Here is a 144,179-nt window from a genome sequence, read left to right as displayed (position 1 = left end):
AGAGGTAAAAGGAGCCAAATTCTGCCTTTTTGGTAATGTCACTTTTTGTCTCTGCAATTTTTTATGTCATTCATGTGTCTTTTTATGACTTTGTTTCTCTCTTTTATATTACGGGTATGTATGGGAAAATAAAAAACAAAAGGCAAGATGATGGCAATGCAGAGTACCATTACCTTTTCCCTTGGCTGTATGATCCTGTGGCATCATTCTTTGAACAGTGTGATGTATTTCTTGTCACATGCCAAAATCCAGCTCAGAATTAGTACAGTAAAATATTGTTACTTAGTATCTTCTTCCATAGGCTTTTGAGATTTTTTTCTTTGACAGTTTTTAGGGTGGAGATGAACTCAGATTTATTATTAACTGTCTACTGAAAAATAAAATGTGCAAAGAGGGGGCGTATTATTTATTTCTATATGCATATTCACCTCATTACATAAAATCCAGCAAATATCTATAAATAGGAATTACTCATCTCTCCTGTATCTATTTTATAACCAGCTCTTTATTTCATTTTTTTATTAGTAGCCTCTCATCTTCTGCCTGAATATCTTGATTTTCCTTTCTTTTTGGTTGTTATTACTCTTGACAAATGACAGACACCTTTGAGACTAAAGCACTTTATATGACACATGGGAAGAGAAAATAGGAATTAGCAAAGCAAGGTATCTAAGATCCCTACTGTACACAGAGGTGTTACCATCAAATGGTAGAATAGTGATGAAGGGTGACATTCTTCTTGGTCATTTTCGTTTGTAAGAGGCTTTTGGAAAAACAAGAACATAAAAATGCCAGAGTCCTTAGGCTACAGAGGTAGAAATTCAACGCAATTTAAATTTCCTTGCATCATCCAGCTGCTATTTGCTACATGGAGTTACCTGTGTTCTTTGTTAAAAACTGATACAGAGACACCTGTAAATTCTAAACATTTAAGTGTTGATTCATTCAATAATTGATTCTACACATTAGACCACTGGCTTATAAAAGTGATATCAGATTGTTTCTGATAAAGTATTGATTACTTCCTTGGCATACTCAATAAATTGAACATTAGATACCTGTTCATCCAGGCATTGTAAGCGACAAATAGTGTGCAATTAAACTGAAAAAAAAAAGAACTTAGGATTCACTTGCCAAGCCTTTGTCTCCTGTAACGTAACTTATAAGAAAAGAGAAAATTCTGTAATTTTTTTTTTTGTTTTTTATAATCCTAGTGGAAGTAACTACTCTAGGAAAAACAGACAGTAAAGCCTTGATATTTCGTCACTGAGATAAAGCTACATATGGCAGTAACTGTTCTTCTGTAGAATACTGAGAGGTCAGTGTGACTCAGTAGCAAACAGGAATCTCAGAAAAAAACATTTTATTTTATGTACTGAGTACAATATTTTCTTTAATGTTTTCTGCCCAATAAAATGAAAATACAGAAAGAAAATTTCAAACTACTGCATTTTTGTATATTCAAATGAGTGAAGAATAACAACAAATAGACAACCTTTCCACTTGCTTTAAATTGGGGAATTTACACTGCACTCTACTTGGTCTTTATTTTAAGAATAAGTATTTTCCAGCACCACTAGGTGTCATCATATCTATTATTAATTCCTGTATGATAGATCTTCCCAATACCTAGCAAAGCTGATGACTTAATCAGCTTCATAAAAATATCAGTTTAAAAAGAAATGAAAGAGGTACAAATATAAGATGTTATGACATGGGGAAATTAATCCCTGAAAGCTCCATTACGCAGCAGATAAAGAATTCTATAGAATCAGAGAGTTGTAAGTTTAAAACTAGATCTCTTGCTCCATTAACTTCAGTATAGACTTTCCTTTTGAATACAGAGGTCCCTCCTTTTCATCTGATATCTCCCATTAGTGCGTATTACATTAATCAGATTCACTAAAGTATATAGGCATATAGCAAGAACAAGCTCTGCATTTTTAATTATAAAGCTGTGACCTAAAAAACCAAACCCTCAGGACTGTTAATCCTGGAAGTAGCTTCTCATAGCAGGCATACACCCTTTGCTCCAAACACCTGAAATATACCTGTTGGTTCACATACAGCTGTTCTTGCCCAAGCATTTGCCTCCAAGCTCTGCCCTCTAGCATTCCAGTGATAAAACAGGGCTGTGCCCAAGTGCTCTGATAATGTCAAGCTACTAAGTGTGTTTAGCACCTAACACTAACAGGACTTGGTTCCTCAGCCATATGAAGAAATAATTTTGTGATGGTTTTTGTTTAGAGAAAAGTGGTTGTGAGGAAGTACTTCTGCTTTTTGTGTGATACAGGACATATCAAGCACATGCTCAAAAGCTGATTCAGGACATCGCAGGTCATTCTCCAACTACAGTAATTTGCAATGCACTGATTTCACTGTCAGAAATATTCCTTAGCCATCTGACTTTATGCCAGGAGAGCTCAGAATAACTTCCATCCTTTGTATGGGTGACGGCACAGAATTCAAACCCTGTAAGGGAGTGTAGAAATGAGTTAAACATCTCTAATTGCTTATAATATCCATTTAATCCTGGTCTCCAGGCTCTGTGCCTCAGAACTATCTAGGTATTTTTACCAGCTGTTAACGGAAAATCTAGAAACTATCTTGATGATGTTCTCCCCCAGACATACGGAATAATGTACCTTCTCACTCAAAACCACCTCATTACATTTTCACTGAAAAATCCTTCTCTGTGAGGTCTGCTCAGTTTCATTGGGGCCTTTTGCCAGAATGTCTTGGCTAATTATGTAAATTTGCCTTAGAGGAGAACAGAGACCTCAGAAACTACAAAATCTGGGACTGTTTACTAAAATTCAACAGTTTAAAGGTGGCCACTATGAAAGTGAAATAGTAAAATATTGAACTTATTGAGAACCATAGGACTTTCCCCACTCCTCACATAGTTACAGTAGTTTAACATACTTGTCTCTCTTCTACAATGTCTACCTTTAAGTGAATTTAACTAAGTGCACTACTTATGTTATCTTAAGTTTCTGTTTTCAAAAGCTGAAGCTGTCTAAACTCCTAGCATGAGGCACTTAAAAGGTGACATTTCACTAATGACTGCTCTGATAAAATGACAGAGATTGATAGAGTGTTTTTTAAAGATGTCCCCATGAGAAGCATCTCATACAAAACAAAAACGACACTGAAACTTTTAAAAACTAATTCTGCGTTGTGTGAGTGCTTTTGTTTGTAAAAAAGAACTCAAAAAAAAAGCACTTTAAGGTAATTTTTCAAATGCAGGGCATGCATTTTTTGTTTAGAAATGCTATCCAAGTGTTTTTTAAGCAACAATTTTACAATCACTAAAAACTCACTGAAAACTGCTTTTAGTTGCCCTGCATACCAGAAACACGTATTCATACATGATGGACCAAGCTTCATGTTGTCAGTTCAATAGAGTACTGAATGAGGAACTGTCTGTGCAGAAACCTTTAAACCTCACTACAAGCACATTCATACAGCACACCCCTCTCTTGTTGTGCATTAGGAAGGTAGAGCCTTACTTCTAATTTTTTTTTTTTTTATTTTTTTCTTAATTGCATTGTCTTGTTATATATACTAGTAACCTCGAGGTTTCATTTGCGCAGGGATTGCATTTAGGCTTTGCTCTTCTGCAGAAAATATAAGGACCAGGGAGTTTCGTTAAATTCTCCCCATTGCCCACCTTCCTCAGTCTGGCAGGCACAGTTACCAAAGGCTGACACTCTGCAGTCTGCATTTCAGAGCCATGCATCTACATTTCAGACATCCCATTATAGCAGAGTTTCTCTGGAGCCTGAGACCAAACAGATGAAGAGATTGGTCTATCCTTTCTTTATGTAGAGAGCAGAAGTGGTTTTGAGGACCTGTGAAGAGCCCAGCCCAGCCCAGCCTTGTTCAGTAGTTCTGGAGTGCACTCACACAATACAGTGAAAAAATTGTCTGACCTTTAGAATTCAATGTGATTTTAATTTCCAATCACAAATGCAAGCAAGTGCATATTCAACAAGAATGCTTTGCACCTTTAGCTACAGGTAAGTGTGCTTCATGGGTGGCTAGTAGCTCTCATCTAAACAGAGCACGAAACCTGTCATTACGTATGTATGGTCCAAGTGTACAGTCCCATTTTGACACCATCCTTTGCTCTGCACAGAAATCAATTTGTCACTGAATGCTACTTGACTTTCATCACAGAAAAAACATATTTTAGAATAATCTTTTATACCATTTGAGAAGTAAACGTGCACCCCTCCAGATTTAACAGTAAAAATAAAATTAATCAGGATATAAGTGCTGATGGGAAAATTGCTATTTACCAGCAGAAAATAATTAAGTCTAACAGCCCCATCATTATTTCAGAAGAAATTATCTTCAGAAGAAATAATGGAAAAGAAGGCATTTTATTCTCCCTTGACTTAGACATGGCTTTCAGGTCTCTGTTGGTCGAGTTTCTCTTTTAGAAACAAAAGTGTGTGAGTATAAGGAGAAATTCCACCTTTACTGATTCCCCTGCATCTACTCTGTTCTTGAAAAATAATTAAAACCAGAAATAGAAGAGAGTACTTGAGATGGGAATTGCCATCTATTGAGTATGTGGTCATTAGATTAGTTGTACAGTTCTGTACGGTTTTATACAGTTCATAAAAATCTATTTCATTTACACGATTTAGTGTGGAGGAGACATATTAAAGTGTGGCTTAGAGAGATGTTAATCATTGCTGCTATCTGTTTCTTAAATTGTCATCCCATCAGGTGCAAAGCAGGCTTAAAAAAAAGCGATATTTTTTTCTTATGGGTATATCAATGCATTAAACTCTTCTTGATGAGAAGCATTGCCAAATCAATAAGACATTTTATCCACATTTTCATGGTGGTCCCTTGAGCCTCCAGTTTCCATTCTAGCTATTAATTGAGTTAAATGACAGCAGATATTATAAAAAACATTTCTAACTCTCAGACCTTCTGCTAGTCCTATATTGATGCATTTCTGACACTCCAGATATTATTCAGGTTCTCAGCTTGACCTTTTTCTGCTTTATTTCTTTTGGACACTATCATACCCTATTTATCTACTTATTTATTTATTTATTTATTTATTTATCTCCCCTGTTCTGTGAAGCAACCATTGCAATGGTAGAGATTTCTTAGGGCCAATACCTATATCTGCAACTGAAGGCATCAGAAGTCTTTTTTTCTTTTGTAATTTCAGCATGCATTTCCAATTATGTAAGATTTCCTAGGATTTACCTTTATCTTATTATGAGATATCAATGTTGTGATGTACATCAATGTGACTGTCTATCACTTGAAAGCTCATCTTTTGAATCTCCTTGTCAGCTAGGCTTTGTGATGACATATCCAGGATCTCTGCGTCCCCATGCATCACTGATTTCACGTACCTTCCTTCCAGGCTTCCTAGCCCTGGGCATGTAAACTTGTTCTCTGGTCCTGCCGATGAGCCTAGCTTTCAGACTAATCTTCCTCTAAAGGATATAAATACACTTGAACACTAGTTTATAAGAAATAAATTAAACGCAAAAGCCGAAAGATTTACTGTCTGCTACCTATCATTCTACTCAGATTAATATAGTTCAGTCAGTGCTAAATGCCAAAGAAATAAAATTATGGAATCCAGGAGCAACAGTCACTCAGACAGCTCTGAATGCAGAGCGGGGAGGTCACTAGGTTTGGCCTCCAGGTTTTGAAGTGCACTTGCTAGGTACAAAGGCTGCAGGCAGCAGACGCTTCAGCCAACTCCAGGTTCCTGGTTGAGGTGAGAGCACTGTGATATCTCTGAGCTCATGAGTCAGTCCTTCTCTCGTGGTCCTCTGACAGACAAGTGGCTTTAGATTATAGCAACAAAAACCTGAATGTTTCAAGCTATCCAGCTGATGCACTGTTTCAAGATGCTAGATTCTCAGTTTTCTCAGTAATTTTGATGTTTTTCTACAAATCCCCATCCCCAAGAACTTTCTGATGATGATTCAGTTTCTTTTCAGCAATAAGGAAAAAAGGCTGCACAGTCTTCCTCTGTGGTGTAAACGTGACAACACTTGAGCAGAAACACCAAAAAAAAGAGAAATGCAAAAATAAATCTAGGTGCCCTATCATTTAAAGTCAGAATCAGTGTTTGGCTTCTTTTTCCCCACCCCCCAGTGCTTGGGTTTGGTGATCTTATTAAACTATATACTTTATTCTTCATTGTGCTAAACTGAGACACCCAGCCCTAGCTTCTAACAAAACGTAACACAGTGGCATGAACTCTTTAAATGACTGCTGTCTTCAGTTTGTTAAATTTGAGCATTTTACTAATATTTGAAAACTGAAAGATGTTAAGAATTGGTTTTGGTTTTGAATCCCAATTGTAATAATACGTAGATGTTATGACCATTAGTATTACTCCTAGCCACTACTATCACTGGTATCACTACTACAAATATTACTATTCCAATGACAATACACACGATCCAGAGAATTTAAAGTTTAGAGGAAACTTATCATTACATTTAGAGTAAAGACGAAATTTCAATGCAAAAATTTAAGCAATATTAAGGAAAGTTTAATCATGTAAGAGCACATTCATAAAACCTTCCTATTTTACCTGGTAAATTACTATTGGGATGTTGATTTCTTTGTCGTTCCTGTTTCTTATACCTCTTAGTTCACAAAGAAGAAAATTCAGTTCCTTTCGAAGTCTCCATGCTGTGAGTTTGTAGATGCTATGGTAAACTCCGTGTCTTTAACAAGGAGGCTGATTTTTTTTAGTGAAGTGCAAAACAGGATTCAGCATTACCTGTAATGGCACAACTACTGCTTCCATAACTGAGGAGCCCTAAAAGGTCTCACCATAAGCTTCAATGGAGTCTTGTGAAAGACTTTGTGCTCTATCCTAGCAATATGCCGTACTACTTCTTTTTTTTTTTTTTTTTTCCCCACTGTGCACTTGCTTCCTCCACCTCCCTCCACTCCATCCTTTTTCATTTGTCCCTAGGCTTAGCCTTTCCATGCTTCCTTAACTTCAGGTTTTTACTTTTGTTTATCTTTGATTTATTCTTTGTGACTTTTCCCCTTAACTATCCATATTCTCTAGGGGTCCTCTGAGGGCATAATTCAGAACTTCATGATCAGAATGACTAGAGTGACCTTCTATACCATTAGATTCATTACAAACTTTGTCAATAGCAGCTCTTATGTTTTTGCTAAAGATTCAGCTGTATAAATAATGATATGACTCCAGGATTTCTGAAAGCTAAGACCATTAAATCAACAGTAACATCACCAAATATCTACATATTAACATAGGAAATTGCCCTGAAACACAGAATTAGTCTGATAATATGGGTAGGAATAACAGTCCTAAACCTACCTAAATATTTATGTTTTAAAATTCCTTCTTAAAAATTCTGAAATTAACCAAAATAATTAGTGTTTGGGTTTTTTTTAAACAAACAAACAAACAAACAAACAAACAACCCCCCCCAAAACACACAAAAAAATGAGTTTAGCTTCTCTTTATCTGCCTTTAAGTGACCTTCTTGAGCAAACAGGAGGTTTAATAATTGCTGTTTCAAGAAGTGAAAACTGACATTATCATGAAATTATTCAACTCCAGGATTGGGAAATAGGAAGAAAAGCACCAAACAGAAGCAGAAACTATGGAAAAATTACAAAATGGGTTTTACATTAAATTTTCCTCTGACTGATGGATAAGTTCTTGTATGTGACATACCCACTGTAGTAAAAATAGTTGGAAAGAGACCAACTCCATTGTTGGGGCAGTGGACAAATGTTAACATGGCACTCTTCCCAGGCTGATATTTGCTGCCTCTCACGACTGTACATGCCTTTGTTATCAGTTTTGTTCAGTGCTGGCTGCATCAGAAAGACATACCCCCAAAATGCTAACTCATGAATGATTGTTTCCACATTTAAACCTGCCAAACTGTGTTGTAAAACAAGTTAAAACCTATTTTTTGGGGGAAATTTTCAGTGCTGCTGCTCCTGCTAATGCTGGTTAGTCTAGAAATAACTTTGGGGCAGCCTGGCTCTTTAGTTTCACCTGCCACAAAGTACCACAGTACCCCAAAAAAATTATTATAATATAAATATAAAAGTGAAGTGTTTTGCTTGATTTTAGATAAATTAAACTTGGAATAATTTGTCTACAACTGTTTTCTTGTCTCTCTGTATTACTTGCTTTTTGACATTATAAGGAAGTTGGTATAGACATCTCTAACAAGTTTGTCTCTCATTTTCCATCCTAACATGTTCACTTGACTTTTTCATATAACAAGCAGTAGCTCATTATTTCTTTGTAGTCTGACTCTGGATACTCACAGTAGAGCTGTTCTTTTGTCCTAAGAAATGGTGTACCAATTTGAGTTGAAAAATGTTGGAGATTCTAATTTTCCTCACTTATGATCTCCAGTGAAGATGCTGACATTCTGCTGAAATGTTGCACCAGTCCTGGAAGCGAAGGCTAGGTTACAGATATTTCCAAAGTATAAGCAGCAGATACTTCAATGAGGACAAGCAAGCTCAGCTATTCATAAACTGTCTAAAGCAGCTGGGTTAGAAGAAAGACTGGCCATGCCGCTTCAGGATGTAGGGTATGATTTATTTTTCTTCACCTCACAGACACCCAGGTTTGGAAGAAGGAATCTCATAGGATTCTTTCCTCTACCCTTAAATCCCTTTCCTGTTCTTAGGCAATGCTTTTCTGAATCATGCTAACTCAAACTGTGTATCACTGAACTTTAGATTGGTCTTGCTGCTAGGATATGCTCTACAGGGAAAAAGATTCAGATTTGCTGTGAACAGACTGGGTTTTGCTAATGTTTCCTCTATGCCAAATGGGTTAGCACTATTACCACTGGCTTTGTACTACATCCACACTCTGAGGTCTGCAGGAGCTCTTCCTCAGGGATGGTTGTAGCAGATGCACTCTCTGCTCTCCTTGCCCCCATCCCCCCCCAAAAAATAAAAAACAAAGACACAACAGACATTTCTAGGCTGATGGATCACTATGGTCATGCACATAACCCTTGGTTGACAGACTTGGCCCTTGACCAATGAAACACTTTGTTCAAAAGAAGTTTCTGGACCACTACCATAAATGACCACATCTCAAGTTCAACCAGGGTACAATGGAGCCTGCTGGAGACTCTCTTTGAGCTGGTGTTTCTTGGAGCAGTGGGTCTACAGTTGAAGACTCTCCTCCTTAGACTGGCCATCTAAGGAACATTCCTCAAGGATTGAGACACCTTACCAACCTGGTAAGTGTGGTAGCCTTGAGAGGTCTCAATTTGTACCAGAGTGGGAAGATGTGCATTTTGATTAATCACTCTAGACTTTTGGGATCTGATCCCCCTGAGTTTGAGTCAGCTGTGTAGCAGTTAACTTCGAACCAGTATCCAAACCTGTGTTTTATAATGTTATCAGAGTACTAAATAACTCTGGATAAACCCCATTTGTAGTTGATTTTCTGCTAAACAATTCTGATTAGAATAAAGCTTATTTGGAGCTTGCTGCCTGCCTCAGTTGACATTTGGGGTGCCTCCATGACAATGGTGTCACATAATATTCAGCCAATGGCACTTGGGTTACAAGGCCAGATACCCTGCTTCAAGCTTATATATTGCCATGTGTATCTGGCTCAGTTGGTGCTCCATTGTACAGATCTTTCCACTTCAGCATATTGTACTCAGCTACCTTCACCAATTTATTCTCTTTACAGCCAAATGATCCAGGCACATGTCATCTCATACACTGAAAGCAGCCTGATAGGACTGTATTTTCCCTTCAGCCCAGCCACTGCAAGAAGATATTCTGCTGCAGGCCATAGTCCTAAAACACAATTATCTTCCCATTTCTGAGAGTAGATCACAAGAACTCCATAGAGATGCTATTATAGTAACCTCTGCCCAGCCTACAGCGTAGTTTCCTCCTTGCATTTGTGTTTTCTTTTCGCATTTGATGACAGGTTAATCACCCACAGGCCCAGCTTATCCTGACCTCAATCTTTTCTTTGCTCTACAGACACCCTCCATGCTCATCTTCTGCTATTCTAGAGGCACAGCACACCAGGCTGTCCTGCATATCTCCTCCCCTGAATGCAGGATCCTTTTCACTTTGCAACATCTCCTGTGCTTCCAGGGCTGTTTCTGGACTGATGACCTGTAAGCATGGTTGCTGACCGCTTCAATGGGTTAGCCTGACCCTAATCAAGCCCGAGGAAGCTGTAGAAGTCAAGTGATCATAAAAGAAACATGGCACCAGAGACAGATTAACCAGAGCATGCATTTTTATAACATTTATTAAACAACATTCTGCCTGCTGTTGTTATACTTGTCATATCTTCTAATCTGAGGAATTCTACAGTCTCCTTTCCACTAAACAAAAATTATTAACTCTAAATCCAGGTCTGAGGTGTGCATGGACATTATGAGGTTGATTTAGGGCAGCCATGAACTGTTATCAGAAATTTAATAACACTTATTAAAAATAATTTCTAGCATGTAATTAAATAAAAATTGAAGAACAAACAGTAAGAAAACCTATATTATCACATTTATATCTTATTTCCATTTGTATTAGTAGCAAGATTTTAGACTTTATACTGAATTAAGCATTTTCTGCTATATAATAAATAGAATACATGTGTTCAAGTATCTTGTCTATGGACTTACTTTTGTTTTTTTTTCTTTTATTTTTTCCTGTACTGCTCTCTTATCTGTGTATGTGGAAAAACAAGTAGCACAGGAAAATATAAAAATTAGGTGCCTTTGTTAAAAAACAGAGAATTTTGCTCTCTGATGTAAATTATATTTGATATAGCCCTTAAGTTAAGGTTTGTACTGCTTCAGTTGCTCTTCTTTTAAGTATGAAGCTGTTTTTAGAAAGTGATTCATACAGGGACATTCAATATTTCTTTATCTCATATAATATGTACAAAAAATGAAGAGTCCACTTGTTTCTGTTATGACTATTTACATGTGCTTATCAATTATGCATTATTGCATACCACAGGGCATTTATTCACTTAAAAAAACCACCACCACCACAAAAACTTAGAGCTATATCAAATACGTCAGAATAATGGTCTTTTTTCAGCACTACACATTGTCCTTATGCTGTACCGGGGAGTGTCTGGTTGATAAGGAAACTGTCCTTGGAGAATTCTCCAGAAATTTGTTGTGTTGTAAAGAAACTTTCTCCTTTTTCAACATAATAAATATTATGCTTCCTTTCCCTTTCCTGGCAAAAAGGAATAGAAACTTTGATGTTCTGAGTATCTTCCTTTGCTGATGTCTTTAGAATAGTCAGCTGACCCTTGGAATCACATGGGCTGGACATGGGAATTAGTTACTTGGCCAGGCCCTCCCCACTTTGTAAGGGTATGTAGAAGGTGAGAGCATTTGCGTCATTAAGGTCATCCAATCAGGAACTTTTTCAATGTAAAAGGTTATAAAAAATAAAGGGGAAAACAACAGAGCACACAGAGACACAAATAGTAGACAAGGTATAGCATAAACAATGCCAAGGACCAGAAGTCTCCAGATGATAATTGCTGTGCCACCAAGAAATTTCAGGTACAACTTTGGAGAGGTCCAGCCTGGACCTTGTACTGACATGAAAGGGGAAACAAGAGGAAGATTAGTATTTGGGTTATTCAAGAGGAGCATGAGGGACTACGCAAACTTCTGAAGGAACATTTAGGGGAAGGGGATGGCGAGGAACATAGAGGAAATTAAACAGAAAGGCATATAAAAGGTCCTGTTCACATGTAAATTGGGACTGGTGAGTACACTTGCCTGACCAAGGCCTGCATCTGATCACCATGGTCTATCCTGTCTTCTCAATAGATCTTTAGTTATCTCTGCATAATATCACTCTGTCTTGTGTATGAGGGCTGTAAGAACTGAGCGCCAGGTACTGGTGAGACCCAGATGAGTGGATTTCGTGCCAGCCACTGGAGTCAAACCAGGGGTATATGTGCCCTGTAGCCCATGGTGTCATCTACTCGAGCAAGTGGAGGTTTCAACTCCAGTCACTGGGATGGACTGCAGAGTGTCCCAGGCACACCTACTGGTGGGACAAGTGTGAGCAAAGTGAGTGAGAAGCTCAGTAACAACAGCTGGAGCAGGACTGTGAGTCACAGTTTGTGTAACCACTGCTGGATGCTGGGGGTTGCCAGAGTCTTTGCAACTTCCCCAAACCTGGTGTGCATGGGACTGTGCCTGTGTAACTTATGAGCAAACTTCAAGCTGGACCAATTGGTGAGCAGGACAGCATAGGGCGAGTAAGAGCACTTAGAACCTAGAAAGGATTATCAGGCAGACAGAGAGGCTGTGCTGATACTTGGGGGAAATTTAAACGTGCATGTACTTGGGAGCCTATAGAGTGCTGTGTGTGTGCACTAGTGACCTTCAGTCCTGACCAGCTGGAGAAGAGGACTTGGCTGTACGTATATCTCTCTATATATGTCTATATGATTATGTTTTATTTGAGACCTGGGGATATTACATGCGGGTGCTGTTGAAGGCAACACCTTGTCTGTGGCTTCTCAGCTGCTGGCCCTGTGCCACTGGTTGAACCTGAAAACAGGTTCAAATGGGAAAGCAACAGCCACATCTATTGCCTTGGTACAGAAATCCCCAAGGTGGGTTCCAGTGACAAGGCAGGAGGCAGCCCTGGCCTCAGAGTACATCAGAAGAAGCATCCCCTTAAGATCCCATGCCACGTTTCTTGTGCTTTGAGAGAGGAAATTAGCTATATGTAGCAGTTGCAGACGGGGTAAATGCTTTTAGATCATTCTAATCCTTCTCTAAAGACACTTTAACTCTTTTTGTGGCTTATACACTTAGTACAGGACAAATTATAATTTCCATTAGGTATTATGAAGAAAATAATCTATGTGATGTGACTAACTAATTAAAAGAATATTCCAGTCATTCTGTGAGGAATGATGGACAGAAATGCTTCACTTTTTATGGGAACATGAGGCAGTATAATACAAGGAAAGTACCTATTATATATTAGAAAAGAAGAATTTTATGTATATGAAGCAGTGGCAGAGAGATCTCCCTCTGATTTTTTCTGACCATCTCTGAGAAATGCAAAATTGTGTGCTAATACACCAGCATATACTATCTGCTCCCAATATACATTTTAAGAAACTCAGCATAAACTCGGAAACTCAGTGGGGCTACTTCAGAATTACCAAAGTGCAACTATGTGCAGAAATAAGCACACAATTACCACATTAGGTAGCCATCCTGTCTCTGGCACTATCTCTGCCTCAGGTGTGGGTTTCTTTTACTTAATGTGCAATGATTCCCTTTTAATTACTTTGTGCACTATACCAGCCTGTTTGTTTTTCTGTTTCCTTTCCAATAAATAATCAAAAGGAGAAATTAATGAATGACTGGTCAATGCTGAAGTCATATCTAGTTAATGCACTCCATTAATATTAACTCGGGGGTGCTAAGCCCACTGATAAAACTTTTGTATCTATTTCAACACTGGGGAAGTCTAATGAGAATGATAATAAAGAGAAAAGCTATACTATTTCCATGGTCAGTCATGCAGCAGCAACAAACAATATCAAGTTGCCTTCATGTTGGGACTGTAAATAGGTTGATCCTTCTTATTACTGTCATTGTACACACCTCCACACTTAGACTCTCTTATCACTGATTCATATATGAGAAAATTTCAAAGAGCTCAGTCTGGGATGCAGCCTGCTACATCAGCAACGTTTCTTGTAAACAGCATTCTGAAATGAAATTATATATATGTATTTTTTAGAAAGAAAAACCTCTTTAGTTCCCAAGAATTATTAAAAGGATTTTTTATTTTTTTATTTTTTAATTTGAAAGAGAGAAGTGGACTTTACAGGTTTCATTTAGTTCCAAGTACCTCAGGTAGAAGATTTTTGGTAACTTTTTTCAATGGGAACCAAAGAGAAATTGCTAGAAAGGAAATATAGTAGCTGGAAAGAAAAATGAGAGATAATACTGAAAGCGTTTTAGCAAGATGAAGTGTGGTCACTTCAAATTGAGGTTAAAAGACTGAAAGAATAGGACAAAAAGCTAGAAAGAACAAACCCTGTACAAACACCTGTTTTCAAATTTTACAGACCATGTAATGAACGTGCTTAAATGAGCAGGTACCATTGCTTGCTTAGGCTGGTCTGTCTGATCTGGAATATACTCTTTTGAGGCAGAGTGTGGCAAAAAATTGTCACCTGGGGGGAAAAAAAAATAAAGAGAAAAAAAGAAGTTTTTTTCTGTTTCTCTGCTTAGGGAAATGGTCTTTCGTTCCACTTCAAAGCAGAAATACTTCCAATGTAATGAAGTTGTGCTGTTCTGAATCTGTTGCCCTATTTGTTTAAAAGAAAGGGTGGTATCTATGAAACAAATTACCATAGACCCTTGCTTTTTGGGGGAGGACTGTTGCGGGTTTTTGTTTGTCTGCTTGTTTTGCCGTGAGTTTTTTGTTGTTTTTGTTTTGTTCATTTGTTTTCTTTTTGTTGTTGTTGTTATTATATTGCCTCAAGGCTGTAATTTAGTAATATCTTAATCTTATTTCATTTTCAAATTTTTCTTTATCTTACCTATGTATATGCAAACTATGTCTTTGTCAGATGCCTGAATCCATATCGTGTGTTCTGCCTGATGACTAAGGTGTTTTCAGTAATGAATAATGCTTAGTTGTTGGCTAATTATTCTCTTGTTTATTTTTGTGACTTCTGAATGTTTTTTGTTCATTTAATTCCCTACCAAATAAAAAGGGGCAATGGGTGAATTAGACATTTCTTTTGAGTTTAAATAGTCTTAAATTCTCTTGGAATTAAAGTATCTTAAATTCTTGTTGTTTGTGTTTTTTCCCCTTTGTTATAATTTTTAGGAACTGATCCTGTTTGTATTTTTCTTTCAGACTGATTTTTGGGATGACAAACACTTCACATTTGCAAAACAACATGCAGCCACTACTTTAGGGGAGGACATAATTCAATTCCCGACAGAATAATCTGCGGTAGGGGCAAGTTAAATACTTTAGAATGTATCACAGTAAAAGAGAAGCAGGAAAAAAATTTCTGCATTGTGTTCTTGGTCTGTGAAGATCGTATCCTCTGTGCAGCTCAAAGTCACTGAGACTTCAGGGTTTTTAACAGGTCAATATTCTCCTTTTAAACAATAAAATCATTAATCATAAAAAGTAATGGGAAAAAAAGTCTCTTTAAAAAATAAAACCACTCTCCCTCTTATTTTTCTTATTATGAATTATGAAACATCTTGATGCTTAATTAAAGTAGATTTCATCACATGGAGGAGATGCAAGGGTAACTCTGTGTCAAGTTCAGTAATATTATTTCAGTTTTTAAAACTGTTCTTGATAAATAATTACATTAACGTCTGCATGTGCATGACTAAGTGCTGTTGCTGACTGTAAGAAGGATAGACCAAGCCTTGACTGCTGTATGAAAGCACCACTACTAAAGAGTAGCTGGAAGAATGCAGTCAGATGTGCAGTAAAGCAGCTATTAAACACAAAGTTCACCCCTCTTAACTTTAGTTAGGTATCTTAACTACACCAGTTATTTCACCTTGTTTTATACTCATTAGAAAATGGCAGATCTGTTCAAGAGAGAGATTATCATACCCAATGGAGACACCTTATTTTTTTACCTTATTACTACAGATACAGCTAAATAGCTAGCCTGGATGACCTGACTGAACTTTAGATGTTGAAGTTAAGACCCATTTTAAATCATAAATAGGTCAGTGGAAGACTTTTGTTTTTCCCTTCAAATAGTGCAATTGAAAAGCTATAATGTCATTTTGATAAAAGCCAAGTCTATGGCATGGCTATTAATATGGTGTCAACAAAAATACTCCTGGAAACAAAAGAAACATGTTTATTGTATGCACCTTGCAGTAGATACAGCTTTATGAAATCCAGAAAACCGTAACTAGAACAAATGGTCTGTGTGTTGGGCAAAAATGTGTCAGATAATAAAATCTATATAAAGACCCCAGTGACAGAATATACATAAAAATGAACAAGATATGGCCTATTCTTTGTACTTATATTTGAAAACAGAACAATAATAGTTTCTGAAAAATAGTGCAGCATTATGTAATGAAAGAGTCTGTCATGGAAGAATATGCAACATTAAACATATTTAGGAGTGTAGATTTTCTTCACTTTCACTTTTCCTGAAACTGGAACACTAGCTTCTGAAAACTCAAGTTTTCTTTAACAAAGTTTCTTTGCATATCACAAGACTTTCTACATTGCTATTCTTTCTACTCTTGTCCCACTTTTCCCACTGTACAGGACACTCTCTTTCTCTGCTGTTTCTCTTTCTCTGCTGGCATACCACTTATGCAACATAACAATGAAAGGAAAAGGTGAAATAAACTTTTTTCTTTTTAATTTTTTTTTTTTCCTCCAAAGTTCAACTGTGATTCAGCCTTGCTTCACAGGCAAGCTAAAAAAAACTGGTTTCTGTGCTTAGAATTGATATCCACATTTTCCTTTGCTACTTTGCTAGCTTTTTCTACAGCAATTGGAGTAATAAGGATAAAAAACCAAACCTAAGCAGTATTTATGGCTCTGAACAGCAACCTGAACACCATAAGGACAATTTTTATCATCTATCAGTGCATATCATTTATCACCTATGGAGGATGATAGTATTGGAAACTGCAGAAAGGTAAACAGAGAAATTATATTTACTGTAATAGCTCCTCAGTAAGGTAGATATCTGACTGGCCTGCAAAGTTGTCACATAACAACTTGTGTTGGCATTTCAGATCATATTTTATTCTGAAGAACATCATACTTATGGTATCCAATGAAGAGTTCCATGGAAAAGTTCATCGAGATTTGCCAAGGATGAATGTAAGCACTTCAGTTTGTTACTTGCTTCTATGAACTCTTCTTTCACAATACTTTAATATTCATGCCTCAAAGACCAATGCTGGGAATATCCCAGTGTACAAATTTCTTCTAAATGTTTGCAATTTTGAGCCTCCAAAATCAGAGTCATGGATTTGTTAGTGTTTTCAACCTGTTTAATCTCAACACCAAGGCTCCTCCGTGACTAGGTCTGATCAAATCAGCCATGAATGGTTGAAACAGTGTGCATTTCTTCACTAGTTTATCTCTACACTCTGCAAGCTTTGATAATGTTTTCACCCAAAAAATAAGAACACAGAAAAGACTCATCTTAGAATTGCTTTTGCTACTTTTATTTATTTATTTTTAATTACATGTGTATGGTGTGTGCTAGTTTATTTTTTTGTGCCATTTCCATAAAAAAGCTGACATGAGAGCCTTTACTGTTGTAATTTTCTGCTACAGATGGTCTTCCAGTGTCCATACTTAGCATACTGCAGACTACAAAACAAGATATAGTCTGTTTTGAATCCCTTTTAATTAACTATACCTCTGCAACAACTTTTCAGAGTGTATCTAGAGCTGATGTTCTGTTACATTTCTTTTCATTGATGCTTTAACTGTCCTGAGATACCAACTGTCTTAGGTAATTGCAACTCTCATTATTTTAGTAATCTTTTCTCCTCACATGCACAACAAGATAGGGTGTATGTGTGTGCATGCACATGTGCATGTGTGCTTATGTGTCTCTAATTCCTTGTGTTTCTAACTCTTTGTAAGAGCTTGTGTATCCTTTAGCAGCCTTGCTCGAGCTGAGGTTTTGTTTCTTAGCCAGAAACATCAAGATAGTTGTGTCCACCTTGTAGACCTTAGATAATCCTTCTCTCACATCATTTATATCTGTGAAAAACCTTAGCTGCTCTTCTCACATTGATTCAGATCTGCACCTACCTGTGTGCTCAGTCAAACTAACACAACTGATGTGTCCTTGTACTCTTCTAAATATATGATGAATAACAATGGATTCAGAGCTTCATATATCAAGAGATGTTTCTGATGATCTATGCTAAAAGGTGACGCTTATGCATCCATGAAATGTGTCTCCTTCCCAGTTTCCTGAGTGTCAGGTGCCAGGCACATCACAGACAATAAGAGAGTTTTCACATAGGTAGAATTCACACTCATTAGTGGGCTGTCAGAGAAGATCAATGAAGCTGGTGAGGGGTCTGGAGCACAAGACTTATGAGAAGCAGCTGAAGGAACTGGGATTTTGAAGCCTGGAGAAAAAGAGGCTAGTGGGAGATCTTGTTGCTCTCTACATCTGCCTGAAAGGAGTTTGTAGTGAGGTAGGTACTGATCTCTTTTCCCAAGTAATAAGTGATAGGACGAAAGAAAATGGCCTAAAGTTGCACCGGGGAGGTTTCGATTGGATATTGGGAAAAATTTATTCATGGAAAGGGTTGTCAGACATTGGAACAGGCTGTCCAGGGAAGTGGTGGAGTCACCATCCCTGGAGGCATTTAAAAGACTTGTAGATGAGGTTCTCAGGAACATAGTTCAGTGGAGTTGATTCTTCTCAAAAAGCTAGAAAACAGGGATAGTAATTGCTGCTAGCCCCATTTGGAAATCCCAGTCTGAATGATTCTATCTTCCATTAATTCCACAGGACAGTGGGAGTCTTCTGCATCCAAATATTAGATGTCTGATCTCAATTTCTTAGTGAGCAGCTTTCTTTTTTTCTGTATTTGTTTGCATTTTACTGCACTTGTTTTTCTTAATTAATTCAATTAATTAATTTTGCATGTTGGAATAGTTTAACAAATTTGGTAAATTATGATTTAGAAGTTTTTAATTATTCGGACTAGTCACTTCAATAGAAAAGGAAAAACAATGTAATGAGAAATATACTATGTTATTTGTAAGGGTATAATTTAATTTTCTTTTCTGGGATGACTGGTTGCAATTCCTCTTCATATATAAAGAAAGCTCACAAACTATTACTAATGTTTTTTTGAAAACACTATCTTGAAATTTAATATTGTAATATGTAATCCCTACAGCTGTGGATGTACATCAGCTATTATTTTAAGGTAATGCCCATTAAGATCAATGTCAACTAACCACAGTTCATTGTTTGAATATTGATCAAGCATATTTAATTTACCATTAGTGTTAACAGAATGATGTATTAGTCAACTAAGATAACATTGACTGAGAATCTTAATTAGGTATTTAATTCATTAGCCAGATTTAAGACAAATCTAACCGTTGGTTTCAGTACTTTCCTTTTGTCTAGAATATCTGATTTTAATTCAATTAAAGATATCCGCTTACGCAACAGTATAAACTGCTTTTTTTTCAACTCACACTGATGTTCTCTGTGTTTTGGTTTATCTCCTGGAATTTAGTATTTCCATCAAAGTTTTTCTAAACCTTGTATACAAGTTTTCTCAAGCTGAATAAGGCCACTTCAATGAGCTATTGCATAGCTGTGGAAAAGTCTTTTCCAAAGCAGTCAGGAAATCATTCCCAAGATCACCAGTCACTCACTGCTGCAAGAGAAAGACAACTTTGATTGAAAAATAAACTTACGATCCCCAAATATTTGTGCAGAGCCTATCAGAGAGTTTGCAAAATGAGCTGAAAACCTTCTTTGTGCCTTATTTTCTAATCAAGCTTCTTGTTCATTTAGTCTGCAGCCTTAGTTCTTAACTCTAATATCCCTTGCCGCCTTTGCTCAAATAACCATATCCGTTTACCCTCCACATCCCTGTTCTGACACTTTTGCCATGGACTGAACTAATGCTTTCTTTTTGTATGGGGTGGCAAAGGATGGTAGACTCCAACTTTGTAGTATTTAGATATGAATGAAAAAGAGAGACAAAAACCAACCAACCAAAGAGAAGACAGATCATCAGAAGCTGAACTCTAAACACAGTGTTTTCTATTACACAACTAGAAACAAAGAAGGAGAAGAAAATATCCTGTTTCAACTGTATTGAAGCACATAATTTTTTTGCCTTGATTTTCTGTAATATAAGAAAAACCTTAAACAGTAAGCAAAATGTTTCAACTCTGTTTCTATTCAATGTTTAGTCAATATGGAATATAACTTATTTTCAACATTTGCTTCTGAGAACTTTAATATTCAGTGGTTTCATTGCAAAATGGAATAAAATAATTCTGTCATATCATGAAATCAAAGTTTCATACTGCTGCATCTAGGAATACTCACAGCTGAAAAGAAATGAAAGACTCTTTTCAAATGGAGAACAACACTGCATTTTAATTTAAGTCTGTTTTATATAAGAGTTTATTTATGGTCCAGTTAATAAAAAATGGATCAGATTAAACCATGAGAAAAATATATTGCATATATTTGAAAAGGGCAAACTCTTTTATTTAATTCAGCTAACCACTGCTGGAATAGCTACTGATTTACAGAGTTGTGAATCCAGAATAGCTAGGTTAACTGTATCTCATTTAACAGTTTTTCTGTAGCTAAATTTCAGGGGTAAATGCTTAATTTCTATATGATTTATTGTTAAATAACCTGTTACTTGAGTAGAGGCTTTCTGAATAGTAAAACATGAAAGCTTTAAATTAAAGATTACTTAAGATAGGAAACTTTTTTCTAAATAGTTTTTATTGAGGTTTTAATGAGGTACTGGATTCACTGTAAAAGTTTCTGCTCTTCTGAAGTGAATAAGCACAGTTGTTTAACTTCCAGATGAGATGGAATGGGTGTATGAATGTTACAATATTGTTACTGATCTCCTTGTTCTAAAGGTAATGCTATTGTAAAGGTTTGTCAGGGACCAGTCATGTTATACTCATTTCATTTCCTGTACCTTTCTCTGAGCATATACTTTTTGACACTGTCACATGTGAGATGCTAAGTTGGGTGAAACTTTGATTTAATGCAATACAACAGTTCTTTCATTCTCATGAAAGTAAATTGTGTTATAAATTATCAAGAGTAAGAAATGGTGAGGCATTGAAGAACATACAGAAACTATATAGAGAGGGTTGAAGTTTCTCAAAAGATCACAAACTTTGGTAATGAATACTAATGACTATAACCATTTCAACCATCTGCCATCCAGAAAATGCTAACAGGATATTTTTGGTTCCAAATATTGCTTTAGAAGAAGTGTGCTAGAAGATGAGTTTGTGACCTTTTTGAGTTCTCAGTAACACATAGCTTTAAAAACAATCCATGGACCTCTCTAAGCACCTGTTGAATACCTCCATGAACGCCTTGAAACTCTTTGTAGTCTTTTGGCATGCTTTAAGAACTGTACATGTACAAGTAGAAACACTGTTTTAAACTTTCCTTTATTTCTACATGTGTACTAAGTTGTGACTAAATTGATAAAAAATATGAGTAGTTGTTTACTTCTGAAAACATCACAAGGGTAAAACCAGAACTTGGTGTTCTCAGACTCAAAAACAAAGAAAAAGACCAAGTTAACACAAGCAGTTGACCAGAAAACATTTGGATATCAAAATCCTATATTAAATTCTGAAAGCTGTGTTAAACTAGAAGTTTGAAAAGCTCCCATTTGAACACAGGGACATTTCAGCTGGTATCAGTACTGCCAACTACAGTAAATCTGTTTCAGTTATTCCATCAGAAATATTAACAGTTTCTGTGCAAGATATATTTAAGTTATAGTTCTTCTAGCAATGAAACCTAAAGCTATCATTGACAAAAACAACATTAGAAAAAAAGGAAGAACATTTAAGGAAGAAATGGAACCCAGATAACTTGAAAAGCTGTGCAAGATCTAAAAGAAAATATTTTTAGTTGAAACCAACCCCTCCCTTGCTTTAATAGTTTAAACACACAGAGTAACAAATTATTCAATGATACTCAAGAGAAACGTAAGAACATTCTAACAGCCAAGAGAAGACTCTGTAGCTTGCAAATGCAGAAGAGTGTGTTTAGTACTGAAGAAAATCTGGATAACCTAGTTAACAATAACAAAATTTGGTTTTGGACAAAATATGTAGAAAAATTGTTTCAGCAAGTGATTCTGTCTATGTATAGAGGCTAATCTAAATATGTCAAAGGATTAATTAGGAAAACAGGAGAAAGTGCCGGGAACAGGCCACATACAAAGTTATGGCCTAAAATTTGCAATCTCTGTATCCAAGGCTAACATAAAATCTCAAAAAAACCTCATTGCAAGTGAAGTTACTGCATTGATAAGGAATGGCACAATTGCTAATTAACAATGAGTCATTAAACCATATCAGAAGTGGAAATCATTTATGTTATTGAGATGAGATCGTATATAAAATTATTCAGTGCTGGTATGACATTGGAAAACAAAAAAGAAGCAATCACCTTCTGACTGACAGGTGGATTATGAAGACTACCTAATGAAGGCAAAGAAACTTCAGGGAACTATCAGGAAAGTGCATGAAGCTCTTAAGCTATTTCCATTTTCTAATGTACAGAAAAGTTGGAAAGTTTTTGTAAAATATGTTTTCTAACTTATGCATTTAGTGATAAACATAAAAGATATGGCTTACCTGTTTACATAATTTCTGAAAACCCACAAAAATATTTCAGTATGTCAAAATAAATGACCACTGACTTTAATAATAAAACAATTATGGAAAATAAACACAGAAGAAACCCCAAAAGAATATGGCATCTATTTTAAGAGACAGGCACAAAAGGATTTCTATGGTGGATTGAAACAGAATTGTCTTAGTGACTGAGAGAGCATATTTAAACTTTCCACTGATGCTCTCCAGACAGACACACAGGATGAAACTCCCACTCAGCATGACTTGAAAATAATCAGATCATAGGTCTGTGTGGAAGAAACATATTTTCTGCTTTAAGACTGTGGCAAAATTGTCACTGCTGGTTGTGTGTTGGAAGAAGCTGCATATCAAAAAATGTCTAATCTGGTACCTGTGGCTCTGCGGGTGGATCTACACGACCAAGACCATAGACAGGAAGAGTCAGAAGTGGGGTGACCATGCTCCAGAGGACAAACATGATGACAGTTTTTTGTAGGGCTCATTACTCACGTGTGAGTTGTGGGGCTGAGAAGCCAGGAAGCATCAGCTCCACTGTGCCATTTATGTGCTGTCTGCCAGCACTGATTGTAGAGGTGGAGGGCAGTGGGAGCTCTAAGATTTTCTTAGAGCTGCTACCTCCAGTACAGTAATATCTGTGACAAATGACTGATGAGAATTCATCTTGTGACAGAACACATCAGAAGACAAAGAAATCTAAGCATTAGCTAAATCGGAGGCCCGAGTATCATCCTCAAGAAAGCAATCCCAGTAATACACATCATTCCCAAAGGACAGGCTGAAAGAGCAGGAAGAAAAGATCTCCAAATGTCACTCCCTAAGTTTGAATTTAGAACTCATTAAAGAAAGCAGTACCCATTGCTACAGATCCCTTAGAGATTCTTTTCAAGGTTTTCCTCAGTATGCAATCTCTAAAAAACGGTGATTTTTCAATATCCATATTACAGCATCCCTGGAGCCCTTGTGCTTTGTCCTGGAGCTTTGATGATTCTGGTCCAAAAATGAAACTTCATTAATCGATAGGAAGCAGTGCTGTCGAGAAATTTTTTGTTGACTATTCATATTCTCAAAGCGCAAATAAACAATACTACTGTACCAGTACTTTTCTTAGGTGTGTATTATGTGTTTTATATGCCTGTGACAGTTGTGCTCGTAAGTTTTACAAACGAATGTGGCTTTTAAATGTTAAACAATAGGTTTTCATTGCCTTTACCTGGATCTGGAGCATATACAAGACATATACATATACATATACATAGAAATGTATATATATACATATACATGAAATATACATATACATATACATATACAAGAAATGTTTCAAATACATCCATATTGCAATTTAATCTGTATAATTTCATTTCTTCAGGTTAATTTGATATGGATAGATTTATAAAAAAATTCTGCTTAGAGCAAAAACTCTTCAGCACCAGGTATTCCAAGACAAAAATCTGAAGTAAAGCTGAAAGAAAAGATTTTACATTGCTTGATATGTGTACAAAATAAAGTTGTGCTCTAAATATTTTCTGGATAATGTAATAGATGGTGAGAAATAGGACCTTTAAGCATTAAGAATGCACTTCTGGATTAAAACATCCTTTCAGTTTAAAATAAATATATTTTCATAAGGCTTTATTTTTTTATTATGCATGAATATATATATATATATATATATAGATTAATGATGATGGTGCAAACTCTTTACTTTTTGCTCAGAGAAGAAATTTGATAAGTCAGTGGTCTCATTCAAGTACTCACAAGAAGAACAATTTTAGCCTGAATAAAAGGCAATTACTTTTTACAAATGTATTTTTCCTTCAGAAAACTAGTCTTACTGAGTATTGCTGAGAATTCTTAGCCCTTTTTATTTAGATAGATAAGTAGATTGTATTTTTAGGACCCTGGTTACATCTGTGTCCACATGAATACGCAGTAATTGCAAACAACTTCTTACCTCAAAGGGCTTATTTAAGTAACCCTTCAAGACTACATGGTTGGAAATGTGGCACTCATTCCAAACTGTTTCGAGGGACTGGAAATGAAAACCAATGCTGCCAAGCACTGGCCTGCCAGTGTTGTCAAGCTGCCAGGAATTATTTCAAAGGAAGATATCAGGAAATTTATACAATGGAAATTAAGCTGTTCCTATAGTACAGATGCTTGTGAAAATGGAGGCACAGAAGGCCCCAACTGCTTGCATCCATGTTTTGGAAAAGCTGTACAAAGTTTTGAACCTAGAGAGGTCATAGTTTCTAGCTGGTTATGTAAAAGCAAACACATTACAGGAAAGGGACAAGAGAAAAAGATGCCAGTTAAAGTATTGTTTAGGGCAGTCAGTCCCTGTTTGAAAGTTGGGATCTCAGTTGCAGGGTGTATCCTACTAAATTTCTATTGTCACCCAAATGTGCAGTCACTGATTATATCTTCCCATGAGCCTTTAATTAATTGCCATGTTTGCTGTACTATAGATTTCAGTAAAAAAGATTAAGTAACTTGGGAAAAGTCTAACCAATTCTTTCTGAAGAACGTCCATAGAATAATGGCCAATTCATAAGTACTTTAAAAAAAGGACTTAAACAGCTTGATGAGCCTCTATGGTAACTTGGGGAGTCCTAATAACAAAATCTTACAACTTTTTTTCTTTTTTTCTTTTGTAAATCCCAGAAAGTTTTGTACAAAACTGAGGCATCATCCAACTTTTCAGAGGCAATTTTGGTCCATTGAAAATACTAAAAGTTTAGGCTACAGATTTTTTATCATTTTCTCAGTCTTGTGCATTGATTACTATTTCAGAGCAACAGTTGTGTCTTCTGTCTGGGGAACAACATCTTTCACAAGCTGGTTTTCAGCTGCAGTACATACCACAAAGTCTCTGTCTCTACTTTCTTTGGTTCCAGTGATTTTTGCATACACTGGGGACGTGTTTTTAAAATAAATCCCCAAAGAAATAATTAAATACATTATGTGTTCTGTAGAAATGTTTTTAATCATCAGTGTAATGACAGATAACATCTAGGAGGTAATGGAGTCCTTCTCTTATGACTAAAAAATTGTTTGTCATCACATTATTTTCTACCACTTTCCCTTTCATGGCAAATAATTTTAGTGATAAGCCTGCAGTAGACTCCCTTTTATCATGATAACCATTTATTGTTAACATTCATTCTATAATTCTGTGGGAACTAAAGAAAAGAGAAATAGCAGTAGTCAATAACAAGCTTCTATAATTTAAGAATAAAAAAAACCCCATATACAAAAAACATTTCTGTATGACTACATGCTCTAGTGGCTATTATGTTAAAATACAAGCCTTCAAAGACATAATTAGCTGACATGCATGAGGCATTTTAGAATACACTTCCAGGACAGCTGTGGCACTAATTTGTTCTAAACTAACACTAATGTAAATCAGAAATAACTCCTTTAGCATCTAGGAAATTATGCTAACATGATAGGACTGCAATTGAAATCAGAATCTGACAAATTCATGAAGTGCAGCTATCTCAAAACTACTTGCAAAGGCTGCAGAAGCCAAAATTAAACTTCTAAAAAAAAATAATCCAGACATGAGTCCATATTCTATCCCTAAATCATCTCACTGTGCCTTGCTATTGCTATGTGTTTTGTTGTGTATATTATTGAAAGACCTGGGTAATACAGCAGAAAGACAAAAACTAGGGAGAAATCTAGATTATGATTATTTTTTTCTTTGTAAATATAAAGAGTAATTTAGTCTTCTGATTAAGTTACAACTGAGAGAAAAAAGCCTCTTTAAAGTACTGCTAGTTTAACATTCAATACATGGATGAAGTCAGACTTGTAGATGCAGAACTGAATTTTACATTTTAATGTCATGTCTAATAATTATAATCTCTTAGTAATGTTGTACAATAGACAACAAAATCCAGGCAATATTCTGTAGAGCATAAGTGTATAGCTCTATCTGTCTCTGTGTGTGTCCTGTGTCTTCTCTAGTGAACCCAGTTGACAAAATATACATTTATTCTTGTACACTAGGTTATTATCGCATTTTGTCTCACAGAAGACAAGAAGAGCAAGAATTCAAGTAAAGGGAGTAGAAGGCCATCATGAATGAATAAGGAACTCCAGTCAAAACTCAGGTGGAAGAAGGATGTTTATGTAATGTGAAAAAAGAGAAAGACCGTCTAGGAGGAATATAAGATGGCTGTTGAAGTATGCAGCGATGCCATGAGGAAGCTTCCACTTGGGAGCAAATCTGCCCAGGAATGTCAAGGACAACGAGAAGGGCTTCTTCAAGTACATGAGCAGCAAAAGGAATTTTACGGAAAATGTATGTCTGCTGCTGCATGAGGTGATTGCCCTGGTGGTGGATGATTCAGAGAAGGCAGAGTTACTGAATCCCTTCTATGCTTGCATCTTTACTGCTAAGATCACACCTCAAGTATCCCAGACCCTGGAGATAAGAGAGGAAGTCTGGAGAAAGGAAGACTTTCCCTTGGTTGAGGAAGATCAGGTAAAAGATCGTTTACACAGACTGGACATCCACGAATCCATGGGACCCAATGAGATGCACCCACAAGTGCTGAGAAAGTTGGCAGATGTTATTGCTAAGCTGCTCTCCATCATCTTTGAAAGGTTGTGGGGAACAGGAGTGGTGCCTGAGGACTGGAAGAAAGCCAGTGTCACTTCAGTCTTCAAAAAGTTCAAGAAGGATGGCCCAGGACACTACAGTCCAGTCAGCCTCACCTCCATCCCTGGAAAGCTGATGGAACAACTGATTCCAGACATCATCTCCAAGCATGTGGAGGGAAAGAAGGTGATCAGGAGTAGTCAGCAGAGATTCACCAAAGGGAAGTAATGTTTGACCAACCTTATAGCCCTCTATGATGGTATAACTGGCTGGATAGATGAGGAGAGAACAGTGGATGTTTTCTACCTTGACTTCAGCAAGGCTTTTGACACCATTACTCACAACATCCTCATAGGTAAACTCAAGAAGTGTAGGCTGGATGAATGCATGGTGAGATGGATTGACAACTGGCTGGATGGCAGAGCTCAGAGAGTTGTGATCAGAGTCTGACTGGAGGCCTGCAGTTGGTGGGGTTCCCCAAGGGTCAGTACTGGGTCCAGTCTTGTTCAAGCTGTTCATCAGTGACCTGGATGAAGAAACTGAGTGTACTCTCAGAAAGTTTGCTCACGATACGAAACTGGGACAAGTGCTTAATACAGCAGAAGATTGTGCTGCCCTTTGGTGAGACCTGGATAGGCTGGAGAACTAGGAAGAGAAGAACTTGACAAAATTCAACTAGGGCAAGTGTAGGGTCCTGTACTTGGGGAGGAATAACCGCAAGCACCAGTACAGGTTAGGGGTTGACCTGCTGGGAAGCAGCACTGCAGAGAAGGACCTGGGAGTCCTGGTGGACAACAGGTTGACTATGAACCAGCAATGTGACCTTGTGGCCAAGAAGGCCAATGGTATGCTGGGGTACACCAGGAAGAGTGTGACCAGCAGGTCGAGGAAGGTTATCGTCCCCCTCTACTCTGCCCTGGTGAGGCTGCATCTGGATTTCTGTGTCCAAACCTGGGCTCCACAGTTTAAGAAAGAAAAGGAATTATTGAAGGGAGTCCAGTGGAGGGCTAAAAAGATGATTAGGGGTCTGGAGCATCTTTCTTCCGAGGAAAGGCTAAGAGAGATGGGCATGTTCAGCCTGGAGAAGAGGTGGCTGAGAAGGGATCTTATAAATGCTTATAAATATCTTAAGGGTGGGTGTCAAGAGGATGGGATCAGGCTCTTTTCCGTGGTGTCCAGCAACAAGATGAGGGGCAACAGGCACAGACTGAAGCACAGGACGTCCCATCTGAATATGAGGAGAAACTTATTTACTTTGAGGGTGCAGGGCACTGGAACAGGCTGCCCAGGGAGGTTTTGGAGTCTCCTTCTCTGGAGACATTCAAAACCCATCTGGACGCATTCCTGTGTGATCTGGTCTAGGTGAACCTTCTTTAGCAGGTGGGTTGGACTAGACGATCTCCAGAGGTCCCTTCCAACACTAACCATTCTGTGATTCTGTTTTTCTGTGCATTAAGGATTGAATTAAAGTTTTAGAGTTATCCACTTAATCTCTTTCTAACTTTCTATTCAAGTAGTTTCTCTAATTAAATGAGTGTACAACTGCATTCAGAATTGAAGTGTTTGCAAATAGGCTTACATATATAAAAGAAAGAAGGGTACGATTGATTCTAGAACCAAGCTTCTTGCAAGTGAATATTGCAGCATGCTAGCATGTGTTTGAGCATGTTCTTAATGGCTCATATATATTTGAAGAGGTTATTTCAGCTTGTAGTTAGAAACACTTAGGAGAATTATTTTAACAGAACTGAGAAAAAGTTTTTTGTATTATATTGAAACTGGTATGAGAAAAATATCTTCTTATTTACTTTAAATTTAAGAATTGTAAGTAAGAAATTATAGCTTTGGTTTGGGGAAAAAAAGTAGCTGTATTTCTTCAAGCTGTTTTCCCCTATTACAGTTTCTTGAGCTGACTATTGCAAAAATGATTTCATTATCACATTAAAAATATTGGAAATATTTACAGTTGCAAAATGAACAATTAAGATTTTTTTAGAAAGAAGTAGAGGAAAAAGAATCTTTGCAATATAGCGTAGGAGGAGATGGGAGAGCATGGAGACCAATCACAAATTTTGAGTGTAATTTATTTGATCTTTTGTACTAACTCTAGAAGCAAAGGTATTTAAGTGCTCAACAAGAACAGAATTACTTGAATAAACCAACTTATTGGACATTTTGTAACAAAGTCCAGAAACACTGTTAATCAAAAGGAAAATGTTTTCTTGACAAGTTTTTTTTCCTACATTGATTCCCATGACAGCAAAAATGCATTGTATCACACAATATACATTAAACTGTTACTCCTACAGTAAGTTTGAAAACTTAAATGAAAAACTTATCTTATTAATCTTATGTTCATTTCATTAAAGATTTTTTTGTGCAACGTCAGGTTGTTGAGGTACAGCAAATTGACACAGAAGAGCTCTACTGTTTGGTCAGGTGGTATCAGTAATTTCAAAACTTCTTGAGAGCATGATTTTTTTTTCAGTTATTATACAAGACTGAAAAAAATAGTATGTTTTAGTAAATCCTCACGTTTAACAATACAGTTTTATTGAAGTAATTGAGTCACTGACTTCAGTGTAGCTATCTTAATTTACGCCAGATGAAGGTTTCAGGCAAATGCTATGCTTCACCACTGGATAAGCGAAGCATAGGAGAGAATATTCAACTAAAATAACCTAGAGAATTGACCTGCTGTTCTTTAGGCACTGAACTGTGATCTAATAATGACAATTTGTGTCTATCGTTCTGCTCAGAAAAGATTTTTTCTTCCCCCAGGACAATAAAGATGTATGCTTCTTCAATGTTAAACAAATATTACAAAGTAAGTTAATAAAACACAGTTTTCAGAGGTTTTGCTGTAATGCTCTGATTTTCTTTCCTTTAATTGTGATAGCTGGGAAACTCAATTATATCACTGATTTATGTGGAAGGAGGCAGGTGACCCAGGAAAAGTCTTGAGATGCTTTTTGATCTAGCAGGGATAGTGTTAGAAAATCCGAGGCTGACTTGGAGTTGGATCTGCCAAGGCATGTGAAGGGCAAGAACAGAGAATTCTATAAGTACACAGCTAACTAAATGGTCAAAAGATGACTAGGGAAAATGTAGTTCCACTGCTGAATGGGGCAGGATGATTGTGACAAAAGCCATGGAATGTCTGAGGTACTCAATTCCTTCCTTGGATCAGTCTTTGCCAGGAAAACCCCAGGCTCCTGAGACCAGACAGAAAGGCTGAAATGGGGCAGACTTTCCCTGGTGAAGGAGGAACAGTTTAGGGAGCACTAAACATGTGAGAGATACTTAAAGCCATGGGGCCGGTTGACTTGCACTCATGAGTGCTGCAGAAGCAATTAAGGTCACTGCAAGATTATCTTTTAACAGTCATGATGACCGGGAGTTTTGTGGACATTGGGAGAAAGCAAATATCACTCCTATCTTCAAAAAGCCTAAGAAGGAAGATCTGGGGAAATAAGAGACAGTTAGCCCCACCTCACGTCACTGCCCTGGGAAAGCGATGGAGAAAATCCTCCTGGAAAACATTTCTAAGGAAATGAATGACAAGAAGCTGACTGGTAAGAGTCGACATTACTTTATCAAAGGGAAATTATGTCTGAATAACCTGATGATCTTCTACAATGGCACGATTAGCTTGGTGGATGAGTGGTGATATTTTTTGCCTCTGCTTTAGTAAAGAATTGGACAGTGTCTCTAATAAAGTCCTCTTAGAAAATCTGGAAGAGTAAGGGTTAGATAAACAGACAAAGAAGTGGATTAAAAACTGGCCAAACAATCAGGTCTATAGGGTTGAGATAAGTGTCATAAGGTCCATTTGGAAGCCAGTCACTAGTGATAGACCCCAGGGGTCAACTATCTTAATTAACTAATTAATGCTGTTTTTCTTACTGACCTGAACACAGGGACAGAGTGTATCCACAGCAGGTTCACAGCTGACACAAAACTGGAAGAAGTGTGATGATACTGGAAGAAGCATGGTACAATGAAGGGCCATGCTGCCATTCAGAGGAATCTGGACTGGCTGGAGAAATGGGCTGAGAGGAACCTCATGCATTTCCACATGAAGAAATACAAAGTTCTTTCCCTGGGGTGAAATAACCCCATGCATCAGTACATGCTGGGGGCTGACCAACTGGAAAACAGCTTTGCCAAGAAAAACCTGGGGATCCTGGTGGACAAGGTGACTACAAGCCTGCATTGTGGCCTTGTGGCAAAAATGGCCAACAATATCCTGGGTTGCATTAGAAAGAACATTGCTAGCACGTCAAGTAAAGTGATCCCTCCTCTCTGCTCAGCACTGATGACACCATGCCTGGAGTGTTGGGTCCAGCACTGAGTTGTCCCATACAAGAAAGACATGGACTTGCTGTAATGAGTCCAGAACAGGGCAACAAAGATGGTTAAGGGACTAGAGCATCTTTAATATGAAGAGAAGCTGAGAGCTGGGACTGTTTGACCTTGAGCAGAGGTGGCTCAGGGGATCTTATAAATGTATCTTATGGGATGGTTGAAAAAAGAGGAATCCAGGCTTTTCTCAATAGTGCCTGGTGTCAGGACAAGAGGCAAAGAGCAGAAATTAAAACACCGGAAATTCCATCTGAACTCAAGAAAACACTATTTTACTGTGAGTTTGGTAAAACATTGGTATGTTGTGCAGAGATGTTGTAGAGTCTTCATCCTTGGAGATATTTAAAGCCTGACTGGACACTGTCTTGGACAACCTTCACTAAGTGATTCTGCTTGAACAGGGCCTTGAACTAGATCTCAAAGGGTCCCAACCAACTACTATGGTTTTACAACTCTTAACACACTGATGTAACCCAGAAAGCGACAGGCCTAGTATGATAGTACAGGTCTTGAGAAGTGAAGAAATGGACTGCAACACAGAGCAATAGGAAGAACACCGTATTCCCAAACCTTGTTGATAAATAGCAGACAAATATTTGGCATTTTTTTAAGCAAAAATACATCAGTCTAGACTCTAAGAAGGATTTCTTAATTGTTTCCTCAACAAAGATACTAATTATGAAAACAACAAAAAAATGAATCACTGTCATGACATCTTGTTTTTAAACAGATAAGTTAATTTATTAGCCTTTTTTTTTTTTTTTTTTTTTTTTACAGCAAGTGTAGTAGATGTGCGAACTGGATTTCTTAAAGACAAAAGAATAATAAATATTTTAACTAGAATAGCCACACTGAATTAGATTTGAATTAGATTAGTTCATTATCACTTTCTTGAGAAAAAGTAGCAGATCTTCTTCTGATTTTTATTATTTAAAAGACATTTTAAATTTGGAGTAGAAGATTGTAAATATTCACAGTAACGGCTTAAATTTTGCATATTATAGATAACTACATAGCAATCCATTTTGACTCTGGCTAAACTAATTTCTTTTTGTGCCCATATTAACTGGATCTCTAACTGCAGAATGGCAAGAATATTGATGAATTTAATGCAGTCAAAGTGTTCCTTGTTCATGGGTCATGAAACAGGCAATAGAAAAAGGACAACAGTTATTTTATGTCTTCTGCCGGATGAAAACATCCAGGTGATGACTGATGACATAGAGGTACCTATTCAATGTGGCAGCTAAGATCTATTCAGTAAAAAACTGATATGAATTGCCATGCCCTCTGTCTGGAAAATCAGAACATGGATGAGGTTTCAGGAAGAAAAAGCCTGAAGCATACAGAATAGTCTAAAATATAAACTATTTTTTTTTGCTGCTGAAGATCTTGAACTGATGGTACCAATGTTTTCTATAGGATCTACAAAAGATGGTGTCAAATAGAACATACTCTTCAAAATGTTGCTTTATCTGAATTCCTTGTGATTTCTCATAAAAACACAGGTAGAATATGGCTCTGTGAGCCAGTAGAAACTGCCTGCTTGGCATATTGATTACAGTAAATATACACTCTTCTTAAAGAAGTTTAAAAATATTTTTTTTTAAAAATATTTAATTATACTTAGTTTCTCCTCAAATGGTTCATTTGTTTGATGTAAGCTCTTAATTTCTCTTCATAATTTTACTGCTATCAGGTCTGTTTCTGCAGAAGGCTCTGCTGCTAAGCCTAAGCACAGCCATCGACATAATTTTGACTTTTCTTGTCTCCTGATTTAGGTATTTTGCTAGTGGCCAGTGTAGGATTCCTAATGAGTATCTAGTTTTACTTCCTTAGATTGGGTCATTCTCAGAGCATTTCAATAACTGCTTCCCTACCTGAAATTTTTTCCATGTATTTTTTTAATATACATATATTTATATTTTTTAAATATATATATGTTTAAAGTGTTTTAATTTGGAAAGTCTACAGAGAACAAGAAGACCGTTTCTTCTTCCCATGATATTTCTCAGCATCTAATTGACCAATTTGTTTTAATTTTATTTTGAAACAGGATTTGCAACTTTATACTAGTTAAGTCTGCACTTGAGAACCACACAGTAGTGTATTTTGAATTCTCAGAACATGTGTAAAAGAATACTTAGTTCTATTTTGACTTTTTTATTATTTTGTCAGACAGATTTAAACTGTGCATATGTGTACAATTTCTTACCCTTTTCTCTTGTGGTAATTTAATGTTGAGCCCATATATGTGCTGAAAGGAATCGTGTAATGAAACTAAGCAATAAAATTATTGCAATGAACAGCCTTAAAGACTGAAGAAGAGAAATAATACCTTATTTCAAATGTATGTACATACCATTTTTGCATTGGTACTTATTTTCCTACCTATTTTGAATGTGAGTAAAATCACATTTCCTTAGGAAGTATACATACAGAGCTTCAATGGCAGGTACACGGGGAAATCATTACATAGCAATTGAAGATACAAAGCTAAAATGGCAGCAGTTTACAATATTTCATTGCATATATTTCAACTAACCTATTGTTTATAGCTAGAAGCAAATAGATCATGACAGAGATGTTACTTTTACCAGAAGCACAGTCAATAAATATTTTTTCTTTCTTTTTCTCTCTCTTTTTTTTTTTTTTTTCCCTTTTATTTTTTAAAGGCATATAGTGCCCATAAAAGCTTTTGGATTGACAGCCCTGGAGACTGAAAATCTTAATTTATCCACAGAACAGGTACATGCAGATGAGGCAATAATCCTTCCATATACCTCAGCCTTGACCAGGAGTGACTAGCTGGAGGGTGGCGCTTCATTTCCATTCAATCCTTGGCCTTTGTGCTTACTCCACCAATGAGGAGAGTGATTAGTAGCAGTTGAGGGGTGGCTTTTGTGAAGGAGATGCCTGCCTACTATGATCAGTATTGGCACCAGACAGAAAATAGAACCCATTTCCAGACATCCAAAGAGTCAGCACAAATGTAACAGTAAATTTCTTTTTTTTTTTTTTTTTACACCTACTACCTGAAAGCTCACAAGCTTGCTAATTGTCTGTGCAAATACAACAAACTAAGTTAAATGCACCTTACAATAAACTGATTCTGACCTTTCTCTGTGCTTAATCCAAAATCCTCTGAGAAATTTTGTTGATGCTAATTGATGTTCAGGGATCACCTCTATAGCACAGAAACAAGAAAAAGGAAAAAGAGGCTTCTATCCTTTGTGTCTTCTTTATTAAAAAATAAATGAAGTTCTTGTAATCAACTTATGTGAAAATATCATGATTATTCTTTTGAGTCAGGAGTTTGGTCTGACATGGGTACAGAATGGCAGTTTGTGTCTTTCTCTGTGGAAAGAGAAATAGCAAATATAGGGAACCCATGGTCAGTTCTGCATCTGTACTCAGCTCTGCTCACGTGGTACCTTTGACTAGTAATAGACTTTCCTCTCTGGTGCCTCAGTGCTGGTATGTGAACTGTATCAATCCAGTATACGAAAGGAGTGTCCAGTTTCTGACATAACATGCCGAATAGGTGAAGAGAAGTGCTTACTAAACATCCTCTAGAGGTTTGTAAGCAGAAGGTAGGGATTACGTAAAATCCCTCATGTAAACAGATAGCCCGAAACTGCAGCAGCACCACGTGGAAATGCTCTTGGGTAATCCCGTTCAGGAGGGAGTGTGCAGAAGGATCAGGAAACACCAACACTTCTTGTCTAGAGTCACAAGTATAGCACTACAAAGTAAGAGTCTTTCCAGTCCCTCATCAGGCTGAAGGGATGAACAAATGCAAGCTGCGGCTTGCCAGGGCATTTTGTCTCAAAGTTTTAGCGAGGACAATTATATGAGACAGAATGAATGCAGCCTCTAATATTTACTAGAAATATGTCTCTGTCTTTAGATTTATTTGAGAGATGGTTATACATGTATTATGTGTTATTCATATTATTCATTGCAATTCATACAGTGAGATATTCTTGAACAGAAGAGAAAATAGAAGTAAAAGCTCATAAATCAGACTAGATATTTTGCAGAAAAGACATATATCACTTTCATTTTCCATGAAGCAATCCTACATCAGGTCAGACTAAAGGTACATGTCACCCAGTAATCTGTTTCTGACAGTGGACAGGAACACATGGCCAGAGAAAGAGATAAATCAGGCATGCAGTTCCCCAGGATATCTCACAGCACATATGCACCTTCTGGAATTCCAGGGCTAGATAGAGTGGTTTTGTGGGTTTTTTAAGCTTGGGTAGATTTTTCTTCCACATATTTTTCCTGTTGCTTTCTGAACTCATGTGACAGGAATTCTGATGAACAATCATTACTTATTTGCCTTCTCTGTGCCTACAGTTTTATAGACCTGTATCATATCCCTGTTAGCATCTCTTTTCTGTAAGGAAGATTCTTCACTTTGATTGTTTCTTCTATGGAAACTCTTCATGTTGCTTTTTTATGTACTTTTCAAAACTGCTCTATATCCCTTTCGTGGCAGACACAAAATACCTCTTGAGACACCCCTGTTGTAACCAGAGCTGCACACAGTGTTGAAGGACTGGCTGCACTGTCGATTTGTACAAAGAAACAAAGATGTCTTCAGGTTTGTTCTCTCTTCCTTTCCTAGAAGTTTTTAGCACATTTTGCTTATGGAATTGCTACAGAGCACTAAGCTGTCATTTTCACAGAACTATCAGTTATAACCCCATTACTGGGTAGGAACAGGCAGCTTATAGGCATTCATGTTTTATGTAAAATTAGGATTTTTTTTCCCCTTGAGTGTATCATTCTACATTTATCTCCACTGAATCACATTTAACTTTTTACCACTCAATCAGTCACATGACATCAGTTGTTTGTTAAAATGATTTTTTTTTTAAATGGAAAAATTGTAGCTCATCTTTTGTAGTTTAGTTAAAGGGGGGGGAGAAAAAGCCCAGTATTGTGAAAGAGCATGCCATTGTCTGAGCAAGGAGGGAGGGGATAGTGGAGTTGACTCTTCTTTCTCTGGGGACATACTCTATCTGTGCGGTTTCAGGCTGGCTGTGTTCATCCCAAAGAATGAATGAAGTCTGCTGTCATGAGAAAGCCATAGACCCTAATTAAAATAACTTTCAGTTTAATTAAAATAATCACATAGCACTGTGGTGGCTTTAGTGAGGTAAGCAGTCCTTTTACTCATATAAAGGATGGCAACACTAGCACATCATGTTGCAAAAATTCCTCAGATACCACCAGAAGAAACATATGCTTGCTGACAGCTTGGTGGACCCTCACACAGTCTCCTATACATAAACACAAGAATGAAACCTTGTGATGTTATTAAAGGGAAAAAGTGGGTAGATATTTCATGAGGTTGCATAGACAGAGCTAGAATGGAAATAAGAGCTGACCCAGACAGAGAGGAGACAGACAGTACCTCAATGGAGACAAACCTGTTCCTAACATAACACCTAAAGCTCTCCTTTTAGGAGATTTAAGGAAATAAATGTAATATGAAAGAAATCAGGCCATTCACTCTCCCTGAACACCATGCACTTGTGGATCTAAGTAATCAATCAGTGCAGCATTCTACCCCTAACAAAAGCTTGAACCACGAGCAAAATTAGAGGTCCTTTAAATGTAGCTATTAATAGCAACACTAACTGAAGTGACTTACTGCTGAGGCAAGCTAGCTGAACAACTTTGCGGCTCAGAAAATGACAGCTTCTCAGTGCCTACAATTGCCTTAGGAAATGCACTGACACAGTCCATGGAAATGTTCATTAACTCAGACATATGTTCATTAGGTCAGTTCGGTCTTTCCAGATATTCTTGATTACTCTTTTCCCCATAGCAGACTTACAAAACCAGGGAGGGAAAGGGATACACCAGATGTAGGGCAAGATTATCTGGCCCATTAAATCTGTGATAAAATATATCAAAACAGGCACTTCAATTAACAGGGGAGCTTGTTGACAGTGAGAAATGTTTCTTCTTCACAACGTAATGTAGAGTTTGCCAAGGGTCTTATCCCGTATGTTGCAGTGCTCACCCTGATAACTTGGCAGGGTTTTGGATCCCTACCTAATCCACGTTACAAAAATGCTCTGTACTTATTTCAGTGATTTGCAACTGCAACCAAAATACAAAATAGCAAAATTTGTCAAATCATGCAAAATATTTAGAAGATATTAAGGAACTTTAGAGGGACCTAGAAAAGTGGCAAAATGCTGGAAAGTTACATTGGTTTAATTTAAAAGTGGCCATAATCTTAATGAACTAAAGACACATTTTATGAGTCATCAGGCCTCTGTTACTCAAAGTGGTTTAGACTATTTTCTGAATGTTCTTGGTAGGCCTGGTTATAATAGAGACAGTGTTGTTTTTGTTTGTTTTTTTGTTTTGTTTTGTTTTGTTTGTTTGTTTGTTTTTGTTTTTGTTTTTGTTTGTTTGGTTTGGTTTGGTTTGTTTTTTTTTTGAGAAATCAAAGATAACAGAGAGCTGGAGGAAATAGCATTAGGTTGAGAGGTCAAGTTTATTTTGCTGAAACATGGGAAACCTCTCCTGAAGTGCTGAAACATCTCTATCATCATGAGATTAAATTTCATTTTACTTTCTGTCAATTTTTTTCATTAAGAATGTTCTCAACGTATATCTGAGTAGAATGCCATGTCGACAGCTATAGAAATAAAATAATGAATAAAATTGTACCTTAGATCAATGTTTTGGCTTTCATGATTTTGATATACAAATTTAAATGTTCACATTTTAAATGTCTGTACTGAAAATACAGTGAGACAAATTTATAGGAAATGTCTTCATTTTTCATGAATGAGCATTTCCTACTAGAATTAAAAAAATAGTCAAAAATTCTCTGTTTTTTATAGAGCGAAGTTTGTTCTTAAGCCCTATACAAAGTTACTTAATGTTGGTCCTTCTTTTAAACTATGTATTTACATAACTGAAATTTGCTAACACGAAGTCAATTATTTACCTCCTCCTCTCCTCTCCTCTCCTCTCCTCTCCTCTCCTCTCCTCTCCTCTCCTCTCCTCTCCTCTCCTCTCCTCTCCTCTCCTCTCCTCTCCTCTCCTCTCCTCTCCTCTCCTCTCCTCTCCTCTCCTCTCCTCTCCTCTCCTCTCCTCTCCTCTCCTCTCCTCTCCTCTCCTCTCCTCTCCTCTCCTCTCCTCTCCTCTCCTCTCCTCTCCTCTCCTCTTAAAAAACTTACTCAAAAATCAGTTGGTGGAAAAGTATTTTACTTAGTTGATCAGATGACTAGATGCTTTTACCTAAGTACTTTCGTAAATAATAGTATTAAGCAATCCATATGTAGAGAAACCAAAATAAAGAATTTACTACCAATTATAGCTCATTATACCTACAAATTTTAAGTGGGTTTGGGGGGGGGGGGGGCGGGAAAAAGAGGATAGTAATAGTAGAATTTAGGTTGTGGGTTTGTTCTTTTTTTTTTTTAATTGTAATTAACATTAAGATAGCATTTATATATATGTGTGTGTGTGTATGTGTGCATGTATTTTTATCCACTTCCTCTCTAGTCAACGTACTGGACCATCTGGAAAGTTACAGTGGCAATAACAGTCCAACATTAGCCACACAGGCTTCACACAAGTAGCAAACTTCAGTAGGAGGAGGCAAAGTTTCTGGAATTCAGTGTGGGCATGCTTGCTTTCTGACTGGCCCTGAGTCACATTACTGTACTCTGTCCGTTCAGCTACATCTCGTTCTTCTACCCTAGGGGGATTGATCTCCTGCCAACTTCCTCACTCCCTGACCTCATTCTATCAAATGAAATAGGAAAAGGTAATGTTAGAAATGTATTGAAAAGTGAACAGACTCACCAGGATTGTTTTGCAGAAAGTGGTCAGGAAGCAGAGCACAAATTGGGCAACCAATCTGTAGGGGCAGTGGTGTGGGTTGCTAAACTGTTAAGGGTGGACAGCACTGCAACACTGTTGTCCTTGACTGGCTTTCATAGGATGTCATTTAACCTTTCAGTACCTTGAGTTCTCCATCAGAAAATTAAGAAAAGTACCATTTTATGGGTATAATCCTAAGCTTAATTAAGATATGCAAAGTATTTTTTGTGACTCTTCAGAGAACAGCTTTAATGGTGCAAAACAACATCAGGGGCTGAAATAGTAAATCCTTTAATGACAGAGTGTCTGTGATCTTCCACAAGGTGGTTGAAAGAAGTGTCATGAACAAATGTATTGAGAACACTACTGGCAACAGAAATTATAACAGTGTATTAGGCTGTCAGTTTGAGTTAGGTATTCCTGCTGATGACTTTCAAATAAAAGATCATTTCAGTGCCTTGATATGGTTTAAAGTATTTAAATTTTGAATTATAAAAAGCATAATTTTAACCTGCACTTAATTTAGGTTACAAATGGAACTACACACAGGGCTAAGCCATCTTTTATGGGTCACAAAATTAAAAAAATCCAAATAATTGTCAACTGTAGTTCTATATTTTCCTTGTATCACTGACATAAGAGACTTCATTACAGCACCACATTAGTCAACTTTAGACAACTTGAAGATTACTTCATTGTTTCCTGCCTCCAAAATGCAAGAGTTTCTGATGCTTATGTGGCACATATATACGGGTTGTTCAAAAATTGTCTAAAAATGTGTTAGGTCACAGTTCTGCTGAAGTCAGTGAAGGTGATTCTCTTCCCACCATAAGAGTCATAGCTGAAGTTAATGCTTTCAAATGCTATATTTACAGAATTTTGCATTTAATAATAACAAATTTTTCCTTGGCTTGCTAATTTAGAATGCTTTCTTTTTATGTTGCCTGAGAAAAATTTGGAATCACTAGTATTTGAAGACTTGTCCTTAGATTACTTCAAAAGTAAACTACCCTGGTTTCTTGAGCCAAACAACCCTTTGTTCTATGCAAATGAATACATGTTAATATTTTTATTTCTATTTTACAGTAAAAATTGTTATATTGTTCATATATCCTCACATTTATGTATAACTTTGCTAAGAATGTGAAATCTCCATTTTAAGTGGGCTACTTCTAAATTACTTAGTAAAACTGGCTCTAAGGGAGGAAGAGAAAGCAGGTTGTATTTCACATGTATCTAATCAGAAAATATAGATACAGAGAAAACTTTTCTGTAAGGAGATGTATGAATTATTTTTTATTAGGTTTCACAGAGGTGTGGGAAATTGTGGAAAACAGAAGTGAAAACAACCCAAGCAAACCAAAACAAACATGTGTTGAAGTTTACATTATCTGTATGTCAGTTGGCAAGGTGTTCAACAATTATTACATTATTGCTACTTAACAACTGACAATCTGGTGAGGGAGAACATCATTTTATGTGACAAGAACTATAAGAAAATTTACCAGAAAATTTAAAGAAAATCTGAGAATTTTAAAGATACAGTTTTGTTCCTTTCATTTTAAAAATAACAATCATGACTTATATTACAACTGTGTTTTAGCTGTATTTAGTACCTTTTGAAAAATTATTAATAAAACATGTTGAGCTGATAGGGAGATTAAAAGGAGAGTCAGATACTTTACAAGCCTCATAACTGATAAATTTTTAATTACATCTTTCTGAAATGCAGGAAATTCTCTACTCACACACAGTTTGTGTGATCATATGGAAATGAATGAAACTTTAAAAAATTAAGACATAGATTCATGTTAATATATTTTATCTTCCTTAGTTTAAAAATGTTACATTATGAACATACCTTCATTTAGTGTTTTGCCACTGCTTCACTTTAGACTGTACATGCCTTTACAGGTAATTAAAAACAACAGTTGTCCAAATGAGCTAAACAAAATGTAGCATTTTACCAGTGTGTTTAACTACATGTGCAAGCACATGACATGAACTTTTTTGGTTAATACCTAAAATGTAATTGCTTGAGACAATTTTTTTTTTTTTTTTTTATTTTAAGAAATGCAGTTGGAATTGAAGTGCTTTCTGGTAAAAAAAAATAATAAAATTCTTCATCCAATACCTACATTAAACCTGCAAAATGATATTACCATTTCATTCCAATTTTAGGAACTCTGATAGACAGTTCAAGGACCTTAACTGATTATATTTTGGGTAACTGAAGAAATTATCATTATAGCACACAAAAATATATTTAAAATTCCTGTTTTTTTACAACTCATTCTTTAGTTTGTTGTAAAATTATAATTCTCAGAATAATATTTTTTCTTTCTTGCATAGGGCTATTGAGCTTAAGATTTGTTCATTTTTCTACTGTATAACTATGTACATTATTTCTCTACCATTTAAGATGAAAAATGACTTTATCATGTGATCCATTTACTAAAGATTTTCAGCAAGTTTTCAGGGCTTCAGATGGCCTCGTTGGCATTATCGATGTAGACATAATTTAATTGTCTTTTATAAATTGTTTAGAGTCAGACAAATACATTTACAAGCTTGAGTCTATTCCATTCAGAACAGTGGATCACAAGTACTGCATTGAGAAAGATGTTTTTGCTGACTGGAAATTTGCAGAACTGCAGAAGATGCATTTGAAGTAGCATGACATTTTTATCACATCAGATGAAAGATTCCAGGGATTTTTCATTGATTTTGCCTTAATTTGCATTGATTTTCTCAGATATTTTGTTTTATTTTCTAATGGAAGAGTTGGCCTATTCATTGATTTTTTTTTCATTCATTTTTTTTTTTTTTAAATCCCCATCTATTTTTTAATAGTCTAGAATAAAACAAGATGAAACATAAGCTATTTCTCTTGGCCTCAGAGCTTTCCAAATCAGAACTATACTTGAATTTGTGGTGATTCTTTTATTTCTCTGAAAATGTATTACAAGATGTGCCAGCTTTGCAACATAGTTGTTCAAATCAAACAAAAATATCATAGAAATTCTGGTACATGATCATACACATTGTCAATTTATGCAAGTCTCCTACCTCTGGAAATCCTAAACCCTTCAGAAGAAACTTCATGAATACTCAAGGTGAAGTGGGTGAAATGGTGAAATGGGAAGTATCCTTCTCACAAAGGAATTGTGACAGGTCATGAATGACACTCCATTATGCATGACACTTAAATCTTTTCTGTAACTCTTTTTTAGTGGATCACTAAAATTTAATTTTTTATTTTATTTTTTTTTTTTTTGGCAACTCCAGAAATGTCTCTTGGAAAACTTGACTATGGATTTGATTGCTTTCAAGACACAGTTTTGGAAACCAAGTTTTTAATTATTATTATTTTTTTCTTTCCTGAGGGGGAATAAAGATTGCAGTACAATTTCAAGCAACACTTCCAGTATAAAAGAAAACATTCTAATATTCTGATTATCTGTTTTATGAAAACAGGGTTTTCAGTGATCAAATTCAGGTTCTTCTTTACTTGTTTTTACTGCAGTTTCTTAATGTTCTCATATATAAAAACAAAGAAGTTTTGTTTCTGTTCTCTGAAGCTTTCTGCACTTGGCATGATTCTGCTCAATCATGTAGTTTCTTGTTCTCTTTTTTCTCACCTAATGGTGTCTCTCTGTAGGTTTACTTTCCATGTTTCTAATAATTTCTTTCTGCCTATGTCTAATCTTGTATTAGTAAATGAGGTAGAGGAATATTCCATTCAATAAAATCTGAATTGTCCACTTCTGACTACCATCCATATCTGTAATGTCTCAGTTATTTGTTCCTTGTACATCTCCATCTTCCTGTACCTCTTCTTCCTACCTACATTACTGAACAGATATATCTTTGTATACACCTGCTGTTTTCCTTCCCCTGTTCATTTTATCTTTAATATTGCTTCTATTCAGAAGCAAATTGTACCAAAATTGGAACTATTACACTTTTATTTTAGCAACATTTTCCAACAAAACATTTGGAAGAAAATAAATTTTACTTGATTTTTAAGGATTGAACAAAAATAACATCAAAGTGTTTCATGACAAAAAAAAAGTCAGGTAAAAATGCAGCATTTGATAGGGTACTATGGAAATAAAGAAGCTAAAATAACCTCCAACAAACCACTCAAAATTTAAAAACCCCTTTTGTGCCCATTCTATGCTCTACCTGAGGGCTCCTAAAGCTACTGTGTGGCACTTTGTGCCATTGAGAATTGTGTGTGCTCTTTTGAACAGGTAGAACGGTAGGATGTTGTTAGTGGAGCAACGGGTCCAGGAGAAGAAAAGGGCTTATTTTACCAGTTTTACCATTGGTTTAATGTCTAATCCTTGCCCAAAACTCCACCCTCTGTTCTCCTTTTCCACTGGCTTGGATCCTTGGATCAGACAGCTTGTTTACTTTTCCCCCCCACCCCCATATTACTTAGGATTGTGATTCTTGATTTCACTGGAGAGTTCTGCAGAGTGCGGTAAAAGAATACCAGAAACGACAGAATGATACACCCTGCAAGTCTGTCTCTGACAGTGGCAATAGCAGACGGTGTTTAGAACGAGCACACAAACTTGGTCCCTTTCTGTGCTTCACTGACCCTCATGCTCCACAGCATCTTTGATCATTTGACTAGGGACATTGCAAAGACTTCTACTTCTTTCAGTACCTATTTGTGGAGCTTTTGTTCATGATTTGTCTCATCTCCTCTCCTGCAGATACTGTTTGGTGCTGTGACTCCTGTGACAGGAATTTCTGGAAGTTACATGCCTCCTATATGAAAAAGTTCTGTATTTTGTTTGAAATTGATTATTTACTGTTCTACTGTAATTGAAGTATTGGAAGTATTGATGAAAGCAACCTCTGGATAAACCTTATTCACCACATTCCTGATTTTGCAAATCTTGATTAGATGTCCCTTCATTCTTCTTTCCAGATGGAAGATACTCAATGCTTCTTTTCTTCTCTCCTGGTAAAGGAAGTTTTTCCCCATTCTTGATCATTGTATTTGCCCTTGTCTACATTTTCTTTATCTCTACTGTGCCTTTCCTGAGATGGCAGCAACAAAAGTGCACACACAGTGCCTGTATCTTGTAAAGATTTCACACAATGGCAAAAGGATATTTTCTGTCTGTTTTTCAACAGTGCTACAAATATAATTAGCAAAAACATATGAAAAATATATGTGACTTTTATACCGGCGCTTTCAGGTTGAGGGTCTTGGTCCAAACAAGAGAGTCATCTTGATGAAGTTCTTGGTCCCCTGAACTGAAAGGGCCTCATTGCAATTCCCTTAGCAGAGATGTGGTGCAGAATTTAAAATCCCAGGGCAGACTGAGTTGAAACTGCAGCATGCTTAGACATTTTCAGAACTAGATATCTGAGAAACAATATCAACAAAGACACAGTACGAAGTAGAGATCTGTGAGTGCCAAGGGCCATGTTCGTCCTCTGTGAACACTGAGACCACACTGCTCACTATGTTTAGGTATGGCTACTTGTCCTGCAGTCACGTTCTCCAAAGGCTGCTTAGCAGATTTTTTTCAACAAGGCCTTATCAGCTCTAAAGCTACATTTTAAAAAAAGTTTAAATTTTATTCTTAAATGAACATGCACCTGCAGAGGCTCGAAAGTGGTAAATCCCCAGATCATAGGTGACATGTGAATTTCAATTCCCTGCTTATTTTGTCATTCACTCAAATGCAAATGGAACCACAACCACAAAGATGCAAAACTTTAGCAGCTTCAAACAGTATGGGTGACAAATTAAAATATTTTTTCTTAAAAAAAAGAGCATTTTTTTTGTTTTCAAGATCAGTATAATTAAACTGTTTCTAGTTTAACATATTGCTGCTCACTGCAAGTCTTCACCATCTTCAGATGGTGATTGGTTTTAGATTTCTTTTATATTCTTTTTCCTGTTACTGGGAAAAAATAAATCAGAAAAACATAAGTCTTATGAAGCACAAACAGTCAAAGATGCGTTTTGAGTCTTTTGTATTTTTGTTACTTTTGAAGTAATAGCTGATCATTTTGAGAAATTTCTTTTTCTTAAAAAACATTAATTTCAAGAATGATGAGGGCCTTTAAAATATAACATTTAAAAGTGCTTAAGGATCTGAACTGTATTGTGTTGGTACATTACTTGCTTTCAGTTTTCCATTTTGGAAGACGGAATATCAAGATAAAGGATATTAAAATTAGATTCTAGTATTAGCATATTTTGCAGATAACTTCTGAAGAAAAAGACATCCACATCAATGCTTCTCTCTTACAAAAAAACCCCTGTTTATCATCTCCCATTATCCAGATAGAGTTGGTTGGAATTACCTCTACTCTTAGAGAAATCAAAAAGAACCTCATATTTGTGTAGAAAGAAGATTTTTGAAAAAATTAGACTTTACACAGACATCAGGGCCATCTGTCATTGGACATTGTTTAGTTGTTACGTAGTTGCATAGGGTGGTTCATCAGAGATTTGCACTGGCAGGGGATAAACCTAATAAAAATTAAATGTGTGGAACTTAATTTTACTTTCCATTTAAATGGTCTTTATTATCTAAGAAGGCAAAAGGTGGTTTTTCCTTGTAGATTGTTTCCCTTTACAAATCTGGGACAAATTCTTCACTCAGATGCTGCCACAAAGCAAACTTTTCATCAGATCCTTAAACTAATGGAACACCAAGTGTCTCAGTAGTAGCAGCATCAGGAGAGCAGGAGCTGCCCCACAAATTTTTCTGTGCTAGATGAATCTGTGGGATGCCTGTTCTACAGGATTGGTCTCACAAGAAACATTTTTTTAGCTACATAAGAGTAGAAATCTGGACCTTCATGACAAAAAGCTAGGGAGATATCCAGCTCAGGCAAACAAGCAAAAATTTTCAAGCTAATTTTGTCTAAGTGTAACTCTTTACTGGAGTGAATGAGATTATATTGGTCACCTTTTTTTTTTTTTTTCCCCCAAAAAAACATTATTTTAACTAAAATGATTATACGGTTATTAATCTAGAACTCAAGTTGAATAATGCAAGATTATCACACAAAATGATTTTAAAAATACTGAAAATAAAAAAAAAAAAAAGATTTTTTTTTTTCCTATATGTGAATATGCAGGCAAAAAGATTAAGCAAGTTACAGAAATATGGAACCGAAATACAGATTTATTATGGGACATGAACCAGGAGATGTCATATTAGAGGATGAAATCTTAAACTTGATCTTCCAAGAATTTGTTTTAGATTTATGTTTGGAAAATTACTTTCCTTAGGGGCAAAAGAAAATATATGTGTCTTAATTCCCCTATAAATTTCTTTTGATTTTTTTCTCCTTTTCTAAAAAGGAAAAATAAATGAGATCTCACATGAGAATAAAGAGTGTATTCTATATTAGAAACCAAGGAAATGATATGTAGTGACAACATATTCTAAATACATTTTGGCTCAAGAAGTCCATTTATACTAATGAGAATATAACAGCCAGGTTTTTAGAGTTGTGTTTAAAATGTTGGACTAAATGCTGAACTCTGTGAAAATAAAACAAGACTTTTTGGGTATTTTTTCAGAAACCTGCCAATACGCTTTCATTTTCTTAGCAATACAGAGCATCTATATAAAGTGGTATGCATAATTATGCTGGAATATACTCTCTCTTAATCGCAGAACACTGCATTTAGACCTTTACCTTAGGGAGTATTAAGTGACAGATGTACTGCAGTAGCTATTTTACATGAAACCTTGTAGACTGGAGATTACAGAATGTTTCATTGTCTTTTTGAGTGCTTTTCCTTTATTAACTTCTATCTGATCTTATGTTCTTCCTCTTTTGGGGAAGGATGTGGCAGGGGGAGTGCTGTACAGATGTGCTACCATAGCAACTGCTACCAGTTACCAGACTGAAAATCAGTGATGAAGTCCAAACCTGACTTTTTGACTCTGTTACCTGAGGCTGACTGCTTCCAAGGATTTCTCATATTATTCTCAGTCTTTTCTAGTAGTTTTCTTCATTGCATTCTCCAGAGGCTTAATAGATGACCTAAAGGAAGGCCACCTGCCACAGCTCAAACGTTCTTCCCTTAACAGTCCAGTTGTATTCATGTGTAAGGAAAGAGCAGTACCTGTGTCTCAAAGTGCTTTGTTAATAATTTTGCAGCAGTTTTACCTGATATGATACCAAACAAGGTTATCACTCTCAGAGGTGACAATATTTTGCTTGTTTTCTGTCTTAGCAGTTTTTTGTACTGCATGGTCAAATTTCATGCTGTGAAAATTCTGTATAGTTTCTGTTTTCTAAGGTAAAGGATAAAAGGGTTTGGTAAAGTTTCAATTAATGAAAAAATATCCTGTAAAACACTGCTTGAGAGCTGAATATAGAGAATCTCCTTAAATTTTCACAGGTAAGTAGAAAATAAATGAGGTCATATCTCCAGGTGTACTTGGTAAAATATAGGTGCTTATACATGAGAATATATATGCATTGCTTATGAGAGAGAGATGAGTTCTACAATTATCTTACAAGTTTTAAAAAAGGTAACTAGGCAACCTTTTAATCAAAGATAGCAAAGAAACAGAGCTCTCATGTGTTTTCACACTGAAGAATGGGGTATCTAAATGGGCTTTCTTTTTGCCACAGTCAAAACGCTCTAACAGTAACCTGATCTTCATTAACCTGGAAGGTTATCACTCTAAATGAACCACAAATAAGATACTGTTGGATATATCAAGCCAGCCTGTGGCCTGACAGATACTATTTTACTGTGTATTTGTTTCTGAGAATTAAAAGTAAATAGTAAATTTACCACTCAGATTTCCATAATCAATTTTGAACAACATTGTAAATTATCACAAAAATAAAGGAACAATGAGAAGTCAGTCTGACATAGCTTCAGTCAGAAATGTATTTAATGTAGATACCTGTGTCCTTAACTAGCCTGTGGTTATGAGAGTACACATGCAGCCTTCAAGTAACAGCTGAAAGCCCAAAAACTGTAGTGTTCATGTGTGTGCATTTTACAGACGTAAGTAGGTATTTCTTGCTTCAGTGGGATTTGCTTTTTTTCCTGAGAATATCCAGACATCTAGTTTCAGCTCAGAAATAAAGTGTATGGACACTCCTGTTACCTGGGCTCCATGGAGGTCTGGGATGTCTTTTTTCACAGGAAGCCTTCCTGCTGCATCAGCTTTACTGTTTCATTGCTGCAGTACAGACTAGCCACTGAGTTAGAGCTGCCAAGGTTGCTAAGTATTAGAATATTAATTCTTTTATGTCTAGCTTTGCATGGAATCTTCCGTGTTTACTGAGAATGTCACAAAGGTTCACATACTTAGTACATTTCCACTGAGGATCTAGAAGCCTGTCATGTACATCAAGTTTTTAATTTTTTTTTTTTTTTTTATTACAAGGTCTTTTGAAAGGAATGAACCTGAAGTGATAGAATAGAGGTTTAATTTTCATTGGAACCAAGTCTGGTTGATATATTTGTTCTAAGTTACTTAAGTGAAAAGAGCTGCTCTAGTGTGACTAGAGATTTCTCTTTAAGGGTTAGTCATAAGCTAGGCCAGTTCTTCATAATTTCCTTGCCAGAGTGGGTATCACTAGAGCATGCCTTATGCCATTTTCTAACATGGTCCATAAGGAACTGTTCCACTTTTCAAAAGTTAAATTTAAATTGTAATGAGAGCTAATACTGCCCAAAATCTGCCCTGGTCTTGGGAACAGAAAGACAGAAGTTCTTCATGCCACCTTGAAAGCTATCACTGCTTCACGTGTTCTTGAAGTGTTGCCCAATTGCTTGTTGTTTTCATTTGCTAATTTTGTCAGCACTTCCAGTATGGAAACATTACAAAGAGAAAAGTTGCTCGGTCATGTAGAAACTGGTAGAAAATGCTGTTATCTCCTTCAACAGGAAAACCTGACTTTGACTTGACACAGATGTTAAGCAATACATTAATGTGAAATCAGTCCTGTGGAGATCAGGGGGGTTGAAGATCTAAATGACATGCTCAATTGCAAATAAGCAGGAAGCAGAACTGAGGAATGAAGGTTAAAGTTAGTGTTTGGAGAAGCATTTGAGAGGATGAATGCTTGAATTTCTGAATGATTTTTCATTTCATGGATACTTTAACAGATGCACTTTGTTCAATAGAGAGCAATCCTCTGAATATCAGCAATAATACTAAAATATTCCATTATGGCTGGTATATTTATACTGAATACATGAATTATTAATGCCAGTATTTCTTCTGTAGTCTTCTACAGCAGCAGTTGAGTATTTCCAAACTAATGCGATCCTTGGATATATCAAGCAATTTTTTCCCACGGAACTAGGGAAGTTTTTAAGGGCATTGTACCAAACACCAGTGTAGAGTGTACATCTGGTACTCCAGAAAGATAAATTCCTACAGGAACCAATGCAGAAAAAGACTCCTAGAAGGATTGTGATGATAATTAATCTTCTTTACAGATACTAAAGATATTTGACTGAATTCACCCAACTGAAAGCTCCCTATAAATACCTCAGGCAAACAAACATCAGAGGAAAAGAGCGATAGAAGCTAAAGGACTATGCTGGAGCAAGAATACTTACTCTTAACTGGTACTGAATACATTTACAGTGTGGTATCTAAACATCCAGTTAATGAAATTCTTGAATTATAGATTTATTTTTCAGACAACATAGTAAGGGCAAGGAAGTCACCCACTTTTGGTATGGTTTTGGATGACCTTTTATTAAGGGAATTATATGAAGTAATGACTTGGAATACCTAAGGTTGACACTCTGTGGTTCAAGCTTTCCCTTCAAGGCCGATTCTTGTGAAGACATTGTATACATTGAAAGCAACGTCTTGCCTTAATTTTCTTATTCTGAAAAAAAAAAAAAAAAAATATTCCTGTCTTCTTTGTACAAAGGAATCCAGTGACTTGTGCAATTGTGCATCTCAACAGAATAAGTGCTGTTTGCAGAGGAAATCTGAACACACATTTCTAGACATGATGAAGGATCTCAGCACTGGATGTTGGGGATAAGGAGGTTTCCAGACCAGGAGGAAATTGCTGCTAATGCTAGTTTGTAATGAAGGAGCATCTGCCCTGGTAACAGTGCTGCAGCTACTCTTCCTGCAGCTCTCTGTTCCTTCATTGCAAACTCAGAGAATCATAGAATATCTCAAGTTGGAAGGGACCCTTAAGGATCATGGAGTCCTCGCAGGACTACCTAAGACTAAATCATATAACTAAGAGCATCATCCAGAATCTCTTTAAAGTCACTTCTTGCTCCAATAAATCTAAACGGGCAATTAAATAATATGATGCCCTTGTAATTGTCCCTAGCCACTTCCTATCTTCCCTATCTTTTCTCCTGTCATAGAGACAATTCTGTATTTTAAAAGCCCAACTGACTTCATTTTCCTTGCAAAACTTCAAGAGACAGAGAAATTTGTTTCTACTTGGCCACGAGTAAACATATTTCTGGCTCCAATATTCAGTATCTCCTCAGCAATACTACCATATTTTTCAATTGCTTCTGCTGTTCAGTGACTTCCATTTCCATATGAGTGAACTACTTCTTTAAGTCTTTGTATTTTTCCTTGCTAACAGATTTAATTGCTCTGTATCTGTCAATAATGTTTTTACAGATATTTACAGGGATTATATCTAATTTAATCAGTTCATTTAAGAGCTGCAGTGGAAATGTCATGAGTGCTATTTAGCACCATGAAATTGTTGAAAAGTTGGAGTATGTGCTGGTTGTTCTTACTAAAAATATTCAAGAACTGAAATTAGGTGTCCCCTGGAATCACAATGAAGAAATAGACATCATTGAGGTCCATTGCATGCAGGGGAGGGTGTTCATCACTTCATATCCAGTGTGGATTTCCTGTGATTGAACTGATAAAAATACAGCAAAACAAGTTGTGTTTTGCAGATCTTTCAATTTAGATAGTTCTAGAAAGAACAGAAAGAGTAAATGCCTGTTCATACCCTACATCACATGATAGTGCTCTTGTAAAGAATTATAGAAGTGTAAGTGATTTGCACACTCTCCACTGGGCAAAGTTCTCTGTTTGAGGAAGAACAGAAGCCTCATGAAAGGCAGAGGCATAAGTATTACATTGAAAATACAGAGAGTGGGAAAAGAGAATGGGGAATAAAGCAGATATAAAAAAATCACAGAAGGTGAAACAGGGAAATTAAATTTTGTAAGGATTAGCTAAGTGAATACCTACCTTCCGGCTACTGGAAAGGAACATTTCTCTTTCCACTTTGAGACCGATAATGGATTATTAAAGCTGGCATAATATTTTTCATTTATATTTCAGTTTAACTGCACTGCAGGCAATCCTCATGTGGAGAAATAATTTCTTCTCAAAGCCCAGGAGGTTAAAAATAATTACATTAATAGTAATTGAATTATGCCTTATTATTGGTATAATATAAGAATTATATTTGGAAAAGTACTAGTGATGATATGTAATGTTTTGATTCTACTTAAAGTAATGCATACTTCAATTATATGTCGACTGAAATTAGTACTAAACCTAATGAAAACTATACATGCTTGTGCATGTGCTCTCTTTAAAGCCACTGTGAGTCTTGCAATCCATTGAGCATGTCATTAGCACTTGTGCTACAGACTAACATTGCCATTTTGAACCAAAATTACATTTATGCCATACAATAGTCACCTTTCACATGAATGTGATGACACAGATGCCCTGAACTTCTATGCATAATATCATTATAGAAATTTGACACAAAATTTTGGCACTGAATATCTTGACCTAAATTACTACTTCATTCACATCTAGATATGCTATTGAAATGTCCAAGATCTGTTGAAAGCTGTAGTGCAGAAAACAAGTAAAAATAAATAAATAAATACATACATAAATAAATAGATAGATAGATAGATAAATTGGCATGTCTACAATCTGGAGCTCATGAACATAATTATACTCTAATTATGAGTATGATTCATGAACTCTTGAGCATAATTAATACAAAAATAAATGGTGATGGGGATGTCTTTTGTGAAATAGATTAAAGACCACAGAGTTAAGTCATCTGAACTATAATTCTGCTGAAATCAGTTTAATTTTATGGTAAAAGAAATAAAGACAATGTACAAACAAACCCATTTTCAATTGTATCATTATTACTAAAAATAAGATGTGGAAAAAGAGGAGGGAACAAAGTAGTGAAGCTGATTGGCATAACATGTCCAGGTTACTTTGTGACTAGTTTGAAATGCATTATTTGTGCATCAAATAATAAATTAAAAGTTAAAAAATGACAAGAAATTTTGCATAACTGACTCATGAAAATATGAGCCACATTTCTCCTTTATTGTAGACACATTAAAAATACAAGTATTATTAAAACCTGAATATTTTCTAGATATAATTCTGTTGTTCATATTTATTATAAAAATGAGATAAGGTACCAAACCTCTTCTATATACAGCCTTGACAGTGATGCCAGATATGCACTTGTGTATAACAGCACAGTTTTAAAATCCAGTCTGCACGTACATGGATAGGCAGTACTTCTACTGTTCACCATGATTTTTTTTGTATTTCTGCTTTGTTTATCTTCTAGGGGAACATATCATTAAATGATCATGTTTTAATAAAAATCTTCATTTAACATAAACATTAATTTTGCAGATACCATCTGATTTTAATGGATGTGATTCTGCTCCCACTAAAGTCAATGGGACTTATAACGTTAACTATGATGAGAACAATGATGTGCCTCATGTGTTTTGTCCATTTTTTCCTGGTATTTCATGTATAAATTTGGGGGGCTGGGGAAGAGGCAGAAAAGCAGAGCACCCTTTCTTTGGTGATTTCAATGAAATAAGGTTAGGGTAGTATCCATTTTTCTCTTGAGAAAAAATAAATTATATATATATATATATAAAAAATACTGTTCTCTCTTTAGACAGTGATTACTGTAACCCAGAAAACATGACCTCATTATATACTTCACATAATCACAAAGAATACTGATAGCTTTCTTATTCTATATTCAGCTTTATTTTCTCTTTCTTATTGCAATTTATAAAGGTAAACTTTTGAAAAGTTTTGTATGTCAAGACAATAACAAGCTTGGCCTAAGCTCTAGCATGGCTATAATGCAGCTGGGTTGCCAAGATTCAGCCATAGCTATACAAAGAACCAGAATGGCAAAAGAGAAACAGAGAAAAATTTGAAAGGCCTCTTGTTCTAAAAGCCGCATTTATTACAACTAATAGAGCAGTGAAGGTGATAGCCTTGGCCTGATAAAAGGAATAGTGTAATAATTATCTATTCACGTTCAAGAATCACAGTCCTGCAATTTATTTTGAGACCAACACCAAAACAGGCCACTACATGATGCAGTGCTTGAGAGTTGCTCCCATCCTCCTTCTTAGTGCTGAAGTGTTCTGGTAATTGAAAGGTCAGCATTAGAAACATTTTAAGAAACATTTCTTGTAAAGTGGAGGAAATATTCTCCTAAAACATGAAAAAATCTTTTCTCTGGGGTTCACCTCATTGGCTACAGTGTGTTCACAGAATCACAGAATGTTAGGGATTGGAAGGGACGTTGAAAGATCATCTACTCCGATCCCCCTGCCAGAGCAGGAACACCTAGATGAGATTGCACAGGAATGTGTCCAGACGGGTTTTGAATGTCTCCAGAGAAGGAGACTCCACAACCTACCTGGGCAGCCTGTTCCAGTGCTCCGTCACTGCGTTTTAAACTGTATTTGCCCTCCTTATTCTGCATAACCTTTCTGAAGAAAATATTTGAGGTATGGCTAGAATAGACATGAATGTGTTAACTTATGTTTCAGACTGAGAGAGGAATAGATTTTTTTACTGACTTGCCAAAGTGAAATACTGCAAAACAGTTAGTTTCACTGAAACTTTGTTTACAGTTTTGGGGGCTTCTTCCTGTTGAAAGCTTATTTGTAATCTTCATGCAGCATTTTGCTCAACATCAAACTGTATTTTAAACATCTGCAGAAGAATGAAAGAAAATGGATTACTGAAAGACTGAGGTATGTTATTACTGGTCCTCAGTCTGGGACCCAGATTCAATTCCCTCCTCTGCCTGAAGCAATTTACACGCATGTTTCCCACTTCCCAGAAAAGTGCCCTCACTATCAAGGTATTGAACCTTTTTAGGTTGGATCTGTCAAACTCTCCTTTTAAATCTAATCCAACTCTCACAGAAGAATCCTGCTTTTTGATTAATGCACAGGGGCTTTACCACCTACATTAAGCAAGTTAAGACAGTGCTACAGTGGAAGACAAGATTCTCATTTCCTCTTCCACTCCCTTACTGTACAATCCCAGTGAGCATCTTAGTATCTGGTGAGAATGGTGAGGGGACATCAAACCAGCTTCCTAGATCCAAAGGCTTGTTTCATACAGCAACAAGTTATCACCAGGGTAGTGGGATTTAGCTCTCAGTTGCAGCATTAATAGCTATTTTAGTGTCAAGAGCTATTTAGGAATAATGTATGTAGAGAATCGCATTGTGAGAAGCTTCTTGGAATGCTGGTTTAGGGCACTAATTTTTAACCTGATATACCAATTAATGCTTCTGTATTCTGTATAAATTACAAAATGATTAAGAGTAGGAAATACAGTTGGAGAGGATTAAACCCAGGTCAATGATGTTCAGATCTACTAAACACTTCAGTAGCTACTTACAGAGGATGCTGTCATGATCAATCATACGTCCCCACTTCTTCCAAAACTATGTAGTGACAGTTATGAATTTGTGCATAGCTAGAGTGATATTAATGAAATTGTTCTTAAGATTGATTTAATTATTAGCCAGCTCCATGTAGGTACCTACAGATTAAATGAGTCCTGGCAAACATTAGAGTTCACTTAAAGTTGATATTTGGTAAGGTTCAGAATATGTGCTTTTGACTTCCTTTATCTTTTTGTATGGAAATTGCTTTCCAAGGATCCTGCCTTTATTTGAATACAAACATGAGCATAAGTAACTCAGACCATAAAACAAGAAAATTTTGGGGGCTTGTAATGACCACTCATTAATTGTCAATGTATTATTTTAAAGGGTCTTTCCATATATTTTGATAGCTTTAACTCATTCTTTATATCAGAGAAAAATGGATATAATTATTATATTAGTACTTGAGAAATGCTTGATTTTGAAACCATTGAACTATTGTAAAGCAACCATAGAAAAATATTAGAATAAAATGTGACAAATGCCTTGCTAGAAGCATTCAAAAGCCCTCTTCTCTTGTTAATATTCTCTTTATGATTAATGATTTATCATGTTTCATTGACAGAATAAGGAGGCTTTGCATATTTTCTGAGATGCAGTTTGAACTTAAGGTTTCCAATTCAAAAAAAAAAAAAAAAGAGTATCATTTAGTTTAAGTCTAAAAGGATTTGCTGTTAAACTAGAAAAGCACAATTTATTCTGAGCATAACAAAATATAATTCACATAATTTTACATTTTTTGTTTTCTTGTGATTTCTTTATAATTTACAGTATTATTCAATGCAAAATAATTAAGTGAAAAACTTTAAAACCAGGAATGCTTACTGACTCAGAAAAATATGAATCAACTTATTTTTATAATCTCTCATGTAGCATGGGAATGATCTTCAAATTATACATGTAATTACTTAGGTTTGTTGAGCAGATGTGGAAACAATTATATGTTTAAGTGCTTTGTGAACAAGGTTCCATATCTTGTTAAATTCATATACTTAAGTGGACAACCATGTATTCAAGTAAGTAGCTTGATAGTGTGTTAAAGTGTGAATGTAGTATGGTTATTGATATATAAAACATTTTTCTTTCAGTTATCAGCTGTGGTGAATCATAAAGTGAGTAGTTGCACAGTTGGCTGCATAATTTCCTCTTTCACACATGGAATAAATTTACCTCAAAAATATCTTCTCTGGCTATTAAATAGTGATAATATAAACAGATGAGATAATGGATTTGTTTTCAGGAAAAGCAGGAAATGAGACAGAGCTACAGAAGCAGCAGAAACAAGAATGAAATTGTACAGCAGCTCACACCATCAAAGTAATGTTTATGATACTCAAGAGGAAATCAACAACAAAACCCATTTCAAATAAAATAAAGGAAGTGACTTTCACTTCTCTATTGCCCGTTTCTTCAAGAAAGTACCTGTAGGTGTTCTTTTCAGCTTGCCTGCAAGGCAGATGAAAGTCTTTTCAGATTAATTACTGCTCAGTTCTGACAGGCTTGGGAGCTAGTTTCCATTCCAGAGTTCCAGACCCTCCTGGTTTTTACCATTTTTTTTTTTTTAATGATGGTTTTCCTTCATTTTTGTCTGATCTCTGACTCACCACTGTGGAACGAAAAGAAAGCTTTCTTTGTGCACTGCCCAGACTGCCACAAATGTTACCCTGATGGTAGCACACGATTATTTTTTTCTTAAGCATTTGTTTCACTGTTTGTAGCAGACCCTCTACTCTAAGGAGAAAGCCTGAGATCTTTCCCAAAGCACCTTGACGTGCAGTGAAATATTGGTATTTGAATTAGAGGCTAATCAGGAGCAGCAGAGAAAGTGACGTGTTTCAGCTCTGTCTTTTTTGTAGCCAATTACTCCAGGCTCCTAGTGTTCATGTCTTCCATGTACTTTCTTTAATTAGCACTTTATTAATTTGGCTTCAGAGAGCCGGTTCTGGAGAAAACTTTCCTGAAGCTGCCAAATGGTCACAAGCAGGAGGTGATTAAATTTAGTCTTAAGCAATAAGCATCTGCATGCATTCTTTGAATCTCAGTGTGTTTTAAAAGCTGTGCTCCCAATAATTTGTGCCCAGAGGGATGTTATGCTGCCAGTAAATGCATCTGAAAACTGTCTCACATTATTACCACTGTCTATATGCTATTAATTTAGATCTATTTTAGATCTATTTTAATAATAGGATTCTTGACTCCTCATTAAGCTCAAGTTGATTTATGTTAATGGCAAAGGAAATATGATATGCGGGGGCCCAATTTTGGGTAGATTGGACAGGTTAAAAAAGCAGCAATTTCTATACAGTGCAATCCTTTTTTATTGCTTTCATTATGGGTAGGTCTGTTGTCTTCATTTTATAGCTGTTAACCCATGATATTGTCTTCAGCAATGATTATTAAGGAGGACTGCACTAGTCAAAACAGCAAAAGAACTGAATAAACACAGATGATTTATTAAAGTACAGACCACTTTTTCTCTCTTTATTGAGAAGTGGTAAATTCTGCAAATGCAATTGTAAATCCTAGAGGTTTTGTTATAGTGCAAGCAGTAGTAATGTCAGGAAAATTTTTTGTTTAATTAAAAGCTAGATGGCTGGTCAGGCTCTTTGGCCCATCAGATGCCCATTGCGTGGTGAGCCTCAGAGAGTAGGCAGGGAGCAGGCAGTAAAGGCTGTCTGAGGGCAAATGGAGGTAAAGCTTGAGAGGGGACACTTCTTATTTAAATAGTATGGGTTTTATTCCACTTCTCAGTGACCGATATCAAGAAGTAGGTGAATTTTCTGCTTTTGTTTTGTTTTGTTTTGTTTTGTTTGTTTGTTTGTTTGTTTTAAAAAAACTCTGTTAGCAGGTCTATCCACAGACAAGGAAGAACTACTCTTGAGAGGAAGAATCTGTATTTCAGGGTCTCTGGGTGGCACCTGCTGCCAGGCATTCCCCTTGCTAATATCTTTCCACATTTTTCCTCACTGGAGTTGTAGTCTGGGGGATGCATATCAGGACCACAATATTCTAGCTGCTGGGACTTCCTTTTGACAATTTAATGAAATTTTTGAATGCTACTACAGAAGTTACTGAACATATACTTTCCTGTTTAATAGCAGTGCTGTTCATGGACAAGTGACTCATGGCTTTGCTAGCTCATAAGCATGAGTTCTGGTAGAAGATGTAGAAAAGATGATTATTTATTTAAAAAGCCTTTGTGTTGGTTCATAGTTATACTATATCTCAACTAATTTAAACAAATGAAAATATTAAAGCAATGCAAGGGCATTTATTTTTAACCACTTTGTTTTTAATAATTTTATTTTTTTCTTATACCGTAGCTAAAAGATTTTTTTTTGTTGTGGCTAATAAGAATCCATAAATGAATTAAGAACTTGATTCACTACTGTACATAAATAGTATTCATGAATTTGGTAGACTAATTTCTGTTTTTAAAGAAGGATGTTCAACATAGAGGTCAGCAACCTGTTCTGACATACAACTTAAACATTCATTTATATCTCTGCAGAGGGAGTACAAAATGCAATGTAAGGCTATCCTGAGGGCACAGTCCTGGGTTTCTTTGCACATGCATCTCAAATATAAAGGAAGTGATTAATGAATAATTCTATCTTAACACCAGCCAACAACATTTTGCTCTTTATAGACAATTCCTTAGAAAAAATAGAGAAGCAATACCTAATGGTGAATATAGCTAGAAAATACTGTTCAATCAGCTGGTATCATACCTTTGAAAATTTTGGTTTTTGTAATTCTACACCAAGCATAACAGAAATCCCAAATACCCATTTTTAAAATCAGTCAAGATCAGTTTTACAACAATCTTATAACTGTTTATTTACTTTTTCTGCTATCAGTCACATATTTTGAATTAATTCAGTGACTTGTGATACCACAGTCATGCATTTTCAACTGGTAGGTGGCAGAACTTTCTGAGAAATGAGCAAGGATTAACATCTAGCTTCATTCATCAGCAACACCAACAGCACTAAGAGTAGCTGAGGTTTGACAGGATTGCTTTAGCTAACAAAAGCTCAAGCTCTTACTAGTGCTGTCATGTCTCATAAGCAAGACTGCTGCACTGTGCATGACTGTATCCACAAAAAAACTTGTGAAAAGCAGAAAATTATAATTTCTGCACCTTCTCTGGTGTTTTTAAAGTTGTACAACTTTTAAATCTCTTTTGAATTGCAACTGGTTGGTTTAGAATTGGCACTAATGTGAGGGCTTCTCCCAGACCCAGAAAAGGAAAACACTATAAAGTTGCATCTAAGAGTGTATTGGGGAGAAAAGTTAAGAATGCGTTGTAAGAGGCAAGCACAAAACTCCAGACTCCAGCATTCAGTGAGTACAAAAGGGAGTATGTCAGGTAAAACACAGGTTTTAACATACACTTTCTTGTGCAGCCCTAGATGAGACCTGGGACAAATTCATGCTATGAAAAATTAAGGTGAAATTGTCTTCTCATGCTGTATGGACACATTTTTACTGCCAAACCAATATGTATTACATTAAAAAAAAAAAAAAATAAAAATCTGTGAACATAAACAGTGAAAGAAATCAACAAATATGTATTTCCAATGTATGAAACAGCTGAATTCTGATTGTTACACAAACACATTTTTTGTTCAGTAACAACTTTATTCAGTTCAGTGTTTTCAGTGTTTGTCATTATACTGTGTATTCAGCATGAAAAACAGCTCTCTATCTAATCATCTGTTTATCTATCTTCTGTCTTGCTCTAATTTTAATTTCAAAATTCTTTCAGTAGATTAACTTGTGCCTCTTCTGTAAGATAAACAGAAAATATTTTCTTGATTAGTGATATAAATCTACTTTTAGGGCTAAAGAGGGCTAAACAGTATAGAAGACCAAAAATATCTCCTGCACAAAAGGAGAACAACTTTTTCAGTTCAAAATTATGGGCAATATTTATTGTTCAAATTGTAATTGTGTGCTGGAATTTCACCAAGACACTTGCCATGAAGGACAACGCATAGACAGCTTATCCATGAATCAAGGGTAGTATACATCATTAAATAGGAAAGAATATAATAGTTTTAGTTGTTAGTATGAGTGACTACGTATTTGCAAATATTTAGCTTTTCAAACCTAGAATTTCAGTGTATTAATATTTGTGAGTACCAGGGAGAAAAAAAAAAGATCTTATATGAGTTAGAAAATACTTATGACTGTAGCTGCTAGTTGGTCAGAATAGTTATTTAAAGGTTTTTTCTTTCTGATTTGAGCGATTCTGGATTTTGTTTTGATTTTGTTCTGTCAGACTTTTTTAAAATGGGAGATTATGTAAATTACACGACCTTAAAATACGTTAACTGCTCTTTCATCAGCCAGTGAAAATCCTTCATTAGTAGTATATGATATTATACAGTCTTTTTACACTTCATTGACTTCCTAAAATAATTTTCTGTTCATTTCTGAAGTTAAAGGTGATCTAGATTGTACAACCACTTCGTCATTTTTAAGTAGCAGCATTAAGTACTTCCACAAGACAAAGAGTTCAAAATATCTCACAAATAACACTTGATTAAAGTGCAAAGCAAGAATTCTAGAAAACTATGTATTTCACTCATTTGATAAAGATTTTTTCTGTTTGACACAAAAATTTAATAGGAATTATTTTGTATTTATTATATATACACATTTTTATGTAGTTATAATATTTTTCCTATCCAAACGGGAGGATGAGCAGATGAGAACAAGTGAAGAAGGGGCTTACAGTATTTGCATGCATTAAGTTTAGCTGCGTCTGAGAGTTTGAAGTCATTTACTGGTTTTATGAGTTTATGGAATAGATCCACTAACAAGAAAGAGAATCATTATATGTAGGCTCATTTAAATGAAAGACTAATATTTAACCTTATTTAAATGTTTGAATGTTTAAGGTCTTTGCTTTCTTCCTTTTTCTGGTTATATTCTTATTTTTATATTTTTTCTTTTATTTAATTGGTCTCCAATTCTGATTATAGAATTTGATTGCCTCTTCAACAATTCTTTCTTTGGCGATCTCAGTGTGCTTCATTTAACAAACGTCTCAAAGTTCATCACATTGTTGCTCACTAGGAAACAAGAAACAAAAATAATGAGAGCAGCTAAGTGCAGCCAGCAAGTACAAAAGGTAAAACATCAACATCATCTGGAAGTGAGGCACCTCAGGGCAGCCCAAAAGAATCCACATCTTCACTTTCAAGTAACACCATTACATACATGAAAATTAAAAGAAAGAAAATTCCCTAAACTGATAATGGCACCAAAGTGGTATGACTAAAGTGGAAAGAAGTGGCAATGACCAGACATTTCAGGTGACATGGTTAGAGTAGCAAACTAAAAATATGAAATTCATCAAATATATGCAACGCAACAAGATCATAATTTTGCAGGAAAGATAAAAGAAATATGATATATACATATTAAAAAATACACCTGTCAAAAGAACTGTAAGGTAACCCAATCTTGTTTGTATGCTATTTTCCTTGAATCTTGCAGAAAACAATGCTATCTGTATGATACTGTGTTAAAGATTTCCTTTTTGCTGGAATGTTCTCTGAAATGCGGTGATGCAGAAACAGAATAACTTTTTGTGTCATGTTCTGGAAGGGCAAGGAAAAAAATAAAGAGGAAGCAGGTAATTAAGATTATCTTGCTGAGGAGCATAAAGCATGTTGTACAATTGCATACTACTAGAAATTTAATACCTAGAGACTAGCTAGATTTGTCCACTGATGTTTCAAGGACTACCCTTTTTTACATGTAACATTAAAAAACTTGCCTGCTTGTTCCATGGTCTAGCATGACTTTAGGATCTGTACAATTGTTTGAGAATGTCTTTCCTATAATAATACATTTGCAAAAGGATCTGTAAAATTTTTATTTCCTCTTTTTCTTCTTTCTCCTTTTCTTCCTCTTCTTTCCTTTTTTTTTTTCTTCTCTCTTTTTAATTTATACAAAATTACCTCTTGATTTAACATTTCTTAAGATGGGATTAGTGCTGTATGGGAACTCTGTACTACCCACCACAAGGCTGCTGTGGCAGTGCCTTTAGTCTCCTATCCCAAATGCTCATCTTCCTGTGGTCTTGCAGTCATGGAGCCTGAACCACAGGTATGCTGGGTTTTCTGTGGAAAGGGATTACCTTGGCTATTCACATTGTCCTTCCTCTGTCTCTGTTCATTTACCTTGTAGCTTTCAGTCTATAACTCTGTACTAAGATGTCTTCACCCTTCTCATCACAGCTTTTAGTTTACAACTGCAGAGCCTAGTAGTAAATATTCAACAAATATTACCCTATATCAGACATACACAAAGCTTAACGATCAATCAGCGTGCAACCACATCTGGTCAAGCATATTCCAATAGCATCTTACACAGGTAGACCTAGTGGAAAGTTTGAGTGGGTTCTGGTGAAAAATGCATAGCTACTAAGTAAAAAGTGTGGGGAAGTTACCTGCTGGAATGGTGTCATGAAGGCAACTCAAAATGATTCCAAGCAAGTGATAAGCTTAAACTAACTTTAATTTACAACTGAAACTGAAACCAAACAACAGAAACCAATGAGAAGCAAGAGTCATCCAAACTCAGTCAACACTCCGATAACATTTAACAAACTGCAGGTTTGATATTCCAGTCTATATACAGCTCTATGTTTTGTGGACAAAGATGTGTCTTTAAAACTATACTTCTACATTTCTATGCTTGTAATCACTAACAGACATTCTGAAAAAACTGGTTACAAACTACCGGTTTTGCTTGAGTAAAAACTCAGATGTGTTTTTGTTGTTGTTGTTGTTCATTTGTTTGTTTATTTGTTTGGGGTTTTTGTTTTGTTTTGTTTTTTGTTTTGTTTTGTTTTACTGAGACGCTACCCATTTCCTGGTTTGATATCAGGTAAAAGATATTTGTAAAAGCTATTTTTTTGATGCTTAATATTAATATTCTTGACATGAACAGTTTTTGATATTTTTTTAAGAAATACATTTAAATATAGATAGCTGAGAGGTGACAATAGTCCATCTTGTATTTACTCTGTGTTTGATCTTAGAAGTATATGCTTTCCTTTCTTTGATAGACACAATTATTTCAAGTCACAAACATGAAATTATTTTATGTTTTCAATTGCCTAACATTTGTAATACAGCTCCCATTCAATCTAAGTCTCAAAGATCTTTGTCAGAAATAGAGGAAAGTAAGTATCTCCTTCAAAGGCTCTGTCCTCTGAAGATAGTGACACAGTTGCTTATAAAGCATATGGCTGGGCAGGTATAAGTAAAGACCTAGATAAACCTTTGATCCTCCTGCACAGTGGGAGGACAGGTACATCCTGTTCTACCAAGCTTAAGCATCTTCTAAAGGTTTGCAGAACCCTGTGGTGTAGTTATACTCAACTCTGTGGCTTTGTGAGGTCTATGTCCCCAAAAACACGCACAATTATCAGGGTTATGAATGATTATTGCTGAAATTATCTTCTGGTGGGGAGCTTTGTTGTCTCATAAATAAACTCATACTTTGCCAGGCAAATAGGGTGACTGACTGGACATTTTCCCAAAATATATAACTCTTTCCTTCTGGCTTTGTTAACTGAAGGATGGATCAGTGAGCCTTGAGAAATTAGACAGGTCTTTCCTCCATCTGAGAGAAGCTGGAGGGTAGCAAAGCTGTGCCCATAGTCAGAAATATGATGTGCTGCTTTCTTAGTAAGAAACATAGATTGCTGAATAACAATATTATCAACCAGTTCATAAACAACTGGCAGTCTCGAGTCCCTGGAAGCAACAACCAAATGAATATAATTATATTGGGACCTAGAATGTGATATAGATACTTTTAACCAAATTCAGAAACAAAATTCAGGTTTGAGGCCCAAATTCAGGTTTTCTGCCACTGCAGGAAAACTTCCTGTGCTGAGCAAGTCCATAACAACATACTCAGTGTGATAAGATTTAGTCTTAACCAAGAGTAGCTTCTTCACTAAATTGTTTCTGTGGCAGAATGAATTTTACACATATCTTCAGAAACATCTAATCAGAAACAAACTGACTTCTTTCCTTTACCAAGGAAAAGCAACTGAACTACTGATGACAGAGCAGAAACCAGGGCTCTGTCAAAAGACAGGTAGTTAGTCATACAACCCATTTAAAAAAAAAAAGGTGGTCTTTGCTTACTTATGGGAAAGGTCCAGAATAGTCAGACACAGGACATAAGGTCTGTTTAAATATTGATCACAGATATTGAGGAAAAGCTCAATCAATGGACCAACAACCAGAAATGTAAGGCTGAGAGAGGAACTGAAGGTTATGTTTATTCCAGAGACTGTTTTTTTTTTTTTTTTTGGTAAAATGATGCATAGCTGAAGGTTGTTTATAGCTCACATAATATTTGGCTCAGGCTATAAAACGAGCAAAATTAGAGTGATAGTGTTAAAAGTCTTTAAAAGAAGCTGTCTGGTACAGGCTTTGCTTTTTTTTTTTTTTTTTAATCTAAGGCATGGAGAAATTTATTGTGTTCTATTTTAGGTCCAGACCGAGAACTTGAAGAACGTGCTTGTACAATCTGTGATACCACAGCTTCTGGAGTACAGATTTGTACATTGTGTATGGGAAGAAAATGGTACAATGTGGCTCAGGAGTGCAAAAACATAAAGCGCGAAGCCCAGGTGAAACATCTGTATCCTCAGCCTCTGAACACATGAAGTAAGAGAGGACAAGAACTTCAGAAGTACAGGAAAACTAAGTTGTGCAAAGCTACTGCAGTATAGATGTTATTCTACCAGCATGCTAGTGCTAAGTTTGCTTTTTCACAAGGAGGGAGTTACTACAAGAGATGGGTCCATGACACTGCTGTTTACAGACATGTATTGTTAAAAATCTCCTGGTAAATCAGGATTTAATTTGTTCAGGGTTAGCCTGGTTATTCCTCATCGAAACAGGGGCCCATTAGGTTAGGGTTATCAATGGTGACATCTAAAAGCACACCAACACATAAAAGTTCCATCTGCAGAAGGTAAATCAATGGTTTATATGTGCTAAATTGTTCCATTTTATCTGCTTTTTCAGGGTTGCATTTATGGGTCACAGTAGCTGGAGACCAGCTGTGTGATCAAAATATTGTAGCCTTGTCTCACAGCAGATTCTCACTTCTCTATCTGAGGTTTCCTGGATGGAGATTTATTAGAATGGGAGCTGTTGTGTATGTTATTGCGAACAGTTCCCAGGGGAATTAATAAGGTTATGGACTGAGTAAAACATAAAACTCTTCATTGCATTTTATTCTAGTAGTTTTTTGGGGAAAAGGGATTTGGATCAAAAGAAAATGATTTTTTTTTTTTTGTTAGCCTGTGTTTTCAAATTAACACATTGCAAAATTTGGACTTAAAAGCTATTATAAGGTAATAAAGATTTTTTTTCCTCAGATAGTTAAAACTGTAAACTACTCTTCATTCTTATAAAATTATTTCAGATCTGGAGTTTTTAAGACGAGAACTGTCTCTGACTGTGTTTTTAATGTTCCTGGCACAATGCGAATATCTACACTACTAGTATGAGACGTAAATAAGTTAAGTTTATGATTGTGGAAAACTTCGCAATTGCAGTTTTAACTAAGTTTTTAAAAGATCTAAACTACGGGAAAAAAATAAAGCACTATTTATTTTTGAAACCTTATTTGCAAAGCAGTGGTATTATAATAAAAAAAAAATAGGGATATAGTTTGTATAATCACAAGTATGTAACTGTCAAATCCTATTCCACAGAGAGCATGCGATGAAATGGTATCCATCTGATACCTAATGATAATCCTATACAAATATCCTGGCATGTTCTCTGTAGCATATTTATGATCTTGTTGTGTCTGGTCCAAGTTTCTTGACATTCTGAGTATGCCTCTGGGGAAATATGACATCTTGCAGTAATGTACGCAGTGCATGTCAAAAAACAATGCCAATCTGCTTCTGCTACTCTGAGTTTTAAAAGTGGAAAGAGCAGGCTGCTCATTTTTTTAACATATGCAGGATGGTGATGTTTACAATACCAGCTGGAAAAGCAAGTACTTGTACAAAACAGTGCATGGAGACAACAGAAGAGGAGGAAATTACAAAACAAAAACAAAAACATAACTAAGATTTTATATACTAAGCAAGCGCTGAAAATAGCAGCAAGGAGATCTTGGGCTTTGGTGGTACCACCAAACCTTACAGGCAAACCCAAAATGCCTCTGAAATACTTGGGGTTGTGGAACATATAAAGAGCTTTTTATTGCTTTTTACTGTTCCAGATTTTCCCATTTAGTAAAGGCCTCCCTGCTCAAAAGAAAGAAACACACGAAACACCAAACCCTAAGAAAAAATGAAAATATTAATAAGAAATAAAATAATTACTGGGAAAATATGTAGAATAGAATGTGACCTGATTAGCTTCATGGAGTTTCTTTATCTACGATTATGAAATAAGTTGTTGGAAAAGGCAAATATAATCTTGTTATGTCTTTGAAAACTTAGCTCTAGAGGACTTGATTTCAGCTAAGAATTGTCTCTAGATTGCTTGTCATATAAATTAGGTAATGAAAAAATCTGTCCTAATGAGATTACATTGCTTACAATATTTCAACAGGCTCATGTAGAGCTAGCTTATGTATTTCTATACTTCACAAGAACTACTATCCTTATATTATTTTAAGAATATTTATAAAGAAGCCAAGAGAACATTGCCATGATATTTTGTGAATAAAATGATACTTAGATGCACATGATTTCTAGCACTTGTGCAGTATTTGGTTAACAAAAGAAGTCTGTGCAAAACTTTCTTTCAGAGCATCTTCTCAGGTGTGGACATGTAAGTGGACATGTAAGTTGCATCCTAAGTGATATTTGTGTTCGTTTTGCAAGTCTAATTTTTTGCCATGCGTTTCTTAATTTTTGTTTTGTATTCACTTAAAATCAAGCAAATATGAACACCTGGATTAATTTCATAATGCTAACCATTTGAGTTGCATAGAAATCTCGAGAAGAATAATAGTTTAAATTTGTGTATATACTGTACTGTACTGTAGCAACAATATTCTATCAAAATGGTCAGTACCAGATACAGCTTTAGGATTCAAGTCATCTTTTCAAAAGGAGAGTAAGATGGATAATCTACATAGAACTGAAATAGTTGAAAATATCTTTTACGTGTTTTTCTTTTTTTTTTTTAATTGGTTTGTTAAACTGAACTCTACACAGTGACATTCCACATTTATGTGGAATATTTAGACAAATATTGACTGCATTTCAAGTTTGTGTTTCACATTTTATATTCTATAAACAGAATATTTAGACGTGAATATTGGATACAAAATAAGAACAATGGAACAAGATTTAAAGACAGGGAATCTGTACAAATCCATCAGTGATGCAGAAAATGACCAACTTGAGAAACAGATGGGTGAGTGGTTGATTCTAGAATTAAAAAAATAAAAACAAAGGATATCACTGAACAAATAACTTGAAAACCTATAGAATAAAATAATCAGTGCATTAGACAAATGAAAATATTAACAGTAAACCAAAATGAGATATTTGGAAGAGAAAAAAAGGTTAATATTAAAAAAAAAAGTATTTTCAAAGAACTTTAAAAGTTCATTTACATTGTTTCTGTCTGAAAGCATAAAAGGACATTAGTTATTTTATACTCACAGGCTTCTCTTTGAGATGTGTAGGGAATGAAATTTACAACATACTATTTGAATAGAAGTGGCTGCACTGGGGAGGTCTACAGGGGAGAATTTAGATGTTCCAGATTATAATGGGCAGGATATTGTAGTAACAGGACGGAGTTCTGTGGATTTTATGTTTCTAAGCAAACAACAAAGGTGTATCATACAGAAATAAGTTTTCAGGGTTATGCAACACCTACTAACAATGATGCCTCATGGAATATTTATTGCATTTTTTTCACTATATTATGCAAATAAGACATTAGCCCCCTGGAGCCACTTGAGGTAAAACAATATTGATCAAGCATTCAATCCTCACACTCCTCAGTGTCATTTCTTTTTCAGGGATAAAGAAGTATTGTAGTTTAAGGTCCACAACTTCCTTTCATATTAATATTTTCACTAGAACTTTTTGGAAATATTTATTCCATTTTTTTTTTCTACTTCTTCCTGTCTTTGTTGTCAGGATTTTTGCAGAAATATTTGGAGGATCAGATAGCAAAATCATGTTTTCTCTAATCATATGCAAAAACATAACGAGATCTTGATTAAATAGGATATTTCACTGATGACAGGATATTTCACTGTCAGAGGGAAATACAAAGATCTTTCTAAGGATTTAATATAGACTCTTGCACATTGTATTGAAAATCAATTAAAGTTCAATAATTGACTGATAGTTCTATAGAATGTTTGTAAAATATGAGGTAAAATAAGACAATCCTTTTGACGTATAATGATAAACAAAAATGAATCAAAAATATTGTGTCCTGTTTTCAACTGGGATAGAGTTAATTTTCTTCCTAGTAGTTGTGTTTAGGATTTAATATGAGAAGAATGTTGATAATACAGTGATGCTTTGCTTGTTGCTACATAGTCAAGTAATTTTTCAGCCTTTCATGCTCTACCAGGTACACAAGAAGCTGGGAGGGAGTAAAGCCGGGACAGTTGATCGAAGCTGGTCAAAGGGCTATTCCTTATCTTATGATGCTCAGTATAGACACTGGAGTTGACTGGAGGGCAAATAACACTGCTCAGGAATGAATGGTTGATTGGTTCTGTGGACAGTGAGCAATGGCATTAGTGCATCCTTTGCTTTGTATATTCTGTTGTATGTTTTTCCTTCCTTTGCTGTCCTACTCAAATGTTATTTTCTCAAACCATAAGTTGTGGGGAGCTTTTTGCTATTCTGTCCCCCATCCCACTTGGGACGACATGAGGGAGTGGCTCTGTAGGCCTAGTTGCGAGCTGGAGTTAAACTATGACATATTATCAACAATAAATTATGAATTATATAATGAAAATCAGATGCAGAAGACTTCTGAATATTAATCAAAGGCTTCTGGGAAATTAATATAGTTAAACAATGAAGAATGAGTTGCTGTTTTTTTTTAAGAAAGATGCAGAGGATAGACTCTGTTCTTGTTCTTTACTTCCACACTTAGCACTAACTCAATCAAATTCTGTGGATGCAGCCTGCAGTGGAACAAGATGAATACTGCAAAAATTGCTGGTGTATGTGGTCAGACTTAATATCAGTGGTGTAATTTACTACCTTGAAGCTTGAATGGAATGCAAAACATAGTAAGTACTGCATAAATAAGGCAAGAGACTTCTAATGTTCAAGCATCTTACAGGACACTAAAAACTTATTTTAAATATCTTACCTACAAAACAGGAGTTGAAAGATAGTAAGTCATTGGTCTGTAAGTGACATATTTTAACTTCATGTGTATGCATACTATGTGCATGTTTATTATAAATATGTGTGTAAATATTTGCAAATATCGCTTTCTTGTAAGAAATTTTGCAAGTCACAGTGACTGTACCTGAAAGATGCAAGACAGTACAGGTGCTTGGATAAGGAAGAGAGAAAGTATTGAAGGAAAAGGAAGCAAGACGAGAAACGAAGATCAAAATCCATAATGCTAAGAATTAAAGGGACTCTTCAAATACTAAAGTATCGGGAAAGGGACACATAAGGAGCTAACATGTTATTTTTATTCTAACAGACAACATAAATATATTTAAGAGGGTGTCATGTTTTGCCCAGATTTATGAGTCAGGGGAGAAGTGACTCAGGTTCGTGGGTCCCCTTGATTGGAAAACAGTGCACGCAGTATTTAAGGTCTGTAAACAAAAGGTTTTTATTTTGCAGTTTGGCTCAATTAGCAAATGATCTGATGGTAGAAGGATTTACGTTATTGTAGGTTCAGTTGGTAAACATAGAAAGTTTGTGGCATATGTGGTGCTATGAATCTTATGTTACTATATCACTTACAAAAAGGAAAGCAAAAGAATATAAGTATAGTAAAGAAAGAAAGAAAAGAGAAAGTTTTCGCCATCCTTATGGCTCCACATCATGTGTGATGGAGTTTGTAGTCTCAGATCCAGTGATGTATGGCATCCTCCGGTGTCTTACTCAGATCATGCTGGTAGACTGCTGGGTGGAGTGATCCTCAGGATGGTGGGTGGGTGGCCACCAGTGCTTGCAGAGGGTGGGCCTTTATAGTCCTTTGGATTGCCCGCTTGCATAATTTTTGGTCTTTTGTGGAGGTGTTATTGCGAAAGATAGACAAGTCTCGAGCCATCTTGAAATGTCTTGGTTTTTCCCTTAGTGCCATGCTGTGCCTATTAGAAGACGGATCTATGTCCTCTCCAACATGCCCTCCACCTCCTGGATCAGCCAGCCGGCCTTTGTCTGTGGCTTGTTAGCTTGTCATTGATATGTAAATCGCAATTCACTTTATCCTGAATGTCCCATCTCCTGCAGCTGGATGAACTGGTTTTGCCACAATGTTTAAGTCATTATCCTTTCAGTCTCTGACAGAGGGAGAGTTATAATTTTTAATCTGTAAAACTATTACAATATCAATGAATGTCATTATCAGGAGATAGTCCTAGTCCTTTAAACTTCATTAAGAAAAGATTGATGGTTAAAATTTCACAGTTATAATTATTTTTTTTCTGAAAAGAACACTTTGCATTTTGAAATGTATTTTACTACATAAATGATACAATAAAACATATAAACTGGAAGGATTTTAAGTGTATATCAAAAAACTGTTCAATTTAGTTGAGCTGGTATGGCTTTTTTCAGTATTTTTCTTTTACAAAATGTTGTTTCTGAACTCTTTTTAGTTTTCATAGAGAATTAAAATATATTTTTAAAAGTTTATTTTTTTAAAAAGGGAGGAATTATAAACTTTTACCATCTGTAAAGTCTGTACCTCTTCCACCACTAAAAACCTATTTCTGAGGACATAACAGTTAAAGAGGTTTTTCTTTTCAGTAAAAAAAATAAATCTCTTTAGTAAACAGTCTAGCATTTTCAAAAGTTTGAGAAATAAAATTTTACATGGCTAGTTTTGATATGCCAGCTAGATAAAGAAGCATCCCTATCCTAATGCAGTAATTCCATTGAAGAAACTGTGGCAAAATGATCAGGAGGAAAGAAAGAATGATTTATGTGGCACAGCTGTCAGCCTTTGAGTTCTGAGGTAAAGGCTAAATCATTCCTACATGACAGTTATCTATTTGAATAGGCAGTCTTTAATCAAAGGAGCTAAGCCTTTTCTAGCTGATGCTTATAGGAAGCAATTCTGACTGCTCAAGTTAACATCCTATAGATGATGTCTTAATATAAACCTAACAGTCCAAGAAACAAGAAGGCATTTTTAAAGATAATAAGGAAAAAAAGAAAAGCATATGACTAATGCCAGGTATCAATGAGTCAGTATCTCTATTATTACTTACAGATGCATAATTAGGAATGCTAATAATAATGACATAACTTTTATTCTATGTTTAGTGAACAGTGTCTCCAAAGACTGACAGGAAGACTTCTGAATGATCTTATACTGAGAGACAGTTTTACTTAACCAGTAATTTTGCATGAATGCTGGCAGGTGATTTGGAAATTACCTTCTTGAGGAGGTGGAACACCAGTGTTAGTGGGTGTGCAGAAGGCCACTGAGCTGTGATATGTCTCTGTGTTCCACAGAGTTGGTTTTTATTTTCCAATTCGTGAAGAAATCACTTTGATTCACTGCATTACTATAACTCTCTTCATTATTATTGCATCCTACCTCTACAACTACTTATGATTTAGTTCTTTACAGGTATCAAAACCCTTTATGTGCTGATTTCTATACATATGGCAATTTTATTCAAAGAAGATTGCTTAGGTTGGTTTGCTTCTGCACTTGTGCATTCTCATTTCTCACGAAATTATCCAACCTCTTTTTAGCACTCTGTGAGAGGTTTTTCACTTAATTTTTAAATGTTACTTTTTTATACAAAATTTATAATATTTTTATCCTTTCATTGAAACCAACCTCCTGGCATTGTTTTTTTGTTTCTTCTAAAATCAGGACAATAATTTTCTGAAGGATTTTTCCTCGGTGTTGGATCTGTTATTCACATACAATCTACTCATGTATTAGGACTCAAGCTCTCTGAAATTGCATATTTGAATCCAAAACTTAAAATATGTTGTAAACTTTTAAAAGATCTCATCTTTCTCTTTAATTTCTTTTACGGATATTATTCTTACAAAAAATTAATTCAATTTAAGAATCTTGATAAAACAGTCTGAGAACTGATTTGTATTTCCTCACTTAAACATGGTGCGTTAAGTCTAATCGTTTACATCCATTAATATTGAAAAATACACCTTAGTTTCAAAGACTGTGAACATGACTTTTCTTTCAAAGGAAGAGATCAAAATCTTACTTGAACATTTTCCATGGGGCTGCTGTATTCTATAGGATTTCAGGTGTTTGGGTTTGCTTTATCCTCTTGTTATTCATTGTCTTCTCTGTTTCGAGATGCATATAGCTATTGCACAGAATCATAGAATGGCTGAGGTTAGAAGGCTCCTCTGGATGTCATTGTGTTCAATCCCCCTGCTCAAGCAGGGCCATACAGAACTGGTTGCCCAGTTATCCACATGGCTTTTGAACATCGAGAACAATGGAGACAGTACAACTTGTCTTTCCAGTGCTCAATCACCCTCACAGTGAAAGTGTGTTTCTGGATGCTCAGATGGAACCTCATGTGTTTCAGTTCATACCCACTGCCTCTGCATATTTTCAAATATATGCATAAAAGGCATTAGTGGACTGTGAAGAAAAATACTTGCAAGAGACAGAAAGTAATATTAAGTTTAATATCTTTGTATTTTGGAGTACCTCTGCAAACTGGCTGTCTAACAAACTATTTGAAAGATGCATGTGATTTTAAACACAGGACCTAAAGAACTGTATAAGGTTCCAGTAAAATACCAGGCAAAGTGTGCCTAAAACTGGTGGTCTGTATAGGTTTGCAAATTCTGCATGCTGCTAATTTTAACAGACAAAGGAACAACAAGAATAAAAATAACCTATTGTTCTCTTGAACTAGTAGTAAATTATTGAAGAGTATAGTTATGAAACAGGCCAGTTTTGCAAGAATTTAAATTACATGTTAATGAGTCAGACCCCTGCAACTGACACTCCAATAGCCTTAGGAGGGCATGCAAAACTGCTCTCCTATGTTGTTTTACCAAATAGCACCTTACACAGAGGTGTTGTGATCCTGGCCTTTGGGTTTATTTAGTATCACTAAAATACAGTGTGCCAGAATGTTTTCTAACAAAGTTTTCCTGACCAGTGTAGGGAAGATTAGAAAATCTCATTTTAGACTGTTTGGCTGTATTTACCCTGTCCACAAATCTCGAATAGTTATATTTAAGTTCTCCAAGGTGACAGGGATGTTTGATATGAAACCAAATACCAATTATTTCAATATCTAAAAGGTTCTCTGGTGAGCTATCACCAATAACTCCCTCCAGAATCACCTTGTTCAGGTACAGAGAAAAGAATACACCATGTGACTGCACTGTCATGCCACTCATCATTCTGCTCTAGTGGTGATGAGTCACTGGAGCATCCACAAGCAACTGTGAATACATAAAATGTCTTATTTAAAAATGCATCAGAATATCAGATTCCAAACTGGTACTGAATCACTTCTGCTCCTAGCTAATGATATCTGCTGTGAAAAAAAAAAAAAAAAAAGAAAAAATACTGTCTCAACTTGCAAAGGATCCGTTCAATTAACTAACATTGTGGTGGTGGTAATTGTCGTAATGATTTTAGAGGGCCTTTGAAAACATGTCTGAATATGACATTATAAAACAAGTAACTCCTGCTATTTCATGGGTTTTGAAAATGTTTCATGTTGAAAATGGATGTTTCATAAAAATATGGAAATAATTTAAACACTGGTTCTAATTAAATAAAATAGGATGAAAAATATTAGAACCATAGCTAATCACTTACAAAGGGCTAAGACAGTGTGAAATGCATTACATTTCATAACCATAAAACCTGCAGAAAATTCAGAGATCAAAAAACAATGCAAACCTGAACTTCCTGCCTACAAACTCTGAATTATATGCATAGCACTTTGTGTCTGACTGTTTCTGTCAAAAGTTGTCATTGATGAGCACACTATTTGAACATGGAGCTACATCGCTATGCACAGCATATCATCTAAAGTGGATATTATTCAGCATCTTTCCAGACTAAATTTTTGTGAGCTTTCCCACTCATACTGTTTTTCATTATTATTTAAAAATTTGAATACAACTGTTTCTCAGAATTTGCCACACTCTTTAGCACTTTTACTCAGTGGCAGTCTGCCACAGAGTTTGCCAGGAGCAGAATTTTGTCTTCTTCTGTCACTTGGTTCTTCAAAGATATCAGAAATTAGTCATGATCTTTAAAGAATAATTCATAGAGTATTGTGAAAGCGGATGATACATCACTGTTTTCGACATGTAGTATTGTTTTTAAGATTTAAATAGAAATGAAATGATACATTAAACATTGGAATGAATTTGAGTATGCCCAGAGTAACTATTTCCACTGTTAAACCCTTAAGATTTTTAAGACATTTTAAATCTTTAAAACTGTGAATCGTATGTGTAGTGTAAGTATATGAATAAGCACTAACACTTGAAGTGTGAATTTATCAAAATCTTGCCCAAAGTAGTATATAACTAATACAGATAAATGCTGTCTTGCACACTCCATCCGAGCTAATTGATTTCCATCTCGTGCTTGGGATGGATGCCAAATTTCAAGCCGAGTTTAATTTTTGTTGTTTCTGTTATTCTTTTAAGTGATAGTAGTCTCTTTGGACCTTGAATACAATTAAACTTCTGAGCGATGACCCTTAATTTCACCAGTGCAAGCCTGTAATTAAAGGTAAACAGTTTTAGACATGAAATACAGAATGTTCTCAAAACATTAAACGGTGAGAAACTGTTGTACAAATACTGCATTTCTGTATTTCTAAACTCAACTTTGAGAAATCTAAATAAATCTAAGGAAAGTGATGTGAGTAAGGGTGGTCGAGCATTAGGATAACTCAAGCTTCCTTACCTCTCCTGTTTCATACATCTTTGTCACAACCAGGAGACTACATCTCTGCTTTCCTCCACAGTGCCAGGTTTATTGTCTTACTATGTGGGAAGTTGCTACTGTACTAATAAGTTAATTAAAAAAATCCTCTAAGATTGACTACAGAATTAATAACAAAATCATTCACAGAAATAAAGCATGAAAAGAGAAATACCACTGAAGATAGATTTATGCCACTTAGCTGTAGGCATCTCATGTAGGCACTCAGAAGAACACACACTGAGGGTTTGTACCCCTTTTTTCTATTGGATAAACCTTGAACTGTAGCTGTTAAATTCTGGGCCTTCCACAGTGACTTTTTCCATGATCAGTACAATACATCTCTCTGAAGGGTTACTTACCTCATATTTTGTTTACCTAAGTGTAGAGGAGACCATGATGAGATTAATAAACATAGTTAATTTGATTTTTTAAAAAAACTTTGATGTGTTTCGGGAGCGATATTTGGTCCATGCCCACTGTTTCTATCCTATCAATCAGAGATCCTATTTCCAGTGTCTTTCTACTGTCTTATTCTGCAGTCTCAAGCCTATGATCTCTGCTTCTAATATCCATGCTGTCACTGTTCTTCTCTCTGTCTTCAGCCTGGTAGTGAAAGTCTCAGCTTTTCCCTGAATTCCTGTCACTAGGCAACAGTATACCTTCCAAGCAAGTTACTTCTTGATAAGTGGGAAAAGTCCTGTCATTTCTAAGACAGCCAGATGCCATGAAACTTCAGTGGGAGCAAGAAACCACTGTTCTGTGCACAAATAAATGACTGAAGATGGCTGAAAAGGCCGTGCCTGCCTCAGTGTCAGGCAGAAGTTCCCAGACCCTCAGTCACAGGTAAAATTATGTATAAGTGGGGAAGGGTGTGTTTCTTTGTTTGTTTTGTTTGTTTGCTTTGTTTATTATTATTATTGTGTTGGGGGGAGGTGGGAGAGGGGGTGTCTGAGGTTGTGTGTGTGTGTGTACATGTAAAAAAATCAACAGCCAGAAAACAAACTCTCAGAAATATATAGCTAGATGTAATAATAACTTAAGTGTCTGATTCAAGAATGCATAATGCAACATTTCTTATTTACAGAATACACTCAATGGCAGAGTTGCAGTAGCATAGTTTACTGTCTAAGAGCACCATCTAACAAAGTTTGTTCTGCCACAGGGAACTGAAATTATTTTAAAATATTTGATTTTCTTACTCTGTTCTGTAAGACAACATAATTTGTGTCTTTCAGGATTTTCTACCTCTGAGAGTGTCAGAGGTGTTTTGCTGTTTGTGGCACAGAGATTTTATGACCCCTTCTGAATTTAAGATTTATTATCAGTTGCCTGCAACTGGTAAGAAGAGGACACTGTAACCAAGGAGTCTCTTCTAGTTCTGTTGTTCAGCAGTGCAGTGTATCTGACATCTCTGGTATTTTTGTTTGTTTGTTTTCTCTAAGCACAGATCTAGATTAGTTTTCTTCATTCTGAAATGTGTAGTTTAATGCTTCTTGACAAAGTATGGTACTTTTAGCCTAATCTAAATCCCAAACTGATTAAATAAGGTGGAGAATAGTTACAACAAATGTAAAAGTAGTTTTCACCTTCAATTTCCTGTAAAAATATGTTATGTCAGATGTTTAAGTCACTAACAAGGCAATTTAAGTATTGATTCACACTCTGAATGCCCACAATTCTGCATTATATCAGTTATACAAGACAGCAGCTTGAACAGCTAAAGACAGAAAGTTCCAAACTAAAAAAAAGAACTGTGTAAAATTATAAGATGCAAATGAATTAGCTTAAATCATGCTAAGAATTAAATAGCCATTTTCAGTCAACTCTGTGGTTGCCTTGCAGACAGAACTATAACTTCTTTGTTAGATTATTTTAAAAATTAAGTTCACTCAGAATGTTTTGTGTTTGTAGTTATCTGGGGCTTTGCTTTTATTTTACCTCCTTTCACCTCTTCTTCCTTCTGAATACCTAGAATCTTAGCCCTCTTTTTATTCTTTGCAATTTATATCTAGATACTTCATCTCCCTAAACCAACAAATATCCCACTCCAGAAAAAGATGCTGAAACTCAGTAGTGCTTCTCAGTGCCATTCTCTTTGATCAGTCACTATAGTTCTTATTCTTTTTCTTCTATGCTCTACTCAGTTCAGGAGAGGATCAGGAAAATGACAGGTCAGGAAGCAGTTACTTAAGAGTAAATAAAAGAGCAGCAATAAAAGCATTCCTTGATGGACTGAGTCCAGTAAAGCCAGGTTTTAGTCAATTACATGTCTTTTTTTGTTGACAACCCCATGAACAACAACAACAAAAGCACTGCCTTTGATGGCATGGAATTTTAATGTACAGCTGTGATGGGCAAGTGTTCTTAGATGTTATGAAGTACTTTTTTTTAAAGAAAGGCTAAAGGTTTATCATCTGAATTTTTACTAAAAAGAAGATATTTGTACATGTGCAAAAAAAACAAAATGCTTCGAAATTCTCAATGACTTGCAGTGCTTCTGAGACTGTAATCCTGGCCAGAAACGGGCAAAAGCCAATTTATTAGTCTACAAGGTCCTGGACACAGATCTGAGAATGCACCTTGAGTGTTGACTTTGAAAAAAAAGCTTACACTGGGTAAAACATAATTGCCCTGTCGTTTCCAGACATTCTTGTGCTCTCAATAAGAGTCATTCAGGAGCTACCTTTGGGCTGCCACCATTTTTGCAGCTACTACCAAAGGCAAAGGTTTCTTTTCAGGGACATGGAATTGTAGATGCGTTACTTCAAATCCTCACAGCAACACTGTCACAGAGGCACCCCGAGGTTAGTTTAAGGGACAACAGGGTCCAAAAACAACTTTTATTAAACTGGTGAGAAACAGGGGTTTAGCACTCCAAAAGTGACTTAAATACAGGTTCGGATATTGGTTGAGGAAAATTATTAAGGGGCAGCAACTAATACAACAGGCGGTCCACAGAGTGCATGCACATGGCCTCACCAAAACAATGCCGGAGCCGTCCCTGAATCCCGGAGAAGTACACACTTCCCTAAACACGGTGTGGGATAATTTTTAAAGAGATACACGTACTTGTAGTGAGTATGGAAAGTGTACACTCGCGATTCTGCGAGGGTAAATTTATAATACATTCGCAATCCTGCGAGGGTTAATTTACTTACACATGCAAATGTGCACGGAATATTACACGTGCTTATGTGGAAGCATGGGAGGAAAATACACCCACGATTATGCAAGGCTTAATTTTACTCGTGCTCATATTTAGCACAGAAAGTTACATGTGCATATGTGCATGGAAAGTATAAATATACTTGCAATCCTGCGAGAAGTTTTATTCACACCTGTGGCAGCACAGCAAGCGGAGTCTCCATCCTGGAGAATGGGGCTCTCGGTGGCAGCACCTTGCTCGTGCTCTGAGAGACCTGCGACAATGGGCGGAGTCTCGACGAGAATCCCGTTTTTATATTGGCTGATCAGATCTGACTGTAGGCATTCCAGAAGCTTCTCTGCACCCCCACACTGGATGTGGGTGCCCCTGAAGCCTCCAAACATTCCCCACACTGGCCGCAGGTGCCCAGCCAGTGGTGCCTCGGCACTCCTTTCTCCTAATGGCCCTGGCCAGGGTGCTCTGGGGCCAAACAAAAGAAGCTGTTAGCCTCAAGTAGCAGAGAAAGAGAGACATGTGCCTACTCCTTCCATACTGAAGGAGGGAGGGGGATAGAGGGGGGTTTGCATCCTGCCACAAACACTAAATTCATTGTGTTGTTTTTCTGTTCTTTCTTTGCAGAAAGAAAGGTTGGAAAAGTCAGTTAAAATTAGAGTCTGATTGATCTCAGTAAGAACAAAGATGGAAAAAAATTCTATTGTGAATTTGAATGTCACCAAGTTTGACATGGCTACACCTATAGGACTACAATATCATAGGATAATTCCAGCTGAAAGGGAGCTCAGAAGTCTCCAGTCCAACCTCCTGCTCACAGCAGAGCCAGCTCTGAGATCTGACCTTGCTCAGGGCTTTGTTCAACTGGGTCTTGAAAATTTCCATGGCTGGAGACTGCACAGCTTCTCTGGGCATCCTGTCCCCCTGCTGGGCTGTCCTCAGGGACCAAAAGGTTTTCCTTATATCCAGTCAGAACGTCTTTTGTTCCAGTTCATGGCAACTATTTCTTGTCCTCTCACAGTGTAGCAGTGTCAAGAGCCCATCTCCATTTCCTCAATAGCCTCCCCAAAAGTGCTGAGGGGCTGCTCTAAGGTGTCCCTGAAGACATCACTTCTCCAAGCTGAACCAGTCCTTGTCCTTCAGCCTCTCCTCACAGGGCAAGCTCTACAACCCCCACTCCCCCCTCCACAATGTCTTGGTGTCTCTCTCCTGAAATCATTCCAGTTAGCTGAAATCCTTCTTGCACTGAGGCTCTGAATACCACCATATTCAGGAACAGTTTTTGATGACAGGGATGTCCTTCTGCTGTGTCCTGTCTCTATTCTGGAGATCCCACAGGGAAGCACTAGCTATAATTCTTCACAGCCTGGAAACCAGAAATCTTCTGTGATCATGTGCTGGTCTAAACACTGCATGGACTGGAGTCTCATACAGTTGGCATACAAAGTTCTGTATAGATGTAGATTTAGCCTCTGACTACCAACGTATTCTTTAATATTTTCCTTCCCAGGTATTGTTGTACAACTGAAATACTAGAATAATGAAGTCCATTAAGCATGTAAAGCACTGTATGGGAACTCTAGGTATGTTCCATTCAGAATGTTTTGGCGAAGATTAATAGGTAGTTTTTGCCTGCTTTTGTCTCGCAGTTATCTGTGGATAGGTCTACATTGCAATCCAGAATGTCCAGTTCCTTGCAGATATGATTGCTCAGGTTAACATTAGCCCACCCAGGTAAGCTTCTGGTACAGCAAGAGGTACTTCAGATGTGCAAAGGGCATAACCCCTACCATCTCAGGCTTCAGAATACTGATATCCAAAGCCGGAAGATTGAAGTCTGTCTACATATGCTGTATTCTGAGGTATAGGGTGGACAGTTTTAAATCACTGAACGACATCAGTGTAAGAATGGTGCATGGCTTCATTAGAAAATTTATATCATTTGTCAGTACCCCCCAGGCACTGTTTTAACAAAGATGGATTTCTGAGAGATACCTTACTCTGTACCCTCTCCTACTGTACTCACGGGGCAGAAGGATGTTCAGACTGATATTCCTGTCACCACCCATAGTAATAGTGGCGCATTCCCATTACATCATCATCAGTTCTTTAGGACTCCCTGGCTCCAAATCGTGCATAAAATATAATAATATATACTACAGTACTATGTAGTATACTACTAACATTCTGCAGGTCTGTGAGCTTGTCTCAGCTGTGTTCTGTGACATAGCAGAGAACCATCTCCTACATCAGTGCTGGGACTGTTTCCTTTCCATTCTGGGCTGCAGCTGAAAAGAAGGAGGGAAAGAGGTGTAAGAAAAGGTGCATTCCCAACTGCTACAACAGTATGTACCAAGAGAGCAGCTGCTGTTGTATGGTTGTTCTCCCTCAGAGAACTTCGTCCAGGGACTGCATATGATTACTTTCAGAGTCTGCAGTAGACCAAAGGTCATTTTTTGGCCACCAACCATCCTGCTACTGGTGGTGACTAAAGGCGGGTAACTAGGGAAAAATTTAATAAACAGTGAATTATTTGAAACCTTCCTCTCTTATTCCTGATCAGCAAAAAATACTTTAGGAATCTTATGAATTGGACAATATATCTGGACCATTATTCTTAATAGTCACAGATAGACCATCCTCTGTTTGTTTAATGTCTTTTAAAACACATTTATTATTTTGTTTTCTGCAAGACCCGTTGAAAATCAGCTCCACAAATTAATTGTTTGTTTGATTTAGCTGCCTGTCCTCTGGCATCCTCCTGCTCTACAGTTATTCAGAATTTCCTGCTGACATTAGTTATGCAGTTGAGGAGAGTATGCAGAGGAGTAAAAGGCATTTGTGGTGATAATTAAAACTGAACATTGGAAGTAATTGTGTTTTACCAGATGGGGGAAAAAGCCCAGAAAACCAAAGAAATATTATTTCTGCTTATCTTGGAATACTATAGGCACAGAACATTTAAATACAGATTGTGAAAACCATTGAAGGTGTTGGGGACTCTTTTAAATCCAGTATGTATTGTTTAACAAATGCTTTGAAGCAGTGCAGCCTAGAGATCTACCTGGGACAGATCACTGTATTTTTTATGCTAAACTTGAAAAATGTTTCACAGAATCAAAAAAATTTCTGATTGTGCCAGAAAAACATTTCTCTCCTTTTAACATTATATAACATAGTTCACACAGCTCAGCTCTTGCCCTCTAGCTCCAGAAGGGGATGTACTTCTTCAGTTCCATATGTTTAGGGTACATAAAAGATTTTCAGAGTTTTTTGGCACAAAAATATTTTAATTGCAGGCTAATATATTTATAATAGGCATGTGAAATAGTAAATGATTTCAAAACATCACCAGTGGTTCAGGATACTGAACCACACTGTAATTTTGTCAAATGAGTAGTTATCACCAAATCACAGCCTGCACTGACATTTGGGACAACTGTATTTGGTAGGTCAAATGGTCAGATATTTAGTTGGCCATAACTATATTTCCATGATCTTGCATGTCATCTCCAGCAGAATTTTGAGGAGACCAAGGTCTACACTGTCCTCTCCAGACCATCACCTGTAATGGAAAATAACAAGAGTGCTTCATTGCTACCTTGTGTAATGGTAATGTTGTCCTGTACTGTTTCTTTGCCTCCACCATGTTCTTTAGAATTTGATGAGCAACTGACCCTAAAGTAGGACATAGAAACGCTGTCAACTCAGCTATTGTGTTTTTTCTTATGTGAAAAGAATACTATGTGTCTCATAACTCCAAATCTTGTAGATTCAAGTCACTGTTTTTTCTTGACCACGAACTCATTCTTTGACCAGAGAAACCTTCTCAAAGAAGCTGTTCATAAAAAAATAGCCTGTTCTCATTAAAAAGTTTTCAATTTTGTCTAATTTCATTTTTTCCTAAGGAAATAGGTTAAAGTGAATATATTTCTCAAAGATCTGCTAAACAGAAAGAATTCATGCTGTTTACATTGCCAAATTACATAAAGCAAATATGTCAGCCTGTAAAATGAAATAACTGAGATGGGCTCAGACAGAAATGCACTCAACCACACAAGCGTCTCCTGTTTTTTCTATATGTATTGATTTATACATAGCATTGATTTTATTATGACTGAAATATCCTTAACTATCCCTAATAGAAATTTCAGCTCTCTAGTGGGTATCTCATACCAGTAATAACATTTTTATTTTCTACCTAGATGCAGTGATATCCATGTGTAAACAACAGCAAGAGTTTACAAATAATCCAAATGAAAAAGAACCAGAAATTGACAGCTTGAGCACCAGTAAGTATTAACACCCTCCTTGCTAATTGCTGCCATCACAAACTAGTGGAAGCCTTTTAAATCGCCTGATAGTGGCTATGTAATGTTCTGTGGTTAAGGGAACTTCAGGCAGTATGTAACAGATGCCATCATTAATATGCAACTGCATATGCTTCCAGTGCACAAGTTTTCATGTGTTTTTTATTTCCATCCTCATTTTTTTTCTTTGTTATTTGAAAATAATTCTTTACAATTCTTAATTTTTGCTTTTCTATCCAAGTGTTTTAAAGTGAACTGTTTTAACCTTCTGTCTGCTGCTATGAGGGAGCATGTTTGGACACTACCCCAGAGTTATGTCAAGTGTCTATTCTTAGAGAACCAAAATTAATTATAATTTAATAGGTTGTATATGATGAAGAAATTATCTTTCATTTGGTCTTTTTTCCTCCCTTTTTCCTAGGAAACTTAGAATAAAAAGACAACGAAACAAAATTTTTGGGAAACCAAGTGCTCTGATATACCTGCTGAATTTCAGCTTCTTTGTTGAGGCTTAAAACCTATCTTTGACTTCTGAATTCTGTTTCTTCATGGAAGTCATTGTTTCTTGAAAATATTTAAGGGATTTTCATTTCAAATAAAAGCAACTGATACACTTATTGTGTGACCTGACTATGCACATGAAAAGCCATCCAAAACAAAAAATGTATCCCCACTTTCTTTTCAGTGACAATAATTAGTTATGGCAATGGAAAAAATTAAATTAAAAAAAAAAATCCAAACCTGTGTATGAACAAGATATTACTATTACAGATTTTCTTCATTTTTCACTTCTTCCTTGCTTAATATACCATTTTTCCAGTCCCCTCTCTTCACCTCTCGGTCCCTTCTTTCCCTATGAATGAAGACACTTAGTTTTTGATGTTAGTTTTTGATGGTCTCCTTTCATTCCTCTCCCTTAGCTCTTTTTCTCCACTAATCAGGACAGCAGGAGTCTAAAACAAGGCGGTCTAAAAACACCTTCGTCACAAAGATACACATACCATCTTTCTCACAGATCACAGATTTGTCTCTTCTGTTTCTTTGTATCTCTGCACAGTCTCCAACAGGGAATTGCTGTTCCTTCTCCTGGTGAAAAACAGTTGATGTACACCTGCCTTAGGGACTTGTGGCTTACGCCTGAATCACTGATGGGCAAATGACTGAGCATCAGTGAATTGGAGAGGACAATTCTGAGAGAGAACTGCACAGCAGCACACATGAAAGATTTCCGCCTTGCACATAGTCACAGGTTCGATGTCTCTCAGGTCGCCAGAGCTGTTGTGGTCTTTTCTTCTGCCCTGAATGTTATGAGGCAGACTACATGAGTGGTGGTTTAGAAAAGAGATTAGATAGGTGAGAGTCATAATACAGAAATAAGGCAGCCATTCCTCTTTCTCACTAAGAGAAAGTTGTTAAGTGATAAAAGACCCCATTAAGCCAGATTCTAACCTGTGTTGCTGCTTGGGATTATCCTGTTCCAGGTGTGCAGGGCTTGTGTTTCTCTGTAAGAACTCATGCAACCCTTGTTGGTGCAATTATCCATCCTGTTGTAGTCTCTCTGCATGCTGACTCTTCTTTACACCACATATGCCTGTCCTGCCACTTGAGTGTCATTCGCAAACCTGGTGAGTGTGCATACAGTCACAATAATCATATAGTTTGGAAAAGACCTTTAAGAGCATCAAGTCCAATCATAAACCTAATACGGCCAAGTCCACCACCGAACCATGTCCCCAGATGCTACTTCTACACATCTTTGAATACATCCAGGGGTGGTGATTCAACCGCTTACCTGTTCACCCTTTCTGTGAAGAAATTTTTCATAATAACCAATCTAAACTTCCCTTGGTGCAACTTGAGGCCATTTCCTCTTGTTCTATCTTTTGTTACTTGGGAAAAGAGACCAACACCCTCCATGCTACAACTTCCTTTCAGATAGCTGCAGAGAGAGACAAGGTCTCCCCTCAGCCTCCTTTTCTCCAGGCTAAACAGACCCAATTCCTTCAACTTCCCCTCATTAGTCTTGTGCTCCAGACCCTTCATCAGCTTCATTTCTCTCCTCTGAACTCTCTCCAACACCTTAACGTATTTCTTGTAGTGAGGGCGCCAAAGTGAACACAGTATTCAAGGTTCAGCCTCCCCAGTGATGAGTATGGGGGGACGATCACTTCCCTAGTCCTGCTGGCCACAGTATTTCTGATGCAAGCTGGGATGCTGTTGGCCTTTTTGGCCACCTGGGCACACTGCTGGCTCATGTTCAGCCAGCTGTCAATGAACACCCCCAAGTCTCTTTCCTCTGGGCAGTTCCCCAAGCCTGTAGATTTGCACAGGGTTGTTGTGACCCAAGTGCAGGACCCAGCGCTTGGTCTTGTTGAATCTCATATGACTGACCTCAGCCCAACTATCCAGCCAGTCCACATCCATATGGCCTTCCTACCCTCAAGCAGATCAACACTTCTACCCAACTTGGTGTCATTTGCAAGCTTACTGATGGTGTATTCCATTTCCTCGTCGAGATAATTGATAAAGATATTAAAAAGAACTGGCCTGAATACTGAGCCCTGGAAAACACCATTTGTAACCGACCACTAGCTGGATTTGACTTCATTCACAAGTCTTTGGCATGGCCATCCAGCCAGTTTTTTACACAGTGAAGATTATGCCTGTCTAAGCCACAAGCAACCATTTTGTCCAGGAGAACGCTGGAGGAAATGGTGTCAAAGGCTTTACTAAAGCCCAGGTAAAAACATCCACAACCTTTCCCTCATCCACTAACTGGGTCACACAGATAGCATCTGACCCAGGGGAAATTCCTGGGGAACTCAGCTCCACATCTGATTTCTGCTAGAGGGATTCTGAACCCACCTCCTTTTCCTGTGCACATGTACTGCAGCACGCACACCCTAAGCTCACACACAGATGCCACTCGGTCAGCTTCTAGCCTATGGCAACAACAACCGAGAGCAGCATGAGTTTCACTTCACTGCTTTTCTAGCAGCACAGCTTTGTTTATTCTAGCCTTGAAGCAAAGAATACCTGTGCAGAAAAAGGTCTGTACTCTGTCTACCCAGAGCATTAATCTCTGAGATGACAATGGCAGAGATTTCCTAATAGTATCTCAGTCTATAGACGTAATTTTTTATACCATATGTTTATATTTATGTATTTAGCTGTGTGCTATTAGTATTTTAAAGACTAAGTGCCTATTTTGATTACCTGCAAAGTTGTAGAATTTGAGGATTAGTTTCCTTGCTTCACATACATTTGTGTTTCTATACAATAATTTTTCTAATTTTTATACTGTGACTAATGTTATTTAAAAACAAACACTTAAATGTTTCTGTATTTTGTGTGGAAGACAAATGTTTCTTTATTTTGTGAATCTGGATGGAGCCATAGTTTTAGAAAGAGCTAGTCATCATGAAGACAGTCATTTTGAATCCTTGTCTGCACAGCCTCTTAATCCCAATTGCAATATCTTTGCTATGCCTGTCTTTTTTCATGTTGGAACAGATTGCCAATCATAAAATATATCTGTGCAGGTGACAAATTATCCATAGAAAGCAAGCTGATACTACTGAATGTGTCTCACTTGTGATCTAAATCTAGACATACCTCGCCTCCAGCTTGAAATCTTGTGCATTAAGCCACTGTGCTGTCTAATGACCCTCTACCTCCAGTAAGCTAATGAAAGATTCAGTGGTTTTCATGGCTTCTGAACAACACTCTGTTTCTGCAACTGCAGACACAGTTTTAAAATATTACAAGTAGAACACATTCACAAAAGCTATAACTCATTAATGCGATTCGTTTGCTGTGTTGTCTCCACAATGGCTATTTTCCATAATCTATTCATTTTCAATGTTCTATTGTTCTGATACTGCAGTGACAATGAAACATTCTACAGAAGCTAAGAAGTGACTTCATGTTATTTCAGCATGATCTTGAACTCCATGAAGGAAATATATATGGACTCTTCAAGTACTAACTACCTATTAATAAAGCATTTCCCTTAACAAAATGTGGAGAGAAAAAAATAATTCAGATATGAAATTTAACCTGTTCCATATAACTCTGATTTAATATTTTCTGTAGATGGTACTATGGAAATACTTGGATCATTTTCCTTTATTAGCTACACAGCACAGAAAATCATTTAGACATCCTATCAATCCAACCAGACATAGCACTATAAAGATAAATTTTCTTGTTACTGGAAATCAAATACACAGTATGGAAAAGATAATCAGTTACTGAAAAGAAGGAGCATTTCAAATATACTCTATTGGAAATAATCAGTTCTTTTATAAAGTCAGAGTGCATTTCCAGTTGATAAAGACCATGGACCTGGAGTTCCTCACAGCTATATCATCCTGTCCTTGCTCATGCTGCCTCAAAAAGGAAACAAGGAATGTGAAATAAAAGGAAGTAATTATGCTGAATGTTATTTAAAAGTAACAGGCACTGCACATGAGGCCACAAAGTTTCCTTCATTTATTTAAAACTCAATTATGCAGACATAAATAAAGTGCTTAAGGCCATTACCTGTTTTACTCTCATTGATTTTCAAAGGAGTGAGGGGCTCTAAATTTATTAGAAGCTTTTGGAATGCTTGTTTATAATCTTCTGTGATTATATAGCCCAGAATATTAGAGCACATTTTATTGCAATACATAATGGATGTGCAGCACATCCATTGAAGATTTATTCTATCAAAAGCAAAGGAAGAAATACCTCAAAATTCCACATTAATTCCCCAACTGATGCCATGTTTCCCTTAGGGAGAAAATTCTACCATTCAATACTATGTTATATAAAATACATATATAAGCAACACTGACCACATACCCAACTCTGTGTTTGATCCACCTTATATTTAAAATGTCTACCAAACTATTTTTTTCAGTTCAGTATACAGAGACCAGTGTTTATCTTGGTGTCTACCACCACAGATAGGTAAAATCATCACAAACTTTTGTTTATGTGGATTCTTAAGACCATAACAGATCATCACGTCAGTCTGACCTTTAAGGTATGGCCCAGTCTGAGAAAAATTAATAATACTGCTTTCAAAATGGAGATTTAATCAGGTGTTATCCAGATCAACTGTTTCAACAAATGTGAAGAAACTTTGGAAACTATTTCCAGAAACATCTAAAACTATTGCGGAGCTCATTCAGTATCAAATGAGGCAGAATACCTCTGTCCCAGCTCATCCCACAATACTATAATACTTGACTCTGAGAGATACCAGCACTCTGATACCCACCACCGATGTTACAATTGCATTGTACTCTGGTCTTTGTGATGAGCAGTCTTCATTTTAGACAAGACAGGACAGGAGGAATAGTACCTTTCAGTATTTGTACAGGGATTAGAAAGAAAAGGAATATAAATGTTTAATTTGTGCTTCTATTTTTTTCCTAGCCAACTGAGCTTAGAAATTGAGTCCTTTTCTTCCTATAGAATAGCTGTATTTGTATATTATTGTAATACATTGGTTATTTCCTTCAATTCTCCAATGAATAAATTGTTACAAATGCTGTTGTCAGGCCATTCACATTTTCTCAGTATGCAGCAGGTTTTACATATGCAGAATGTTTAATTAATTTTCTGATTAATGGGCTTTTTTTTTTTTTTTACTATGCTACTGCCATTTGGCAGCTGTTTTGACAGAACTGCCTTCCTCATTACAGAATTTCTACTTGTGAAAGGAACTCAACCATAGCAAATGGGCTTATTGAATTATCCAGCTCACCAATTACATAGTATAAAATTATTCATCCTGATATAATTTGATCAGGAAAAATCATTTATCTTTAGTAACTGTGTTAAATTAGATATTATTCTGCTGGATAGGTGCAATTTTGCAAGTGTCTGTACTTAGAGAACTTTTTTTAATTTACTTGAGCACTAAGTTATTGCCTATTTTCTGGTTCCACTTTGTTATCAAAAAGGTTAGTTTCTGATTCATTTCTCCACTGAGCCCAATTCATTCAAAGCTTGAATGAAAAAAAGTAACAGCCATTTTAGAGCAAAATGTCAGATTGATACATATCATTGACAATACATTTTTGAAAGATCTGTTATAACTGTATTTCAATTTGTTTATAAATCAATTAATTCAAAATCAGTCTTGCAACTTCAACATTATTTGTGTGCTTTGCATGTGTTTTGGCACTATTGCAGCAATGTTGCAATCAACATTGGCGTTGTCATTTTAAGTCCTATTTTATTCAACCTAACAAATTTAAAATTAAGCCCACTTTCAATATATGTATGTCTTATCATTACCTTGCATAATCTCTCTTATTAAAAAACAGTGCTCGATCCATTTGAAAATAAATGTTGTAATGTATCAAAAGAATATGTGTAACATTGTTGTGGACTACAGTTAACAGCTGGTTAAAAACAAATAGTTTATTTATTATTGCTTAGCTAGAAAATTGTTGCAATTTGCCTTACTCTCTAGGACCACTTCTTCAATGTAAGAACCCTGAAATTCTTGCCGAACAGTACAGATACTGTATATTTTGGGTACGGTCATCTGACTATAAATTGTCTCAAGGTGTTCTCCAAATATTTCACTACACTGCAAATTTCTCAATGTATAAGTGAATTCTTTGTCTCTTTTGTACAGTTGGATTAGCAATGGCATAATGACTGTACCAGTCAAGACTGGCACCTCTACCTTCAATCCAATTACAGTTTTACATCGCTTTTCTTTCCTGTCCTCCATGAATTCACAATCCACACTGATTTTTCAATGTCCTGTTGGTTCTTCTCTGCTCTCATCTAATCCAAGTCTGTGCCTTGCCACCACAGGGTTTATCATACTATGTATAAGGATAAGAACTCTGCTACTGGTTAGACATTACTGTTAATTCTTAATGTCTCAATCAACAGGAACGACAGAGAGAAGTCTCACAATCATCCTGTACTACACCATGAAATAAATTCTTACCTGGAAGATAACCTTATGCCCATTTCTTTTTTTGGCCTCGCTCCTGTTAGTGTCTGATTCATCAAAAGTGTGTTGATAGGTGCTGGAAATACCTGGAATGGTAGTGCCAGGGTTCTGCAGTGATTGCTGTATGTCTGGACTTTGGTTCAACTGGTGACAGTGTCAGCTGCATCTTAGACATACTTGATACACATAAGTATAGCTGAATTGCTGGAATATACTGGTAGTGAGATAATTATCACTCTTGATAGCTGTAGATTTGTATTAGAGCACCTGTTGTAGGATCAAATTATCCTCTATATTGGGATGATCAATAATGGTCTGTTAATTGAAAGATACTCCTATTCTGCCTTCATGCTCTTGCACTGGCCCTGACACTGAGGTGACAGTCACTTGTTTCTGCACTCCGGTGCTAGTCAAATGGGTCACATTCTTTTTCAAGTTGTCTGCTGCAAAGCAGGTCTGAACATCCACTGTGGTTTTCACTGGGAGTAACTGAGAACTGAGGACTACAAGGCTATGCACCATGTGGTCTTTCGCCCGTTGCTATCTGCTTTTTTTTTTGGTTGGTTGGTTTTTATTTGTTTGTTTTTTCCTCCTAAATGCAGACACATAGTATGCCCAGTTTTATCAGAGACACCTCATTCAGTGTCACCCTGAAGAGATGGCATTTATTAAAATTAAGAACAGTACTGCATTAATCCATGGCCTTGAATACCCCGGTAAGCAGTTCATACCGGTTATGATCATCAGTGCTGTCCATTTCTTGCCTCAGAACTTGCAAACAATCTTCCAGGACAAGCAGTGACAAATCTCTTTCTGGGGATATCAACATTTATGTTGCTGTCAGCAGCTGTTTTGCTGTGGTTCGTGCAGCCTTGTATCCCACACTTACTTGCCACATGCTCATCCCCTGTACTTTCAGAAAGGTTAAAGCCCCTTAGTGTTGCCAGAGACTAATTCAATAGCAAGCTTGTGGATGAACAGCTGCTCATCTCAGTATCTATACAAGTAGACCCACCTGAGTAGCTGCAGGAGGTCAGGGAAAGGACACCTGAAAGATTTTGTAGGTCCTGAGAACAGCGTTTCTGTAGTACAGAAAAATAGCAAAACTTTTAGATTATTGTGCTTGTACCATGCTTCGTGAAATATGCTATGAATTTTAGCAAGAGACGCATTTATTTGACTAATTGAGAAAGACATTTTCTTTATAACTTCCTGGGGAAGTAAAAAATCACATCTGAAAACTTTGTTTCTTGAAGTATATCAACAAACAATTTAGTATAATTTATATTGCAAAGATGCATAACTAATTTTTAATCAGCATCAGCTTCATAGAGGTCTAGTTCAATGCTGAAGTTTGTTACCATCTCATTAAAGAAAGTCTGTAAAACAATTTTAGTGGTAAGAAATGTAGAATAGAGGTTGTCAGTTTTTATCCTTGAAGTTCAACCCAGACAAGGAGTCTTTTGTTTCTAGAAAGTAGTGTTTTAAGTTATTACATTCAGGAAGTAAATTTTCTTTTTCCTAGGTCACTGTAGTAAGAGCAGGTAATTTTTCTCTAGTGCTCTGTTATTTCCATGGCATTCCTGCCTGAACTGTTCCATATGCTTTGCTGCTTCTTAAACTATCAGTCAGTGCTAAGATAATAGGTAAGTACGAGCTGACTTTGAATGGTAGTTTTGCTAGATGATACTTTGAATATGTTTATGTGACTACTGCATTGCTTCGCATGTTTCTTGTGTAAATGCTATCATAATCATATTATGAAGTTCTTGTTTTGCCTTGAATGCAGTTTCTTTGAATTGCTTTCTCATCTTATATTTCCAGCTTCAAAGATTTCATGTTATTAACAACTTTATACAAGACTGTATCTTTATCTTTGCTTGTTTCTTTGGAACAAGGGTAGGTTTCTTTCTCAAGAATAAAAGCAGTATTTTTGTTTCTTGTGATTTAGCCAGTTTGCTTTTAGGGATGAGAGAGAAAAACTTATAGACAGCAGAAACATATACTGCTACAGCTTTTATTAATGTGCATAAACAGTTTTCAGGAGCTTTTCCTAGGTGTATTTGGTTTCCTCTGTGCGGTGTCATGAGCACACTTTTTCCATGTGAAGGTCTGGGAGCCTTTCTTTCCATCTCCCACTCTCAGAAAACACACTCCTCAAAAAATTTCTTCACAGGTGATTCTCATGCTATACCTAGTGGCAGTGACCATGGCTTTTGGAAAATACTAAATATTACAAACTTGAGGTATAAATCTTGGTGGTCTTTGTTCAGTACTGCCTTCATACTAGGAAGGGAACAGTGAGAAGGCTAAGAAAGTTTGATATTTATTCTGAGAAGATATACCTGGCAGCCATACAGAGGTGAGCAGCTGTCTTTGTGGGATCAAAGATTTACAGTATCAAAATGTAAAGCTTTGTTAATCAGAAGAAGAATGGCTGCTACAAAAATTGTCTCCCTTGTTATGTACCCTTGTTATGTACCTCTCTGAATTCATCCCTTTATAACTTTCATTATTCCAGCTGAGATGGTTCAGATGAGCACTGCTGGATAGGAAAGAATACATGGGGCTATTGTTACCATATAGGGCTGTTTGAAGGGACCCTCTGTCAGCCTGGCTGTTGTTGGTACCTGGTACAACGTATGGCTTTAAGCAGTGCACTTGTTTTCAATCTTCCGGAGCAACAGTTCCAGGTCAAGCTGACAATAACCACATTGTATCCACCTCCGCAACAAGTTTAAGTGGTGATTGAAACAATATCTCATCTCATTTCTATTTACCAGGTTAAAGGAAGTTTCTCTCTGGAATAGGCTCTCATCTACTTGCAGCAGGAAATAAATGTATTTTAAAAATAAATCAAAAAAATACTCTCAGGGCTGCCAACACAGGTCAGTGTAAAATGATTCTAAAATGCTTGGTTATTGCAAAGTTTTTCTGAGAACTTTATCTGAAAAATACTGAAAACCTCTGAAAACTAATTCACTTTCTCTAGCTAGTTTGTACAGACCTACTTAACATAGTGAAGCTTTCACAACCTACCACCCCATTCTGCCTTCCCCAAATACTTCAGTTAGGTATGTCAAAAAGCATTTTTATGTCAATGGAATTTAGTCACTTAAATGGCCATTCTCAATATAAGCTATTGGAAGTAAACGACGTAATGATATGTGATGAGATGAGACAACCATGCATTTTATTGAATAATTTAAAATTTCAAAATTCAGTTGATTTTGCAATACATAACCTAAGCTGCCTGTCCCTGTGGAATACCAGTAAGAGGGAAAGGACACTAAAATTGTGTGTTTTTTTTCCAGAAATGCTGTACAGAACTTAAATAATTTGGCCCAATTTGACCCTATCTGTACCAAGTTTTTTTTTTTTTTATTATTATTATTATTTTTTGATAATTTCTTAATGAAGACTTGACACGGCAAAGTAGATGGGGAAAGTGGTAATAATAGAGCTTTATTCTTTGTTCAAGACAACCACAAATGCCTTTTCTTCTAAAAAACATAACATTTCCTATGCTTTGTATTAACTTGTAGGAGTACACAGATGTTTTTCTTTTATTTAAATTTAATATATATATAAAAGTTCATACAGTTAAAGACCAGTTTCCCAATACATGTTCTATATCTGAAGGCTTACTGTTAGAAAGCTAATCACATCAGGAAAAAGAGAAGCTAATGGGATGAAAATGATCACAAGAAGAGAAAAAAACAAAACCAAAACAATCCACAACCAATTTATCCCTGATTGTGTCTGTGGTTCTAAATAAATGAAATTGGAGTATCAGATAAATCTTTCTAAAATGTGCCATGTTTTGGCTTTGCTGTAATGCAAAAATAATGACAAAAGTCAGATTCTCTACCAACCTAAAACTTACAGATACGGAGTTTTTTGTCAGTGTTGCTTTGAATTAGTGCAACAGCCTTTCATTAGAACTATGTAAGAAGTTTTCTAACTATAACAGAAGTTGTACATTATGACTTTTTTAAAGAGAAACCTTCTTTTTCTTCAGGTCAAGCTTCACTTCAAGTACACCAGAGGTAAATAGTAACCAACTGGCAAAGTTCAGAATCACAATAAAATTCCAGGGGAAAAAAAAAGAAAAAAGAAAAAAAGAAGGAAAATAAAAGATTTAATTTCCTAAGCAACTGGCAACTAACTGTACTGCACATGTATCACCCAGTTATCTTGTATCAGTTGGACAGATACCCAGGAAAAGAGCTACATATATATATCACTGCATGTGTACTCAGTACAAGATCCCATAGGTGTACAGCAAGGAGACGAACAAACAAAAAAATCACTAAGACTTCAGCAAAGCTGTTTAAAACCAGAAATAAGACAAAAAGTTATACATCTATGTAGCCCTATTTCTTCTACTGTGTATCTTGCAACAGTTACCAAAAATTGTCTGTACAACCCGAAATTGTGTTCATAGTTAGGTCTCAATTGTGTGGAGCAGTGTATACTTGGATCAGCTTGCTTAGTGTGAAGTGTCTTCTGTTTTGGCCTAAATGGTCACAGAATGGAGATATTCCTTTAGAGACTGTCTTTCTTCAGTGTTGCTCTGTACAGGTAGGACAACATCAGTAGGTATCAGCAGCAAGAAGAGAGCAACTGGAAAAGTGGCTGAGTGACCTGAAAACTTAATTTTTACAATCTTCTACACAAACATGTCACAATTCAAAATCACCCCTAACACTCTGCAATATTAAAACAAACAAGCAAACCCCAATTCAAATGTTGAATAGAGAGACGTAAGAAGAGGGCAGCTGTGAATCACCTCCTTCGGTGATTGAATAGAAAGGAATTTGCCAATTTAAACTTCCTATATGTTTACAGAATGAAAAAAAAGTTAGTGCTCCCCTACCACAGGTATGTCCAGTTGATTAAAGTAGATTAAACTGTACCTTGCTACATCATGATGCAAATTTACTAATACTAGTTAATTCCTGTAAGTAAAAATGTCACTAAATTATTGAGTTACTAATGCACTTCATCAACTGTGGATGAAAGGAGAGCTTGAACAACTAAGCAATGTGTGATCACAGCATTACTTTCGGGACTATCAGCTGTTTAGCCAAATTTTAAATTATACTTTTTGACTTTTCCCAGTTCATCTCTGAATAAAGTGGGCTTCAAAACCTCAGCTGCATCTCCCCTGAATTAATTTTTTATTATCTGTGTTGCCTTAGTGTGGCATTGAGAGAACCAGCTTCTCAAGAGAAGCTTGAGACTGTAATTCAAAGTATCTGGGTATTCTATAGTACCAGATTCTTGTAAGGATCTATACATACAGTCCCTTAGAAACAAAGTTTTCCAGAGATCTAAGCAGAATGATGGAATTGGGTTTGAAAAGTAAAAACCTTCATATGTTTAACAGGATTATATATCTGTATATATTTATATTTTTATATAGGTCCCAGGCCATGTGATGCCATACCTAACAACCAAAGCTGGGGAAAGAGGGAGGAAAAGGGGATGCTTGGAGTGATGGCGTTTGTCTTCTCAAATAGCTGTTACACATGATGGAGCCCAGCATTCCTGGAGATGGCTGAATATCTGTCTGCTAATAAGTAGTGAATTAATTCCCTATTTTGCTTTGCTTACTGGTGCAGCTTTACCTTTTAAACTGTCTTTATCTTGACCTATGAGTTTTCTTGCTTTTGTCCTTCTAATTCTCTTCATCATCCTGCTGAGGGGGAGTGAGCAGGAGGCTGTGTGGGGCTGAGCTGCAGGCAAAGGTCAACCCCCCACAGATGAAACCCCTTCACTCATGTATTTTAGAAGTAGAAGGATGTCCCTGGCTGGAAAATCATTATCTTGGACATAGAGTCAGAAGGACAAGATGAATTAGAATGGCTTAGATGGGCTCCAAAAGAAGCAGTGAGATTGAGGGGACATGTTCACTGATAGACTAACTATCTAACAGTGAAAAGTAGGATTTTTGAGAATTATTATTTCCTCTCTCAGTCCCCATTGGGCAGATAGGGAACTGTGTATTAAACGTAAGACAAAAACTTCTCTTCCTCTTCAGGGATGGTCCCTAAACCCTTGAGATGGCTCTGCTTCCACCGTGTCTTGAAAGTCTGTATACTGGAGGGCTTTGGCTGTACAAAGCTATCTTTTTATGAGAACAGGAATTGAAACAAGGACTTTTCAGAAATAAAAACAAGGTGGGATGAGAAAGAATAGAAACAAAGCAGCTTGTAAGCAAATCTCCCTTTTCCATGCTACATCTTTGCGGGGTGGGTTTCAGAAAACCCCACACAGTATCTGGGGATCCACTGTGATTCTCACTTCTTCTAGTCCCTCTCCCCTGCGTGATGTGCTCACCAGCCCTTGTGGAATGTGGAGTTTTCTCTCCTTGCAGAAGTCTCCACCTCATCTGCAGTGCAGCAGGCAGGGAAGGAAAATAGGCCCTTGTTAAAAAGCCACATCCTTTCAAGTGACTTATGTTCACATATATTAACTGTGAATATGTGACCTAAACACCTTTTAAGAACTCTTGCAGAGAATAATGACAATATTCAGGAGTGAAATGAAAGCTCGTCTTTCCATGGTTGCCTAATCAGAGAAAACATGAGATAATTTCCACAAAACCTTGTTGTTAAATAACTGAAAAAGAAAAAAAAAAAAAAAAAAAGATTTTAGAAAAAAAGACATTTGGGAGGGAGCTCATGTTTGTTTCCTTTTGCAGACAGGGGTCAAAAATAACACTTCTGGTTTTATTTCTGTAAAGGAAATCAAAACTAATGGGGTTAGTCTGAGCTCAGGTCTAACACGTTCTTTATCTAAGAGTGATAGAAGATAGCAAAGAAAAACAAGGAAAGTTAAAGTAGGAACAAATTAAACTCAATAGATCAAGTTTCTGTGGCATAAACTAGTCTGGTTGATGTTCTTTTGCATTATACTTTATTATTACAAGAGACTGGAAGACACTAAGAATTAGTCCTATTGAAAAAAAACAGAAAACCAAAAAACCAAAAGAACAAACCACCACCTCCCAAGAGTAAGAGGTCACCCCTGTGAAACTTATTGCAAATGGAGGTCATCCTGTCAGATACTGTAATTAGATTTTAAGACACATTTGTTATTTCGTATGTAATGATAAAGCAAGTCTCATGCTTTAAGAACTGAGAAAGATTTTCTCTTCCATTCATTGCACTATATTACTGTTGCACTTGAATGCATTCATATTTGGGATGCAGCAGAGGAGATATATTTCTTAGAGAAAATGTAATGATGGACTCCGCTTTAGGCAGGTTATGGGATTTGCTGAGTCTACTGTCTGATCAAATACAGCAACTGCTATGTTCCAAACCCCAAACTGGGTTTCTCTTACAGTGGCATCTTTAATTTATCTTCATAAATATTTCTCCCACGAAATTCTGCTTTAGAAGATTAAAATCTTGGGAAATAAAATTAAAGGTTAAACCAGTTGTGATGTTCTCTATACAAATATGTAGAAAATGAAAAGTGAAACATTTAAGGGCAAGATGAAAATGGAAATTAAAATATTCAGGATATTCAGAACAACACAGATAACCTTAAAACTCTTCTAGGAATTTTGACAAAAGATACTGACTTTATCACAAGAAAATATTAAAGCATTTGCAAGTGGTTATTTTTTACTCTGAAGATGATTGGGTTCTGTTTAGAGGGCTGAAGGGGATTATTACTTTGGAAAAGGTATTGTTCTCTTAAGAAAAGTGTATTAGAGAATATTTGACTACCAAATTAAGCTAGGGAACTCTAAAAATCTTAGAGCTTTTAATGTTTGGCTTTGCTTATTATCAAAGCTACTGTCATGATATCGTATAGTCTCTGAGGACTTAACCCATAACAACTGAAATAGAAATATCATCATTTGATCTTGATCAGGCTGTAGGAAGTGAGACCCTAGTTTCATAAATATGTGTACTGGCTGGAAGAAGTGAAGACCTTACTTTTTTTTCATTTTATTTCTAGATAATGACCACATCTGAAATAAAAAACTTACCTTATCTTGGTCCTCTCCATCTTCCTCTAACTTTGAGATAAATCTACACCCTCTTTCCTATGGCTGTATAGCCTGAGATAGTTGAGAAGTTGAAGTAATGTATTAAATTTCTACTCAATCTGTTGATGATCATGTATTTTAATTGTCTTTGTACATTGCCACTCTATTGTCTTGCTACTAATTTAACAAACAAGTGAGAAAGCACACTTTGGTCATGTCATATTGGAGTACTAGTATTCTCAAAGGCACACTAATCTCTGTACTTCAAATAGAGGAACTACATTTTTCAGATTTTTAGTCCCAACATCTTGGCCATAGATTTGGGGGGTGACAATATATTTGACTTCTGCACCAGCAATGTCTAGTGCCTTCCTGAGACCAGCACTACTATGTTGCTGGTTTAAATGCATTATGTTAAGTAGTACATGCTGGGTACTCAGTGTAAGAAAAGAAATACGCTGAAAGCAATGGAATTTATGGTTTGGATTTGAAAAAATTAGTATTTTTCTATAGAGCACTGTTAAATGGCATGTTCATTTGTTTGTTAATTCCAGTAAGCTGTCTTGCAGTGCCGAATGGCTTATTTTTGCTAAAACCAATGCAATATGAGGTACCCATATGGATTCATGACTTCAAAAACATGGTAAAAATGCCATGCAAGATTTGCTTATTTGTCAACCACTTATTAAATGTATTTCAATTGTACAGTAAATTCTATGAAATACTCTAAAACTGAGAGATAGTATTTCCTATTTTATAGGAGACCTTACCTTTAGTGACATTAGATTGATAAGCTACAAGAAAACTGCAGATGTCTTAAAATAGTCATATTCCTATTCCAAATGCATGTAGCACTACTATCTAGAGTTATCATTCACCTTCATTACACTGGCATTAAATGGCTCATCTGTTCTAAATCTTCAGCAAAAATATATAGCTCTTTCATAGCATGCAACCAAAGGGGAAAGAGATCATTATCAGAAATCCACAATGTTTAGTTCCTTACTAATATCATATAAAACTCCTGGTGTATCTCATTTGAGGTGTGGGGTGGGTGGAAGAAAAGAAAATGATGATTGTTTCTTTCAGATTTTACATTTTGGATTGTAAAATAAAAGCTATCTTGTCCAAAGTTCAAATTATATCTGATAGCTTTGAGCAAACTGTAAATGCTGTCAAATAGAGAAGAAAGCAGTATTTCTGTCTTCCCATAGGAAGCAGTAAAAATGACTTTCTGACTAGAGGCCATTTTTGTATCTAAAATTAAATACATGTCAAATAGTAAATCAGATGTATAACATGATTGCAAGTTTCTTTTGCAAATATATACCCCTGCATTTAGACACATATATATGTTAAATGTCTATTTATACTACTGAAATATGCATAAGTGAACAATTTACATTTTGATATCCAGACCCAAAACTGTTTTTCTGTTTGTTTGTTTGATTGGTTTTTTTGTTTGTTTCTGATGGATGTTTAGTGCTTTCAGAGTTCCATGGTCTCCTTTCAAATGTATCCCCTGGAAATCCAGATTCCCATTTGACATTATAGGAAGCATTTAATACAATGATTTATGCTGATCACATGCACTTTTAGCCATAAAGTCACTACACAGAGCAAAGCTATCAATCATTTGTGGTACAAGGAAGCACAACAGTTGTCCTCGAGCACAACTTGTTCCCCAGTAAGGCACTTGGTTTCGTGCGTGTTTTCTTCCAGGGATGTGGCTTGGTAGTTGGTAGCAACATAAAATCAGGGCATAAGATCAAGTAATTTCAATTAATTCAGAATATTTTAAAAAATTATTAAAAGATAATTTTGCATTTGTAGCTGTGGGTGTATTTTGGTTTAGAATTTACCTAGAAAAAGAGTAGAATGATCAATTCACTTTTATGATACTGCCTTGTCTGGTGTTGTTAAGGAGAAAAAAAATAGTGTTTAGCAAGAATTTCTCTTTCTGGGAGGGATATTTTAAAGCTTCTTTCCTCAGGGATATTTCTACTTCATCTAGTGTACCAGAGTCTGGCTTATTAAATACACACTGTTCAATTTTTCAATTCTTATATTAATAAAACTCTTATCTAAAATAAGTATGATATTGAAAATGTTATGGAAACATTTTGGAGTGCTTTGTTTGAATAAGTTAGTTTCTTGTCAGCAGCTGTCTTTTTTTGGAGTAGTTTGGGATTTTTTTCACTTCTTTGTTTGTTTTAAGAGTATTTTAATTAAATAAACAAAGTACAAGGGTAGATCAAGAATGTCAATTATAGTTTCTGGACTGATCTCAACAGAGCACTTAATGGGTTTATTTTTGCTTTTGGTAAATAAGGATATGTAAGACAAGAAATGAGAACAATATTCTGGCCACCAACTCCGCAAATCAATATGTGCTGAGCGTAAAACCTCAGGAAATAGGAAATGAAATGTTACCTTTTGCAGATTGATGTGTACACTTATTAATCTGCCAACTCTTTTGCAAAACAACTCATACTTAATCTTATTAGGGTAACAGATAAAACTAGAGTACATATAGAATACTACTGTGATTGATTGTTATTAAAAGTTGCAGTGTACTACGTTTGCCAAATTTCCACTGAACTTCATGGAAGTTGATGGATTATGACAACTTTCTAACAGTTTATATTCAATGGAATTATGTTATTTAGCTATGGTAAATGGATAACTTGCTTAAGCATTGTATTTTTCACTATTTAAACACAGATCTGCATGACTTTTTTTTTTGGTATAAGCTGAAGTTTTCATGTGAGAAGACTTACTCATTTTTCAAAGGAGCAGACTGCTTAGACCCATTGTGAAATTGAGCAGGAGTGCAGAAAGAGGCTAAGTGAGTTATCTTCATTGCTGAAAATGCAGAATAAGGACTTTGGTCAAAGCATGGCTTTGCCCAGTTGTTAACTGCCCAGGAAACAAGTAGCTGAAGCCTAAGAAAGCTATTAATTTCCAATAACCTTGATTCTTGAATGTCACTGGAATAACCACTAAAACTGAAGTTCATGCTTTGAAAAACTTTCCTAGAATATTAAATGTCTGTAAAGATAATATTTAGTAATTTTATAGTAGTTCTGAAAAGAGTCTTCGATGGAGATCTATAGAAGAAGGCAGGTCTGATCTCCTGTCAGTTGACATTTTTCCTTGCATAGAAAAATGTTTAACAAAAAGTACTAATCACATTACTGAATTATAAATTTGAGCCATTGTGGTAAATTCTAAGGCTCCTTCATATTTGAAGATTTTGACTTACTTATACAACACTTCTATTTTGCTTGGGAAGATTTTGTAATTGCATTTTACTCTAATTTTGGCCTTTCTTGCTAAGAAAACCAGGCAAAATGCAGAGACACTCTTCACAGTATCACAGTATCACAGTAGGTTTGGGATTGGAAGGGACCTCAAAAGATCGTCTAATCCAATTCCCCTGCTGGAGCAGGAATGCCTAGGTGAGGTCACACAGGAACATGTCCAGGCGGGTTTTGAATGTCTCCAGGGAAGGACACTCCACAACCTCCTTGGGCAGCCTGTTCCAGTGCTCTGAGAAGAAGTTTTTTCTCAAATTTAAGTGGAACCTCTTGTGTTCCGGCTTGATCCCATTACCCCTTGTCCTATCATTGTTTGCCACCGAGAAGAGCCTGGCTCCAACCTCGTGGCAATCACCCTTTATATATTTACAAACATTAATGAGGTCACCCCTCAGTCTCCTCTTCTCCAAGCTAAGGAGACCCAGCTCCCTCAGCCTTTCTTCGTAAGGGAGGTGCTCCACTCCCTTAATCATCTTGGTTGCCCTACGCTGGACCCTCTCCAGCAGTTCCCTGTCCTTCTTGAACTGAGGGGCCCAGAACTGGACACAGTATTCTAGATGGGGTCTCACCAGGGCAGAGTAGAGGGGAAGGAGGACCTCTCTCGATCTACTAACCACCTGCCTTGTAATACACCCAAGGATGCCATTGGCCTTCCTGGCCACAAGGGCACAGTGGTGGCTCATGGTCATCCTGCTGTCCACCATGACCCCTGGGTCCCTTTCCCCTACACTGCTCTCTAATATGTAATTTCCCAACCTATACGGGAACCTGGGGTTGTTCCTGCCCAGGTGCAGGACTCTACACTTTCCCTTGTTAAATTTCATCAGGTTATTCCCCGCCCAACTCTGCAGCCTGTCCAGGTCTCACTGGATGGCAGCACAGCCTTCTGGCATGTCAGCCGCTCCTCCCAGCTTAGTGTCATCAGCAAACTTGCTGATAGTACACTCAATTCCCTTGTCCAAATCGTTAATGAATATATTGAATAATATCGGCCCCAGTACTGACCCCTGAGGCACTCCACTAGATACAGGCCTCCAACTAGACTCCGCACCATTGACTACCACTCTCTGGCTTCTCTCATTAAGCCAGTTTGCAACCCACCTCACTACTCTATTGTCTAGACCACACCTCCTCAACTTAGCTGTGAGGATGCTGTGGGAGACTGTGTCAAAGGCTTTACTGAAGTCAAGGTAGACCACATCCACCGCTCTGTCATCATCCATCCACCTTGTTACATTCTCATAAAAGGCTATGAGGTTGGTCAAGCATGACTTACCCTTGGTAAAGCCATGCTGACTGCCCCTAATGACCCTCTTATCCTTGATATGCCTTGAGACGGCACCAAGGATAAGCTGTTCCATTACTTTCCCAGGACCCACACCTACACCCACACCCCACTCACCTAGTTTTCTTGAAGAGGAAAAAAGCATTTGGTAAATAATTATATTTCACATATTAGCTCTCTGTCTCTTTATCTAGAGGACAGTGTCTTATTTTATTTTGTTTCTATTTTTCATGTCAGAATATGACATAAATTTTTGCTACCTCAGGATTGAAGCATGTTCCTCAATGTCCTGATGCAGTTCTGATTATCACTAGGCTGCTGCTTTCCACTTCTCCTAACTAAAGTGCTCTGAAGGCACACTTTGTTCCTGAATACACTGCATATTTTGGGGAGAATCACTAAGGTCTCAGTTTGTAAGTCAGTGACTGCTGGGCAAGGCAAAATGTTTATGAAAGACAGAGATTTAAAAATTAAAGGGAAAGAAGTTATTAATTATTGTTCATTAAGTTGAAATCATAAAGATATATTTTCTGTTATCTACCAGATGTCCTGACCCCCATCATTCAGAGATCCTGTAATTTTGAAAACCATCTGCCTCAGAATGTATCTACTAGAGCAAAACTTGCAGTGGAGCAGCTAGCTTTAATAGATAATATCTTTTTGAAGTCTTCTCTTTTGAAGTGTGGTGGGTTTTTGTTTGTTTGTTTGTTTTCTTTTTTTTTTTTTTTTTTAATCTAGGAGATACCAGAAATTGCTAGAATAATTAAAATAAGAATTATTTCTATTTATAAATATCTCCTCGTTAGACAACATGCAGTATTTTTGGCCAGCTAATTAACATTTTTCATAAAGAAAAGCACCTCTCTTAGGGTACATTTTAGTGTGAAAAGGTCCTCTGTGTTGCACTTTTGCTCTACAACAGCCTGTGCAATGATGGTTTACTTGATGTAAAAAAAAAAAAAAAAGAAAGAAAAGAAAATTATAGTCATCTGGATGAGCTAAATGGGCACAGTTCATTATTGACTCCTTACAGATTAAGTTGTAAATGACTACATGGATGTGAGAGAGGGCCTTTTCTTTTTTTTTTCTTTTTTGAGCTACTGGCCCTAACGTCATTCGAAGATTTACTTGGAACTACAAAAGAAAAGAGTAAAACTTTGCTTGACAAAAGAATAGCTTCTGTTTTCCAGTAATTTCTTGGCTTTCCAAGTGCTGTGGTAAATGCTGTTTTAAAACTGCACAGGACATGAGTTTGCTTACTCAGAAAAGAAATGAGACAAGTGCATCTTCTGTGTGTTGCCAAGGGGAATGTGACAACGAGAGAACTTGGCAGACACTTCAGCTGGGCAGACAAATACAGCAAATCTGAATGCAAAGAAAGCAATGATCCTGGAGCCTTCCAAAATGAGAGGTATTAAGGTAAAATTCCTGACCATGTGACTGTCTTTTGGAGCCCCTATTAAGAAAGGGTGATGTCAGTGCTGTAAACCAGTATTTTGATTTGCACAAAAACACTCAGCCATGTTTTATACTGGTTGGATGAAAGCACTGAATTTGCTAAAACAGCTAATCTCTTCTACAGTGTGGCATTTTGCGAAGGTGTTAATTTCTCTATGTAAAGACAACCTAACACATCTTAACACTTACCAAAAAAAGATAAAGTCTTACAAATTCCGTGGGGTATGAATCCTGTACAGTTGATATTATAATTATACCTGAGTCTGTGATTAAGAAACAGTGAATCCAAGTAGCAACTCTGGGTAAGTAAATGGAAAGAAGTGGCTTCTTGAATGCGATCAGCACCTGTGTACTTACACTAAGCTGCTTTTTATAAGATATGATCAGTTACATATGCTCACCTTACATATGTAGCTGCAATATTTTTCTTTCATCAGTGTTTGAATATTTATGCTGTCAAAGCCGGTAATCAGAAAATTTGACTAATGCAATATTTTTGGCTACATCCAGGAAGATAAATAAAAGGTGAACTCTTCCAGATCTTGCTTCCACTTGATTTGCTTTAAATTCACTGTCTTTCTAACAAATTTTTCAACTTTTTTTTTATATGTGAATGTACACAGATGGAGTGCTGTTTTCTCCATATTCTATTCAGAAAATAAAACCAAAACCAACCAACCAAAAAAACCCTTCATGGTTTGAATAATATCTAATAATATCTAATATCAAACTTGAGAGTAGCAGGATTTTCTGTTATGGAGAAATATGACATAAGTCATTAATTGCCAAAAATGTTAAGAACTCATTATTAGAATCTGAAGGCCCAGTTCTCCATGATCTCTTTGTCCCAAGCATGCTCAAACCCAAATACAGAAATTACTTTTGATAGGTTTTTCTCAGATGCTGAGACTGTTTTGTTCTGAACTGAAGGTAAAGTCATCTTCTCCCTCATGCTGTTAATTTCTTCTGATATGAAATCAGAAAAAAGAGAGGAAGAATTAATCCAAAATTTCAGAATAAAAACCTTCAGGTAGGTGGAATATGTGAAAGAGAAAACATTATTAGAGAAGAGAGATATGAAAGGTAGGGACATAGAAACATTCTGAGTTGGGCTGAAATGATGCATTAGGTCATTAAGATGCAGAACAGTCATTCCCTGGAGATTTAGTCCTTGGTCTCCCTTACATTGTCATAGCTAACAGTATTCTATAGTTGATATAGCACATGAGCTCAGAACTGTACTTAAACAGTGCCTGAGAGAAGCTGCAGTTAGGGACTATTGTGCTAATTAGCCTCCTTCCCAGAATGTGGAAGAGAAGCAACATTTTGTGGGTTTTGAAACTTTCTCAGAATAAGCAAGAACTCACTCCAAAATTGCATACACAGCTTTCTCAGTATTTATTTCTGCTTCTGGGAAGGGAAAGTGAAAACTGAGGATTCATTTCTAGGAAGGAATGGAGAGAGATGAATGATCTTCTCTAGCATGGAGAGCAAGAATTTAATTTTTTACAGAAAGCTCTAGTGTGCAGAGCTTATGTTGTGACAGCTAGACTGTACACTGCAATTATGAAAATGTTCTACCAGGGGAGAAAGGAGAGCAGAAGAAATGTTAACAAGATTTAAAGATTTTATCATGTTAGACTTCCTGCATGTAGAAAGTGAAGTTTCTTTCTTATTTCTTTCACATCTTCTTGCTTGAGTTGTGTGACCTGCTATGCTGGTTTTAATGGAAGGGCATAGAACATTTGGGTGGAAGACAAATTTGGTGCACAAACATAACAATATAACAGTATAACAGTAAGACAGTTTTATTGTCAGCAAACCCTCTGAAATAATTTGCCCTTAATTGCATAATTAAAGCAGAAGTTGATTGTCTTCAGATTAGCCTATAATGATACTGCACAGACAGCATAGTATTTCTGAAAATGTATACCTTTTCCTTTCCAATATACCAGCTTTTGGTATATTGATAAAATTTTGACAAACTGGAGTCATTGAAAGAAGTGAACAAAAAATAGAATTGTTATGATAATAATCTCAGATTATTTCATTTATGTTGGTTATGATTTTCTCAACGTCTTTATACATGTGTGAGCTCTGATACCAATACATGAGAATTCACTTCCCCCTATCACCAGAGAGGTACCTATTACAAGAAAAAGAAAAGTGTGGCTTGATTCCTTTGTTGTTTTCCCAATATTAAGTCTGGATCGCTCAGAACTCTAAATCACCAACAAGAATATTTTTTAGGAAAAAAAGGTGCTCATAAAAGCATTTAACATGTGAAGGAGACATTAATTTCCTACAGACAGAGTCTGGTTTTATCTATGTAATAATTTAACAAGATTATTTTTTTTTATTTTTTTGCAGGTGGGGGAAAAAAACAGCATGTGTCCCCCTTTGGCTGAATATACATTACAAAGAGAAAGCTTGCCAGATAACAAAAATATCTGTTTTTCAAAGTATTTGCTGCAAATTTAGATCTCCTTAGACATGAAATAAGACAAACACATATTCAGTCAAGGCTTCTAAAATAGAAGTGAAGAAGGTAGACTATAAATCTTTCCAAACGGATTTTGTTAAGAAAATATTCCACAAAGTGTAGGCGATATTACAACAATGGGTTAAACATCTGGAGAGTACTACATCACACAAGCTCTGGTAAGATTCTGAAAGCCATATCTATTTATCCAATAACTTGACTCTTCAAGACAGATTAAAACTTCAACATTAGTGCAGCTTGAGAGCAATCTATGCTTTAATGCCTGGTCTCCAAGAGATTTGTGATGTCACAGACTTCAATGATCTTGCCAAATGTTTTCATCCCATTCCTCCCATGCCCAGACTGTAGTGGCACAGTGTTGGGTAGCATAGTGTGAGCACCTGCCATTTTATGTGTTTGTACTTAAAAAAGACTGGTAAAGTTTTCGTGAGACCTGCAGGTATTTTTACCACGTTGTCTCTGATCAAGCCTTCTGATGGTGCAGCCCTTCACCAGTCCCATTCAAAGTGTGTCAGTGCTACTCTAGATGGGCAGCAAATGTGGATCAGCTGCATGAGTCCTCAGCCTGCCTACCCCTTGGTGACACCTCTGACAGCTCGGAGTTGCAGCTCTGTCACCTATCAGCCCTTCACCCACTGAGTTTAGAAACTGTGTTCTTTTTTTAGGGGGTGTAGGTACAAGTGTATTATCTGAAAACATCTTGTTGCCAAGTTTAAATGAAGGTCAACACATTCCTTTTCTAGGTCATTAATAGATGAGGTCTTGGAAACACTTTGTGCTGGCTCACAAAGACAGGATGTCTGCAGGGAGACTGAGAAGAGTTTCAGGTAGTGACTTGCAGAGAAGACTCTACAGAAAAGAGGTTATTCTTATATCTATTTTCTAACACAGAAGTCAGGGAAATAAATGGTCTAAGTTTACTATGTGCTCAGTTATGGGAAAGTTCAGAGCATGATGATAAAAGTGTTCTTGAGAAGTTTTCTTGAAATGCATGGTGCAGGTTCAAGTGGAGAATTTATCCACACTTCTATGGCATGTGTTGTTTGTACTGGTTCAGTTTTGTGCAAATGAGCAAGCAAGGGTCATTGTTGGGTCAATTACATGCTAATGCTATAATTTTTAATAATAAGGTTTTTTGGTAGAGTGCATTTGCAGTGAACTTAAAATTCTCATTTGGATACTATTCAGACAGGTAGACTACAAAACCAAAGAAAAAGTCTCTTTCCTATTCTTGGTGGCTACGCTAATTCATTTGTGTACAGCAGTGATATTTTCTCAGATCACTAATACACTTTTTCCTTCATATGGCATATAATTATTTCATGGCATGGTCTTCTCATTTTCTGACTTTATTGTGCTCTTCCATGACAAACTGGGTCTGGGAATGGTCAAGAAATAGCAGTACACGAAAGACAAAACAATTACATAGGGTAGCAGGAGGAGAACCAGTGGTGAAGATCTTAAAGAGATAAAATACTTTCCACCAGAAGTATCTTGAATTTCAATTCTCATAGTGTCTATTCCTTTAAAGCTTCACCTGAGAGACTTGTAATGATATCTGGTGAATTTCTTTAAATTGAAATTTTATTAACTTTTGAAAATATCTTTGTTCATTATGCAAGGAGAAATTAGAGACCTGTTAATTGTTCTTCTCCCTGACTCAATTAAATGTCATAAAGGCATTTCATTTCACTGAACTAGTCATTTAAGCTAATGCATTTAAAGGCCAGATCCTGCTTCTGTTTATGTTGATTCAGAAAAACTTGAGTCCATTCAGGTGTTCGTGCCACATCCACTGCCAGAATATGGGCCCAGGTCCACAGAAAAAAACTCTTTTTTTGTGTGTGTTTTCTTTTTTTTTTTTTCTTTTCTTTTTCTTTTTTTTTTTTTCTGATTATAAGAAAAGATTATAAACCCTATCTATACAGATGCAAAATAAAACTGCTGCTAAGATGAGTTGGTTGTCTAGGGTAAGCCCTGTGTGGTGATCTATTCAGCCTTAATCAATTTTTTATTATCTAATATGAACTCCTTCCTGAAAGTTTCAAAGTAATTTTCCTTCGTGACAGTGATAGCAGGAGTTTCAACCATTTCACCCCTAGCTCTGTGACTCTTAACACCCATCACAGGTGTATGTGGGCCTGATTTAAAGGCTACCTGTCCAGTGTGGATTCAGATTCGTATCTTCTGTCTAGCAGGGAATTGTGTGGTGGAGCAGTTCTCATTTCTTCCTTGAAGAACCACAACTTTCAATAGATATTTAAATTTTTGTTAGACCAGAGGAAGACAGAGAAACGCTATGCTGAGCAGAAAGATGTTTTTGCTTGGTGACTGGAAGGGGAATGACTAATGGTTTGTTTTGTTTTGTTTTGTTTTTTTTTTTTGTTTGTTTGTTTGTTTTTTTTTGTTTTTGTTTTTGTTTTCTTTTTTTTTTGTCTTTTGTTGTTGTTGTTATTTTTTTGTTTGTTTTGTTTTGTTTTTTGTTTTTTTCTTGGGGGGGGGGGGGAATATTACTTCTGCTCTTCCAGAAAAAAAGTTCTGTAAAAGTTCTGTAGTATTTTCACTTTTCCAAGGCTTATTAGAAGTTAAATGAGGATTATGACAATCACAATTTCAAAATAGGAAGTAGGTGGGATTTAGACTAGTGCTTTTGTGAGTAGAGAAACTGAGTGGAATTGTAGCTGTCAAAACACAACTCTGTTCATGTCCCCAGTGTTTCCAATTGTATCTAGGCAGCTTTTTAAGAAAGCCCTTGAGTGAATACTATGAATTTGCTTTTTGGTCATACTTAGCTGCATATTCTCTGGGCTTTGGACCTTCATTTAAAATGACCAGTATTAACCTCCAGAAATATTTTAATTAGTTTGACTATTTTGTCATTAATTATTGTATGTCGTGGTTTGATTTCTCTGAAATGGCAGAAGCTAGCATTCACTCGACATTGGCAGAAAACAGTGAAATGCTTGGTAGAAGCCTAGTCTAAAATAGGAGTGGTAAATTTTACCTTTTATTCTTTAGAAGGAATCATGATGCTTGTGTCTTTTCATTCCTTTGGAAACTGCACAATACCTTTAAACTAAGTCCAATCCTGAATTTAGTTTTTGCTCAGGTGACTTTAATTTAATTTGTGGCTTTTCTTTAATGGTAAAATTCATCTTATGTTGTTAAAGGTGAAGTACTTTAGCAGTACAACATTCCCCTTGCCCCCAATTTAAAACAAACAAACAAACAAAACTCACCAAAAACCAAACCAAACCAAACCAAACCAAAACAAAGTAACGTGTTCCTCTTCCCATCCCCCAATTCTATAAATATTAATAATGAGTACCTCTACAACAGGTGTCAGTGCCACCAGTGAGCCCAATCACTAAATGGAAATCTAGACAAGGAATGTGAGTACTTCCCTAAAGTTTTGGATAGTCCTTTAAATCGGTATGCCAGAAAGACTTCCATATGTGTTACCAAATATGTTTAAAGTTAAATGGAAGCAAATCCAAACTAACATAGTCAATGGCATATTCAGCTACTTTTTACTAAAACTTGATTTCTTTTGTGATTAAAAAAGCCAGAGCTCCTTAAGAGAACAAAAAAAAAAATGTTTTGATTTTTGCTTTTAGTATTCTAAATGAGCAATGCCTTGCCAAAAATATTTTGTCACTTTGATGCTGAGATGCTTCACATTTTTTTGTCATTCTTTAGTCTGCCATTTTCCATGATCTTCCATAAATCTGTCTCATTTTCCCTCCTTTCTTCCCTTCATTATTCCTAAGGGGAGGCGTGGAAAAAAAAAAAAGAAAAAGTGATGGCTGACTACTTAGTCTGATCAGTAGACCTCTTTCTGAGAAATCTAGGTACTTCATAATGCTGGAGAACAGGAGATTTGCACTTTTTTCCATCTAGATAGGTATCCTGTACGGTGTGTTTTATTTCCCAGGGCAATAAAGTTTTTCTGGTTTCTAGGAATCTCTACAATAAACCTTTCATTTTGGAAAAATTTAGAAACTGCTGTCAGCACTCACTTAATGGTCCGGTACTTCAATCTGTATTCTGTCTGTGCTCATGCATCATTCTCAGTGACTCCAGTGGGAATGTCATTGCAGCACAAGAGCTGAAGGATAAAGAACTAGGACCTCAGCCTAATGTTCATTGAAGTTGGTCAGAAGCTTCATATTGACCTCTGAGTGCAGCACTAGGCAGAACCAACTGTCTTTCATGGAAGTGTTTGTATTTCGTAAAATAAGGTCCTGTATAAACAAACAACTAAAACACTGGTTAAACCCGCTCTGGTCTGGTACATTTGTAATGGACTTAATTTTAAAATTTATTTTGCACGATCAACTGAGCACTACTTCAGTATAGTTATGTACTCTCATTGCACTTAATGTAATTGGACAGGCACAACTGTCATTGCTCACTGTCTTTCCTGTGGCTGCAGTCATGGTCCATATGTTCTATACTCAAGCATCTGAAAGCCCACTAGAATTCTGTGCCATTCTCACTTCTGTTGGCTGGCTTAAAAATCCATTGCTACTGCAAGAGTATTTACCAGTCTTTAAACATTTAAGTGTTGCTAGAACTGGTAGGAATTATAAATTTATTTTGATGTATGTTAACAAATATTGATGGTTATACGACTGTGCAAGGCTTGAAAGCATTGACTCTGCTTGTTTTAATAACTGTCTTTGCACACATGAAAATGTACTTGCTGTACAGGGTGTTTCAAAAAGACAGACCTGATTTCAAAGCAGTATATTCCACCATGGCAACAGGTTATAATTATACAAAAGATTACGAACAGCTTAATGAGGAATCTAGCAGTAATAATTTCAAACTCCATGCCCCGCCCTTTCAAGTGGCAAGAGTTTCATTCATGGGCAGTTCCTGGTTGCAGTGATATAGTGATTTAAAATTGGGTCCATCTTTTTGAAAAATTCTGTATATTCAAAGAGCAAGTCTGCAAAGCCAAATTGACTTCTCATCGTTGTTGGAAAAAGGAACATGCTGACAGGAAAGCTTGTGTCAGTTGTTCCATTTTGACCATTTTGCTGCAGAAGATTCTGCTTCCTTGTGAAACATGGGAGCAGCAGAACAGGAGTGTAAAATTAAGACTTCATTTGTTTTACTTTTCATGGTATGTGCACGATTTAACAGATCTGTAAGCTACGGCTTACAGCTGTGAATGAGGAGTCTTTGAGTTAAAAATTGATTTTGGAAGTATTTTTACCTCATGGGGAACTCTAGTGTCTGTCAGAGTGTCCTGTTGCTTATCTTGCTAATTGTGTTCATGTTTATTATTTGTTTCCTCATCTCTTTATGTCTTTTGTCTTAGAGACCAAATACAGAAGGAAAGATTAAATGCACACAGCAGTACTAAAGAAAAGGCCAAGGAAAAGTTTTGGTTGTGTTTTGGTTTTTGTTTGTTTGAGGTTTTTTTGTGTGTGTTTTTGTTTGTTTTTGTTTTGTGTGTGTGTGGTTTTTGTTTGTTTGTGTTTGGTTGGTTGGCTTGTGTGTGTGTGTGTAGAATAGACAACTCATAAGCATGTAATAAAATGTAGTTTGTGTGGGCAGAATAAAAATGTTTGGTCTATACATGAGTGTATAATCATACACAAAGGACCATGCACCAAGCATGCAGGACCATGGAGGTGTGTTAAGATTTTAGATTGCCGCATAGTGTCAATTTATGCTACAGCTCAGTTTATACAGAACTACAAAGTGATGGAGCGTGAATATGCACTGCAAGATGACTTTCCAAACCTGAAATAAACTCCACTGAAGTGGGCACCAGTAACAGTAAGTGTCTTTCAGTAGTGGAACCCAAGTAATTGAGAGATATCATGCACCCAGAGTAGGTTTTTTTTTGTTTGTTTGTTTTGTTGTTGTTGTTGTTGTTGTTGTTGTTGTTGTTGTTGTCAGCAATCCAATATTTTTGTACAAATTTCTCAAAAATTTAATAAATATTAGCTTATTTCCCCTGAACTGCAAATATTACTTTTTTTTGTTATTATTCACTTCTACAGAATAATGCAAGAGAATAAGAAAAAATATACATGACTTGCCCAAAGTTGCAACGAAATTGCCTCACAAAACAGAGATGAAAACAGCTTGTTACAGCTTAGACAATTATTGATACTAACCTCTTTTATTTTGTTTTAACATCTAGAGGATGAAGGAAGGGGCTGTAAGAGGTGCATAATGAAAACTTTTAAAAAATTTATTTATTACACTTCTTGGAAATGTCTGAGTGTCATTTAGCAGCCCTCAGAATGAAAGAAAAAAAAAAGAAAAAAAAGTCTACTTAGGAGTTCCAGTCTTTGTAACTTGGTGGTCTTGATTTGCTCCAAAATAGCATAAACAGTCAGTTTGCATTTCAGAAAGTTCTAGATGTTTTAAATACATGGAGACCTATTCCCTGTTCATCATGAGGCGTTTTGACCAGTTTTGTGCCATTTTTACTGTTCCTCCATCCAGCTCATTTAGCTTTGCTCTCATCAGTTCAAGAAAAAGAAAATTATTAAGATTTGGGGGGTGGGAACTAAATAATCCGTAGAAGAGCAAAGCTCTCATTCAAAAGACTCTGATGTGGCTTTGGCCACATAAAACATTCCACCCCTGCCCCTCCCATCAGTTGATCCAATAAAATATACTATTACTATCTTCAAACTTCAATCACTTAAGTAACCATGATGATTTTTCCACCTTGTGAAGAAAAAAAACCACAATTATTACTCAGAAAATAGTTGTAACCATTTTACCACTGGGTGGGAGTCCTTAAAGACTCAAGAACTTATCATTACTCCAGACATTTGCATCACTTTAGCTTCTTTCTTTTGCAATAACACAAATTACAACTTATTCTAGATCACACTGCACTTCTGTTAAAAAAGGGTCAAAACAATGTCCTTAAAATCATGTCTGCCACATATGTTTGCCCTGGTGGCAGTGCAAATATGTGTTTTTCTGTAATTAGAGCACTGGATCATCTACTCCCTGTCACACTGTAATATGTTATTGTTGTTCTATCACTGACAGTATTACTAGAATAGATCATAATCAGGGAGATACGTTTCAGGTAGGTGGCATGTATGTTTTTTCTAGCTTGCAGCTGGTAATTGTTTGTTTGTTTGTTTGTTTGTTTCTGTGCAGCATGTAGATAATGACTAACCTAAAACTTGTGAAATGACACTGAACTACCCTGTAGCAAGATTATTTTTGGTCAAGCTGGCAATAACACACAAAAAAATTTTCTTTGAGCATTCATTTCTGAAGCAGTTTGCTTTGTCGACTAATAACAACTGAATCTGTGGGAGAAAAATATTTAAAGTTCTAGTTCAAATATTATTGTATACTTTACAATGGGTAAAATTATTTTTATAAGGTTGTACATAATTAATAACCTAATTATAATTTATTATTTTGCTTCTGGTGTTTTATTCTTATCTTGAAGTGCCTTTGAATTACATATAAACTTGAATGGTGAAATACACTCTAAAAATTAATTAAGAGAAACTGGATTTCCCTTTCTCCTTTGGATATATGCCTAAAATATGTGGATTAGTCTTACCATGTTTATACTAAGCTTATTTATATTCTACATTAACATTGTATGATCATCAGTCAAGGCATCCCTCTATGGAACCTAGCCAACGCATGTAAGCAATATGAAAAACACTAACATCATCAATCTACCTGTTGTATGAAATTAACAGGGAAATGAAAGATAAAGCTACAGATAGAAAACACATCATAGCTCACATATATTTTGAAAGTAGTTTAAATCTGGATAGGTAGGGATAAAAAACATTGTTAAGGCTAAAGAAAATAAACTCTGCAGGTGATACACAGAATTTTATGGAAATATTTGACCAAAAATTAATAAGAATACTTAGAACTCCTTGTATTATATGAGATGTCATTTAGGTCAGTAAATGAATCCATTTGCATCATTAAAAACTATTTTCAACAACTGAATTAGTTCCTCTACATAAATCTTACCTAGTGCTCATAAATCTTGTGCTAACTCAGTGTTAAGAAGGAGCTTTTGTCAAGCCACGCATATTCTCTAGGTCTGGCTACTAAAAGTAAATCAGAAGCAACTCTAAAGAAGATACTGTATTTACATTAATATATACCCAGTATCTGAAGAAAAATCAGGCTCACACCACATTATTTTGGACAACACATAGTAAATTTTGTGAAGATTTAATTTCAATCAGATACTAAGTATGAATCTGAAAAGTAATAAGACTTCAGGTTTAGAATTTCTTTATTTTCATTTTTTATTTAAGCAAATGCCTTATTTACTCAAACTGCAAAATCCATAAAGCTACATCACAGAATGTATCTGCATCCTAGGTAGCACCATGAAAGTGCTCATTGAGATATTCAGTGTGCTAAAATGAAATAAGTACACTCTTTAATGTTTAATAAGACTGAAATACTAAAAAGTCCATCAATTAAATAGTTATAAGTACAAATAAAAAATAAATATTAAATATTGTTCCAATAATAAACATGGAAATTAAGAATGGCAGCTAATGTTCTGAATGAAATTGCCTTAGCATTAAAAAAACATTAGAAAAATAAAATCAGAAATGATGTTTTTCTACTTTGCTGAAGAATAATTTGTGTAACCTCAACAGAGACATTTTGAGTTAAATAGTACCAGCTAAACATAAAATTTCAAACAAAGTGCAAGAGCATTTTTTCAAAAGCAAATTATTGTAATTAAGGGCACCTACGTAACTATTTCTATCAAAAAATCTTCCTAGAAATCTTTCAATTGCTAGAGGTTGTGCTTATAGGAAATATAAATCTTCTTTTTTGTGCCAACTATATATAATTTTCCTTCTTCCATTCTTTTTTACCTGTATCCTTTTGAATTTTTATTTTTATACTTGGGCTTTTTTTTCTCCTTTAAGAAATTCTGAAGCTTGAAGAGTTCTCTTGTCTTAAGTTTGGATGGAAGTACTGACTGTTGAAACTCTTTGCTGAAAAAGATACCCTCAAATACCCTGTTCTAACACTGTGCTATCAACTGACTTTTCTGAATTATATCACTGTTTTGTTCTTAGATGTCCTTAGCTTCCACAGATGGTATTGCAGTTTATTTCTTCTTCCCTGTGAGAAAGCCATGTCCTTCCTGTGATGCATTTCTTTCTCCTCCTTTGGCTAAAGTGCGGAGATGGTGCAAGAGGAAGGAAATGTCCTGAAATGATACAATATTTAATTTTTAAGGCATTTGTTTCTAATTGAGATACAAAATATTTCAATGCTGTTTATATTCCTAAGGGAAATAGATAATATTTATACTGTTAGTCATTTGAGCTATTACTCTTCCTCCTCTTACCCATTTCTTATGGAGGAAAAAAAAATCAGTGTGGTACTTCACAAAAGGTCTAGAAACCTTTGATTGGCGACCGTGACATTCCAGAATAAAAAATATTAACCACATAGATTAACAATTTCAGACTGAAAGAAGTCTGCAGTACTTGTGTGAATAATGCTACTGACTTTCAAGCATTCTTAATAACTGAATGTTAACAGTAGGGGAAAAAAAAAATCCTTTTCTGAAAGGCTGTTTTTTTTCTTAACCAGTATGACAGCTAGTCCTGAAAAAATATTTGTAGTCAGCAAATTGTAATATATCACAAACAGTGAAACCATTTTTATTGTGCCAAACATTTGAAGAAGGATGAGAGAGAAAGACATATTTTTCATTAAGACCTGCCTCTCTGTTTCTCTAGTTGCACAGTGTGGATTTTCTCGTAATGGCAAAGAGCCTGAACCAGAATTTTTTCATTTGATGTCTAGATAGACTTGAAACTATTTGCTGGGAATGTTTTTAGTGTTGTTTGAAGAAAGGGTCAGAATCATCTACAGATAAAAGTATGTCATTTTAAACAATTAAAAATTGGAAGAAATATAATTGTAATAATATTTTATTTTCTAAGTTTTAAAGCCATCAGAGACCCATGTGATCTGAAGTATACAGTGACATCCCAACATCTCTCTTAAATATTTGATTTTAACCATTTCAACTATAAGAATGTTCCTGATGGATTTAGTTTTTCCACTCTTGTTAAATGAAGGTGACTATTATAAAGGTTTTAGTGTAGCTCCAACTCTTGTGTAACAGTTAAAGTTCATTTCGCAACATACTAGGCACTTTACAATAATCAATTTTTTTTCTCTTCATCTTAATGTTGTTTCCCAGATGTCCCGTGCCTGCAGAATCCCATGAAGACCATTAGAATTTTTGGTATTTATGTTCTCAGGCAGACCTGAAGTATTTAGCACATTCCATCTATTTAGAGCACAGGCAAAATGGAACAGATCAGGAAACTACTTAGAAATGTGTATATACACACACAGAGTCAATAATTTTGAGAATTGTATGTTTCTATCTTATTTAAGGTGGATTCAGCTCTCTCCATGCAACCTTGGTTCTTCATTCAGCTTTTCATCAAGTGCTACGAACATTTAGTTCTGTGTCTAATGTAATTAAAAAGACATTGAGGCAGAATTATTATGAACATATTCACATGCAAATAAATGCTTGGACAAGTGAAGAAATGCTAGACAGTATGAATGGTGGTATTGTTCTGAAGAGCATTGTTTTATGGCAATGACTGTACAAGGAATTCTGAAGCAGACACTGTTGCTAGTATGCTGTCAAAACTCTGAGAATCAGTGTAAAAAAACCAAAATTTAACTTTCTAATTCTCCCTTGGTGCTTTTTGGTAGAATTTCTGGATGGTCTGTTAAAGTCATAAATTGTTTCATTTCTTAATTTATGAGACTTTTAAAAAATGTAGTTAAATATGTGGGGGTTTTGTTTGGTTTTGATTTTAGTTTTGGTTCTGCTTGTTGTTGTATTTGTTTTGGGTGTTTTTTTTTTAATTATTATATTATTTTTTAAGTAATTGGCAGTTTTCATATAGCATTTTCTTATGTTTTGTTTTGCTTTAATTATACAGAAGGAAGCCTCTAGATACCATCCAAGTTCTCTCTTGCTCTCCTGACATTCATTGCTGTTCATTTAAATTGTGATCTGCATAGTGCTCCTGCCTGTTTTCCTGATAAGCTGCGAATAGTGGAGAATCTCTTGACTCTCCAGACTTCTTTTCAAATTTCCCATCATCTTGTGTGGCAGAGGCCTGTGTCTATAGTTGTGGCATTCTCACATATATAGCTGCCTGGGACAAAATGGTGACTGCCATACCATATAGAAATGGCACCAAATTATCTACTTGCCTAAGGAGGCTGGGACACATTGCCACTGAAAATTTAAAAAATTGTGAAATGTGACATGGAAAGAGAGTTAAGACCTGTGAATGATGATTGACACATATGTTTTTTGTAACCCTCTTGTCCCGTCCCAACAGATGGGATGAGGGCTGAGTTAACTCTGAACACGACACACACCCTGACTCAACAGATGAGATCAGGTGTGAGTTAACTCTGGGTAATTCTGCATGGCAATGCAAAGTGAATGACAGACAATCACTCCAGGGGTCCAATTATGAATTTACTAAAAGCACACGGTGGTATACAAATTACAGCAACTGTTGCCTTGGCAAAAGTATGTTATAGCAACACAAAACTTATCAATACATTGATGGCAAAAACCCTTCTAAAAATGGTGGATTGGCAACAATTAGTAACTGTAATGCAAAACTTAAGAAGACTTTAGCAGCAGAACTTACAATGGTATTACTTTTATATGTTCAAGAAAAAGAGAGAAGTAAAACTAAGATATCAGAAAGAGAAAGGGAGAGGGAGAGAGAGAAAGATATCACCACTCCACGGGCACAGCGGTCCCACAGTGACCTCTGGAGGGGGGAACGTCTTGAAGATTTACACGTTGCCAACCTGTATCATACACGAGGTTTTTTTATAACCCAGTTCATTTACATGCAAGATAGGAGAAGGCGGTTCGTCTCCTCCCTCTGCTCACTCTTCATGCTAATTAGGAAGACTCTTCTGGCAATGGGTTTGGGGTCTTCAAACTAGGGGAAATTTCACAGTACTGACCAGAAGTGAGTTGTCTTACCTGTTGGCATAGCTGTTCATTGTTTGTTCTGGTAGCTGGTTGTCCAAGAGATGGTTCATCTCTATCATCCCAATTAGGCCATGAGACCTTTTGCAGCAACACTATTAATTGCCCTTATCTTACAAGGTGTCTACCTCCATGGCCATAAAACTTCGGGAAATATGAGTTGTCATCTCTCTTTTCCTCCCAAAGTAACAAAAACCAGACGTTTAAGGCATAACGAGGTCCTTTGTTCTGTTAAGGATGGGAGGTGCGCTTCAAGGTTGTCACACCTCTAATACGTTACACAACACCATGTAGGCAGTGGTTTAAAAAAGTCCAATTAGGACGCTGTTATTGCAAAAAAAATAATTTATTAACCTTATTTAAGATTAATTTACATGAATAAATTTAATTTATTCATAATTTGTGAGAACAATTCTGTGAAAAAGCATTCTGTAAAATAACACTCTACAATGAATCTGAAAAAAAAGACTTATTTGCAATCTTGGTTAGAATGTTTATGGCAAGTCATGTTTTGTAGATAGAGGTAGGACTGGCATCACATTTATCCACCTTTGACAGCCAAGGACAGGTGTTTGGACACTCTTTTGTTGATTGATTTGTTTATGGTAAGCCAGGTGCTTTCTAAGTATTAATTATTTTAATTGCACAGATCTTTAAAAAATCATCAGAGACAATGAATGTGTTTTTGAAGGATTAATATTTCCAAACAAAGATCCAGAAGCGTACCATGTTCTTTGAGTGTTATGAGAGACAATTAAACTTAAGAAACTTGAGAATGTAGCTGTGAATTTATTATAATTGTCAATATGGAAAGAAGAAAAAAAATTATAGAAGAAAAATAAAAAAGTAGCAATATAAGACTAGAAGTATTTCAGTCATTGGTGCTACAGGAAATTTTGCCACTGGGTCCAGAATTTTGTTCTGTGGGTATTTTGTAGTGTAATCCAATAAAAGAATTTTTTATAAGATGGCAATGTTTGGAAAAATTTTGTCATATTGTGATTGTACCTGTGCTGCTGCATCCTCATCTTTGGTGTGTTTTTAAACTTTATCTTCAAATGGAGATGTGTCTTTATCAGAACACCTGCAAAGTACATTAAATTAAAGACATTCATGGAGTCTTTCAGTCAATGGCAACAGTAGCAGTAGTAGTGCAGTCTTCTGCAAGAAATCTACCATCACTGGTTTATCATTACCTTTCATTCAGGTTATTTACTCTGTTGTTATTTTTGCTAACAACAGATATGGCAGTCAAGACTCAGAACTAACAATAATTTGTATCCTAGACTGTACCTGATAAAGAATTTCTATTGTGGGCTATCAGACAGCCATCACACTATATTTACTAGGGCAAGAAGAAATGATGGGGGAAGTTTTTGTTTCTTATCCAGTTATACCAATAAAACAAACGAGCTTGATTTGTAGCAAATAAAATCTTGTAAAACAGGAGAGTCCAAATAATGCTTCCTTGCAGCTCTGTGGGCACAACTCAGACTGGTGTCATGTCTTGTGCTTTCTCTCTCTCTCTTTAAATTTTTAACTGCTAGGAAAGATTTTCATCCTGGAGCAAGGCTTGAATATGAAGCACTCTCATATAAAAAGCAATTTATGTGGGGTCATAATCTCTCCCTAAGCACAACCTATATTTCTGGTATGTGTTCTCTGGAGATTTCCCAGAACTGAGTATGAACCCTAAATCAAGAGTGCTGGAAGAGTGATAACAAAAAGCACAATCTTAGAGATGCACTGCTTGCTGCAGTCTTCTCTCTCATAGGAAGGACCACTACTCTACATCTACCATTATGAATTCAATATAGATTACAAACACTGAACACGGAAGTGCAAATAAACCCTTAAGAACTCTGTTAGTTCTGCTGCCACCAGACTTTGGATGTTTGTGCCCTGGATCTCTCAGTCATTGAAATTGAAAAGTTCTTAAGTTTTGTCATTAACACACTCTACTAGGAGTACTACTCAGGACTTGGGACACATCCTTCCCTAGAAATCTGGTTTAGGTCTCTTTTTTTTTGCCTTAAAACAATTACTTTGGGCAAGTAATTTCTCTGCCTTTCTTCCTAAAGTCTATGCTGGGAATTACATTTCCCCCTTGTTTAGTACAAGACTGAAAGCTGAGGTGACAAATGCCACAAATGATCTTACACAGAACAAAAAATTTATGAACACTGTTTGCACACCTGATTTTTATTTATATCTCCTTTTCAGCATTCAGAACAAACACACTCTTGAATATATATTTTGGGAACTCCATAGCACATGGCTCTTCCTTCAATACTCTTTATGTCCCCAAACAGATTTTCAAAAACAATAGGAGAAATATAGCTGGAGAAGGAAAATCTTTCTACCTTTCTCTCTAAAAAGTAATTGATAAGTCACTTGTAAAGTTTTATCTCTATCTTTTTCAACTGTTAATTTGTTCATAGGAAATAATTTATTTATTTTCTTTTGGTATTTAATTTTGCAAGTAAGAGAAGGCAATGACATTTTTGTGCAGGACAATGAAGAATGCCTATATGACACCAATACAGACTTGATCTCCAAAGTATTACTTTTTAACGCTTCAATGTTTAAAGCATATTATATGTTCTCAAGTTTTCCTTGGTAACTTTTAGCTAAAAAATAAAAAAAAAAAACAAACAAACTTCACAGAAAAACATTTACTACAGTACAAAATGAGTTTTCTCTGAAGTTTTTCTTTATGGAGGTAGGAACTGAATAATTAATATAGAAATACAACCCATACACTTCCTCCCTCCTCCCATCCCCCTACCAAGTGTAATAATCCAAATGTAAACTACCTAAATATTTAATCGCCTAAGTGCTCTATGAAGTAAATGGAGAGATGTTCTTGTACAGAAAGGCATATGATCTACCTTAGGCATGCATCTCAGAATGATATAACTCTCAGGGACACCTGTCTCTTTGTTGACCGTAGAAAGCCTAGTGTGTCATTTTGTACAGGACAAGGCATGACAACTTAAATGGATAGTGTCCTGCATGTATAATGTTAAAATTGCATTTTGTCTTAAACTGCTGTGGAGAGAAAGACTGCACTTTTTGTCAAAACGTCCTCCTTTAAGACTTTGTGGAACGTGAAACTGCTGTGTTCAACCAAAATTTGTGAAGTAGGCTCTTCGCCATGACAGTTGAAGAATGGCTTTTCTCAGCTGTCCCTTTCATAGAGAGCTTCATAACACTGCTAAATAATAAAAAAAAAGCATCTCTTGGTTCTGTAGGAAATTTATTAGGAACTATGCAAAGCTCTAAGTGGTGAAGGATGATGAAACATGTATCAAGTTTTGAAAGTGTTCTTTGCAGAAAAAGAAGCAGTACAGGTTTCTCCACACTTTAATTTAACTAATGTGTCATTTATAGAAAAGGTAAAAAAGACTGACAAAAACTGTGAAGAGCCATTCTCTGGAAGATTTATGTTTTAGGTGTTTTATTGAAAGTATTTTAGCAAATACATCTTCTACAACACCATTAAAAAAGCTGCCCTATAGACTAGAGAGACTTCACCAAGACCTGGAAATAAAATATGTTTCTCTTCTAAGAGTATCATACTCATCTCCAAAAACTGATTTTGAAAATTTAGGCTATGTCTTTATCTTGAATGGAATCTTCTGTTGAAAGAACTTCATCAAGACTACGAGGCCATGTAGATAGAAGTATAAAAACCCATAAGATTTAGTTATTCTTGAGAATTTCCTTCAGTTCTCCAGCTGCAATCAGATTCTCATACGTTCCCTACTATGGGTTTTGTTGCTTTATTCATTACTTGGGTTTCAGATTCTGAAAATATACAAACTAAATATCTGACAAAGCCCTGGTTCCTGTTTGCTTTTTTCTTTACAACATAATGCAGAATCTCCCCTTTTGCCATGACCTGGTCAAGACTAGTATACCAATGAAAAAATGGCAAACAGTCATGAAATTAAACTTCAGGACATATCATGCAGACTTTAGAATAAACAGCTAAGCAGCCCGTAGCTCTGTTTGAGACACAACTACCAAGAGGAGGAAAACTTTGCAGGCACTCAGAGCACACAAGCTATCGTCTTGCTTTAATTCCCTGTGTGGGCAACTATTAGTGAACCATCATCATAAAACAACTTATCCCATTTTTCAGAAGTGTAAGTTACCCTTACACTCAGTAGTGTTAAAAGAAGACTAGTACAGTTCGGTGACAAATACTAGAGCTGTAAGAAGATGGCAAATGCTGTGTGAATATCTATTACTCTGTGTGGATGCATTTGCAAACTACTCATCCATAGGAACTGTTAGGGTAAAGGAAACTATCAGAGTAGTGCCCTACAATCTCTGAAGTGTTCCATGTAAAAAAACAATCAATCAATCAAATAAACAAAACACTTTTGTCTCAAAAATTCATTTCAAAAGTTTATTCTTTGAAGAGATCTTCTGTATTTTTACTGATTTTGCATAAGAAGTGTCATGGCACTGCTATGACTGTGTATGATTGAAGTCTAGTCGCTTGAACACGGAAAGACACCAAAGTTTGTCAAAAATAAGGCCGACAGAATTTTGTAATGAGAAAAAGTTTGCATCGTTGCTCCATACCTCTGGCAATAATGAACCATTTTATTTGTTTCATTTTTTAAAATTTGTTTCATTTGTTTCATTTGTTTTATTTGTTTCTGTTTTAAAAGATTTATCAGGCAGACACTGACTCTGAAAGATAGTTAAATAGCATGAATTTTGTGGAGTTAAATAAGTGAAAATTGATTCCTATAGTAGAAAAAGTCTCTCAATTCCAGTGACAAAGGATGCCATTTGTATTACTGAAGAAGGAATATTACAGTAAAACAAACAAACAAACCTAAAAAATCTAGTATTCTATATTGTTTTTAGTTTAGAAGTATATAACTGAGAATTATAGCATTATTTTTCCCATTGATCCATTTTAGACTTAGTTGCAGGACTGGTGATGTTAATATAACTATAGTAACAACTCTATATGGGACTATGTGTAGAAAATAAATCCAGGTGTTCATGGAGATTCTTAATAACTTAGCATGGTTTCCTTGAAGTTTCAGGTAAAGAATAAAAAATCCCAAACTATTTACTAATGTGATTGAGACACTTGACTGAAATAAACTTAAAATCTAATGTAAAACTTGTTAAAGCAAATGTCCATTTTGTTTTATAAAGAATTTATTTTATACAGTTTCATATACCTTAGACAGTTAGGTAACTGTGTATAGTAAAAGAAAAAGTGATCCCATTTTCATCTGGATTTTTCAATGAGTATTAAAGTATATGCACAAGGAATTTTCATAGCTTTAGGAAATAAATGTGAGATGTTGATCTTTTTGGCTCAATAAATCTAAGGAACTCATTCTGAATTCGTAATATCATTGCTAAGTGGGGCTTTGTGATAAACTGCATGCTGTTATATGAAAAAAAAGAGGCTAAGAAATTTAAGTCATGTTGAGAACACACATATTTGTGGGCCATTAATAACTTCATTAGACAAGGACAATAGTTTTAACTCATTTGTATGGTGGAAGGATTGAAGGAAGACGGGTAACTACAAGGCATTTTTTTTCCCTGTGTTCCTGACCCAGTCATAGGAAAAGAGATGCAGGCAGAATTGAAGATGGCTCAAAATTAGGAGATTGATTTGACATCAGACTTGTGATTGTAGGGTCAAAACCCTTTCTCTTACTACAAGTGAGGGTCTGCAGCTCCTCGGAAGGGAGTGAATGATCAAATGTTTGCTCTTTTTTTTTAAATACAGAGTGACAGATACTCTCAGAAAACTCTCTGATATAATTTAAGGAAAAGAGAAAAAAGAAAGGAGGAAAGAGGGAAAGGGAAAGAGAAAAGAAGGGGGAACGAGGAAGGGAAAAGGGAAAAGGGGAAATGGGAGTAGCCCAGTGGTGGACAGTTCATATTTTCATCACTGTTAACTCAGTATACGCAGCTTAAGTAGAAAGTGAACTCACAATAAGCCTGCAATTTTTGCTGTCACTTGTTGAGTGAATAGATGTCTTGTTTATGAGAACTGAGGAATGAGAAGTCATGCACTGAAATGTCTAAATACAACAGAAATTTTTGTAAATTCACAAAGATTCAATGGAACAAAGCAATGTAAAATATGTGATAACTGCTAGAGAAAATAAAGGCAAAAGATGATCAAAGGTCTTGAATAGCAGAAGTAGCAATCTTCACAAAACTGTAGGGCCAGTATTATGCACTCAAGCATCCATTGTGGCTTTTAGTTAAATAAATAATTTCAGTTTTACAGAATGTTCACTCACTTTGGAAAAAATATAAAGCACAACTTTCTGCAAAATACTTGCTTCGGTTCTGTTAGGGAAAAATAGTAATCTTTTAATCTTTCTTACTTCTTCAATAAAAGTTTTGCTGGTGACCTAAGTTTTCCCTCCAGTTTTTAATATATGGTTTCAGTGTTCTTTTTCAAAATGTTCATTTTTCTTTGCCATTATTCCCTTTCTTCTTGTTCTTTCTACAGATTTCATTTTATTAACATTTGGCTGTTCTCAGTGTTCCTGTTCCCCTGGTCCTCTGTTATTTTCTTTGGCCATTACATGTTTCTAAAGAAGAGTTCATCTGTACAGAGACTCTGTCAGTGCCACTAACTTGTATAGGGCAGAAACTAGACAGAGCTTTTGCTTTCCTTGATCTCTTGCACACACAGAAATGCTCTTACCACTTCACTAGACCTAGAAACTTCACATATTTTGTGTGCATATCTTATTTTTTTGAAGCCTAAATACTTAAATTTGGTGCTCAAACAGCTGTGCTTCATTTTTGCCTGGGGGAATAAGTACATAAGTCCAGCCAGAAATGCCGTCTGGTGAAAAATAAGCAATGCTTTAAGTCAGTCATGGCCCCACAGAAAATGGTGCCCATTGTTCTGACTTATATCCAGACTTGTTCACTGAGATGTTATGAGCAGGCTGTCCCTACCTGGCCATCAATGAAAATAATAATTCATGGGGGTACTATGTGAACTTCATAACTGCTGGACACTTTTTTGCCTGTTTCTAGCTTTGAGGGATATCCCCTGGCTTAATACAGAGATTTCAACTTTCATCAGACAACTGAGGAAATTTGAAATGTTTCTTCACAATTACTTCAAGCAGAAAGCAAGAATACCACAAAGGATAAACCAAGGAAATATCAGGATCCTGTCTCTGTGTCAGTCTACTACAATGTAGGTTCAGGGTCAACTTGCATGGCTGTTTTAAGGCTTACTTTATGGGCACAAAATAATTTTGGGACAGAAAGTTAAAAGCGTTTCATCAAAATCAACATATTTAATTTTGGGTAAAAAAGAAAGCTGAAAGAGCCTAAGGATCATTTAGGTTTTCTCACTTTACTGTCTGTAAGCAGTCCAATGTCAGTAGAAAAACAAACCAAAACAAAACAACCACAATTGTTTTGTATCTGTCCTACTTCATCCATGCAGGATTCAATGGTAGAGTGTCACATCATTCGTTTATAAAATAAGATGAAAGATCATTTGTTGTCTCTTGGACAAATGATACTTTACATTTTATTTCCAGATTGATCTTGCCTCCACATTGTGTTGTCAGGACCTTCTTCCTGCCAGGCCATACACAATAAAAAACTCCCCTGATGAAAGTAAGGGTCATAACTTTGGCACTTGGACTTCACTGAACAGTTATGTGGGTGAAGGGAACCACAGAGTATAAGTGATGGTAAAGAATGGGATTGTAACTATTTTGCTTGTAGCATATACTCAACAATGGGGAAGGTGTCAGCACAGTGGACAAGGAGGATGCTTTGACATGTACAGTCTGTATTTCATATTTTATCATAGTGTGCCCATGCTAGATCTTACAAACGTTCTGTGGTGCAAGTCTGTAGCCCTTACACACCTGTAACTTCCATGGAAATCAATTAAAGTTTAGGATGGATGAGAAGTGCAAGATTGTGCCATTTTTATTGGTTAGATGAGGATAAAATCAGACATTCACTTGGCTAAAACGAATCAGAAACTGAAGGAATATAAACTCTGAGAAAGCTTAAATAATATGTATAATTTTTCTCAAAGATATACATTGTTAGCTATAAGAAGACAAACAGCAGAACAGCTTTTGTGAAGCTTTTCCCTTCATCAAACTGTGAATGTAAGGTGAAAATACAGATAGGTGATTTTCCTTTTTTAAATTTTGAGTTAATCAGCATGCATATAGGAATCAAGTTTTATTTTTATAACAACACTTTTTCAAGATGGTTATTGAGATACAAAAACCCAGTTTAGTACTCATTAGTTAATAGAAGTTTTTGGATGGAAAATGAAGTATATAGCTCCCTTTACATTTGAATATCCATACACAGGAAGCTGAGCCTAGAACCTGAAAAATGAGATTAAATTCCTAATTGGATACAAAAAGTAGTTCTGCCTTATCCCTGTGGTCAAAGTATTCAAGTGATGAATATGACTGACTTTCATCTCTGTAGTGATGATCTTCAAAATGTTTGGTGATACTTTATGTGATGATAAAATAGCGTTCTTAAAGATATGGGGTTCATACCTTTCTCTGTAATGCTGTTACTAGAAATAAATAAACTGAATTAAATGAGGATATTCCAGACCTATGTTTTACTCTACAAACAATTCTCTTAAAAAATATTTTTATAGACTTCAGGGCCTTCATCACAGGGGTTGCTTGTTCAGCTTATATTTTTACATAATGACTAGCAGAATGGAACTCTATTTTATACAGAAATCCAATAGACATGTATGGGATCTCTTTTGATCTTCCTACACTGCTTGTCTCTCATTGTCTGAACAGCTCTGGCTTAAGAGTAAAGTAGACAATATATTTCAAGGAAAAATAAGACCTGCCCTTGTCTTTCAAGAACTTTCTTGAAAGCCATGGGTCAGGCTAACTTTTTGCACTTCATGGTAACACAGTATCACAGTATGTTTGGGATTGGAAGGGACCTCAAAAAATCATCTAGTCCAATACCCCTGCTGGAGCAGGAATGCCTAGGTGAGGTCACACAGGAACATGTCCAGGCGGGTTTTGAATGTCTCCAGAGAAGGAGACTCCACAACCTCCCTGGGCAGCCTGTTCCAGTGCTCTGTCACCCTCACTGAGAAGAAGTTTTTTCTCAAATTTAAGTGGAACCTCTTGTGTTCCGTCTTAAACCCATTACCCCTTGTCCTACCATTGGTTGTCACCTAGAAGAGCCTAGCTCCCTCCTCACGACACTCACCCTTTATGTATTTATAAACATTAATGAGGTCACCCCTCAGTTTCCTCTTCTCCAAGCTAAAGAGACCCAGCTCCCTCAGCCTTTCTTCATAAGGGAGGTGCTCCACTCCCTTAATCATCTTGGTTGCCCTACGCTGGACCCTCTCCAGCAGTTCCCTGTCCTTCTTGAACTGAGGGGCCCAGAACTGGACACAATATTCTAGATGGGGTCTCACCAGGGCAGAGTAGAGGGGAAGGAAGACCTCTCTCGATCTACTAACCACCTGCCTTGTAATACACCCAAGGATGCCATTGGCCTTCCTGGCCACAAGGGCACAGTGGTGGCTCATGGTCATCCTGCTGTCCACCATGACCCCCAGGTCCCTTTCCCCTACACTGCTCTCTAATATGTAATTTCCCAACCTATACGGGAACCTGGGGTTGTTCCTGCCCAGGTGCAGGACTCTACACTTTCCCTTGTTAAATTTCATCAGGTTATTCCCCGCCCAACTCTGCAGCCTGTCCAGGTCTCACTGGATGGCAGCACAGCCTTCTGGCGTGTCAGTCACTCCTCCCAGGTTAGTGTCATCAGCAAACTTGCTGATAGTACACTCATTTCCCTCGTCCAAATTGTTAATGAATATGTTGAATAATACTGGCCCCAGTACTGACCCCTGAGGCACTCCACTAGATACTGGCCTCCAACTAGACTCTGCACCGCTGACTACCACTCTCTGGCTTCTCTCCTTAAGCCAGTTTGCAACCCACCTCACTTCTGCATATGTTCTACTGAAATGGGAAGCAGAAGATCTGAAGTATTAAAAACAGTGTTCCTATCATCCATAATGGTTTTGATGATTAATTTGCTGTTTACATGGGCCGAGATCATAAAGCTCATAAGTCTCATGTTTCAGATGAGCTCAGTTTTGAATACATGCAAATCAAGAGTTTTGTTCTCAGAGTAATGTAGGTAGGAATCACCCACACAATTCTAAATGTTTATGAGTTTGGTGTTATAGGATCATATCTGTAAAGCTTCCAAAAGCCAATCCTTTTTCCCTTCTCCCTGCAATGTATACTGAGGTCTGTAATCAAATTCAGAATTTAGCTTCTCATCCGATCCCAAACCTCAAAGCCTCTAAATGTGGATTCAGCATCAAAACCAAAAATTGCTGAAGATATGTCTGTTGTCAGTTGTTTAAGGCAGATTTATCCTCTTCAGCTAGTTGCACATCTCTGTTGCACAGTTTTGGTTTGTCATGCAAGTATGATGCAGTATCTGGATCATTTTTGATAATACTTTACCATGGCAAGTGCTGTTGAATGTAATCCTGGATTGGGAAAAACATGGAGGAATGACAAATATAATCAATAGAAAAATTGTCATAATTCTCCAGAAACAACATGTTAACATTGATTATAATTGTGTTACTGATAAAGCCAACAGTAGCAAGAGGATTTTTTTTTTTTTATGGTAGCTGATCCTCATGTTTTCCCAAGAGAACATAATAGCTTCAGCAAACAACTGAAGTAAAAGGCTTTGGCTGACTGTCCTGGGTTGACTGAAAATGAGTTAATTTTCTTCATGCAGTTAGAAACTTTTCTTTTTCATAGCTAGCACAGTCATTATTTGGACTTAGCCTGAGAACAAGAGACAACACCCCAGAACAGAGTTAATGTTTTGAATTGCTCTGGTCTGAAAGCCAAGGACATTCTGAGCACTCTGCCCACAGGTGTGAGGCATCGAGGAAGCGGGGCATGGAGGGGGCAGAGCTTGGCAAACATCCAGACTGATCAATAAAAGTATTCCATCCCATTAGTGTCATGTTTCATATTTAAGGAGAGTCGGGATCTCCCAGTCACTGTCTTGCATTCTCTTTGCTCTCAGAGGCCTGTTCAGGGGAGTTCTGTTTGGGACGTTTAATTTGACCTTTTACCATCCTGCCATTTTGCAGAGTCCTCTGGGGCTTTCTGCCTTTTTTCTCTTTTCTCTCTCTGGGATCAGCTGTTCGGGACCAGTGTGCTGCTTCTTGAGACTGGCTGCCCAGTGTGGACGGAGGCTGAGAGGAATTGTCCGCAGTATCTTTCATTTTGTATTCTATTTTATATATACATTTACAAGTAGTGTACTAGCATTTTATTATTTTGTTAAACTGTGTTTATCTCAATCCAAGTTTCTCCCTTCCCTTTCGATTTCCTTCCCTATTTGGGGAGGGGGGATGGGGGAGATGGGTAGGAAGAGGGGTGAGTGAACGGCTATCATGGTTGTGTTGCTAGCTCAGGTTAAACCACGGCACTGACAAACAATTTTACATTTAGCTGCTGCAGCTGGTAAATCCTTACTTCCATTTGTCTACTTGACTTTTACGCCAAAGACAGCAAAGCTGGCAGAATGGGCATTATGTCTGGGGTTTTTTTTAGTGCTAAACTTAACCTAAATTTCAGGTGCTTGCCTTTTTGTGAACAAAGGCCTGGTATAATGCAACATAGCTTTATGTGACTGTGACCTACTTTTACAGAGAAAACTCCCAATGAAGAGGGAAAAGGTACAGGAACTAAAGATAAACAAAGATAAGACAAAGAAAAATAAACAGAAGTTTAACAGCTAAGATGAAGATAGGAGCTAAGAGATTCATGAGGGAAAATGCTGACATGAAATGGTACAAAACCTTAAGAAATAATAAGGAACACTTAGAAGACAATACACTGGCATTGTTCAGGATCAGCTTGCACTGCAGAGCACCCAGGGCTGAGTCTTGCCCACTGCAAGTGCAACTGTCCAGCTGGAAAATATCCATTGGATATCTCAAGAGAGTAGTGAGAACCCATAGCTTGCTGGTCCTAGCTCGTCATGTGTGTTGGCCAACAGACAACTGGTTTACTGTCTTGACTCATGTGTATTCCACTTCTAAAGTCTCTTATTTTGTTGTAAATGAGTGGGATTAGGGTGGTTTAAGTAAAATAATAATTGTAATAGATATGGTAAAAGAAGTTGGAATTTTTTATAGTTATTCTTTATTGTAAGAGGTAGGTACAGTTGATAATACAGCCCAAGTTAATCTATCATGGCCAAGATTTCTAGCTACTTGAATCAATAAATTATTACTGAAATTTGTAAAGCTGTCAGCTACGCTCAGTCTCTCTAACACAAAGCTATGTTCCCATGCAAAGTTCTGTAAAACTTTCTCCATCATACATGTGTTACACCAAAACAAAGTTATTTACATTAAAATATTATAGAAAATGTGTGACAACTACGGTGACAACAACAAATTCTACATCTGGTTCTTCTAAAGAAGATGGGAGTATATTTAGTTATATTAAGAAGATAAAAGTTGTTAATACTCTTTAGCTTCAACATGATAAATTGTATAAATTTTGGCCGACACTTCTGTCAGGCTCACTTTGTTCATATACAAAGTATTGCATACATAATGAAGTATTTAGTGTGTGGAAATACATACTTGTGTGTACACATACATGTGTGTGTATATATATATATATATATGCACATGCACATGCATATATATATATGCACATGCATATATATATATATATGCATGCAATACAAAGTCTACATCATCAGTCGGAGTGAGAGAAGGGAGCCTGAAAGGAAAGTATACACCATTATTAGATTTCCATTATACCTGAGCTATTATCATCATCATATTACAAAAGCATAATTTGTAATCTAATAATTCAAGTTAGATTTCACCAACAAAATGTGTGGATAAAAATGTTCTTTAATTACTGAATGCAACTTCAGGATTCAAGCCAAGTTCATGAAGAAGGGTGATGTTCTGATTAAATCCCACAAATACACTAAATAAATGATTTGCTGTGCATTATGTTACCCTAGAGGGTGAACAGACCTATGGTGGCAGATGCCTTCTGCAGTCCCACAGTCTGGAGAAAAAGCTCAGGAACAAAAGAAGCAGCACTGACTAGAACCACTCTTTCCAACTGTGATAACAGTTCTGGTTTGTGGACAGCTGACATTAAGGTCTAAAGAGAAAACCAAAACCATAACATGGGGCAGAAATGAAGAAAGTGCTATAACTGTGTTCTTACTCAGATCTAATGGATATTTATGAAACTAATTTTGCATATGACAGTGAGTAGGAGACTCTTAAAATTATTATGTAAGAAAAATAATTATTTTCAGGCACTTAGGCATGAAACCTCTGTATTCTGCTTAGGTTTAACATAAAGACAAGAGCTGCAATGCACATGGAGGTAAACATGCAAGCCTGTTCCACCTGAGTGTACACTAGTATCCTTTATATGCATATTCTTTTTTGTTTGTTTCTTTCTTTCTTTCTGTCCCCACAGCACTGAAGGAGTTAAGAGGGTTACTAAAGCAATCAGTAGGTAGAACCTACATGAATATTTTTTCACCTAGATTTATAATATCCCTTCATGTATGAACCTATGCAAAAATGAGGCATCAAGTTACATAATCATCTCCAATCTAAACCTAATACCTGTTTCATGTCAATTAAATTAATTCACATTTAAACCCCTTATTGATTTCAGTAGGTCAGAAGTTCATATTTTCATCAAAATAATAGTTTATTCTGTCATTGCAGTCAAAATGAATGGATGATTTTTATTAAACAGAATTCATCTTTCCAGATGATGTCACATACAACAGAGTTTTATTTTTCTTGTTGCAAAAGGACATAGAAGCTTGGGGAAAACAGGCAGGTGGGGCAGTTTGTTGCTTGTTTTTGTCAATAAGAAGAACAAGAACTCCTACACAATGACAGAAAATTCTAAAATATTATTATTGGACTGATTAACTATTAATTGTTAGCAGGTTTAGACACTGTAATAAGCCCACACTGTTCTTGCTAGTTCCATTTTCCCTTTCAGCATGTCTGCACTTTGCAATGACGAGGGCATGCAGCTTAGCATTGGATACATATGCAGGAAGAATAACTCTGTTCAAATGTGTAGAGCCATGCATTAGATAACAGAAGCATCTTTAACCACTATTTTCTACAGTTTGGTTTCACAGCAAAATACAGACGAGTCTGTAACTACTGGAGAATAAGGAAAACACTGTGCAAGACTTTTCATACACCAGACCAGGAGAGCAGGTCAACAAGTCAGGAAAAGCAGGCAGGGAATCTAAGTATAAAGGCATTTTCTATGACCTTACAGAGGGCACACCACTCATCTGTGTTGTGACAATTGCTTTTACGCTAAAGAGTCTTAGATGGCATCTTGCAGTTTTGTGTGGGTTTTGTGTGTGTGTGTGTTTTGTTTGTTGATTTGGTTTTGTTTGTTGTTTGTTTGTTTGTTTTTTAATTATATGTTTGCACCTGAAGTGATTTGACTTGAGAAATATTTTAAAAGTTTCATTTCAGGAATATTATTTGTGTTCATGAACACAAATTAGTTGGCACATATTCCCAAAGTATGTACAATTTTGCAATACAAACTACAATAGAATATCTATATTTTTAAACTTGAACATTGAAATCTGGAGATATTATTTGATTTTTAGTATGTAATCCAACTTCATGCTAAATATTTTACTCTTCCTTTTTGGTTAGGGCCGCAAAGCAGAAATAGGTGTGGCAAAAGCACACACTTGTGTCCAATTGGTAGATACCTGTGTTCGATAAGTACAAACCTGTGTCAGATAAGCAAAAGCATTAGAATGGCTTCATCTGTCATCTGCATTAATAATATAGTTTGTGCGATCTCTCTGACAAGGTGAGCTATAAATGAAATTAAAAATGTACAGTGCATACTTCGAAGAAGTATTACGGGGAATACATCACCACTCACCTTTTTTTTTTTTTTTCCTAATATGCAGGCTATAATTGATGCTTTAATTAAGGAATAAAGTCAGAGAATTTCGGTGGGGGAAAGAAGAGGGAAAGTGGGAACTGGAAAAAATTAGTTCCAGAAAACAGGAGAAAGGAAAGCCAAGTTGCTACAGACATATCTAATGAGAAAGTTGTTTCTCAGATATGAATTCTTTTAACAAAAACAAGACATACATAATGGTAATAAGGGAAAGACAGGTGAGAGGCAGGAAGGAGCATTTTGAACAGCAGCAGCATAAGATAACTCAGATAATGTCCTGGTTTGGTCTATATTTGAAGAAGAGCTGACTTGCCAAAAGAGAAGGCCCATCATTGTGTATTAAAGTAGTGTTTTGTTTTGTTTTGTTCTGTTTTGTTTTTCAGGAATGTTTTTGCTACATATTTAATAATTTATTTTACCAAAGTAAATGATAAGACTGGGTTGGGGACTTATTTGAAATTCACCTGGTTTCAACCCAATTCAAAGCAAAGAACATACCTGAAAGAGTTTTTGTGAAAATAGTAGATCCATAAAAGTGATGAAAACAAACTCACTGCAGTCTGTAGCCCAAAGGAAGTTTTGGCAGTCTTTATTAATGACATTTGTTTCCTAAACTACAGAAAGAAAAGTAAAAACTGCAAAAAGCAAAGACTTGTTAGTTATTCCCTAAAATGTTCATTCCAAAGCAGAAGAAAACTCATTGGCCATGGGTATTTTCCATTCTTCTCTTTGAAGAGGAAAGCTATGTACAGACAAGGTAAACATTACAAAATATTGTTGATCTTCCTCATGCTTCAGTGACTTCATCGTGTTCCTTAATGCAGGAGGTTTTCCTACCACTTCACAAGGTGGAAAAATGTTGTAAGATAAAGGCTTATGGCTTTTGTTCATCAGAAGGGCTAAAGGAATCAGCTCGGCATTGTGGCAGAGATGAAAAATCATTTGCAATATTCACAGACACATGTGCACACACACAAGGAAAAACGAGGTGTTATTATGCCTGATGGGTTTGGTACTTATGACTCCCCTTCCCCAGTCATTTTTTGTCTGAATTTCTGTATTTCTGTTAAGTCACACAACTTTGCATTGATTGAAGGGAGAGCTTTTGATCTCCTTAATACTAAGGATTTCTACAGACTGAGGCTTATTAATAAATAAAGTAACATTTGCAGTAATTTTTTTTTTAAGTAATTTCTTATTACAACAGTAGTTTCCATAAATTAGGCTGCTAGCCAAAGACATTCTGAGTTTAATGTCTTGCACACAAAATATAGATCTTTAGACTTATGCAATTCAAAGCATATATTGTACAGAATTGTCAAAACTAAGTAATTTTTTCTAAAAGATCTTGAGTTAAAATATGATTTTTAAAATATTTTTTCAGAAACTTTACTTCAAATAATTCAAGAAGGCTGAATAAGAACTAGGGCAGTCTGTGACAACTGGCTTGAGAAGCACTTCAAAGACTTTATAGCTAGTAAGTCTTTAATTCTGTTGCTGGTAAAATTGCTTGGTTATTTTAAGCTAGTGTCTGGATATTAATCTTTGCATGTAGTTAAGAAACCTTTCTTCTTTCCCAAGCATTTTACTCAGACATGGCTAATTTATCAGCACTCTATTGCTTCCCTGCTTCTCCTTCTTCAGAGGTACCCCATTTATAAGGGGCTGGTTTTATGTAAAAAATTAGGACATACACCTTGTAACCACGAATTTTAATCCTTACTGTACTAGATCACTCTAAGTTTCTTTCCTGGTCAAATTTACCACATTGAGGAGTTATATATACAACATCTCATTCTGTGTAGATCTGGAGGTTTCAGTGCGCAGTTCTGTCATGTGAAATGAATCAGGATCTTTTTCTTCTGTTTGCGTCTGGCTGACATATTTCTGAGCTTCAAGCTCATTCAAATTCAAATTCAGTGGTACATGTTACTGAATACCATAAAAATGGAAAATACTTCTTCATTTTGATGATGAATTCTGGATAAATTCACAAGTTCTTTGCAAACAGCATTAGATTTACATACAGGCAGAATCCTGACTTATACTTATTGGATTCTGTGGCTGACATTGCCATTAGTTTTGATCACTAGGAAACGCATTTTCATTGTGGTCATGTGTATTACAATCCATTAATGCAAGTGTTTGTTCCTTGACTAGTTTACAGAATACTTGGATACTTATTCTAGCACTTTACATACAATTACATTTTCTGTTTGAAAATACCAAAATGAAAACTGATAATATTTTAAATAAAGAGAAATATCTAGCATGCTATCTAGGCTACACATTTGCAATGCATCACAGAAGCTTCTTCCTCTCTCAGAAGAAACAAATATTGTTGTACTGTAATTTAATGTTTTTGCTACCAGACAGAGCAGGAAGCTTTGAAAACCATGTTTTGTTTTTGTTTCAAAGGCTACATTTATTCTCTCAAAGCATTTAACTTCATCAAAACCTTCTGTTGAATTCTTTATTAATATGCAACGGGAGTTCCACAAGAGTTATGGCCTGTCATATTTTCAGCAATACCCTACATAATGGCTTCAATATGCCTGTCATAAGCTTATCTTGTCTTGGCAATGTCTACAATAATGCAGAACTCAGCCTTTTAAAATAATTAGATAAATATGTATTTTTGACAGGAGCTGTTTGTTCCAACTTTCAGAAGTAAATAGTAAAACACATAGTCTCTAGTGATTGTCTTCTACAAACATATATCTTGCTCCCCTTTCTATACACTTTCATTATTAATCATAATATGACATATTTGTTGTAGGTAATATGCTACGCAAAGCTGCATATTTTGTTATGTGATATATGCATTTTGTACTTATGAAGAACCCCAGAAGTCTTCCTGCAGGAATTCATGATATCATTGCTCTTGATTTCAGCAGAAACAGAAGCAGCTCATTGTTTAGTAGGCTTCTGTAGATGTATGCTAGGAGATAAAGCAAGATATGGTGTCACTCTGAAAAAGCGTGTTTAGGTACAAGAAAAGTATGTCTACATCAATCTGGAATTCTGCTAATGTGCTGTATTGTTTTTTGCAGAGTAGATTTTACCCCGGGTAGAACTTGAAATTTGTTGGATACTAAGGAGCTTCCAGTGTCCAGCTGCCCTTATCCGAAACCAAGTCAGCTGTCACCATGAAGCACAGAGGACATATTTGATATAAGTAATCATCCTTGTTAGCACTGCCTGGTGCAGTGTATGTGTTTAAATCATGTAAGTTAATAACATGGATCTAATTTTAGAAGTTTGAGTCTCTCTTCAAGTTAATTTGTCTTATAAAAACATGTAGGTACAATGAGTGTAATGATATTGGTATGAAATGGAAGATATTTATCCCTACTATTCTGCTCTAGGACTGGAGGGAGAAAATTTATGAATACCACTATGGAGAAAACATCTAGTAGATTTTTTTTTCCAAGTACTTTGGATAGGTACTAGCTGTCTGAAGAGTGTATCACTGCTTGAATATGTTTGTTAATCTCAACATTGTAGCTGAGTTCCAGCCTTTTATGAACAAGTAGGCCCACACATTTGAATTTGTTTTCTGATGTTCATACTGAGTACCACCTAGATTGTGGAGTGGGACTTATCAAACTTCAGATGTTAGCATATGAACTAGTAATTTCCTTGAAAGATATGATTCATCTCATCCTGAGGCAGACATCTGACACAGGTCAGATGATTAACTTCTCTCCATCGATTTTAAAAGGAAATCTATGCAACTAAATCAGATATAGATACTACTGTCAGAAACATCAAAAACTAGGTGATATCTCACTCTATAAGTCTTTCAGTGTGGATAGCTTGGAAAGACTGAAAGCTCTTGCAGGGTAAAATACCTATTCTTTTCAAAAGCAATACTACTCCCCCATCTTCTTTAAATAAACATCTAATGACTTAATACTATCTCTTGTCATTTGTCTTTCATTTAGTTATGGATTCTAAATGGCTTTATTTCTTTAACAAAAAACTACTGCATTATGAATATTTAATCCTTTCTTAAAGTTATGTCCAGTCTTTACAGTCTTCTATGCAGTTAAAGTTCAAGATTTTTTTTTTTGAACTCTTGCATTCTTATAACATTTTACATGCTTGAAGTTACAATGTATAATTAAATAATCACTGTGAAACATCTACATAGATTTCTAACAATGGTGGACTTCTAACAGTGGAATCTAAGCCTTTGAGAGCAGAGACATTAATGTTATTTATCAGTTATAGATTTTTGAGGAAAATAACAGTTCCAAATCCCTTTTCATTGTCTTCAGAAGCAAACAGCAGCAGAATACTTACATTAGAAGCACTGGACTATTTTTTCTGCTGTACAAATCAAGCCTTTCCAATACCACATTAAGTTCCCAAACATAATTTTAAACTATCTATTATTTTTATATTTAAAATACTTGAGCAATTTATTTGTTATGGAGCTATCTTTCCTTATGATTATCAGGAAATTTTTCTCTGTTGTCTTTTTTTTTTTTTTTTTTTTCTCTGACATTGAATATGATGATATTAAAAGAAAATTAGCCTGCTGAGATCATATGCTTCCATACTACATCAACAGTTCATTCAGCAGACAGTCTATTGCCTGTTATTTGCATCAAAAAAAAACATTTTTTCCTCCAAAAAAGTTTGTTGTACCTTTCTGCAAATCCCCAAACCGATAAATTCAGTATGTTCAGAATCTGTCATGAATATGAGAAGATGTTTGGCTAATCGTGATAACAACTACAGACAAACTCTGCAGAGATTTGTTTAGTCATGGTGCTTGCAATGAGAAAACAGGGACACGTAAATCACAAGGGCATAAATTTCTTCAGCTTATAACTTACAAATTGATATCAATGTAAAACATGAAAATTTCAATTAAACAAGAATAAGGATAAATCATAACTACCCTGGAGACTTTTCTGAAAATACTCTCATGGTCAAAGGAAAATTATCTGATTTCCTATACTTCTTGATTCCTTGTCCTGGTTTTGGTAAAAAACAAGTTTCTTTTTTAGTGAATTTGCCTGTCAGCTAAAGCCTTCATATTAGCTGCATTTTCCTGGAGAACCAGATACATGTTTTGGTAAACATAGCAATGGAATGCAAAGTTATTGATAAGCATGGATGGACATCTCACAAGAGGGGCAGCGAGAAAACAGGTGACCAAGAAACTGACCAACTGTGTATAACATTCCATTCATGTGAATACTTCATATAAAAGTGGGAGATCACGAGGATCTCGTGCCTTTTTCCCTTCTTTTCCCTTTTGCTTATGGGCAACATTAGGAGAGGACCTTGCTAGTCATCCCTGTGAACTGAGGCCTAGCGAGAGACTGAATCCAGCTCCGAGTGGCTGCAGAGTCCAGTCCAGGACTTTGGGTGCCGGCTCTGCAGTTGCTGAGACTTTCAAAATTGGTTTTGTATATTTTATATTATTTTCTCTATTCTTATTAGTAGCATTAGTAGAACATTTTTAATTTTTCCAACTCTCTTCTCTCTGTCCTTCTTTTCCTCCCAATCACCTGTCCTTAGTGGGAAGAGGGGAGAGGGAGAGGCAAAAAGGAGGAAGTGGGAGGGAGAGGAGGTTAACAATACATCTGCCAGGGTTTTATTGTCACCCCACAATCTAAACCCTCGACAGTCCTCTTTTACATTCCTCTTGTAATAATGTTTTCTGATGAGGCCCAGAAATAAGATATTTTTTATGTAGTCTTCGAAAATGCATGAGTACAATACTTTAATGGGTAATGAAGGAAAAGAGAAGGCTGTGTGAATATCTCTAGGTGTTGGATTGGCCAAATTTTTGGGTAGTTTGATTTTTTTTAAATTTCAGACTTCAAAGGGACAAGATTGTGCTAATTTGTACTTGCTGAAAACCAAAACAGATCTACATAGGCAGTTTTTGGAACTTATGATCTGAAGGATTGAACATGAGCTTTGTTTGAAAACAGAATGCTTAAAAAAAAAAAAAAAAGTTAAAGCTGACTTGAAAATGTGAGACTTTTTCTGTAAGACTGAGAAGATATCACAACTTTAATACCAAAGAAGCAACAACTTTTTGACTAGTCTATTTTTTGTAGATTCAGGGTAAGAGCAGTCTTGTTTATGTGCATTCCCATGCTTGTGTAGGTTTGAGAAAGAGGCACATACAATTAGAAGTAGACAATTTTATAGAATATTTCTAGAATTACTAAAAATAGGTAGAAAAAGAGCCAGAAAGCATAATGATGTGACAAAAAACCCAAGGAGAATATGAAGGGATCTAAAGCAGGATAGTATACTGTAGCTCCTAGAAGCTTGCAAGTAACAGGGAGAACAGCAAAAAAAGAATGCAGTAGGACATCATCTTTCTAGAGTTGATGAAACTTATGGGAAGGGGAAATAACTGTTAAAGAAACAACATAATCCTTGTTACGCAACAGATCCTTGAATTTTTTCTGATATCTTTTTCCCATTATCTCAAGGAACACCTGCAGAAGTATAATAAACTTCAGGGCACCTAAGAAGTCCAACTAGGGCATGTTCATCCTAGGCATCATCTATCAGGTTCTTCCCAGGCCTTGACTCTCTGTAAAGGATCCTAGGAATTGCAATAGAAATCAGTCATTTCACTGAATTGTTGTGTCCAGGGTAGGGATTGTAGAGATTCTCATTAGGGTTACAGACTATGTTGAAAGCCTGGAAACAGAGATAAAAAAATGTGGGTTTTTTTCTCTGCTCTCATGACCCTTTTGTGTCTATGGATGGAGATAAAAAGCCTTTGTTTCCCTCTGAGGAGGGAATATTTGCACAGACTAACATTTTAAAGCAGAAAATATACCTCTTTCCTCAATGTGACATAAAAAATGTGACATTCACAGTTCTAGATGTTACATGTTATTTGGTCTTCAGAAGCACTCATATGTCTTCTTTGGAAACTGCCTAATAACTACAAGTCTCTTTACTCTTTACTGGTAAAGATTTGCTGAGATGTTGTCCTTAGTAGCTCTCACTGGAAGGTGGGAGGGCTGGATAAAGGGAGTGTTGTTATTTCTGTGACTAAGGTGCTTATGAGTCTGTATAAATGGTCCAAACATTTTCCTTTCCTCTGTCTCCTCAAGTTGATTCTGTCTCAGAACCAACTATGGAAGCTCCCACTAACCATTAGGCTCTTGATTAGTAAAGCCAGCATTCACACTCTTTGTTATTAGATGCTGTGTCTTTTTTGTTAATTACATTGTGTGCATAATTGATTGGGACTTTAATAACCCTAAAGAATTTCAGCAGACATTAAAAAGCCTCTGAGTGTCAGGAACTAAGATATAAAAAGCATGGCATAAATCTGTAGACACCTTTCTCTTTCTGTACAGGCATCTACATATATTTATTTAAAGTTTTATTTATTTATCTATCTAAGCATTTAGTTGTATAGGGAATCACAAAGAAAACTGATTGGTTTGTTGATGAGGAAGTCGAGTTTCAGATTCTGTGATTCTGTAATATTTTTCCAGGTAGATAATATGACATTTTTCAATATGTTCATTTCTTTTAGTGTACCGCTACACACAGGTTTTAGAAAAGTAATAAAAAGTTTATTGTCTATTCAAAGCTGACATTTTTTGTAACTGAACAGCTTAATCTCCCAGAACTATCTGTTCCTTGTGGTGGGCTGATGCTGGCTGGATGCCAGGGGACCATCAAAGCATCAAAGCTGCTCTATCGCTCCCCTTCTTCAACTGGACAGGGGAGAGAGAATATGATGAAAGGTTCATGGGCCAAGATAAAGACAGGGAAACCACTCACCAATTACCACCACAGGCAAAACAGAACTGACTTGGGGAAAATTAATTTAATTTATTAAGAATCAAATCACAATAAGGTAATGAGAAAATAAAACCTGAAATCTTAAAACACCTTCCTCCAAACCCACTTCTTCCTGGGGCCATCTTCACTCTGTATTTCATCTGCCTCTTTCTTCACAGTGGCACAGAGGGATGAGGAATGAGGGCTATGGTCAGTACATCACACACTTCTGCTGCTCCTTCGTCCTCAGGCTGGGGACTCCCCACACTCTTCACCTGCTCCAGTGTGAGGTCCTTCCCACAGGAGACAGCCCTCCATCATCTTCTCCAACATGAGGACTTCCCAGGGGCTGCAGTTCTTCAAAAACTGTTCCAGTGTGGTTCCTTTCCACAGGATGCAGTCCTTCAGGAACAGACTGCTCTAGACTGGGTCCCCCACAGGGTCACAAGTCCTGCCAGCAAACCTGTTACCATGTGGGCTTTTCTCTCCATGGGTCTACGGGTCCTGCTGGAAGCCTGTTCCAGTGCAGGCTTCCCACAGTGTCACAGTCTTCTTTGGCACATCTACCTTCTGTGGCATGAAGCCTTCCATGAGCTGCAGGTAGATATGTGCTCTGCCATGGACCTCTGTGGGCTACAGGCAGATAACCTGCTTCACCATGGTCTCCACCACTGGCTGCAAGGGAATCTCTGTTCTAGTAGCTAGTTTCTCCCCCTCCTTCTTCATTGACCTTGGTGTCTGCAGAGTTGTTTCACATATTCTCACTCTTCTCTCTGGCTGCAGTTGCTGTTGCATAGCACCTTTTTCCTCTTCTTAAATAAGTTATCACAGAAGAGCTACCAATATTGCTGGTGGACTTGGCATTGGACTTAGATACATCTGGCATTTGCTCCATCTGCCATAGAGGAAGCTTCTAGCAGCTTCTCACAAATGGCACTCCTGTAGCCCTCCCACCCCCTCACTACCAAAACCTTGCCACACAAACCCAGTGCATCCCTGTACTTTAATTATTTATCCTTAATATTTGTGGGACTCTAAGGTTGAAATAGAAAAATAAATATCCTCTTGTAAAACTAAAACTCAGAAGTAGTTGGTTCCTAGAGTACTCTAAAAGTTGCATCTAATTTTTTGCCATACTGTTACTGTCTTGATCTTTCCAGTCTTTCCTAGCGAAAGATTCATTAAAAAGAAGTATCTGGGGAAGCCTAAAGTTGGAACTGGACATTCTTAGAAATTATGTTTCCGTGGGAAATTTCTGATATACAGGATCAAATCAAGCATTTTATCCAACTGTAAAAAAATCCATAATGTTTTACATGAGTATTTTTACAGTTTTAAAGTTCTTATTTTTTTTGCCTAGTCAAGACCACACAGGCAGAACAGTAGAGCTGCACAACAGTCCTATGTTGTGCATTTACATTCATGCAGAGAATCTTAAACCATGCAAACATATATTTGACAACAGTTAACCAGTCTCCCTCCAGTATTTTTTCTCCCAGTGGAGCAGCCATGCTTGTTTAATACTTTTTCACGGGTCTCCTTTTCTAGACCTTTGTTCCTATAGCATAATCATGCAATGCATCATGCAGTTTGCTCCTTTGCTCTTACAAGAAATTTGCCCTGTCATAACTTCATTAGACAGGTGGTTTGTGTTCATCTTGATTCATTTCAACTACCACATCTTTCTTTAGCTTGATCTAACCAATTAATATCTATTATCTATTTCTACAGAAGACGCTTCTCATGAAGATAAACTATTTTGACTGTTAGAGACCCAGGCATTGACTCTGGGCTTGCTGGAATTAGAGCACAGACATTGAATGATTGTCTCCATCAGCTCAAAGAAGGCAGACATGGGAGCAGTGAACAAACACTGCATACTTGCTTGCTTTTGCATGTTATGCACCTGATCCTTGTCATATGAGATGTAACACGCATCTATTTGTGCAGTAATCCAGTGTGCCATAGGATTTAGAATCAACTACACATATATGGTGATTCAATCACAAAGGAGAAACAAACCTCAAATTTGTTAATTTTATGGCTTTAACTGAAAGGAATTTCTCCTATTCAGTTATGACTTGATGTGTAACCTAGCTTTTTATTTCTGCATTTGATTCTTCTATGAGACTATCGCTCCAAATCAACAAAATAATCTAAAATCCTATTCCAACTTCTAATGTACTTACAAAATCTACCTCTACTCCTCTATCTCCCAAATTGTGAAAGGATAACAAGTTGTGTGTTTCGTTAGTTCCTATAAGTTTTTGAATATAAAAGGAAAGAGAAGATATACTGTTTTGCATGTTAGTCAGTATTCTTGTACCCCTGAAATTATTATTCCTCTTACTGTGCAAACTGAATGTGAAAAGCAAATTATATTGACATAACTTTATTGTAATAGTTACTCAAGAAGAATCCATCTTAAAACAATTAATTATGGTGTATCTTCTACATATTTATATGAGACTGATACATAGAGTTTCACAATAAACTGTTCACATGTTTTCAATCTGAACATTATGTTCTTTCCTCAGAATTGCCGTATTCCATTAGATCAATACATCTTTAATACTTCTTGGAAAGGAAAACATAGAAATCCCAATTGTGGCAATAATGTGAACAGGTATGTGTATATATATATATATATATATACAAATATAAAATACATGTATGTGTATATGTGTGTGTATGAATGTATATATATATATATATGTATACATGAATAGTTTCTATTTCCAACTGAACTTGTAATGCAAAGTTATTCTTCATATTTATTTACCACTCTAGCATAAATTCATAAATTCAATCTGTTTTTCAACATTAAATTCTGCTCATTGGAATTACAAGATTGTCTTATATTTTAGTCCAAGTATTCAGAGTAATTGCAAAGCTCCATTATACATATTTTTATTTGGTATAAGTCACAAGGTTTTGCTTGCCAAGGTGCTGCAAGGAAGAGAAGGTGCCAGGGATTGCCCCACGCCACACACAGCCAGTTCCAACCAACCCCAGGTGACTCACCACAGGACACAGCTAATCCCGTTAGT

The sequence above is a fragment of the Columba livia genome, chromosome 2, assembly GCF_036013475.1.
Source record: "Columba livia isolate bColLiv1 breed racing homer chromosome 2, bColLiv1.pat.W.v2, whole genome shotgun sequence".
NCBI lineage: Eukaryota > Metazoa > Chordata > Aves > Columbiformes > Columbidae > Columba > Columba livia.
Note: the sequence above shows the minus strand (reverse complement) of the source record.